This window comes from Cydia pomonella, unplaced genomic scaffold (genome assembly GCF_033807575.1).
Source record: "Cydia pomonella isolate Wapato2018A unplaced genomic scaffold, ilCydPomo1 PGA_scaffold_164, whole genome shotgun sequence".
Taxonomy (NCBI): domain Eukaryota; kingdom Metazoa; phylum Arthropoda; class Insecta; order Lepidoptera; family Tortricidae; genus Cydia; species Cydia pomonella.
The window spans coordinates 40,202-184,380 of NW_026907806.1; the positions used below are offsets into that span (position 1 = coordinate 40,202).

At 39.9% G+C, this 144,179-nt stretch overlaps 6 protein-coding genes and 1 non-coding gene across 8 annotated transcripts in view; 3 read left to right on the plus strand and 4 right to left on the minus strand.

The window, feature by feature from the left end:
- Positions 1-18,826: 18,826 nt before the first annotated feature.
- Trnaq-cug (transfer RNA glutamine (anticodon CUG)) lies at positions 18,827-18,898 on the minus strand. The gene has a single exon. It is a non-coding gene; the product is annotated as a tRNA-Gln (tRNA).
- Positions 18,899-20,335: 1,437 nt separating this feature from the next.
- Positions 20,336-37,448, minus strand: LOC133533434 (uncharacterized). Of its 2 annotated transcripts, XM_061872416.1 has the most exons (7): positions 37,044-37,446; positions 36,363-36,558; positions 35,567-35,620; positions 34,150-34,328; positions 28,986-29,188; positions 27,376-28,505; positions 20,336-26,460 (listed from the first exon to the last, which is right to left on the minus strand). In XM_061872416.1, exons 1-7 carry the CDS (start codon positions 37,161-37,163, stop codon positions 26,258-26,260), a joined length of 2,085 nt encoding a protein of 694 aa, XP_061728400.1. In that variant the 5' UTR covers positions 37,164-37,446; the 3' UTR covers positions 20,336-26,257. The 2 variants fall into 2 exon arrangements, with proteins under 2 accessions (XP_061728400.1, XP_061728401.1); XM_061872417.1 differs by lacking the exon at positions 35,567-35,620 and having other exon boundaries at positions 37,044-37,448.
- Positions 37,449-37,647: 199 nt separating this feature from the next.
- Positions 37,648-55,295, plus strand: LOC133533435 (protein IWS1 homolog). Its single transcript, XM_061872418.1, has 12 exons — positions 37,648-37,833; positions 38,432-38,463; positions 40,385-41,240; positions 41,426-41,792; positions 42,242-42,297; positions 42,577-42,727; positions 45,168-45,369; positions 45,612-45,779; positions 46,270-46,432; positions 47,955-48,072; positions 49,364-49,475; positions 53,173-55,295. The coding sequence occupies exons 1-12, from the start codon at positions 37,818-37,820 to the stop codon at positions 53,296-53,298; spliced, it is 2,367 nt and encodes a 788-aa protein (XP_061728402.1). The 5' UTR covers positions 37,648-37,817; the 3' UTR covers positions 53,299-55,295.
- Positions 55,296-56,484: 1,189 nt separating this feature from the next.
- Positions 56,485-58,957, plus strand: LOC133533432 (uncharacterized). The gene is made up of 3 exons (XM_061872413.1): positions 56,485-57,074; positions 57,338-57,549; positions 58,050-58,957. Exons 1-3 carry the CDS (start codon positions 56,981-56,983, stop codon positions 58,812-58,814), a joined length of 1,071 nt encoding a protein of 356 aa, XP_061728397.1. The 5' UTR covers positions 56,485-56,980; the 3' UTR covers positions 58,815-58,957.
- A 7,279-nt stretch (positions 58,958-66,236) lies between these two features.
- On the minus strand, positions 66,237-68,950 carry LOC133533433 (uncharacterized). Its single transcript, XM_061872414.1, has 5 exons — positions 68,783-68,950; positions 67,844-68,505; positions 67,358-67,477; positions 66,958-67,071; positions 66,237-66,409 (listed from the first exon to the last, which is right to left on the minus strand). Exons 1-5 carry the CDS (start codon positions 68,829-68,831, stop codon positions 66,251-66,253), a joined length of 1,104 nt encoding a protein of 367 aa, XP_061728398.1. The 5' UTR covers positions 68,832-68,950; the 3' UTR covers positions 66,237-66,250.
- An 8,055-nt stretch (positions 68,951-77,005) lies between these two features.
- LOC133533431 (uncharacterized) lies at positions 77,006-81,241 on the minus strand. The gene is made up of 3 exons (XM_061872412.1): positions 81,039-81,241; positions 79,673-80,759; positions 77,006-77,864 (listed from the first exon to the last, which is right to left on the minus strand). The coding sequence occupies exons 1-2, from the start codon at positions 81,160-81,162 to the stop codon at positions 79,681-79,683; spliced, it is 1,203 nt and encodes a 400-aa protein (XP_061728396.1). The 5' UTR covers positions 81,163-81,241; the 3' UTR covers positions 77,006-77,864; positions 79,673-79,680.
- Positions 81,242-143,512: 62,271 nt separating this feature from the next.
- Positions 143,513-144,179, plus strand: part of LOC133533436 (uncharacterized) — a 6,445-nt gene continuing 5,778 nt past the window's right edge. The window contains exon 1 of the mRNA XM_061872419.1: positions 143,513-144,179. This exon is cut by the window's right edge and continues 281 nt beyond it. The gene's annotated coding sequence lies outside the window, so the exon portion shown is untranslated.

Consider the following 144,179-nt stretch of genomic DNA (forward strand, 5'->3'; position numbering starts at 1 on the left):
CGAACGTGACGTACGCGTTTGCGTTTAGTCTCATTTTATATTGGATTTCGAAAGAGCGCGCCAAGCGGGACGTTTTGGAACTTCAAAATCCTATACAAAATGAAACTTAACGCAAACGCGTTCGTCACGTTATGATGTCGATCAAAATTACACTAGGGGTACTGTAATAGTTATTTACGATACAAATGCAGAAAATAGGAAATTAGCTCGTGTATCGCACAACGTTTGACAGTACATATGGCTCTTTAAACCATATCACTGCCCCAATATTAATAAAAAAACTATCTATCTATTAACAGTCCGCAGCAAACTCGGTTCTCCATAGAAATGTAGTTACACTCTCATGTTAAAACGACTAGCTAGATTGCTCTGAAACTTTGTACTTACAATTTACAACAAGATAAATTATATCTATGTCTGTAATTAGTTTATTATGTAGCTTCAGATACTATGGTTAAAAAAAGGGAAGGGTTCCGTACCATTTATGACGTATTAAAAAAAACTACTTACTAGATCTCATTCAAACCAATTTTCGGTGGAAGTTTGCATGGTCATGTATATCATATATTTTTTTTAGATTTTTTATTCTGTTATTTTAGAAGTTACAGGGGGGGGGGACACATTTTTTCACTTTGGAAGTGTCTCTCGCGCAAACTATTCAATTTAGAAAAAAATGATTTTTTATTTTATTTTATTTTATTTCAAACATATTTCCATAACATTACAGTCGCAACCAATACGTCATGAAATTATATAAATTAAGAGTCCTTATTCCTACAGACGAGCGTATTTTGTAAAATGCTTCCTTTTTCATTCAAGATTACGACGTCACTATTAGTATTTATTCAAAAACTGATAACGTACTTAAATAATCGTTTCCTAAACTAGGGGCTCCAACCGTTCAAATTTTCATTTTCTCTTTTAAACCTCTTTTTTAATGAGGTTTTTTGGGAGTCTTTTCCAAATTTTGCAGTGAGATGTGGCGTTTCGGTTCTCAATTTTGCTATAAACAAGAATCATTTGGTACATGAATGACTACAATTTGATTCAACATATCTCGTACGAGGGGCTGGAATGATTAACAATCGAAGATTCATTTGAAAAAACTGATAAAATACCTTCCGAGTTTTTTTCATTTTTTTGGCGAAAACAGGGTTTTATTATATTTTATTTCCGCAAATTGTACGCATATTTTGCTTTAAAAATAATGTTATAGCAAACTGTAACTTTATGTTAACCTATAAAAAAAAAATCGTAACTATGGGACCTACATTGCCGTAAATTTATATTTTTTTAAAACACGTATAAATCACGCAGCAGCGACGCCCCGCTCTCAGTCCGCGCGGAGCGCGCTTAGAGGACGGACCTGTGCTCGATTGTCAGGCATTCGTTGCGATCGTAATCAGCTACGGAGTTCCGAGAAGTGCTATATACTGCGATTAGAAAATCTTAATAAAAGTTCATTTTTTACAGTATGCCTAACAGACTCGCTTATTGATGGATTTTCAGTGTTACTTTTTTTTTAATACTAAGTCGGTGGCAAACAAGCATACGGCCCGCATATGTACGCCTGCAACTCCAGAGGAGTTACATGCGCGTTGCCGACCCTAACCCCCTCCCACCCCTCGTTGAGCTCTGGCAACCTTACTCACCGGCAGGAACACAACACTATGAGTAAGGTCTAGTGTTATTTGGCTGCGATTTTCTGAAAAACGCATTTTCACTTGAAATTACGTTAGGGTTTGCATTATTATTTTTGACCCGGATGAAGTCCAAGTTCTCATGATGGAGTCAGGAGTTGGTCACCAGAACTCCTAATCTACTAATTATAATCCCATCGTGTTTGGGCTCAAAAGATTTGCCCTGACGAACACCATCGATCTAGATGAGGTCCAGGGTCTCATGATGGAGTCAGGAGTTGGTCACTAGAACTCCTAATCTACTCATTATAATTCCATCGTGTTTGGGCTCAACAGAGTTGCCCTGATGAGCACCTTCAATCTAGATGAGGTCCAGGGTCTCATGATGGAGTCAGGAGCTGGTCACCAGAACTCCTAATCTACTCATCATAACTCCATCGTGTTTGGGTTCAATAGAGTTGCCCTGACGAGCACCATCAATCTAGATGAGGTCCAGGGTCTCATGATGGAGTCAGGAGCTGGTCACCAGAACTCCTAATCTACTCATCATAACTCCATCGTGTTTGGGCTCAATAGATTTGCCCTGATGAACACCATCGATCTAGATGAGGCCCAGGGTCTCATGATGGCGTCAGGAGTTGGTCACCAGAACTCCTAAACTACTCATCATAACCTCATCGTGTTCGGGCTCAATAGAGTTGCCCTGACGAGCATCATCAATCTAGATAAAGTCCAGGGTCTCATGATGGAGTCAGGAGTTGGTCACTAGAACTCCTAATCTACTCATTATAATTCCAACGTGTTTGGGCTCAAAAGATTTGCCCTGATGAGCACCATCGATCTAGATGAGGTCCAGGGTCTCATGATGGAGTCAGGAGTTGGTCACCAGAACTCCTACTCTACTCATCATAACTCCATCGTGTTTGGGCTCAATAGAGTTGCCCTGACGAGCACCTTCAATCTAGATGAGGTCCGGGGTCTCATGATGGAGTCAGGAGCTGGTCACCAGAACTCCTAATCTACTCATCATAACTCCATCGTGTTTGGGTTCAATAGAGTTGCCCTGACGAGCACCATCAATCTAGATGAGGTCCAGGGTCTCATGATGGAGTCAGGAGCTGGTTACCAGAACTCCTAATCTACTCATCATAACTCCATCGTGTTTGGGCTCAATAGATTTGCCCTGATGAACACCATCGATCTAGATGAGGCCCAGGGTCTCATGATGGAGTCAGGAGTTGGTCACCAGAACTCCTAATCTACTCATCATAACCTCATCGTGTTCGGGCTCAATAGATTTGCCCTGGCGAGCATCATCAATCTAGATAAAGTCCAGGGTCTCATGATGGAGTCAGGAGTTGGTCACTAGAACTCCTAATCTACTCATTATAATTCCAACGTTTTCGGGCTCAAAAGATTTGCCCTGATGAGCACCATCGATCTAGATGAGGTCCAGGGTCTCATGATGGAGTCAGGAGTTGGTCACCAGAACTCCTAATCTACTCATCATAACTCCATCGTGTTTGTGCTCAATAGATTTGCCCTGATGAACACCATCGTTCTAGATGAGGTCCAGGGTCTCATGATGGAGTCAGGAGTTGGTCACCAGAACTCCTAAACTACTCATCATAACCTCATCGTGTTTGGGCTCAATAGATTTGCCCTGACGAGCATCATCAATCTAGATAAAGTCCAGGGTCTCATGATGGAGTCAGGAGTTGGTCACTAGAACTCCTAATCTACTCATTATAATTCCAACGTGTTTGGGCTCAAAAGATTTGCCCTGACGAGCACCATCGATCTAGATGAGGTCCAGGGTCTCATGATGGAGTCAGGAGTTGGTCACCAGAACTCCTACTCCTATCCTAGGGCATCCTACAACTGTCAAAGACCTGGGTGTTACCTTCGACGCCTCTCTTACTTTTCATGACCACATAAAAGGATTAGCTGCCAATTGTTATAAGCGACTTGGTTTCGTCATCAGGAATGTGCGTGATTTTAACGATCCCAGAGCCATCAAACTGCTCTACACGGCTCTTGTGAGGAGTAAGCTTGAGGCGGCAAGTATTGTTTGGAACCCAGCTGAAATCACATACGCCCTTCTCGTAGAAAAAGTGCAAAAAACATTTCTTAGGTTCTTGTATAAGAAGCTATATACTTACTATCCATTCTTATATCCGACCAAGTACTTATTAGGATCATTAGGTTTTAATTCCCTTGCAGTCAGACGCAATTACAATCTCCTGGTGACAGCATGTGGAGTTTTACGTGGCGAGACAGACTGTCCTGAACTGGTAGGACGAACTGTTAGACTCGCTATTCCATTTGTGCCCAAAAATCTCCTGCGACCGCGAAGTCACAAGCTTTTGGCCGTCCCAATTACACGCACTGTAGCACATAAAAACTCGCCTGCTGTGCGGGCTCTAAGGCTGCTGAACTCCCTTCTGTCATGGGCACCAGATTGTGATATGTTTGCAAGTCGATGGACGGCTGTGTATCAGATGTGTCTGCGGTATTGCGAGGTGATGGACGAAAGATGATTGTGATCTGTTTTTCCTAGTATGTAATCCTATCATATAATCTGAATTGTACAGTGCTTTGGTCTCGACTGTAATGCTGTATATATATATTAAAATATTAAATTAAATTAAATTAAATTAAATTAAATTAAATTAAATGAGACCCTGGACTTCATCTAGATCGATGGTACTCGTCAGGGCAAATCTTTTGAGCCCAAACACGATGGAATTATAATGAGTAGATTAGGAGTTCTAGTGACCAACTCCTGACTCCATCATGAGACCCTGAACATCATCTAGATTGATGGTGCTCGTGAGGGCAAATCTATTGAGCCCAAACACGATGGAATTATGATGAGTAGATTAGGAATTATGGTGACCAACTCCTGACTCCATCATGAGACCCTGGACTTCATCTAGATCGATGGTACTCGTCAGGGCAAATCTTTTGAGCCCAAACACGATGGAATTATAATGAGTAGATTAGGAGTTCTGGTGACCAACTCCTGACTCCATCATGAGACCCTGGACTTCATCTAGATCGATGGTACTCGTCAGGGCAAATCTTTTGAGCCCAAACACGATGGAATTATAATGAGTAGATTAGGAGTTCTAGTGACCAACTCCTGACTCCATCATGAGACCCTGGACTTCATCTAGATTGATGGTGCTCATCAGGGTAAATCTATTGAGCCCAAACTCGATGGAGTTATGATGAGTAGATTAGGAGTTCTGGGGAGTTCTGGTGACCAACTCCTGACTCCGTCATGAGACCCTGGACCTCATCTAGATCGATGGTGTTCGTCAGGGCAAATCTTTTGAGCCCAAGCACGATGGAATTATAATGAGTAGATTAGGAGTTCTGGTGACCAACTCCTGACTCCATCATAAGAACCTGGATGGACTTCATTCGGGTCAAAAATAATAATACAAACCCTAACGTGATTTCAAATAACACTGAAACTCTATAGCACTAATGTGCGCAAACGATTGGCATCTTGACTACGCAGCATGGGTGCGTAGCCACCATGCCAATCGATACGACAACGAAACACTATCTGTCTCTCTCTCGTACTAATATGCACAAACGATTGGCATCTTGGCTGGGCAGCATGGGTGCGTAGCCAACATGCCAAACGTTTACGATACGACAAGGAAACACTATCTGTCTCTCTATCGCACTAATATGCGCAATCGATTGGCTTCTTGGCTAGGTATCATGGGTGCGTAGCCAACATGCCAATCGTTTACGATACGACAACGAAACACTACTCTCTCTCTATGGCACTAATATACGCAAACGATTGGTATTTTGGCTAGGCACTAAGCAAGTGTGTGGCCAACATGCCAATCGTTTACGACACGACAACGAAACACTATCTGTCTCTCTATCGCACTAATATACTTTATTTATACCTGCAGTCATTTAGTAACTTCTTCATTTTCCATTGGTGTGAAAGAGACAGAATAAAGAGCAAGGGTTATAGTACACTCTGTAGTCTGTACACTTAGTAGTAGTGTACATAAAAAAAAAACTACTGTGCATATACAATAAAATAAAGAGTGCCCATATGATATCATATGACACTAAAATTAATGTTGCTTGAAATTATATTGAAAACTATCAAGATTATTCTAGTCTGCATTGAAACGCGCGTCGCGTTGCCGGCGCTCGCGTACCGAGCGCCAACGCCATCTATCGAGCGTTATTTCGTGAAATCGGAGAACGCTCCAAGGATTAAGGGCTCTTAAAAGCGTAAAACTACACAACAACAGTTGAGGGCCTAGCATCCATCATCTCACAGAATCTCAGGCATTCCCTTCTCACAGCCTCCCATCGCCACGCAATCAAGTCGCACTCCGGTGCTAATGTCAAGAGCGCATTCAATTGTGAGAGAGAGCGAAGCAATGGAGAATTCATGCGCGACACGGTGCGCGCCGCCGGCACCGCCAACAGATCGCGTCGCCGCGGTCTTAGTGATTGCCTCGGAACGTCCGGAACATGCAGGCGCACCAGGCGACTCACCAGTTCCGGACAGTCCGACTCACCGCGCAGCACCTTACACGCAAACGTCAACAAATTATAGTTGCGTCTTACCTCCAATGAGTTGTACCCTAGAGTCCCTAGAAGGTACTTCGTCGGGTATAGGAAGGGGTAGTACCCATGCGTTCTACGGTAAAAAAATCTCAAGAAGGCTTTTTGAACCTTTTCAAGTAGCAGTGCATACGTCGACTCAAAGGGATGCCAAGCGATTGAGGAAGTTTCTAGCTTACTTCTTACTAAGGCATTGTAGACGAGCTTGATTGCTGTAGGGTCATGAAAATCGCGAAGGTTGCGAATGATGTAGCCTAGTTTTCGGTAGCAGTTAGCAGCAAGCGATGTAATGTGCTCATGGAAAGTGAACCGCGTATCAAAAACCACGCCCAAATCCTTAACGGAGAACACGCGATTGATGGGCTCGGATGCAAGCAAATATTTGGCATATATTGGCATACGTGCACGAGTAAAGGTGCAGACACAACACTTACTGGTGTTAAATGACAGCTTGTTTTCCACACTCCACCGGAATACCGCATCGATATCCTTCTGCAGGGACTCACAATCGGTGGTTTGCTCCACTCCATACACTAGTTTTAAATCATCAGCGTATAGGAGACACTGAGCCGACTGGAGAACTGACTTGAGGTCGTTTATCATGATCCCAAACAGAAACGGCCCTAATATGGAGCCTTGACTGACACCAGACCGCGTATGATATGGGGCCGAGACAAAACACCCATGCTCGACATACTGCTGCCGATCACGCAGATAACTAGCGAAGAGAGTTAGCAAAGTGGGAGAGAAGCCAATCTGATCTAATTTCATCAGCAACACATCGTTTTCTACGCGATCAAAAGCCTTTGCGAAATCAAAATAGAGAACATCTACTTGGATGCCTCTGTCGAGGTGCTCCGAAATATTGTCAACCAGAATGAGTAGATTCGTATTGACAGAGCGCCTAGGTCTAAATCCATGCTGTTCGTCACACAAAAATGGTTTTACCTGCGTTGACAGGGCCCGGTGTAGGATAGATTCGTAAAGCTTAGCCAAAGTAGGAAGAACGGCAATGGGTCTATAGTTCTCCACGACAGTAGCATCATTCTCTTTCGGGATGGGTCTCACTCTCGAAAATTTCCAGCAAAGAGGGTACGATCCGGTGGTAAGCGCCAAATTGAAAATATAGTGTAGAGGGGCCTTCAGGTACTCCATACATCCTTTCACCACATACGCTGGCAAGTTATCCGGTCCCATAGCGCAATTGGACTTGAGTCGTTTTATCCCTGATTCCACTTCCTTCATCGATATTGAATTAATGTGGATGTGGTTCGCGCCTCGGCTCCGATCATGTGTCCCCTGCACATTAGGATTAAGGTGCGGAGCATCAGGTAAAAACACACCTGAGAAATACCTTGCAAACGCATTAGCTACTTCAGCACCGGTGAATTGCTCCCCATCGAGACTTACACTATTGACGAACCCTCCTTTCGACTTCAGGCTGTCTAAGTGTTTCCAGAACGATCGCGGATTGCTCTTTACACTGCTCTGTATTCGACCAATGTAGTCTTGGTAAGCGGACGCTATTTTTTTCCTCACCTCAGACCGTAGTTTAGCGAACTGGTTGTACACATTTCTATTATTGGTAGATTTCCACTCACGGTGCAAGTTACTTTTAACTTTCAAATCATTGATGAGATCTAAGGTGAACCAAACAGGATAGCGTCTAGTTGACTTCCTTGGGCGAATTCGTTTAGGTATACATTTATCAAAAATGCTGTACAACATTTGATAAAACAATTGTACAGCATTGTCGACATTTCCAGCACTGAGAATTTTCTTCTGAGACTAATTCGTAGAGGAGCTCATAGTTACCTTTAGCAAAATTCCAGTCGCGTTGTATGTCGACATTGCTAGGATCTAGCCGTTCAGCCGGCGGACGACGTGTTAGATTACCCACCGGTATCGAAATCTCTAGGGGGGGGTGGTATGCATCAGATCTCGGAACCAGCCCTCCTCCCACTATCTCCATCACTACCGACTTCGGGATGCGCTCTGACACTAGCACAACATCTAACTTACCACCATATGCATTCATCACTTCGTTCATCTCTTTTAAACCACATACAGCTAAAAAATAATGATAATAACTTAAAATGCTTTGTGATGTATACACCGGATTCAAGTTTAAATCACCTACTAATAACATGATATTAGAAACTTCAATGTCATTTTTAAAGACCTATCCATAGATACCCCACACGTATGGGTTTGATGAAAAGATTTTTTGAGTTTCAGTTCTAAGTATGGGGAACCCCCAAAATTTGTTTTTTTTTTTCAATTTTTGTGTAAAAATCTTAATGCGGTTCATAGAATACATCTACTTACCAAGTTTGAACAGTATAGCTCTTATAGTTTCGGAAAAAAGTGGCTGTGACATAATCGGACAGGCAGACGGACATGACGAATCTATAAGGGTTCCGTTTTTTGCCATTTGGCTACGGAACCCTAAAAAGACAGGGAATTAAAGTTTTTCATACAAAACTTGTTTTTGCTGTATTTAGTTTTTTTATAAACCAGAGCTATATAAAGTAATTACAGGCATAGACATACCTCATGTCCCGGTACTCGCCGCCCTCCGCCGCGCCGATGCGGGAGCGCGGCTCCGGGGCAACGTGAACAGACTCCGACAGGAGGCGTACCTTGCTGCAGCTGCTCGTAGTTGGCTATATCCTCCTGGTAGTCCTTCATGACCTGCTGCAGCTTCCTGGAGGCCGCCTCGTCGAGCGCCCGCTGGCGCGCGTCCAGGTACTCGCCGCCCTCCGCCGCGCCGATGCGGGAGCGCGGCTCCGGGGTCAACGTGAACAGACTCCGACAGGAGGCGTACCTTGCTGCAGCTGCTCGTAGTTGGCTATATCCTCCTGGTAGTCCTTCATGACCTGCTGCAGCTTCCTGGAGGCCGCCTCGTCGAGCGCCCGCTGGCGCGCGTCCAGGTACTCGCCGCCCTCCGCCGCGCCGATGCGGGAGCGCGGCTCCGGGGTCAACGTGAACAGACTCCGACAGGAGGCGTACCTTGCTGCAGCTGCTCGTAGTTGGCTATATCCTCCTGGTAGTCCTTCATGACCTGCTGCAGCTTCCTGGAGGCCGCCTCGTCGAGCGCCCGCTGGCGCGCGTCCAGGTACTCGCCGCCCTCCGCCGCGCCGATGCGGGAGCGCGGCTCCGGGGTCAACGTGAACAGACTCCGACAGGAGGCGTACCTTGCTGCAGCTGCTCGTAGTTGGCTATATCCTCCTGGTAGTCCTTCATGACCTGCTGCAGCTTCCTGGAGGCCGCCTCGTCGAGCGCCCGCTGGCGCGCGTCCAGGTACTCGCCGCCCTCCGCCGCGCCGATGCGGGAGCGCGGCTCCGGGGTCAACGTGAACAGACTCCGACAGGAGGCGTACCTTGCTGCAGCTGCTCGTAGTTGGCTATATCCTCCTGGTAGTCCTTCATGACCTGCTGCAGCTTCCTGGAGGCCGCCTCGTCGAGCGCCCGCTGGCGCGCGTCCAGGTACTCGCCGCCCTCCGCCGCGCCGATGCGGGAGCGCGGCTCCGGGGTCAACGTGAACAGACTCCGACAGGAGGCGTACCTTGCTGCAGCTGCTCGTAGTTGGCTATATCCTCCTGGTAGTCCTTCATGACCTGCTGCAGCTTCCTGGAGGCCGCCTCGTCGAGCGCCCGCTGGCGCGCGTCCAGGTACTCGCCGCCCTCCGCCGCGCCGATGCGGGAGCGCGGCTCCGGGGTCAACGTGAACAGACTCCGACAGGAGGCGTACCTTGCTGCAGCTGCTCGTAGTTGGCTATATCCTCCTGGTAGTCCTTCATGACCTGCTGCAGCTTCCTGGAGGCCGCCTCGTCGAGCGCCCGCTGGCGCGCGTCCAGGTACTCGCCGCCCTCCGCCGCGCCGATGCGGGAGCGCGGCTCCGGGGTCAACGTGAACAGACTCCGACAGGAGGCGTACCTTGCTGCAGCTGCTCGTAGTTGGCTATATCCTCCTGGTAGTCCTTCATGACCTGCTGCAGCTTCCTGGAGGCCGCCTCGTCGAGCGCCCGCTGGCGCGCGTCCAGGTACTCGCCGCCCTCCGCCGCGCCGATGCGGGAGCGCGGCTCCGGGGCAACGTGAACAGACTCCGACAGGAGGCGTACCTTGCTGCAGCTGCTCGTAGTTGGCTATATCCTCCTGGTAGTCCTTCATGACCTGCTGCAGCTTCCTGGAGGCCGCCTCGTCGAGCGCCCGCTGGCGCGCGTCCAGGTACTCGCCGCCCTCCGCCGCGCCGATGCGGGAGCGCGGCTCCGGGGTCAACGTGAACAGACTCCGACAGGAGGCGTACCTTGCTGCAGCTGCTCGTAGTTGGCTATATCCTCCTGGTAGTCCTTCATGACCTGCTGCAGCTTCCTGGAGGCCGCCTCGTCGAGCGCCCGCTGGCGCGCGTCCAGGTACTCGCCGCCCTCCGCCGCGCCGATGCGGGAGCGCGGCTCCGGGGTCAACGTGAACAGACTCCGACAGGAGGCGTACCTTGCTGCAGCTGCTCGTAGTTGGCTATATCCTCCTGGTAGTCCTTCATGACCTGCTGCAGCTTCCTGGAGGCCGCCTCGTCGAGCGCCCGCTGGCGCGCGTCCAGGTACTCGCCGCCCTCCGCCGCGCCGATGCGGGAGCGCGGCTCCGGGGTCAACGTGAACAGACTCCGACAGGAGGCGTACCTTGCTGCAGCTGCTCGTAGTTGGCTATATCCTCCTGGTAGTCCTTCATGACCTGCTGCAGCTTCCTGGAGGCCGCCTCGTCGAGCGCCCGCTGGCGCGCGTCCAGGTACTCGCCGCCCTCCGCCGCGCCGATGCGGGAGCGCGGCTCCGGGGTCAACGTGAACAGACTCCGACAGGAGGCGTACCTTGCTGCAGCTGCTCGTAGTTGGCTATATCCTCCTGGTAGTCCTTCATGACCTGCTGCAGCTTCCTGGAGGCCGCCTCGTCGAGCGCCCGCTGGCGCGCGTCCAGGTACTCGCCGCCCTCCGCCGCGCCGATGCGGGAGCGCGGCTCCGGGGTCAACGTGAACAGACTCCGACAGGAGGCGTACCTTGCTGCAGCTGCTCGTAGTTGGCTATATCCTCCTGGTAGTCCTTCATGACCTGCTGCAGCTTCCTGGAGGCCGCCTCGTCGAGCGCCCGCTGGCGCGCGTCCAGGTACTCGCCGCCCTCCGCCGCGCCGATGCGGGAGCGCTGCTCCGCTGTCAACGATCAAGGTTCGCTCAGGCATGTTGACTTACAGCGTCAACCGAAGGCCCAAATAATGTTTCATATGGTTCTTCAAAGTAATAAGCGATATCTTTTCTTATTAGGGTTTTAAGATTGATCTTTACCTTGTAGAGCCCACTACACAAAATTCCCCTATTCTTAATTTGAAACCTGTTTTAGCCTCGTGCCGCCCACCATACAAAATTATAGCTAGGGAAGTTTGAATCTAGTTGCATTTTTAATTAGGATGAATTTTATTAGTTCAAAAATTTTATGATACAAGAGAAATGCTACTTTGTTTTTAAGAAAGTTGAAATTCCATTGAAAAAGGCAACAAACATCGTAATGCATATTGGGCAGCAAAAGGATATAGTAAATTAGGATGAATTTCGTTTGAGAAAGCAATGAAACGAATGAAATGCTACTTTCTCTGGTTTATGAAAAGTTCTAATTAGAATGATTAGAATGAAACTGTACGTAAATATTGTAATGCAAATTGGGCCTTACGAGGTTAAAGATTAAAACTCTTAGAGAGGTCCTTGATCTAACAACCTAAGATTTGTTTTTATATTCCAAAAACTACATAAAATGACAATTTTGCACTCAACTAAAAGTTTCATCATCTACGTACATTTGTTTTTACACTAACAATATTTTCTTATACAATGATAATAAATAATAACATGTAATAATAAATAAATATTATATGACATTATGAGTCAATCGTCGGATCAACTCACTCTTGTAGTTATCCACAAGCGTCTGCATCTTCCCATCAGTCCTCGCTAGCAACTTCTTCTCGGCAAGCGGCCGCTCGTGCAGCAGCCTCACGCAGCGCAAGGCCGCCTCGGGCGACGCGAACTCGCAGAAGCCGAAGGTGCCGACGCGCTTCCACGACAGCACGGGCCCGCACGCGCCGAGCAGCGCGCGCATCATCGCGTCCGGAGCGCGCGTCGTGATGTTGCCTGCAAGTTAAACACGCTACATGCGCACCTCGAGCTAACACACTTATGTCAGAAAGAAGTAAGTTACAATATGCCTCTCGGCTCTGGAACCTTCGCTAGAATACATAATTACATATATTGACAGAATTCAATCCTTTCAGTAAAAATTCATAATATAAATGATGGCCTTGCTGGTGGTACCGGCGCAGTGAGTTGGTCAGCTATGATAGTGAGTGAGACAAGAAACACTGACCTATAAACACAGTGATGGGCGGGGGGTCGTTCTCGCGGGCCCCGTTGGCCCTGGTGGGCGGGCGGGAGATGACGGCCTTGCTGGAGCTGTTGGCCGCGCTGCCGGCCGGCGCCGGCGCCTGCAGCAGCGCCGCGCGCGTGCCCACGCCGCCGTACGCGCCCACCATCACCTATAACACATAGGGGCCACATTCATTCAGTGCGGGATAACAATTTATTTTAACTTATGAACATTGTTTGTTATTATTTTAATTTGTTAGACATGCCTAGAATTAGTTTATTATTTTAGAATAAGAATTGCTGTTTCTTGCAGGGTCCATGTCACTGTCCTCAAAATTATGAATATTGTAATGTACCACATACACACATGTACATAAAGATGTAAAAAGTTGTTACATAAATGTTGTTACTAACAACATGGAAATTCAATACACAATAAACAATAAATCATATTGATGTGCTTAAGCTTTTCTAGGCCATAACTAGATTTTCATAAGATACTAGAATAAAATAACAACTGTCTGAGAGGCGTAAGCTGGTATCTTGCAGGTCCTACGTTAATGTTCATAGACACTTCATTAGCAACTAAGTACTTTTTATTATAGCTTTATAGTCTCGACCTAAGCCGTTCTACGCATACACATAACGATCAAGGGCAGCTTTATTGTGCACAGTGCGACCGGGCATTTAAGACTGAAGTTCGGGCTCTAAGAAGTTCGGTTTCGCGAGCCATATACATGCTCATCAAAGGAAATTGTAAGGGTCGCCGTTGTCGGATACGACATGCAGGACTAATAATAATAATGTCGTCTGCCCATCGTTTCTTAGGTTTTCCTCATCCTCTTTTTTTTCTTGCTCCTGTACATTCTGTTACCCTTAAGGTCCACCTTCTGTCCAAATATCTGGACAAATGGCCAGCCCATTTCCACTTTAGTTGTAGGGCTTGTTTTAATGCATCTATAATTTTAGTTCTCTTTGTTATTTCCTCGTTTCTGATTTTTTGTATTTTCCTGTGTTTTAACATACTTCTCTTCAGCGCATGTTGACATGTTGAAATTTTGTTTTTTTTTAAATTATGTTAGACTGGGCAATATGCAAGTGTCCATTATCGCCCGCTCGCTCTGTGTGGACCCGCCTATTGTCAATTAAATATGACATATTGATTGCAATTCAAAACAAAGTAAAATTTATTTACATAATTAAGTTTCTATACCGCATAGTGAAAGTGTGGAACAGTTTGCCCGAATCCCAATAATTAGTGCACCCTCAGTGAATTCTTTTAAAAACAGACTCTAAGGTCCGACCGAGATCTCGGTCTCGGTATTCTCGGCCAAAAATCGAGCCGAGATCTCGGTCTCGGCTCTCGCCCAAAATGGGCCGAGATTCTTGCCGAGACCGAGACTAGGCAATGAGTTATCATTGGTGAATTTGAATTTTCCGCGCACGAGCGCCGGCGTCTAAGCCACCCGTTGGTTGCATCGCCCGGTTGTTGTGACGTTTTTTGTGATTTTGATTGGTTTCGTACCCACATTTTAAGCCAATTACTTATCAAATACTAACTGTTGGCATCGGATAGGCGCGTTTGCAAGTAATAACTTTTCATTTGGGTCTTTTTCTTTTGTGGTTGTTGTTATTCATTAATAAATGAGTGTATATTGTTATCGGGATGTAACTTTGATTAACTTGTTGTGAGTGAAAGATGACACTGGATATTTTGACACTAAATATATTTGTGTTAACGGGAAAAAGCAAAGCAGTAGGTAAGTACAGTCGAGGAAATTGATTCTTTAGCAGTTTACGGTTCACTTTACATTGGACAGCTCTTAGCATAAGTATGTACAACAAAAATTACTTGAACCGCAAATTGCTAAAGAATCAATTTCCTCGACCGTACATAACGACACCTGTGGCGGATATTTTGGGTTAGAATATAGAACTCTTTATTTTGATTATTGTTATTGTTCCTCTTTTTGTGCACATCCGTACTGAAAAAAACTGGCCAAGTGCGTGTCGGAGCACGCTTAATGGAAGGTTCCGTACCTTCATACAATACGAAAAAGCCGTACAAGCAAAAGAGCATATGTTAGTGGCACTTTCGTCGTTCTAATAAGATCAGTTTTTTTTATAACTCTTAAATGGCTTAACTGACCATATTCAAAATAATCTTCCTGAAAAATTATTTGCTTATTAAGCTTTATTGTTTAGATACATATTTTTAAATGGTTTTGCACTCCCGGGTCAAAAGTTAGAGATGATCACACTATTTTTCTTTGAAGTGATTATTTCCAAAAGTATTTACTTAATTAAAAACCTTCATGTATTTTTAAAGACCTAACCTTTGATCTTATTTTTAACTTTTGGTTACATTTATATGGAGTATATATAAAAAAAGAAAAAAAAAGAAAAATATATCTTATACCTTTAAACAAGCAATTCTTGTATATATATATTTCTGCGATCTCGGAAACGGCTCTAACGATTTCGCTGAAATTTGGTATATGGGGGTTTTTGGGGGTATACAATCGATCTAGATTAGTCTTATACATATTTGGGAAAACGCGTATTTTCGAGTTTTCATGCGTTTTTCTTTCGACGCAGAATATGGTCGCTAATTTCGTGTTGCCATCCACTGTCTGTCTGGTCCAGCGGGTTAAGAAGCGGACGGCTAGAATCAAGTGTTACGGGTTCGAATCTCGCCCGGTGACCAACTTTTTTTTTTTTTATATGTTCATTTTTATTGTTTTAGACAAGTTTAATTTAGTAAAAAAATGTAGTTAAGATTATCACCTATACACCACCATATTACAATAAATAGTTATAACCGTGCTCGGTCGCCCAGGTACTATATATATAATAATACATCTACACCTATGTTCCAAATTTGGTTATAAAATATATCATATAGTTTTTGAGTAAAATGGCTGTGACATAAGCACAGACCAACAGACATAAGGACATGACGAAACTATAAGGGTAACATTTTTGCCATTTTGGCTACGGAACCCTAAAAATACTATTTAATAGCGGTCTCGGCCGAGAATCCCATTGAATCTCGGCCAAGATAAAAAAGCGTTTCCTCGGACCTTAACAGACTCAACAAACATTTTATAAATGGACAAAACACAAGTGCAGGACATTGATGTGCACATATCAGCTATAAGCTGCCTGTGCATTAATAAATAATAATAATAATATTTGATGGAGCCATAACACGAAAAATTGATTGATTGAAGTTTCTATACTAAAAATAATCTGTCGAGGACATCAAACAAACATTACATTACATTCATTAGTGTTTATCTGTCGGTTCATTGTATCCATATGAAAGCCTATCATATTCATGTATCAGTATCCATTATTATAACCAGATCATCATAAAAATCTGATATTTTAAAACGTACCATAATTAAGTCAAGATTTCTATCAAGACTAGCTTCTAGCATAGACCTGGAGTTACGCCATAAGTCCTACTGAACTATCAGCATATTCCTCAATTCAATTAAATATGAAATGTTGTCATTACATGTCGCATAACAAAACCGGCTTAGATATTCCCTAAATAGTGTTTGATGATGATCAAAACTACATCCGCCTCAGGCTACGGATAAACTTTACAGCACCACAAGTTTAGTATGCGTGATAGCAGAGGTCTGAGGTTTGAATGTTTGATCTATGAATTAGTGACTTGACTCGAATTTCCAGGGTGCCGGCAATCGAAGCAGCCCTGAAGCAGGATTAAATACAAGGATCTCAAGTCATCGGTATGGATCGAATACGAGGCAAATAGTGACAGTTAGGTTACATAGTAGGCGCAAACCCCGGTTGGTGCAGCGGTACTCACGTGCGTTGCCATCGGCATGGTGACGACGCCCGGCGGCAGCCCGTGCCCGTACGGCACAAGAGGCGGCCGCGGCGGAAACGACATGCCCTACACGCAATACAAAACCGACACTCACTTAACACTAATAACACATTCGACTTTTATAACCTGCACTATATCAATTTGTGGTATATTTTTTCGTGATATTACTCACTTTACCTAGTCGTTTATGACACTAATAAAATAATTAATCTTTTTTTATTCAGTAATGAGCCACCACGATTAGCAAATAGGCGACCATATTTTTTCTAAAACCTTCCATTCCACCACAGATAATAACAAAATTCAGTTACAAAAGGTAAAACGGTTAGGTGGAAGAATCAGGTTTTTCATTGACTCAAACAACATTCAGTTGTATTTAATTTTTATCGATTTATGAATTAGACATAGATATAATATTCCTAAAGTGTATAATGAGCGCCTACAGCTCAATAAACTGTATTAATTTATTGTTATTACTATCTAGGATTAAAATGTACACTAGATTAAGTAATTACATTGTTATAAATTATGTTAAATAAAGAATTCATTCAAAAAAAATTATGCGTGGAGTCCCTTCGCGCGGAAAAAGTGAAACTTCATAATGTGGAGATGAAAATAATGCTCTAAAATACACAGAGACATGTCAAATTATGGAAGGTAGAGTTAAGGAACACAATCTCCATAGGCAGAACTTATAATATGCAAAAGTGTCCAGCTGTCAGCTATAAATAATAGTTCCAAATCTCTCCAGAGTAGCGCTACAGTAGCTAAGAACCCAGGCGTTATTGACGGAGTGAAGTGCGCTGTCTATGATTTGATTTTCTTTTCAAGTATTCTAGGTATTGTAGCGCCACCTATTTAAGGTTTTTTGATGACACTTTTTGGTATATGGAGATTCCATTCCTTCGCTTCCCAAACGCTTCGCTTGACAGACAGGTGAAGTGTGCGAAAGGGAAGCCATCACGTATATGAACATGCCATGAGTGCGAAAGAGGCAGACTATATATGAGAAAACGTAACCATTTTTAACCAACTTCAAAAAAGGAGGAGGTTCTCAATTCGACTGTTTTTTTTTGTATGTATGTTACTCGATATCCGAGAATCGTGAACCGGTTTTCAATTTTTTTTTTATTGAACGGGTATAACCCCTGATTGGTCCCATTGACACCAAGTCGGGGTCTGATGATGGGATCTTGGAGAAATCGAGGGAACTCTTTAAATGTTATAGGTACATGTATGGCGCTTTTGGTAATTTCTGAAGTCGGTTTTTTAAGTTCGAAGTCGGCCGAGTCGGCCAAGATCATATTGCTGTATTTTTTGACGTGAAAATATAAGAGAATCAAAAAGGAATAATCAAAATTATGAAATTGTTATTAATAATGCTATTGCTCATAAGTGTATTTGATTTTTCTGTAATAGTTTTTACACAATTTCACAACACAATTAGGCATTATGAAAAATTGTCAATGGCATAACGTGACGCGCTTCCACTGCGCAATTCGGCAGACGACTGAGCGCAGCGGTGTAACTAAATGCGATTTTGACACCCATGTATCAAACCCATTCGTAGTGCTCGTAAGGCCAGTCTACGAAGTAATATATAGGTCTATGGCTGAATAGCAAGAATACCACGCGCATGTACTTGGGATCTACAGACTCACTCTCTTTCTCTTTCTACATTCTTCTCCTTTCTTTCTTTTTCTTTTTTCTACATTTGTGTATCTTTCTTTCTCTCTCCCTCTTGCGTTGGAATATTGGACGCTACTCGTTGCTAACGCTCGCGCTGGCCTTTTTAACAGTGTATACTACGCGTATGCGTTCGAGTGCCACGCATTCACTCTCGCTCTGTCTCTTTCTATTCCCCCTCCCCAGGAGCGTTGAACGTTTAACGCAACAGTGCTTTCACGGAGGGACTCCACGCACAATTTTTATTTTAAATTAAGATTTATAAAATAGATTTAATAATACATATATTTAAATATATATATTCTAAAATTCCTAAATAATAGAAAATATGGAAGGTAGAGGCAAAGAACAGAAACTCCTTAGGCAGAATAGTTGCAAGTGTCCAGCTGTCAGCTATAAATAATAGTTCCAAATATCTCCAGAGTATCGCTAGAGTAGCTAAGAACCTAGGCGTTATTGACGGAGTGAAGTGCGCTGTCCATGATTAGATTTTTTTCTCAAGTATTCTAGGTATTGTAGCGCCACCTATTTATGTTTTTTTGTCGGACACTTTTTGGTATATGGAGATTTTGTTCCTTGCTCTACCTTCCATAATAAAAAATATAAAAATAAAAAATACAAAGTCAGGTTCCACCGAGATTTGAACTCGGATCGCTGGATTCAGAGTTCAGAGTGCTAACCATTACACCATGGAACCGGCTGTGCTAATCGACGAATTTATTCATCACAAACTCTTACTACTTTATGTTAAGCCCCGTCCAGACTATGCGCGTGAATCGCGGCGCGACCAAAGAGCATATAATCACTACGTCGCGACTTCGCGGAGCGAACATACCGCGACGTTGACGTAGACTAGACTCCACACCCGCACTACTACTACGCAACACAACTTCACGGCGATTTCACAGTTTGGTTCGCGGCAAAATGGCGCCGAAGCATCAGCTGATCGGATTTAGTTTGCGGCGAGGCACTGATTCAAACTGGGGACTGTCAAATTGATTTTTGGTTTATCAAGTTCGCACCGTATTAGCCGCCATAGAAGATTATGACAGTTCAGATTAACCGACTCGTGAGCGAATCGCGGCGCGAAGCGATTGCGAGTGTGGAGTCTTGCAAGTTCGTGCTTCGCGTCTCCTTTGACGCGGGCCAAATACCGACAAAAAACGGGGAATAAGGCGCGAAGGCGTAAACAATCTGCGAAATCGACGCGAGGGCCATCCACACTCGCGTTCGCGGCTTCGCGCCTCGATTCGCGCACGAGTGTGGAGGCTCCTTTACCGATTATAGCGTTAAACGTTTAATGCAACCTTGTTGGAAGTCGCATAAGAAGTTTCACTAAAAAATCAAAAAAACACCGGGGTAATGCACTGGACACCGGCTTAAACCAACTAAAATATGTTTTCCGCGATATTTGAGTTATTCTATTATATCATAATATAATAGTATTCATTATCCATTAGCATTTCTATGATGTAAATTTTTAGTGAAGATATCAAAGCTTCAATTAATCGCTATTTCGTTCGGCTGTGTAGAGATTATCGATATATAATATGATTAAAATCGGCTAGTCCACATCCCTAAAAACCCACATACACATTTTTACGGACACATACCGAGCTTGTCCACCACATATATGGCTACGGCTTAAGTATCAAATTTTGTACTGAGAGCAGACAACGGGGGATTCATGTCCCATTTTTACGTTTTTCAATGATATCTCGGAAACTATGCGTTTTACCGACATGGCCACTATACAAAATAAAAGTTGATAAAAAAAATTACAAGATTTATTTCGTCAAGTTTTTTGGTAGCGGTAGGTGCCTTGTATAGTTTTTGAGATATCCACTCTTGAAAGTTTATTTAGGGCTCTCAATTTTACCTTGATATCTACATCAGTAAACCTACCTACAACCTTTGGCCTATACCTGGTAAGATGGCGGCACTTTTCGATATTTAACAAATTTAACACAATATCACTGAAAGAATAAGGATAAAATCAAAGTCAAATGGCGTTCTAGAAGTTTTAATCATGTGTCGAAAGATTGCAGTAAATTTACTGTGGCTACAAAATTTTCTTTAACAATCCACCTCTATTTCAATTTTTAGCGTAAGAATTGTACAATAAAACAACATACTCATATTATACTTTATTGTTGCTCAACTACACATAGGATCAAACAAATGACCTACTTAAGTATAAATGCTTTGGTTTCATTAAATCTTAATTTCATTTTATTTCATCTTATGAATAAAAGTGTCCAACCGAAACATGTTTTTTTGTCGAAACCGAAGTTTTGGATTTGGTTTTAGTTTCGACCGAAACCGTAACCGAAATCGAAACTTTGTTTGGACCGTTACCCATAAAAAAAATACCTATAATTCGCATAGGTGGTACAAAATAAAACAAGTTTAGTAAATATAATGTGAAATAAAATGTACCTATTCTAAGTTTTAATTTTTAAAGGCCACAATCAGCCGAGCTCCAATAAGGCCTGTCCAATTTGCTGAGTGGACACTCATACACCTCTTTTAATCTGCTAATTTAAAAACAATTGACGTACAGCTCGCAAGAAGCTCTAATTCATCAATTGCTACATATTTGTTTCCCAACAGTAAAATATTTTTTCCAATAAATCGAATTAATGTAGAACATGGCAAGTTAGCTATCCAATCATGGTGTACATGCAATTATTCACTGCTTAACTCTAAGTCAAACGCAAATCAAATATTTAAAACATTTGGAGAGCATCATAGAATTGAAGATTTTACGAAATCACAGATCACAGCCCACAAGTTAGTCAAAAGTCAAAATCTAAAAATATCATATCGGTTCGCAAAATTCTAGAATACAGAAGTTAGCGTAGGGACAGTTTAAAAAAATCAGAAAAATATACAATAAAGGACCATATAAAAAACATAAAATGGCCAAAAGAATTGCACAGCAACAATAGCGGCTACCTATACAGGATTTTACTAATAGTAGATTGTTAGCTAAGGGATGAAAGACACTCATTTCAGTCGAGGTAGTTTGGCGCTCGAATAGTCCGAGGCTGAAATGATGCTTTTGCAAGTATAAAAAAAAACATGACTAAGTATAAACTTTTATAGTATTTTTAGAGGGTACTTTCAATTAATAATTTTGGCAACATTATCGTTGTTTATGAAATATTAGAATGGAAATTGTATAACAAATCCATTTAAAATAAAACTTCAATTGCTTATCCAAAAAAATCGTACTTTGAAACTAAAATGCCTTAGTGATACAGAAAGTGATACGTTTCTGCACACTTCATAGAACAACAATGACATCAGAGCATGAGAAATGAAAAAGATTAATCTCGTTGCATTTTACTGGATGACACAATGTACACAAAATATGAATAAAGTAATTTAACAAGGCCCCAACATTACACTGCTGTCATAGGAGAACATGTACCCGATTACCCGGTGAGGAGAATCCATAAAAACAGATAAATTCGGGAAGAAAAATCTTGCCTGATAGCCAGTTTATTCCAGTAGCCTAAAAAGTGCGTTGTATTTGGCAATGAAACTTATTGGTAGCGAATTAATGACACGAAAAACGATGAATAGTTACCATCCATCAGCCAGCCAGAAGCATACTATCCCTCCCTGCTTTGTTTTGGCCAGATTTGGCAAGTGCCGCACTATGCTGGTCAGAAAGTGGAGCTAATGAATTTGAAAAGGAGTGGTAAGTACTGGGGCATTGAGAAGGTGAACTTAAGAAATGACAGGCGAGAAGCTAAAACATGAGAATAATTTCAACGAATGTGATTTGCAGATTGTCGAAATGCGTCAAAAATGTACATATATGCAGGCATTTATGCGGCGCATCCGAGTATATTTCGTAAATTTTACCAATGTCTTATTCTTCTTCAGTCGGTCCCTCAATGCTGAGGATCGTGACATCATGTCCTTCTGTTGAAGACCAGATTCCTCCATAGGCTTCTATTTTACCAATGTATTTACATTCTATTCTCTCTCTTGTATATCGTTGGGTTGCGCTTTATTACGTTTATAAAAATAAAACGTTTTTAAACCAACTAATTGATTTATATATCCCTTTTGGGTGTCCGCTTAGTAAATTGAACAGTCTTTACACTTAAAAAATAGATACGAAAGTACAAGGTCTTAAGTTTCGGTGAGACCGAAAGGTTCGGCAGTTTTTGCGCCGAAACCGAACCTTCGGCCGAAACACGATTTTTATGCCGAAACCGAAACTTCGGTTGGACACTAAATAAAAGGCATTAAGACATTCGGCCATTTTAAGACGGAAACAATTTGACATTTAAGCATTTTGGGACTAAGTTGTTTTGAAATTTACGGCATATAGAGACAATGGCATTATGATATTTAGGTGCAATGAAACCAAAGCGTATAATGTCACACGACACTACACTTGTATAAATAACGCACCACGTGTTTATTTACATGTTATCAGCACGGAGATCGCGCGGCGAACTACATCTAGAGATGCGTTGAAATGCTTGACGAGCCACGGTGAGCCCACATGACATGAGCCACGGTTGTATTATTACTCATCTATCTCATACTACTGCATAAATGCGTCCTGTGGGGGCGAATGAACACATTAAGCGTAGCTAAGAAGCTGTGATTAGTCTTAAGTTAATTGATTCATTTGTGTTACGAAAATTAACGATGTAAATTGTACTGTATTGTACAGTCGCCATCAGATATATCGGAGTAGCCGAGGTGTTCACACATATCTGAACACGCACTCAGGCCTTAGTGAGATACAATAGAGACGTGTTCAGATATTTCTGAGCACATTGGCCGCTTCGATATATCTGATGACTGTTATGTGTATACGCAAGAACACTTACATGCATACATGATTTCAAGTATATGTAACTTAAATAGAAATGGCTTAATTACCATAACGCAATGGAATTAATTAGCTAACTTTAGAATAATTACAGGTCCTTAACTATGTTAAAAAAAATTGCAATTCACTCGTAGGTTCGCTATGACTCACCGAGCACGGCAACACATCAGTACCCCTAGTGTAAATACATTCGATTTCGAAACGTGACGTACGCGTTTGCGTTAAGTCTCATTTTGTATGGGTTTTTGAACAGCGCGCCAAGCGGGACGTTTTGGAACGTCAAAAATCTCATACAAAATGACACTTAACGCAAACGCGTACATCACGTTTCGCTGTCGAAAATATTTACACTAGGGGTACAGATCACTGATTCCCACTAAAGTCATGTTCATGTATTACGTATTAGAATATGTTTTTACATTATGCACACTAATATCCAGAAATAGAAGTTTTTGTGGCAAAAATGAATGCTTGAGAAAATGAAACATCGACAAATAATAACATCGATAAGTCAGTCATAGATTAATAATTAAAAGATGTAAACTCTACTTGCTGTAATTTACCGGGAAATTTCAAGAATGCAAATCAATTACAAATCCGACCATAATTTCTTTATTACATATATTAAGTAATTTAAAAAAAATACAGTGTCAAAAATAAGAAAACTACCAATGGGTGTATCAAACAAGATATCGTGTTGTGTATTTCACGGTAGCTATCTTTTATACAATGTTAAAAATATCTATAACGCGGTAACATCGATAATAGACATGTCGATATTTGATTTTGTAAATAACTTTATTTTGCCAAAAAATCTCCTATATCTGCTAATATCACAGCACACGTGATTACTAACAATAATAACCTAAGCAATTTTATTATTTTTACTTATGCAATAAAATAACGGATTTTTTCTTTCCTCTGATCTCCCGGATACTAAACAACTATAATGAAATGTATTTAAAATTAACACTTATCTGATGAATGTAACCGTTCCCAACAGATTCTCTGATTAATATAAAGGCGTGTCTAACTATTTGTAAGCCATCTGTAAAAATCTTACAATTTTACCATAAAGGTATTGTAGGTATGTACATTAATTTCGGTTTGACCAGCAAACATTTATGAATACCGAGATTTATTAAAATTACGTACTGAAAATATATTAATTCCTTTGTTATAATTTATTATAGATAAAACTGGGTTGTTTCCAATTTTTTGAAACGCTTGTATTACGTTCTATATTAACTAAAAGTTGCCCTAAAATTCAACTTTTATACTAAAAACGGCTTTAAATATGTTAAATTAACAAAACATATTTTGACAGATGCTTTCGCGCCCAAAACGCTCTTTGAAAATTGTGTGACATCACAGTTTACGGTTTGACACAACTACATACACACGTAGAAGATACGAACTGCCAACTGACATTTGTCATGTGTTGTTTATCGCCTAACTGTCAACAGTGTCAATCCGAGAGTTGTGACGTCATCAGAATCTTCAATAACGTTTCGAGTTTGGTCACGTGACGTGTGCCAAAAGATATTTTAAATTCAATATTTACAAAAATATGGTCATTACAGGTCCCCTAAAAGTAGTTTAACATGTTCTTATAATCCAAAAGAATTTATTGGGATACAATTCTGCCCTAAGATTTGTAGATGGAAACAACCCTATTGTCCATATATTACAAAAAAAAATCTTTGTTACATAATTACGCTAGTAATTCATACCCCAGCCGGGATGGGAATTCTTGGCATAATATTACACTTGGTCTGCACTCTGCAGCTGACCATTTCCCTGCTTGTGTAAGGCTAGGAGCCTAAGCAGGAAGAACTTGTACTTTAGGAAGAGCAGTATAATGTGCGCTAGAGACGGGAAATGGTAGGTCAATGTACTAAATTCTTTGTGTTTGGCTTCCTTATATACACCGTGGGCCAATTAAACCCGACAGATTTCAAAGGTGTATTCTTGACCGCATTTAAAGACTAAAATGTCATACAATGTTTTCTGAAATCGGTCTTGTTTTAGAGATAATGACAATTTCTGTGAAAATTTGTTTCTTTTATTATAACTTACACACTATGTGACTTGGGTTAGACATACCTACTGACAGATATTAAAGTTTTAAAGTAAACTCGCAATTTTCGTCTGTAAATAAAAAAAAAAACTTTACTTATTCGTTGTAATGGTTTTTTTCACCAAGGTGTAAAAATAAATAACGTGTCGTGTGCAGAAAACCGAGGATTTTTTTTTACAAAAAAAAAATTTTTTTTGGCGAATTTGGCCAAAACTCATATAACATTTTTTACTCCTTATGACCTCAGAAATGCGTGGTTAAAATCTGTCGGGTTTAATTGGCCCACGGTGTATAACCCATTTGAACAAGTCAAAATAAATAAGACTTTTAACAAATCAAAACAAATGTTTTTCTACTCGTCGACTGTATTGCTCGAATTAAGATTTCGTAAAGCAAACTATAATTGCGTACTTTTCATGTATGGGCTCCCAGAGATTAGACTATAAGATTTTTTCGATACTTTGTAGTCAACTTTAAAAAAATTGACCAATCACGTGCCGCCGCGCTCCCACAGAGAAGACTAAACGGGCGCGGGGTCGCGGAGTTTATGTCTTTTGTACAACATTTTTGTATACTGAAATACTTACCAATTTACATTCATTATTTACATTTTACAGTAAAAAAGTATTATTTTAGGTGACTAGTATAAAAAGTATTGTACACAATAGTGATGTAATCAAGCTTTTCAGTGGAGTACCATGTTTAGGCAACGAATCTTGCTGATTACATCACGAGTGTATAAATACTATTGATGTTAAGCTTTCAGCTTCTCAAACACATTTAGGGTTACCTCTGTTCACAGCAACGAGTACTTTGTGAACCCGTTATGTTATGATCTTACGACTAGATATGGTAAAAAATAGTGTTGGTAAAGACTCGAGTCTTTAGAGTCATTAGTTCAAAATTAAGACAAGCCATGTCTGTATAAACCATTCATGATTCAGATAAGCAAAATATTTCCGTACTTACTGACAATTTACATACATTTTAGTAAGATACAACTATTACAAGCTTCAAATTTAATAAAAGTCTTGATTTTAAAACTCGAGTCCTTTAGAGCACGCGAAAAAAGACTCGTCTCTAAACTCGACTTTATGTAATACGTTGTTATTTTACTTTTTAATTAAACCGTTAAAACCCTGCATAAAATTGAGTACAGTTGTTCTAATTGCGACTCGATAGCGTCGAATGTTGACCAACTCTAGTACAATCTCACTCGGCGAGTGCGGGGAGCAGTGCGTCGCTAGCAGCAGACGCACTGCACTCGCTATTGCGCTTTCTTCTCCTGCGGGGGCGCCGAGGGCGCCGGACCAGCCTGTCGATATATACAACAATTATTTAGATATAAGAAGTAAGGAGATTTATTACGGAGTATAATTAATAATTGTAATCATAAGGTCATTTATGATAATATTGATAATATACCTTCATACCGCAAGCCCAGATACTTGAAATGTTTGAAGAGCTTTGATAATTTATATACTTAGATTTTTTTTTAAATTATATTATTTTACAAACTCGTGAAACTCGGTAGGGTGACATGTGTCATCTTCATATCGGTACCACTTATAACCTAAAAACGCCAAATCTAGCCAATTGTATTGAAATTACACCTGTCAGTTCATCCATCCAGTTAGACTACACACTATACAGTTATACTATAGTTTTTGCACTTTCTTTCATTTATTTTCCTAAATGGCGTGAGCAAGGCAGCCAATGCCGGATTTAGAGGTCTGGAGGCCTCGGACCCCCGTCAGATATCTAAAGTATAATTTTGTTTTTATACTTTCTATGATCCGAGGTATTTACATATGTGCAGATCCTTCGCGGTAGCATTTACAACCTGGGGATCCTACAACAAATGAATCTATGTGTGGCCGACGGGTGCGCGGAGCGGAGGCGGCGGCCACCAGCCGGCTTCGAGCGCCTCTCAGTCGCGCCGTCCGAACACTAAATGTAGTAGCTGATCAAACTGACTTGTTTTCATGCAATATGTCCGAATTTATGCAAATTTTTTACGTTGTTATTTATTATAAGTTAATATACATGATATAGTTATTAAGGCACTATTGTATTAGGGTTAACCTGTAATGATAGTTGCTAAGTGACAATAAATAATAAAGAAAAATATCCTGTACTGTTAGTGTACGGAATTTGAAGGTTTGTCACTTTTCGAGGTTAAAAAGTGTTGGCGCCCACCAGCAGCCCCACCGGGCCCCCACCAGTGTACCTGTATAGCGAGCTGCTCCTGCCTCTTGTGTCCCAGCAGCCTGGCGCCCACGTAGCCCAGCGCCGAGCCGGCCAGCAGCGCGGCGGCGCCCGCCTTGGCGCCCACCAGCAGCCCCACCGGGCCCCCACCAGTGTACCTGTATAGCGAGCTGCTCCTGCCTCTTGTGTCCCAGCAGCCTGGCGCCCACGTAGCCCAGCGCCGAGCCGGCCAGCAGCGCGGCGGCGCCCGCCTTGGCGCCCACCAGCAGCCCCACCGGGCCCCCACCAGTGTACCTGTATAGCGAGCTGCTCCTGCCTCTTGTGTCCCAGCAGCCTGGCGCCCACGTAGCCCAGCGCCGAGCCGGCCAGCAGCGCGGCGGCGCCCGCCTTGGCGCCCACCAGCAGCCCCACCGGGCCCCCACCAGTGTACCTGTATAGCGAGCTGCTCCTGCCTCTTGTGTCCCAGCAGCCTGGCGCCCACGTAGCCCAGCGCCGAGCCGGCCAGCAGCGCGGCGGCGCCCGCCTTGGCGCCCACCAGCAGCCCCACCGGGCCCCCACCAGTGTACCTGTATAGCGAGCTGCTCCTGCCTCTTGTGTCCCAGCAGCCTGGCGCCCACGTAGCCCAGCGCCGAGCCGGCCAGCAGCGCGGCGGCGCCCGCCTTGGCGCCCACCAGCAGCCCCACCGGGCCCCCACCAGTGTACCTGTATAGCGAGCTGCTCCTGCCTCTTGTGTCCCAGCAGCCTGGCGCCCACGTAGCCCAGCGCCGAGCCGGCCAGCAGCGCGGCGGCGCCCGCCTTGGCGCCCACCAGCAGCCCCACCGGGCCCCCACCAGTGTACCTGTATAGCGAGCTGCTCCTGCCTCTTGTGTCCCAGCAGCCTGGCGCCCACGTAGCCCAGCGCCGAGCCGGCCAGCAGCGCGGCGGCGCCCGCCTTGGCGCCCACCAGCAGCCCCACCGGGCCCCCACCAGTGTACCTGTATAGCGAGCTGCTCCTGCCTCTTGTGTCCCAGCAGCCTGGCGCCCACGTAGCCCAGCGCCGAGCCGGCCAGCAGCGCGGCGGCGCCCGCCTTGGCGCCCACCAGCAGCCCCACCGGGCCTCCCACGAGGGCCCCCACACAGGCTCCACCGGCACCCCACGCGCCTGCGCGTAGTCTGTACGCAACATAATTTATGTTTTCAAGTGCAATATGTGTATTACACCATAAAACCTAAGTTTAAAGTAAAAAAAAAATATTGTCGTCATATTGGCAGGGTTGCTATGTACTAACAGCGACACACTTAGACATGTATAGTATAACAAGCAAAAACGAGTAAAAAAGTAAATAAGTCAATTGAAACAAGTTATTAAACCTATTTTTGCTACGTTGCGACGACGAAACTAAATGTAAACCGGTATGCAATAGGTACAGTCAGCGTCAAATACTTTGTAGCAGTCAAAGTACACATAAATATATGGTGTACCGAACTATTTGGCTACTTAGGTTGCTACAAAGTATTTGACGCTGACTGTACATATAATATTTTTTAACTATACTGTTCTTATACCTCTTATATCAGGGGTGGCATTAGTATGACAAATCATTTCTTTTGTGTAACTTGTTAATCATAGCATACTTCTTAACAAAACCTTACTTTTCTGCAGTAGACAGGTGCGCTTTAGCTGCTTGCACATTATCAGCCGCTACTTCCACATGACTCGCCGCCTCCAGCACTTGTTCCCGCTGCGCGCGCGCGGCCGCATGCGTCGCCGCCCATACTCCGTGTAGAGCTCTTAGCTCTGCTTGTAGTTCCGTCCACCCTCGGAGGGCAGCCTCGCGCTCTGCGAGGGCCAATTCCTGTGGACACAACCGATATTAATAATTATCGTTTAAGACGATTTTCGACACTGTGACACGTGGAATCTTTTCGTTGTCTTATGGAAAATGGTCGAACTTGTTGTTTATTTAAATCCGATAATCCGATCCGATAACCCTGACCAACTTTTGATGCAGGATAGTCACGCAGTTGACAGTTTCCCGACCGGAGTAATGACGTCATCAAAATGGCTGTTGCCACATTGCGAAAAGTTAATGCTGCATCTAAACTTTGAACGGAAAAAAAAATTACAAGCAACATTTAGTTATTTTTAAATAAGTATATTCCTGGTTAAGAACTATCCAAAAGTAAATTAAAAGAAAATGACACAAATAATATGGATTTTACAACAAACCCCAAAGTTTCGGATCTTTTTTTTTTTTTTTTTTTTTTTTTTTTTTTTTTTTTTTTTTTTTTTTTTAAATCTACATATTTAAAAGGAGCCTTTATCAATGAGACATGTCGGCTCCGTTGGGCCTCTACATTACAGTTTCAATGTGTTACGAGTTGTCAAAAAAACTGTACACGAATTTCGCAGTTTTAGACAGCGGTTCCGCCAATATCGAGTGAAAAACCCCAATATCAGCAGTTACTGCATAACCCCTAGCTTCAAATAGTTGCGCCCTCTTGTCTCGAGTCCGAACACATTCCATTAGGAAGTGCTGTACATCCTCGACAGAGCCGCAAATATCGCAGTTGGGCGACTCTGCTTTCCTCATCAGATGAGCAAACATATTTAATGGAATGTGACCGGACCGAAGCCTGTGAGCACGTACAATATTCGCCCGGTTTAAGTCGGCCACTTCCCACCAAGGTATCCGAGGAGGCTCACATTGGATGGTCTTGTACCATATTCCTTTTTCTTGCGATCTTGCATCAAAGAACTCCTTCCAGCGACCATACATTTTTCCTTTATACTGAGCGACTATTTCTAAGAAGTCTGGAGCAACATCAACCTCAGACCCCTCAGAAGCAGCCGCTGCCGCCAACCGGTCAGCCTCCTCGTTTCCCACCAAGCCGATATGTGACGGAACCCACTGTATTTTCAAACACCTTCCGCAATTTCGGAGCTTAGAGATTAGCATTAAGATTTTGTACGCCAGTGAAAAGCAACGTTCACCTGAGGCACACCTGCTCAAATGTTGAATGGAACTTTTACTGTCCGTGAAAATTGCCACATTGGGATAATTTTTATTTTCAACAAACACTAAAGCCTGATAAATCGCACAGAGTTCCGCGGTCATTATAGAAACTCCAGCTGAAATTTTATATTGTGCTCTTGTGGCACTAAATGGATCGAAAAAGGCAGCCCCTATTTTTTTATCGCACTTCGATGCATCAGTGAATATTCTATAAAAATTAATATATTTTCTATTCAGTTCTTGAACCACATCAATACGCAGAGCATTGGCGTCGTGTGTGTGTTTTGCACCAACAACAGATTCGGATCTCTGAAGGTTTTTTACATGGTTTAACTTGAAATTAAACTTTCGCGAGACATATTTTCAAATATTGAAAGAGAAACGGTTTTTTATTTTTATTTTTACTAGCCTATTTGTGTCCCACTGCTGGGCAAAGGCCTCCCCTCTAGCTTTCCAATCCTCCCTGTGCTGAGCAAGATCCCGCCAATCCCGCTGAAACACATCCAATTCATCCCGCCATCTCTTACTCAGTCTGCCCCTGCCACGACTACACTGAGGATGCCAGCCAGTGGCTATTTTAGCCCATCTGTCATCATTCATCCGGCAGACATGTCCAGCCCAGTCCCACTTTAGCCTGGCGGTCTTCATCCCAACATCGACGACACGGGTTTTGGAGCAAAGCTCTGTGTTCCTCACCCTGTCAGATCTTCGGACACCCAGGATACTCCGCTCCATTGCCCTTTGGCAAACCTTGAGCCGTGATTTTTGCGCCTCAGTTAATGACCAGGTTTGGGCACCATAGGTGAGGATGTGTAAGATGCATATGTCGACGAGCTTGCGCTTCAGTGCAATTGGGAGTTTACCTTTCATGAGTTCCTTCATAGACCAGAAGCTCCGTCAGCCGTTTTCGAACCTTCTATCAATCTCCTTGTCCTGGCGATCTGTGAAGGACACTATCTGGCCTAGATAAGTATACTCGTCGACATATTGCAAAATGTTCCCATCCACCGTCACCCCGTGTTCCTTGCTGTTGGTCATTCACTGGGTTTTAGATTGGTTCATCGTCAGCCCAACCTCAAGGCTTGCGTCGCTAAGTTCTTGTAGCTTACATTGCAGTTCAATTGTCGATGTTGAGGAGAAGATGAATGAAGAGAAACACACTTACGTAAATTATTCGTCGCTATTGGCAACGTGTTTCGAACCCACTGGGGGTCCTTCCCCAGGCTTGAGTGCTCGTGACGCGCGCGCTGACAGGGCGGGGGCGGGGGGCAGTCCGCAGCCGGAGTTGTTAGGTGCAGGTCAAGTAGGGCGGCAGTATCGAGCGTAGTCAAGCACACTGCACTCACTGTGTCCACGCGATCGTCACAACACACTTCCCGCTAGGTATTATTAGGCCAATAGCATATAAGTCTGCAGGTGGCTGATCGCTTGCATCCCAGTCAGCACGGCTTCCGTAAGTCGCGATCTACAGTCACGAATCTCGTTGCCCTTGCTGACTATGTCTGCAAGGAGATGGATGAGGGGCACCAGGTCGATGCTGCGTATTTCGACTTCAGTAAGGCATTCGACCTGGTCGACAACGACATCATGCTGAGCAAACTGGCGCTGGCGGGCTTCACACCAAAGCTATTAGATTTCTTTGCTAGTTACATGTGTGGCAGGCAGCAGTACGTCAGGGTGGGTGGCTTCGAGTCTAGTGACTACTGTACGCTATCTGGTGTGAGTCAGGGCAGTACCCTGGGGCCCACTCTTTTTCTTCTTATGATTAACGACTTGCCTGACACAATCAGTACTGCTAATTGTCTCCTTTTCGCTGATGACCTGAAGCTGTTCCAAGGCATTCGTAGTATTAGCGACAGTGCAGCGTTGCAAGCTGATATTGATGCTGCTGCCAGGTGGAGTGAGAGAAACCGACTTCCCTTTAATGTTAAAAAGTGTAAGGCGATAACTTTCTCGCGTAAACGTTCTGCTCTCCAAACTGAGTACAGCTTAGCGGGTTCCTCCTTGGAGAAAGTTAATGAAATTCGAGATCTGGGTTTAATATTAGACAGTAAATTTGACTTTCATTCGCATATTGTTAGTATTAGTAAGCAAGCCAGTAAAACCTTAGGATTTGTGATGAGAATATCCAAGCAATTTCACATTGGAGTGGCTAAGGTGCTCTATAACTCATACGTGCGCAGTAAGTTGGAGTATGGTGCGGTTGTCTGGGATCCATATGAGGCCAAGTATTCCCTAATGCTTGAAAAAATACAACGGAAATTTTCACGCTGGTTGTATAAAAAAGCCTATGGATATTACCCGTACCTCTACCCTTCCATTTTTGTCTCGGGGGTGGTTGGGCTTGACACGCTCGCATTGAGGCGGAAGTTGTTGCTCCTGGTGCACTATCTCTCAATCATTCACCACCAAGTTGATAGCCCAGAGGTGTTAGAGAAGATAGGGTTGTTGGTTCCTAGGAGGGTACCGCGGGATGTGGACGGGGCGGTTGCTCCGCGCCGCCGGCCGTGTGTGTTGCTGCGGCCGTCCGCTCGAACGTGTTTCGCGAGGCACGCACCTACCACGCGTGCTTTATCATTGCTTCGTTTGATGCTCACTCAGCACGATGACGCTGACATGTTCGCCGATCGATTAGCACACTTGTGCAAAATTGGTAGAATATTTTTAAATTTTCATAAATTTGATTGACTGACATTGTATAAGGTAATTATGTAATCTGTTTTGACATTTAATTTAATTTATTTTATTTATATTGTTTTACCATATTCCTGATTTTGATTTTTATTTATTTTCTTGTTTTCTTAGAGTGTAAGTAAAATGACAATTTTAATTAGTTTTGACATTTTTATGCGCATGATTTTTATATTTTTGTATGTCTTTGATTCAGCTTTATTAATTTATTATTCTTGATAATTTATGTTTTCCTAGCATGTAAGTGAATTGGTCTGACACTGTAAACTTACATTGTATTTAATAAATAAATATAAATATATAAATATAAATAGCGACGAATAATTTACGTGAGTGTAACCGTTTTGTCTATAAATATTGTTTATCTACACGCATATCATAAAAACCCTCTCTGATGCCTTCAAAATCCGTGAATAATGGCCAACATTACGATAAACTCTTTTGTTACAACAAATTTCTTATCTGTGATAATGTTGTTATTGCTTCATAACTACATCAAAATCGATTTGGTTATTACATCCAAATTTGGAACATCTCTGAAAAAAAAAAGCAATTCGATTTGACCTCTATTCTAATATCAATCGAGATGCCTTTTTGTTCGGAATGAAAAATTTCAATAGCATACAATTTTGACTCATCTCGCATGTTACTTTGTACCGAATCATACGGAAATAGGCCCGACTCTAGTTTGTCCCTGAGTTAAAAAAAAAAACTACGAATGCGTGACATGCGTGAAAAAAGTTTTCATTTACCGCCATTTGACGTACAGTTTATCTTTTAATTAGTTTTAAGTATAAAATGAATATGTTTTGTTGTTTTTAAAGTAACTATAGCAAAAGTTTCGTGTAAAATGAGCGATAAAAATATTTCGGTGACGCCGTCACATATCCGCGAGTTCCTCCGAGAGAGCAACGAGGTCCCAACGTTGGCTGTAACTTGGGTTAGTGATTATATCATAGAAAGTTTATAATATGTGTGTAGATAAAATAGTGTATGTAACTGTACATAATGAGGCATTAACAGACTCGTGTATTTTAATGCCTTTTATTATGTAGCAGTCCCATAAACTACTATTAACTCGTTAGATTGGACTTAACGCATGTACGCACCCGGTCGTCAACCTGCAGCTGCAGCACCGGCACGTCACAGTCGTCTTCTATCTGGCTCTGGCCTGTTTCCGCTCTCGCTCTCGCGTGCGCGACCACGCCCACCGAGTCCGTGGAGACGGCGCTACCAGCCACCGCTGTAGTGCTACGGTCTGACCGACTTATGCTCATTGGGGATGATTCTGCAAATAGATAGATGTGTTGTGTTCCTGCCGGTGAGTAAGGTTGCCAGAGCTCAACGAGGGGCGAGAGGGGGTTAGGGTCGGCAACGCGCATGTAACTCCTCTGGAGTTGCAGGTGTACATAGGTTACGGAGACTGCTTACCATCAGGCGGGCCGTATGCTTGTTTGCCACCGATATAGTATTATAGACAACAATCTCTTATACAATACAAACCCTGTACCTTCTTCTATACAACCAGGCATTGTCGTGGGTTTCGGCACGGCTCTTTCGTGAGAATGGCCATAGTGATAAACACAATGGAAATGACACGAAAATTAGTCGCATAACAAAACATCTAATCACACACGAGCTGATGACAGTAATTATGACGTTCTAATAAGGCATCATGTCTTAAATAGTATAGGTGAGTCAGTGAGGAGAAGACCGGAATCTAACATTTCTGGTTGGGGAGACCGTCATAATCATAAGATTTATAAGCCAAGAACTCTCGTATTTGAATACATACTTCGCTCACACATAGTCAGAAACAAAGAGCGTTGCTCCAGCTCTGCCGACCCTCTGTAAGGGTCGAGTGTCAACGCAAGAGTTAGAAGCGCAGAAGGGCCTGTAGGCGGACTTCTCCACATTGACCTTATGCATTTTCGAGTATAAATGGCTGCTTCAAAATTACGCAGACAGTATTTATTTCCCCTTTTAAGGGATTTTCCTAATTAACGTCTTACACATGTTAAGAATTGACTGTACCTTACACATCTAATTAATGAATAGCAAAAGCAAAAAGTCAGTCAACAAAGCTTCTTCTTATTGCATCTTTAAATATGATCGTTCGTTAAATTTATTAGTAGTAGTACCTAGTAGCAAAGAGAGTTTGAAATAGAGTTGGATTGTCAAAGAAAACTTTTTAGCTACAGTAAATTCACCGCTATCTTTCGACACATGATTAAAACTTTTAGGACGCCATTTGACTTTGATCCTTATTATTTTACTGATATGTAAAATTTGTTAAATATCAAAAAATAGCGTAAATTTACTGTAGCTACAAAATTTTCTTTTATAATCCACCCCTATTTCAAATTCTCTTTGCTAGTAGGAAACTATTGTACACAACACAGGTTTACAAAAATAAATTACAGTAATGGAAGTACAAGGGCGAAATTTAAGTGTTAGTATCAATTTATAGACAAAGTTTGTTTTAACAACAAGTTAATATTTTAGTAATGATAGAAAACAGCTCACCGCGGGGACGAGAACGGGGCTTCGCCAAGCCTGTGCAACTTCGCTCTATCAACCCTACATCGACATCAGAAAAGACAATCCTATTATACGTGTTATTTAGAATAAAACAAGAGTCGAGAACACAAAAATGGTGTATATTTGGATTTCATCAGGGTTTCATTAACACGCTCACTGCAGCACCGGGTCGAAAGATCTGATACAAAGTATGGTTTATTATGAGTTACACGAATTGCCGCAGCGAACATAATAATGTTAGGGCTATGTAAGCTCTAGGAAAGGTCCCCTTGTGTGTGTGGTACACATTTTTCAAGATGGCGGTGGTTCCTCGAGGTCCCCAAATGTCAAATGGTGTGGATATGAATAAGGGACCTTATTAACATACATACCAAATTTCAGATTGTTTTCGATATTCGTCTTATTTTGATTTTGCTAGCAGGAAGGAAGTGCGCGCGAACACGATGACGTTCACTAGGGCAGCGGGGTGCAGTCGTGCACGTGTTTTTTTACCTACTTCCCACAGTCAAAATATCATCACCCTTATTACCTAGGCTATAGAGTCCAAGTAAGTAAATTACATAGAAGAAAATACCTATCTAATGACCTAATTCTCAACTCTGCTGGTGGGCCATTTTGACGTGTAGTCCTTTCTCAAACAGAAACTCTAATGTGAGGGTACTGTGGCAAACTTATGCTGTTCTATCATTCAGTTCTATTGCAACTACAAAATAAGAAAGTTTAGTTTTACAAAAAGTTTGAAGTCTGTTTTAGTTACACTAAAAGTTTAGAAAGTACCAACCTAGGTAGTCCATAATAGCCTGTAGTGTGAGGTCCCTCGACCGCTGGGTTCTGGTGTCGAAGGCCTGGCGGTCGGGCTCGCGCACGCGCGCTCGCAGCGCGGCCAGCTCCGCGAGCAGCGCCCGCAGCCGCGCCGCCGCGCGCCCTGCGCCCGCTTGCTCGCGGCGGACTTGTGCGTACTGGCCCGCTTCTTCATGCTGCAAGTGCACAGGTTCAACTCTGGCCACATTCACATGCACAAACTTTGCAGTAAGAATACAAGACAAGATATTTATTGCAATCATATTACATAATATGTACCCTGCAAGGGCGCAACAATCTTATAACTAAACAACAAACTAGTATGTCCTTGACTGAAGTATATTCAACTCAAGTGTTCAAAATATAAAAACATTCAATATTTACAGTATGGACTGTTTAAACACAAACAAAGCCAAAAGATTGTGTAATACCAATACACGAGACTATCAAAAGCTCGGGGAACTCTCTAGGCGAATAGTTTTGTAAATCAGTTTATTTTTACACAAACGACGTCACAGTACAAGAAATATTACGCACTTGACACTAACGAAAATTACTTGATGAAATCTCACTTTGTTTTGTTACTGATACTAGACCATCGATATTGCGTTGTAGACGCTGCATCTGACCTAAAATGTCTAGTAATGGGGTCGAACGATACCTTGATAATGTTAGCCTTGTATTGTCTAAGCAGCTCCAGGTGGTGTGGAATTGCAACGTCGTTGAACTTGGACAACGACAGCTCCACCCGCTTCAGCGGTAACTGGTTCTCTTCCTCCATTATTTTATTAGGTAGCTTCTTTTCAATTCTATTACATTTCAGAATTAATACTAAGCTAGGAACAACAATAACAAAGATTTCCTGATTGTGAGACAGCGCAAGTGAAGTTCTGTCAAAGTCGTAGATGTCAATGTGTAATGTGTTCAGAAACTAAAATTGATTGCCCAAGTAAAGCAATTTAAGACGTCGCATGCTTAAATAAAATTCTCAATAAGATCAAAATATTACAATAATTTGCTAAAAATATTAAAAATGTAAATATTTACATTTATTTTTATAATTGAAAACACACTTGCATAAACTTTTTCATTGTTAGGAGCAATAAATATTGAATTTCAGAATGATCCATCTCTTCACATGTCGCTTACATGGCAGTGACATTTGGGACATTTGTATGCAAAGCTATTCAAGGATATAAGAAAACCATTGGAAATTTATATGCAAACATTCAAAAAACGCCATTAACTGCGGCTTTATCTGCGACTCGATTGACATGTAAATTGGCAATCGGCGTTATTTTTTTACATGTCAAATTCGTTAACGTAAAGCGAAAAATGCTTCGTTTTTACTATTCTAACGTGTGAAATTACTATTTAATGGTATAATTTCCGTAATATAATCAGTTGTTGACGAGTGATAATAGTTAATTCGACAATGGACGTGGACACGGGTATGTTATTGCTTTATTTGCGGTGGGGACATAACCTCTCCTGTATTTCTAGAATGTTAAATAATGCTACTTAACTAGAAGGCGATGTATAAGCCACAAATAGTGGTGTTAATCTTGGAAAACTTTTTCTAAAGTACCGCCAAGTAGCATTTCCTGAGCTTTTCTCAATACAAGTAAAGTGCTCCTTTTGTGCACTCCAACCTTTTGTTGTTGCTGTTTAAAACAAAGATATTCGCGAAGAGGGCCCTCTTTATAAAGCATGTCTTAACAGTCTCTAAGTTATTATAAAATATGATGAAACTATTGAAATGTTTGGAGCATTGCAAGCTATTTAAAACAGGGTCACACAGTGCATTAGCTTAGACTTGACTACTTACTTAAACCACAATAATAAAACCATGTGTCCTTGCTCATTATGATACAGTTTGTGGTTAAGGCCAGTAACTGAGAGTTGGCTCATTTTATCAATAATAATAAATAATAAAATCATTTATTGCAGATAACATATTGATCCATATAAACTTACCTTAGTAAACTTTTGTTGGTGGTTAAGTCTTTGCATTAGTCCTGACATTCATGGCAGTTAACTGTGTTGCAGGCGGCCGCAGCTCGCGCTCCCGCAGCAAGTCCGTGAGTATACCATCTGCATACAGCATCACTAATGCATTTTTCATGCTCTGAATGTGGGTCGTTGTTATTCTAAAAAGTGTGCAGAAAATGATATGTTTCTGTTCTAGAGCACTGTACTTTTTTCTTTTTGTTACAATAAGCAATTTAAAGCTTTTAAATAGATTTGTTGTATAATTTCCATTCCGTTAATTAACTCCCCATTCCATAAGTAAAGATATTTTTACCTAAATTGTTAATTGAAAGTACCGTCAAGAAATACTGCTGAAGTTTATACTTAACCATGTTTTTTAGAGTTCCGTAGCCAAATGGTAAAAAACAGAACCCTTACAGATTCGTCATGTCCGTCTGTCTGTCCGTTTATGTCACAGCCACTTTTTTCCGAAACTATAAGAACTATACTGTTCAAACTTGGTAAGTAGATGTATTCTATGAACTGCATTAAGATTTTCATACAAAAATAGAACAAAAAAACAATAAATTTTGGGGTTTCCCCATATTTAGAACTGAAACTCAAATTTTTTTTTTTCGCCAACCCATACATGTGGGGTATCTATGGATACTTTTTCAAAAATGATATTGAGGTTTCTAATATCATTTTTTTTCAAAACTGAATAGTTTGAGCGAGAGACACTTCCAAAGTGGTAAAATGTGTCCCCCCCCCTGTAATTTCTAAAATAAGGGAATGATAAACCTAAAAAAATATATGATATACATTACCATGCAAACTTCCACCGAAAATTGGTTTGAACGAGATCTAGTAAGTAGTTTTTATTTTAATACGTCATAAAATTAAAAAAAAATTTTTTTTTCATCAAACCCATACGTTTGGGGTATCTATAGGTCTTCCAAAATGATATTGAGGTTTCTAATATCATTTTTTTCTAAACTGAATAGTTTGCACGAGAGACTCTTCCAAAGTGGTAAAATGTTTTTCCCCCCCCGCCCTGTAAATTCTAAAATAAAAGCGTGATATAATTAAAAAATTATATGATGTACGTTACCATGAAAACTTCCACCGAAAATTGGTTTGAATGAGATCAAGTAAGTATTTTTAATATGTCATCAATGGTACGGAATTCTTCATGGGCGAGTCCGACTCGCACTTGGTAGCTTTTTTTAACGCACAGGTATTTTACTATCCTCATATTCAAAACTATTTATTATTATTGAATATTTACACGGAATTACAGTTTAAAACTAATACACTGTGAATGAATAGTAGAGTGTTTTTACCTCGAATGAAAGGCACTATTTCAGTCTCGGACTATTGGTGCTCGAACACAGTGAGAAACTACCTCGACAGAAATGGGTGGCTTTCATCCCTTGGTTAACAATCTACTATTGTAGTGGAACACTTCAGTAAGGTGGAATCTTCAGAATTCATGATTTTATAAATTGCAGTTTCCTAAAGGCAGATCTGTCCATTGTTAAAGGTGTTGCTAAACATGTTCAGTAGACCCTGCTTTTATTTCACAGATCACAGATAGTAAAATGACAGATTGCCCAATCTACCCGGTTATTGTATTTGAATGAATTATTGGAAAAATGAGGGTAATCAATCTACCATTTTAGTATCTGGGATATGATAGCAAGGTTGAGTTTGTGAGTCAGTGACGAAATCGGGGTTTTTTAGATATGCATAAAATCTAAAGTATGAGAGCTATGCATTTGAATTTTTTTACGCTTAATAAGTCCGCTCTTGACATTATATCCCGAGAATTTTGTTTATCTGGTATAATCCAAACCCAAGTTATGAGGTTTCGAAAAAACGACGAAGCGCGTGGAGAAAAGGTGGGTAGTGCCCTTACGCTTCGCTTTACTCGTTTTGGCGGGGGGAACTACCATGCCCCCAGATATGGACCCTCAACATGCTTTCGTGTAATGTATACCTCATTCGTGTAATATAACGTTACCTCGCCAGGTGGAATCCGCGTCGAAGTCCCGCTCGCGCTCTCGCTCCGCATCGTCGTCGTCCAGCCGCAGCGCTAGCCGCAAGTCCAAGTCCCGCAGCCGCAGCGGCTCTGCTGCCAGCCGCAAATCTAAGTCCCGAAGCCGTAGTGGATCTGCTGCCAGTCGCAAGTCCAAGTCTCGTAGTCGCAGCGGGTCCGCCGCTAGCCGCAAGTCCAAATCTCGAAGCCGTAGTGGTTCTGCCGCTAGCCGCAAGTCTAAGTCCCGAAGCCGTAGTGGGTCCGCTGCTAGCCGCAAGTCGAAGTCCAGGAGCCGGTCACGATCCTCGCGCTCGTCGCGTTCCCGCAGTGGTTCAGCAGTGCGTTCTGATGCCGGAGATCGCAAGTCACGGTCAAGGAGTGGTTCACCAGCCAAGTCGAGGTCGCGAAGTGGTTCCCCGATGGATCAGAGTGGCTCGCCGCGTAAATCGCGCTCCAGGAGTGGTTCACCTGCCAAGTCGCGTTCAAGAAGCGGATCTCCAGCTAAGAGTCGTTCGCGGAGTGGATCGCCAATGGATAAATCTCGTTCTCGCAGCGGCTCTAGAGTTAAATCCCGTTCTAGAAGCGGATCTCGGGCAAAATCTAGAAGCGCTTCGCCGGCTAAATCGCGCTCTCGTAGTGGTTCCCGAAAGTCGCGCTCCCGAAGTGGGTCCCGAGCGAAGTCCGGTAGCGGTTCGCCAAAGAAGTCCCGGTCCCGTAGCGGCTCGCCGCGGAAGTCGCGATCTCGTAGTGGTTCGAGGGCTAAGTCCGGCTCGAGAAGTCGCTCGGGGTCGCCAGAGCGCATGCAGGTCGATGAGGCGGGACCCAGGCCGGAGTCACCTACCTTTACACGTAAGCTTAAGCCATATTTATATTCTTTTTTACTATAAATATATATTAAATTAGCTAAGAACATAGAAGTTCTTGAATTATAATTAATGTACATTAAAGAGTAACGAAATTCACTTTGTAGTCAAATCTTGGGAGACAGCTTTATCCTTAGTGGGGCAACTAAGCAATAACATTTTGTTTTCCAGAGGTCGAAAGAAAGAGCCGATCACGCTCTAAATCAGCGGGCCGCAAGTCGGCATCCCGATCTAAGTCCCGTTCTAAATCTCGATCCAAATCTCGATCGAAATCCCGATCCAAATCCCGATCCAAATCCCGTTCTAAATCTCGGTCCCGCTCTAAGTCCGGTTCGCGCTCGAAGTCCCGATCTCGCTCTAAATCTCGGTCCCGTTCCAAGTCTCGGTCCCGTTCCCGCTCAGGATCTGGCAGCCGCTCGCGTTCGCGATCTGGATCGAGATCCAAGTCGAGGTCCAGATCCAAGTCCAGGTCGAGATCTAAGTCGAGATCAAGGTCGAAGTCGGGATCTCGCTCGGGCTCGGCCAAATCCAAATCTAGGTAAGGGATTTTGATTTTACTTTTAAGTTCCAATATGAAGATTATGAAGTCCATATAAAAGAAAAGTACAAGTGTATATTATTTTCAATGATGGCGTGTTACTAGTAGTGTGTATAAAAGCATGTCTGAATGCAATGTTTTTGGTACCTTTTGTGGGATCTTGAATAGACTCAGTCCAGTGCCGCGGGTAGAGGTAATTCCGTTCGCGGTGGGGTAGGGATATCGCCTTCGTTCTGTATGATAATATTGAAAATACTATTACTTATTTTGTTACAAGATATGAAGAAGCCCGGAAACCAATTGCTTAACTTGGAAATTGATTCTTTAGCAATTGGCGGTTCAAGTAAATTTGTTTGTACATACTTATGCTAAGAGATGCCCAATGTAAAGTGAACCGTAAACTGCTAAAGAATCAGTTTCCTCGACCGGACAATGGTACTTGGTTGCAGATCTCGTTCCCGCTCGGGCAGCCGCTCGCGCTCCGGCTCCGGGTCCCCGCGCGCAGGTAACAACTCGCTTTACCAATTACATCAGTTTCCTGTAATGTATGCGCTGTCTAGATGTAAACACATACGGTGAAGGAAAGACATTTAAGACAAAACTTGCTTATCGGGTTGGAGGAATTATGAGTGTGTGCTTTAGTGTTGTAATATCACAGTTTCGTCTCAGCGATTTTGCGCTGCTCAGCGTTCACGGAATAAAAATGATTTCAAGTGTATGAGAAAATAATCAAGTCTAGAACACTAGGATCTAATTTCAAATCATGTTTGTTGATGTTGTGCAGACGCCAAGAAACGTCGTATAGTCCGCCTAGCGAGTGACGACGAAGGCGATGACGACGGGCCCCGCCCTGAGGGGGGCGGCGGGGGAGGGGAGGTGCCGCCGCCCGCGCAGGATGACTCCTCTGACGACGAGGTCGCGCCCGACTCCAAGACGTGAGTACTGACTGTGGACCATACGGCCCCGCAACAAGGTTTAATGTCCGGTGACGACGGGCCCCGCCCTGAGGGGGGCGGCGGGGGAGGGGAGGTGCCGCCGCCCGCGCAGGATGACTCCTCTGACGACGAGGTCGCGCCCGACTCCAAGACGTGAGTACTGACTGTGGACCATACGGCCCCGCAACAAGGTTTAATGTCCGGTGACGACGGGCCCCGCCCTGAGGGGGGCGGCGGGGGAGGGGAGATGCCGCCGCCCGCGCAGGATGACTCCTCTGACGACGAGGTCGCGCCCGACTCCAAGACGTGAGTACTGACTGTGGACCATACGGCCCCGCAACAAGGTTTAATGTCCGGTGACGACGGGCCCCGCCCTGAGGGGGGCGGCGGGGGAGGGGAGGTGCCGCCGCCCGCGCAGGATGACTCCTCTGACGACGAGGTCGCGCCCGACTCCAAGACGTGAGTACTGACTGTGGACCATACGGCCCCGCAACAAGGTTTAATGTCCGGTGACGACGGGCCCCGCCCTGAGGGGGGCGGCGGGGGAGGGGAGATGCCGCCGCCCGCGCAGGATGACTCCTCTGACGACGAGGTCGCGCCCGACTCCAAGACGTGAGTACTGACTGTGGACCATACGGCCCCGCAACAAGGTTTAATGTCCGGTGACGACGGGCCCCGTCCTAAGGGGGTGGCGGGGAGGGGCAGGCGCTGCCGACAAATTGTGACCACGAGATCGCACCCGATTCTAAAATGTAACTGTCCCTGACGAACAGTCCGTGGGCTCTCAGGCCGCGGCGCCGGCGGCCTGGCGGCGTTGATCGCTCGGGGCCGGGCGGTTGGTTCGCGTTGGTCTGCGTCCAGTCCGCGGCCTTAGAAGGGACACTGTGATTAAAGTTGTACAGTGTACACATACCTTTTTTTTATTAGTATTTTTTTATGTTCTTTCTACTTAAAATTACGAGCTCTTATCCCTAATATGCCCTAATATGAGAAGCTTAAGATTTTGGGTACAAATAACATAAATGTTCGGGTTGGCGAAAGATACTTCTGGTATTGACGAAACGCGAATGCGATACTACTATTCTGTTTTCTTGATAACTCACAGAATTTTATTGCTTGCCGTAAAAGGCTAGGTAAAGAATAACCAACAATGCAAAAGGAACTTTAATGTAATGTTTGTGTGTTCAATACTTGATCAATATTAGTATTTCCAATATTACTCTTGTGTATTTAAGTATTGCTCCGGCGAAAATTGATTTTAATTTTGCCAGAAAACTGATAATGCAAACTGATGTTGCATTATTCAATTTCAATCCTCCCTCCGGTCATAGTAAAATGAAATATAATCCTTTAATAATTCACAAAACAATTCAATAGACTGGTTTTTGAAGCATTAAGATAAAATATACATATATTCGTGGCAGTCACAAACATGTACGAACATGTACAGATATCAAAAGCAGAGCTGCTAAAGGACTTAACATTCATAAAGACGAGTTTGGCAGAAATACAGGCTAAGTTAGAGGTATCTAATAATAACATGAGTGAAATACGTTCTGAACTGGCGTTAATGCGTAGTTCGGGACGGAGGCCAGAGACCTCTAACATAGCCGTGTGTCACGTTGCGCGGGATGCGTCCATAGCTGGTTTTGAACCCGCGAAGTTGGATATGTCGGCGCGTGCTGAGCAGGCGCCCGCCCGCCCGGCGGGTACGTCGACCCCGCAACGTTCCTATGCTGCTACTGCCGCCAAGCCGGCTGCTGTGTCCAAGCCTAAGCAGCTGCCGAAGAAAGGGGTGCAGATCCTTTGTGAACTTGTCCACAAAGAGAGCGGTTTTAAGAAGGCGGAGAAGAGAAGGAGACCAGCTCGTCAGAATCAGTGCGGGTCCGCGCCGACTGGAGCCAACCGTTTGCTGCGTCCTGTAACACAGCCGACGCAGCTGTATGTGTCCCGTCAACGTTACGTAAGGTCGCTGACATCGTAAAGTATGTAAGAGTAAAGTCTCATACATTCTCATTCATTCGCAAATTCTTTTTTGTTTTGCGTTCCGACTGAACTTCTAGCGACCTTCAACTAGGAGGAGTTTCGGGCGAAGGGTGTCAAGTTTCGCGGGTTTTCCTGACACTGCGGGGTTGAATAATACATCGCAACTATTATGTGTTTTGTAGTTTTTAGTTTTTTTTTTTTTTATAATACGTATGGTATCTATGAGCCACTAGTTGTCTGAAATATATTTATTAATTTTATTTTATTATTTTTATTAAGTACTTTTATTATTTTTATTATTAATTACCTTTACGAATTGAGTCGGTTAACTTCAAACTCGGATTATTCCACTCTACTAGCTCTCATAGGAAATATCTACTCTATTACCTTAATATCAAAGTTCCAAAATCTAGTTTGAAGCGAGTCAATTGATGATGTACTCGTATGTTTGTAGGCAGGAGATGGCGGGCGGCATGTCGGACTTCGAGATAATGTTGGCGCGCAAGCGCGAGGAGCGCAAGGGGCGGCGGCGGCGCCGCGACATCGACATCATCAACGACAACGACGACCTCATCGCCGCGCTGCTGCAGCAGATGCGCCAGGCCGCCGAGCAGGACCGCGAGCTCAACCGCAAGAACCAGCCCGCCGTCCGCAAGGTGAACTTGATCTGTCATACTCATACGAGATGCTCACTTGTCTCTAATTCGGTAGGAATCTAACACTAAACTCACACATATTCTTTTTTTATTGATTCTCTGATGAGTAAAGGTTCCTATGTCTCCAATATGAAGACTAAAATATAAAGACATACTTTGTAAGATGTTCAAGTTTTGATTAACATTCTTCGAAATTATATTTGTGAGTACTAAATATTAACTAAATCGTAATTTCTGTGCAGGTGTCGATGCTAAAAGCGGCCATGTCCCAGCTGATCAAAAAAGACCTGCAACTTGCCTTCCTCGAGCACAACGCGCTCAACGTGCTCTGTGATTGGCTGGCCCCCATGCCGAACAGAGCCTTACCCTGTCTGCTCATCAGAGACTCCATACTCAAGCTGCTGCAGGACGTAAGTATACTCCGAAGTACACACAACTCACACAGAGTAGAGAGTAGTACAAGAAGGAGCTACGACCGGCGTTCCTCGAGCACGACTGTCTGCTGATAACAAGCTTTCACAGGATGTTATTATACAACATGGCGCACTAAACAAACACCAATTACAACTTCCCCAAATTATGACGTCATACCCGAAGATACTCGCGCATACACATAATACATGAAGCGCATAAATCTTTTAAAAAATCCGGCGAAATTATGCGATAAATGGAGCAGCTAATATTTTTATTATACCCTGTATTGGGTCACTCATTTTATCCGGGGTATAAAAACGTGCTCTGTTTCTCGAGTCGAGTCTGAACAATGCGCTACACGTAAGAATTTCCGCATTTCGCGTTAATAAAATTGAATTATGTACATTTAAAAATCTTGTTGTTTACTTTACCTTGTTTTATCTCTAAATTGGTTTTCTCTTTACATCATCTGGTTGTGTATTCCAGTTCCCGTCGATTGACAAATCTCTTCTAAAGCAGTCGGGCATCGGCAAGGCGGTGATGTACCTCTACAAGCACCCGAAGGAGACCAAGGCGAACAGAGAACGCGCCGGCCGGTTGATATCCGAGTGGGCCAGACCTATTTTCAACTTGTCTACAGATTTTAAAGGTATTGTATTTAACCTGATATAATTTTTTAATTTTTTCCCTTATCCGACGTTTCAGCTGGGTTGCACCACCACCAGCAGTGGTCGCGGAAGACTGACGTCCCAGCAGCGAAAAAATAAATATGGAAGACTAACTTCAAAGGAAATATCAGCCTAAAAGTGGCCCCAAAATTAAAATACGCAATACTCATATACCCGACCAATTGCAACTCGTCAAAGTTTAGGTCGGTTTTCTTTGACGAGACTTCGTTTAACCACGATTAGTCAATTTAATGCACCCAAACTACGATTGGTCTATTATAAAATGAGGCGCTGTGATTGGCTGTAGCGTTGTGACTTGTACATACATGACAATGGAAACCGACTCAAAGTAGACGGTTTTATGCAATAGAAGACATGTTTTAAATGCAATATATTTGTATGATATTTAATTATTTTATATTAATATACAGCCTTATTATTTGTTCCTTTGTCGCACGTTTTTAAAGGCAATTAATCCTCTGAACTAATTATTACATTGTATCGTTCATATTATAAGTAAAGCTCCTGCGATGTTAAGTTAGGTGATACAGAAATATGTCAGATAGAAATAAATGTAAATTTGATCTGAAATCATAGACACATAGACAATGAAAAAAAAACAAGCTGCATTGGGTATTTTTAAATTTTGCTCTGATCAAGATGAAAATCGATATCTGAGGATCCAAGCGGCCCTTCATTATGATTCTGAGATCAAATTTGTTAAAACGTCCGCTATCTTGGATTTCTCCATTTTTGCTCTAACTTTTATGAAAATCTGAGGTTTCGGAGGACCTTAATCTGAATTTGAAATCAAATAGGAAAAAAACGCCTACCATCTTGTATCCTTTAAACCGTCCCTGGACTTAGAAATATTCCATTACCAAAATTTGGCAAATCGGTCCAGCCGTTCGTGAACTTAACGAAAAGTTATAAACAGCAGCAAGTTGGTATCTCGGTCGGACTAAGTTAAAATGTACACTTAAAAAAGCGCCGCCTACAACAACTATTAGTATTTACTACCACAATTATTAATCATCAAAACAACTAGGTACCTGAACAAATGTATAATGAAGGTTTCTAAATATCAATGGTTGTTTGAAATATTGCATGACATCATCCCCATATAAAACCTGTAAATTAAAATAATTTGATCCTAACTAAATTGCGGTAAGCCAGATAAAAATCCACCAATAAAATTGCATAAAATTTCCGTTCCTTTTTGCGTTACGGTGGATGCTTACCTCGCTCGATGCTCCGCTGCCTCACTCCGCTCCAGGGCACGGGCAGCCCACACCGTCATTAAATTTTTGCGTATTTAACCTCTATCGATACCATATTTCACAATCTTACTAATTATGAAGAAAAAATAGTCGTGATTAGTACGATAGTGCACAAACATGAAGTCGTTATTACAAGCAAGTTTTGAGCGTAATTAGTACGAGTGTGAAGTAGGGTATCGGTATGAAACATTGTGTAACGTTGACACGGCGTCGTATCCTGCAGCCATGACGCGGGAGGAGCGGCAGGCGCGCGACGAGGCCATGGCGGGCGCGCGGCGGCGCGGCGAGCCCGGGCCCGGGCCCGCCGCCAAGCGCGCGCGGCCCGAGGAGCGGCCCGACAAGTACGTACTGCCCGCTGCTGTATATGTCACCGTGACGTTACTGCAGCCATGACGCGGGAGGAGCGGCAGGCGCGCGACGAGGCCATGGCGGGCGCGCGGCGGCGCGGCGAGCCCGGGCCCGGGCCCGCCGCCAAGCGCGCGCGGCCCGACGAGCGGCCCGACAAGTACGTACTGCCCGCTGCTGTATATGTCACCGTGACGTTACTGCAGCCATGACGCGGGAGGAGCGGCAGGCGCCGAGCCCGGGCCCGGGCCCGCCGCCAACCGCGCGCGGCCCGACGAGCGGCCCGACAAGTACGTACTGCCCGCTGCTGTATATGTCACCGTGACGTTACTGCAGCCATGACGCGGGAGGAGCGGCAGGCGCCGAGCCCGGGCCCGGGCCCGCCGCCAAGCGCGCGCGGCCCGACGAGCGGCCCGACAAGTACGTACTGCCTGCTGCTGTATATGTCACCGTGACGTTACTGCAGCCATGACGCGGGAGGAGCGGCAGGCGCCGAGCCCGGGCCCGGGCCCGCCGCCAAGCGCGCGCGGCCCGACGAGCGGCCCGACAAGTACGTACTGCCTGCTGCTGTATATGTCACCGTGACGTTACTGCAGCCATGACGCGGGAGGAGCGGCAGGCGCCGAGCCCGGGCCCGGGCCCGCCGCCAAGCGCGCGCGGCCCGAGGAGCGGCCCGACAAGTACGTACTGCCCGCTGCTGTATATGTCACCGTGACGTTACTGCAGCCATGACGCGGGAGGAGCGGCAGGCGCCGAGCCCGGGCCCGGGCCCGCCGCCAAGCGCGCGCGGCCCGAGGAGCGGCCCGACAAGTACGTACTGCCTGCTGCTGTATATGTCACCGTGACGTTACTGCAGCCATGACGCGGGAGGAGCGGCAGGCGCCGAGCCCGGGCCCGGGCCCGCCGCCAAGCGCGCGCGGCCCGACGAGCGGCCCGACAAGTACGTACTGCCTGCTGCTGTATATGTCACCGTGACGTTACTGCAGCCATGACGCGGGAGGAGCGGCAGGCTGCCTACGAAGCTGATGGTCCCGGGTTCAAATCCTGGTAAGGGAATTTATTCGTGTGATGAGCATGGATATTTGTTCCTGAGTCATGGGTGTTTTCTATGTATTTAAGTATTTATAAATATTTATATATTATATATATCGTTGTCTAAGTACCCTCAACACAAGCCTTATTGAGCTTACTGTGGGACTTAGTCAATTTGTGTAATAATGTCCTATAATTTGTACATAATATAATGTCGGTAAATATAAATATTGATTACAATAATGTCTCGTTCAGGCCGCTACGTCCCGGCGACCCCGGCTGGGTGGCGCGAGCGCGCGTCCCGACGCCCTCCAGCAAGGACTACGTGGTGCGGCCCAAGTCCACGTCCGAGGTCGACATGTCCAGGGTGAGTGTGAGTACACCCGCGAAAATCACACGACAACCCGACCACTAAATATTACCGAAGGCATATACCTCAGCTTCCGGGAACACATTCGCAGAATATCTATTAGCAAAACAAACAAAATAACAGAAACTTCAAGTCGTTGGTTTTCGTTGTCGGTGTTAGTGTTCCGCGAATGAGACTAAAATAGACAAAGTTCAGTAAACCTAGACGCGGTAGCGTGTCCAGCCAAGTTCAAAGAAAAAGGAACTGGCGACGTAGCAACCGTGTACGAACCATTTCGAGCTACTTTTGACCCCTTTACAACTTGACACCTATTTATCCTATACATATGAAATTTGGCACATTTATTCAAGACCCTGCGTTTAAAGATTTGTTCATTAATAATTACGAAATTATTGATAAGTTGAGTGGATGCGCCCTCGCGTGATGAAGCACGGTCACTACACTCGACTCCGCAGCTTCGGCTTGCCGGTCGCCTTCGGCGTCTCCGTTTTCGCCATTGCTCTCTAGGGGTAGGACAGACAAGACCACGTGGATAGTGGGGAGATTCGGTTTTAGTTGACCTTGAAATTTTCGTAACCTTGAGGTTTTGGTGACGTGTATCGTGTCACGTGGGCTGATTTCGCTCCGCCTGCAACTCTGCCGATATTTCAAATCAAACGTTTTAAAATATCCTATTTCGCATTTTACTTGGGATGTAATGCAAGTTTAAGATTAGACTTTACGACTTGGCTAGTTTTTACGTACAGTCAGATGCTGAGAGAGGTGACCCCTCCTGCGTAGACTGACTGTACATGTTTTATTATGTTATGGACAGTGATCGGAATAGGTAGTGCCATTTCACGGGAACTCGGTGCGTAAGCTTAGTATGGACATAGCTTTTAACCCCGGGATTTCATATGAAAAATTTTAAGTTTATGTTTAGTTCAGAAATGTTATGTGTGATTTTTTTTTTTGGTTACTATAGAATATGGCATCGACAAAATATGAAGTAGATACACTAACTTTGACATCCATGCAAACAAAGAAAATAAGCACGTCTTATCAGTTATCTTTTTGCATTTGCATGTTGTTTTTCTAAGTGCATTCTTAAATTATCTTTACTTAAATTATCTGGTTCGACCTTGAGATAACTTTCTATTGTTTACCTCTATGAAGAGCTCGGGGCAGGGTGGGACAGTAGCAACAGATGCCAATATTTGTCATGCTATCTCTTTTTAGTTGAAAGATAATGTTTTAAACAAGGCAAGTATTTTAAGATTACTTATATTCTTCTGTTCGTTAAGTTCGCACGTATTACTCATGGTTGGTTCAATTCGACTTTGGCTTGTTTACCGGACTTTGTGATCGATCATCTTATTGTGACGACGTTGGCTATCCCTAATTGGACTCTGATTTACTTGTGATTGGACTAAGTGGAACTTCTTATCTAGCTAAACATGCCTCGGCGAGCTAAGGAAGAAACTATTCTGAGTTGGATTGAATCCTATCCCGACTTAGAGTTTGATTCAACAAGACATTTAATACATTGTACTAAATGTGACGTTAATATTGGATGCAGAAAGAGTACAGTGAAGCGACACATCGAAGGACCTGTACACAAAGGATTACATCACCAACCAAATGAAAGTTTTTACTTTGATCTGATCGAGTTCCTCATACTTTGCAATATCCCATGGGTTCAAATCGAAAATCCAGCATTCACAACCTTCTTCCAGAAGTATTTTTGCTGCACTTGTACAAATCAGCCTCTACGTACTCTACCCAGTGAATCGACAATAAGAAAAGTATACCTGGACAAGTTTTATCAAGCCAGAATAGCAGATATACGCAGTGAAGTGGCAAATAAAAAAAATTGGATTTCGTTAGATGAAACGACAGACTTTCTAGGCAGATACGTGGTCCATTTCTTGGTGAAACCTTTGGATGCAACCGTTTCTCATAAAACTTATTTAATGGCGTGTAAAGTGCTCACGGTAGTGAATGGGGAGACTATTGCTAAGTTTGTTACAGACTGCTTAGAAAAAATGTGGGGAGAAGGCTATGAAAATCAACTCGATAATGTGCTTCTCTTATGTACTGACAGCGTTGCGTATATGTTGAAGGCGGGGCGAATTTTAAAAAGTGTGTTACCGAATATGAAACACGTTACATGCTTAGCTCATGCTCTGCATCGTGTGGCAGAGCAAATAAGATGTCAATATCCGGACGTAGACGCCCTGATAGCTAACTTGAAAAAAGTATTTTTAAAGTCTCCTAGTAGAGTGCAACTGTTAAAGGAAATGTATCCAAATTTGCCTTTACCTCCTAAGCCAGTAATTACAAGGTGGGGTACTTGGCTCGCTGCAGTATCTTACTACGTGAAGTATTTCACTGAAATAAATACAGTTTTGTCAAGATTAAGAACATCAGATGCTGTTTCAATTAAAAAGGCTAAAAAAGTGCTTGAAAAACCCAACATAAAAAAAGAATTAGATTATATCCACGAAAATTTTAATATAATAGAGGTGGCCTTAACTCGTTTACAGGAACGAAATATGTCAATGGTCGATGCCTTAATCGATTTTGATCAAGTTAGGATGGTAATCAATTGGTCTAATAGTTTACCCATAGAAAACAAATTTGAAGGGGTTATGGCTCGAAACCCGGATTTAGATACTATAAGAGAATACGCAGGAGATATTTCAAAAGAAACCGCATCTGAACATATTTCCTTTTACAAATTTGCCCCGCTGACATCAGTGGAGGTTGAAAGGTCGTTTTCCACATATAAATGGATATTAGACGTCAAGAGAAATAGACTGACAGTTGAGAACATTGAAAAAATAATCGTTTGCTATTACAATTTTAAAGAAAGCAAGGAATAAACGATGTAAAATAAAATCTGTAAAGTTTGACTGGAAGAGATCACTTATAGGTGATAAGACGCTTATTCTTTACCTCTATTTTTGTGTATAATTTGTTGTATTGTATAATTTTAATTTGTATAGTAAAAAATAACGAATGTTTTAATAACGTTGATTTAATACATATGTGTACTAATGTTGATGTTTGACGATTTATTTTATGATTGTAATTTGTAACTGTTAAAAGTTATGTTGAATAAATAATTGACGTATTTATAATGACAATTTTTTATTATTTTGCATCTTCTTAATTTAGGTCAATAATATTCACTGTGAAAAAATACGAGTCCCGAAATCCCAAGGCTTATCCATGTTATGTTTAATGTTTAAGGTCATTCACCCGAAATGGCACTACCTATTCCGATCACAGGTTATGGACTTATGTTGTTTGTCTCAAATTTGGTTGGTTGGTAAAATAAAGTTTGGTTTTTTGTGACACACACGTATTTCTGGCTATGTTTCTCATATACATGTCTATCAAACTTCTCGAGCCCTTTTTAATGAGCCTAAACTTGATTAGGTCGTGTTCTTCCATCGAGGAGTTCCTTCAGGGACCTTCCGACTGCATCATCAGATCCAGCTCCTCGTTAGCAATAGCATATTATCGTATCGTCATCGGGGTTACGGAAGTAGGACGGAAGTACGCCAAATTTCGACTGGATCAGATACCAGGAAGTCGTTCAAATTGAACTTACAAAATTTAAATAAAATATTAAAAAAAAAAACAAATATACGCCGTGACGCTGAATAAAAAGTCTGTAAAAAGTCACGATTGTCTGTGGTACTTGCAGGTAACAAAGAAGAAGATGACCCGCTACGAGAAGCAGATGAAGCGCTTCATCGACCAGAAGCGCCTGCGCAGCGACTCGCGGCGCGCCGTCGAGATCTCCATCGAGGGCCGCAAGATGGCGCTGTGAGCGTTCACTGTATGTCCTTGTAACATTAAGCTATTGGTACGGCTCGGCTCGGGTAATGTTACAGGCGGCGGTGCGCATGCACTGGTAGTGCTTGGAGATTGAGACCTCCGCGCGAGTAACTAAACATAATAAAGTTAATTCGAAAAATTAGCTCCATGTTGTAATGATTCACGACAGTTTAAATTTGATTATTTGTCATATTCCGCAAGTGAATATAATTTGTATTGCATTGAACATTTTATAATTTTATTAAGTAGATTTTACCGAATTATAGTAGGATCAAATGTCCTTAGACTCTAGAGTCTCGGTTACATACGAGTGGTCCGATGAGATATAATTCCCACCAAAAAGATCAGAGCGACTAAGCTGTTTACAAATATCTGAACACACCTCTACTCACAAGCAGTTAGTGTATGTTTCCATATTACGAATTACCTTGTAAGTACATCATTTTGATGGCGATTGTACAGTTACGTCTGAAAATATCGATACGAAAAAAGTCCCAAAATCATGTATACACAACATTATTGCCTCTATAATAAGGTGTATACATATTTTGGCACTTTATCGTCCGTATCTATATTTTCAGACGTGACCGTACGTACGCATTGACATTTCAATGTTCGGATCGGCGCTGTGAGCTTCAGATTCTAGTTTGATTTTATTTAGAAATGTTTTAATGAAAAATATACTTAAGTTAATATTTCTCAAAAACAACGTGAATTTACGTAAAAGTTTTAGTTTGTTTGTTACCTTATTGTTTAGTTCTTTTTGTCAATGATGTGCTATTAATGCAATATTGTAATTATATAACTTAAACATAATTATGATGATATACAGGTGTAACGTCTGGCAACCAAATATTGTACACCTCTGTAAGGCAGGATATGGAGAACATGACTCATTTACCTAAGACCTTTGTAGAACCATACAATAAAATATTTTTGATTTGATTTTGAACAAATGTATATCAAGCATAAAACATCAATTTCCTGAAACAAGATGTAGGGTAAACCGTCTATTACTGGCCACCCTCCAATTATTGGTCACCTTGTAGTAAAATGACTAAAATAAAAATTCTATTTATTTATTTACACAATTCAAGTAAACTAAATAACTACCGTTCTGATGATTAACTTAGATTGTGTGATTATTAAACAGAATCCCTTTTATTATAAGGTGGCCAGTAATTGGAGGGTGGCCAGTAATAGACGGTTTACCCTATTGGGTTTATTCCGAACTTCCTTAATATATCAAAAAAACCTCAAAAATTGAGAATATTACTGGTTAATCATTTAATGACCATTCGCTGCCGTTCGGTCCGGTCGCTAGCAGGAGTTGTGTGCTGTGTTTCGGAATTGTCCCGTATCGTACGTATTTGAGTTCTTGTCTTGTAAAGTAGTAAAGTGCCGTCACTGTGTCGGCACTGTGGCAAATGTCGGACACATCACAAATAGTATTGTGGTGAAAATATATCTTCCATAATATTTTATTACGAAATTGAATATTTGTTGCAAAATGGAACTTTTTTATAGAGTGACGCGTGCAATGTTTGGACTGTTCCATTTATATGAAACTGATAGTTCCATGGTATATGACTATTTGCGGACCTCGTATCTTTGCAACAAGGTAGAGGAGAGGTCAGTTAGTTAGGAATAAATGCGAGTTACGTCTATCGTCGTCCTCAAAATAACTTTTTATGATTGCTTTGTCGACAAGAGAAATAATTGTCGACAAAACAGAAATGAATTAATAAGGAGGTTTACTCGGTAAATAGTGCCATCTAGAAGGCACGCTGCGTTGTATGGAGTTTAAATTTCTTTATTGATTTATTTCTCTCTGGTTAAACCAATTATTTTGAGGTTATAAACGTACCAATTAATGACGTAAGAAAGGGTGTGACAGAGTAAGTGGTCGCCGCGGCGCGCGGTGCGAGACGCGTGTAAAGTAATAATATTATATAAGGCTTATATAAATAAATGACTCGTAAGTTGTAAGCGTCGTTTTATTTCAAACTGCCTGGTTGTACTTATTTGACCTGTACATGTACAGTTGGGGACGTCGGCATCAAATAAATAGTGACGGCGAAAGTGGCCGAATATCGTTATTTCTGTGGTAACTAAAGTATGTTTCGATATAAACAGTGTTTTAGGAAGCTACTTTAACTGCGGCGTATGGCTTAGCACAAAGGAAACTAAATGGCATAGTTAGTAGTAGCAGTTATCGCAAATTTTTATTTTCCATTCAAAACATTTAAATGTTGCATATAGCGTTGTTGTTAAACTGGTATTATATTTAACTTGACCAAACAATTGAAAACTATGACATGTCAATGCCATTTCGAATATCTTTTTCCCGAGATAGTATTTGTGTTTGCTACGCTACTGTGAACACAAACCAGCATGTAATCAGGTCCCAAGGCCTAAGGGTACACGCTTATTAGATAAAAATAATTTAATGATTATGTTCAAAACGGACTTGCTAGAATACCCGTGTATTTGAGAAATTAATTTAAGCTCAGGAATGTAGCCTTGAAATGAACGGAGTTTAAAAACACCCGGCGAAGTTGGTCACTTTGACTGTGACTATCTATTCGATGTTGACTGTACACAATTAACAGAAACAAGATTCGTATATATATATATTATATATATATATATATATACACCGTGTTTTTATTGAATTGCGTTAACTCCGGGGTTTCGGTAAGTACGTTTAAGGAAACTAAATGACAGTTAATTTTCAAAAAAAAATTTTTTTTTTGTTTTTTTGTACTTTTTTTATTTTTATAAAAAGTAACTAAATGTTGCATATAGCGTTGTTGTAACACGGGCATTACATTTAACTCGACCAAACAATTGAAAACTGTGACATATCAATGTCATTTCTAACATCGATCGTCCGAGATAGTACGTACGTTTAGTAGCAAATGTATGAACTCGCACTAAACACTAACTAATAAGTAAACAGGTCCTAAAGCAAGTGTACACGCTCGTAAGGGCCTTATAATATAAAAATTTATGATTGATTATCTCCGAAATGGAGTTAGTTAGAATATCGGTATCTTTGAGAAAGTTACTTAATTTAAGCTCAGGAATGCACCCTCGAAATTAACGCAAATCAAAAAAAACACGGTGTATATATATATATATATATATATGCTACAATTTTGCGAAATTTGGCGTTTTAAGATTATAAATTGTATGGAGATGTCATATCATCATATGTCACTGTACCCATCGTGTTTGAAAAAAAAATCGGTTCCCTAGTGTGGCTCTAGCGAAAGGCTCTTTTTATTCTAAAAACTGATGAGAAAATCATATTTTATCAACAAGAGTGGCAAAGTAATTTGATGCAAATTTGAGTTGTTTCCTCATGGTGGCTGGTGGAATTGACTTTTAACTATTTACTACCGCGGCTTATCGCCTTTACGAGAATTACTCAACTCTGAATTTTAAACATGCCAGACGGGAGGCAAAACTTGCTAAAATCAATGAAAAAAGTACCAACGTGATTAGAGGTGACATATGTGGGTGCCAGGTGGCTCGGAACTTGCTTTTAGCACATATATTGGGCCTACGGGCGTAGTGGCAGTTTGGAGCTAGGTGGCGTCAGACTTGCCAAATTTGGCACATAAATTGGCATATTGGTAACACTAATAGTACAGAGTAAAGTGCATACGATGCAAGGCAAGCCAGTTATTTTGGTCTTGTGTGTGTTTTCCGTAAGTGCGGATATTGGGACCACCGTGGGGACCACCGTGCCGACCACGCCTGGTAAGGAAACAAACAAATACTATTCATTATTACTAAAATACTTAGGTATTTTATCTTGGTTTTCAGTATTAGTAATTAGTTCTTTCACACAACAGTTTAACTGTAAAGTGTAAACTGTTATATAGACCGTAGGTAATATTTGCAGGATTCAAACCATAGCACAAACTTGATTGTAAAGTTTAAAAAAAATATAAATTACTTTCTTTATTTCCTCGAGTCATTATCACAGCAAACTCACTAGCAGACTCATGTATTTCTACTAGACGTCGACGCGAAGTGGCTCGAAGACTTCCGTCGAGCTCTACTCCGCGGCAGCCACGACTACGGGCCCGCGGCCGCCGTCCCGAGCAGCACAACCAGTTCAGCTAAAAGCAAACAGAATGCTTCCGAGGACGCGGTCGCGTCGCGTGAGCTCGGCATCTCTCGGCGGGATCTGCGAGGACCGAAGCCTGGAGACTCGTTTAATGATGCTGAGGTAACTTGTTAAAACAACTTTCTATATTTTATTTTGCTAAACGCGAGCTGCGTACGTCATTCATTACCTTTTCCATCCGGCCCTACGGACGTACGGACCCAATATAACGAACTACAAGGATAGGGCTCCTGAAAAAGTTGATCGCCTGGTTATTTTTTTTTTACCTTGAGCGATTTCAAATGTGCCTTTATTAGGCGGTGCACTGTGCCGACTTATAGGTACGGTCGTATTTACAAACAAGGTACGAAATGATATATAAATCAAATTCCATAATTGTAGGTAGGTACTCGAGAGACAGGGATGGAGATACAAGAAATCCTTGCAAGAACCATAAGAGATGCTTAAAATGTGAGCGACTTTGGACGATTTTAAGCATATCATTTTAGAATAGCCCAATCAAATAATGGCCATTCTTATCAGATCGCTAAATAACTATAACATAATATTACCTACTTTGGACTCCTAAATGATCTTTGTCTATGAAGATTTTGTCTTTTCAGCTAGATGGCCCGGATGCGCCCCGAAGAGCTTTTCTAGATAGTTTGTATGAGTTGGAAGATCAACTCAAACCCGTGTATGTCCAGTCCAAACCTAATAGCATTGATCCTTTGAAGGAAAGCAGAAAAAGATGGAACGAACAGATCTCTGAAGAAAAAATATCACAATATATTGAAGAAAATGGAATAAAACGGTACAAGGTGCACATGGACCCTAAAGAGAGGTTTCGAAATAAATTTGTTGGTGTCATTCCTAGGCTGGCCGAAGAATGGGACATTAGAAAACCTCAAAAAGAAACACATGTAGGCGCTTCAGAGGGTAAATATAAACAACATAATAATGAACGAATTGAAGACATGTATCGATATGTAGATAAAATACCGTATGACCAGGGTAAGTACGAAAACCAGAGAAACGATAGACTTTCAAGAAATGAGGAAGAAAATAGGCCGATTAAGTACGGTGACGTTCTTGACGGTACGCAGTTCAGACCTAAAAGTGTGCAAGGTGTTAACATCGAACAATCACAGCAGTACAGTTCTAGCAGTTCTGATGAAAGTGCTAGTTCGGAAACTCAAGAACGAGATGTCTCGGAGTATAAGCAGGAGAGTCTCCGCTCGCGATACGTGGAGGACGGGAGGAGGAACGCAGGAGCGGGATACGGTGAGCGCTTTGCAGCGAGGCGGGATAAGGAGCTGCTGGCGGATAGGATGGCCTCGTCGACCACACCTTGCAGATGCCGGTCAGAACACTCTCCCGTGCTTTAGATCTGATGAATTGAGAAGTTGATTTTGTATGTGTACTTATTGTTTTTACAGAATTTTATTTTAGTTGATATGTATGTTAGATTAGGACAAATCTTGGAACTTCCTGATATTCGATAATAAATAAGGCTTACTTAATATTATTATCTGAACCTTTTTCTGAGGTATGCCAATAAAGAGTATTCTAACTCTTCTTCTTCTACCTAGCGATGTCCCGGCCTTGGCCAGGGTCCGCTTTCCAGCTTGCTTTCCTCCACTTTGCGCGATCCTGGGCGTCCTCTCGTGTGAGCCCGTTTTCGCTCATATCCGCTTTCACGACATCGAACTATCTATCTATATTATGACGACATCGTGCTAATCTGGTGATGAAGATCAACGATGACTTTATGGCCATTCCTAATCTCTATGGATCAGGTGATAAAACAATACGACCTCGCTGATTTTGGGTTTGTCTTGTTGTGTCTCATTGCGTTCGAGTGCCAAATTACCTTGGCAGAAATGAGTGCCCTTCATCCCTTGGTTAAAAATGTACTATAATTTTTGACAAAAAAAAATATTTTCCTATAACTACCTTTTCTCGTGTTTTGTAAAATTAATTGTTTGACATATAAATACAAAGTTTGCTACACATTTGTAGTTACAATTTCCCAAAGAACAATAAAATGATCTCGGCCGTATCGGGTACAATATAGCTCGAGTACCCCGTGCAGTCAGCGGCGCGCAGGAAGTGGAGCGCGGGGCAATTAATCGGCATCGTGCCCACTAGCGGCCCGCCTTAAGCGCTTTTGAAGTGCACTCCCATAAATAATCATAATGAAATTGTGATTGAAAATCAAAAATCAGTCTTGCGCGGTAGGCGGCGCGTCACAGTTACTTTAACGCAAACGATTATTGCAAAAAATATTTAAAATGTCGAAAATTGACAGTGAACTAATAAAAAACATTCTTCAAAGTGTTTTACAACCTATTGAACAAAAAATCACATCTATATTTAAGAAACTAGACGATATATCAAACGAAATAAGTGATCTAAAAACCGTTTCAACTGTGACAAAAAGTGAAGGACCTACAAATCAACAAATTAAACCAACAAAGCCCGCTGGCCCGAAGAACCAGACCAGTGTAACATCGACTCCCGGTGCATCGAGCAATGCCTCAACGCCTACTAGCCGTCCCGCTCTTACGCACGCTCCCACCCGGCCTGTACGCAGCGCTGCAACCCGTTCTAAGGAACGACTCGCAGCTCAACGAAAGCCACCGCCGAAGCGAGAGACAAACAGGCGCACAGCCAAGACGGAGCTCGCCCAACCACCCTCCGCCAACACGAAACTTGAGACTAAACAAGACAATTATATCAAAATTGACCAAAATGAACCACATTCCTTGACTCAAGACATAATATATGACCTACCCCAGTCAAATGACGAGAACTTAACTACAGTAAATAAATTTGATAACAACGAAAATGACTGGCACACATTTCAAACCCGTCATCACCGCCGACGCAACTATAAGCCATCTCTAACTATTAAAGGCACAGCTAAGAACACAGAAATAGGCGGAGTTCAGGTATTGAAGTATTTTCACGGATGTTACTTTGAAAAAGACACATCCCCTGACAGTGTTATCAAACACTTAAAAACAATTCGTGATGATGTTCAATTCACAGTCGAATTAATAAAATCAAAGCACGACACGTATAATTCGTTCAAAATTGGCATTCCAATAGCCGTGTATGAAGACTTCTTAAATACAGATGTATGGCCTCTTAATACAAGCATTTCAGAATGGCAGCCCTTTCTCCGCCCGAGGGAGAAGAAATCTCCCTAATAAAAAATCAACAATAAAAATCGCGGACATACCCACTTACATACGTGTAGTGCACCAGAACATTAACCGCCTCGGAAATAAAACATCTAAATTGGAATGCGAATTGCAACTCCAGCAAGACCAGATCGACGTACTGTGCCTGACAGAGCACTGGCTCCAGACGACACAGATAACATCCGTCAACATCCTGAACTACGAGCTACGCGCCCAGTACTGCAGAACCACCAAGCTGGGAGGAGGTGCCTGCATCTACGTCAAGTCGGGACTAGTGACCATCGTGCGAAATGAAGTCTGCAGCCTGTCCGAAGAGTCCCAATTCGAAACCTGTGCAGTTGAATGCGTTGGCCTGAACCTGATTGTGGTGTGTGTGTACAGACCTCCAAACGGTGACGTACCCATTTTCTTTACTAAATTATCCCAACTATTAAGCCTACCTGCCCTTCAAAATTATAAAGTGATCGTTGTGGGTGATATAAATATCGATTTGTTAACTACATGCAATAATTCCAAAAATTTGTTGTATACAATTAAACAGTTTGGTTACATACAATTAGTAACTACTCCAACTAGAATATCTAAATTGTCTAAAACATGTATTGACCATGTCTACACAAATGTACCTAAAGTAGATATATGTAATATGACCTGTGAGGATTTCCATGTTTCCGATCATTTAAGTACATGTGTGACATTAAAAATTCCTAAAATAACAACTTGCACGCATACATTTAAACGTATATTTTCCCAACAAAATATCAAAAATTTCTATCTCGGCTTAGACTCTTATGACTGGGACTCCTTTTTAAACAAATGTCAATGTCCTGCAAAAACAATTGAACTTTTAGTAAATGTAATAAAACATTACTTTAACATTTATTTTCCATTAAAAAAAACTCAAATAAGACACAATGTAAATGTATGGGTCAATGACAATATTCGTCAGTTACGCTACGACATTGGTAGAATAAAAACCAAATTAACACAATCCCCTAATGCCACCGAGCAACCTTGTAATAACCTACTATTGTTAGAATCAAAATTTTGGACTGCGTTAAAAGATGCGCGAAGCGAATATATTAACAATCAGATATCCAACAGCCAAGAGGACATGAGCCGCCGCGTCTGGCGTGTCATTTCGTCCGAGACGTGTAAATCTAAAAAAGACAAAAGTAGTGCGATTGATGTTCTCGTGAGCGTGTCGGCTGGCGAATGCGAAGGCGCGCGCGCATCCTCTGCGGCCGACCAGCTAAACCGGTACTACGCGCACACGAGCGATAACAATACAAAGCCCTGTGTAAACACCGCCCTCGCGTACTTAGAACGACACCTTATATCGCTATCCCCAACGTTTCATTTCGAAAACTTCACATTGTCAGATATAATAAGCGCACTTAAAAACATCAAACGAAAACAATCAAAAGATATCAATGAAATGTCGACACATGTTCTTGATTATCTTCCGCCTGTTGTTATTTCGATATTACTTAATATGTTTAATAAATGCATTAATGTAGGTGTGTATCCCGATGTCCTAAAATTAGTAAAGATTCAACCAATCTACAAAGGTAAAGGTGAAATGCATCTACCTAAATGTTTTCGACCCATATCGTTAATACCTATAATTTCTAAAGTTTTTGAATACATGTTAAGTCTCCAGATAATGAAACACTTCGTTTCAAACAATTTATTGAACAAACAGCAATTTGCATACCAAGCGGGGCGCTCAACAACGCACGCGGCGCGTGACCTGGTGGAGCGGGTGCTCACGCACCCCGAGGGGGGGCGGCAAGTCGCAGCAATATTCTGTGACCTCTCGCGCGCCTTCGAGATGATTGACCACTCGCTGCTACTTAGGAAGCTCGAACGCTACGGTTTTAAAGGCAAAATATATGACACAATTGATTCGTTTTTAACAAATCGAAAACAAACAACCTACGTTTTAAATTCAAAATCTAAACCTGAAACTATCGGCGGTTGTTCTGTTCCTCAGGGGTCCACCATGGGGAATAATCTTTTTTTAATTCTAGTAAACGATATTACAATAGCCTGCCCCGAGCTTGAGTATGTCATGTTTGCAGACGACACTTGTGTCATTGTTAATGCCGAAAATGTAACAAATTTGGAACATAATGTGAACAAAGCAATGCTCGAAGTAACCAAATGGTTTACAGCCAACGGCATGCTTTTGAACATCGAAAAAACCAATTTAATTCACTTCCAGCTACGCACTACTTCTACTGATGGGTTAAATATACAAGTAAATGATGTAATGGTCCCTCAAGTAAGTCAAGTGAAGTACCTAGGCTTCATTATTGACGCTGGCCTGACGTGGAGTGCGCACATTGACGCGCGCTGCGACAAACTGGCCTCGGCCAATTACGCACTCTCCAGGCTTGTGAACAGCCTTTCAACTGAAAACCTGAAAAAGGCTTACTATGGCTATTTTCATTCCATACTTATTCAAGGCGTGGACCTATGGGGAACAGCAGCCGACCGTAACAAACTTTTTAAATTACAAAAACGCGCAGTACGCCTAATTGATAACAAACCCTTAGATTACCCGGCACAAGAATTATTCAAAAAACATAAAATACTCACGTTACCAAGTATTTATATACAAACTGCTTGCACACATGTAAGGGAAAATATGCTTAATCATATAATTCTCAATCGAGCTTCTGTTAGAAGTACTCGCCGACAAAACCTGTTACTTGTTCCAAGGTACAGGCTAGCAAAGTTTGGAAAGTCGCTCGGTGTCATGGGACCTAAATTATATAATTCACTACCCAAACCAATAGTTGATTCTGCCAGTGACCAAATATTTACGCGTAATTTAAAAAAGCTACTCATAGAAAAAGCTTATTACACTATTGACGAATTCCTCACAGGGAACAACCAACATGTAGACTGATTTTTTCAATTGTAATTGCATTTGTACCTATTTGTAACGATATAAATTTATACTGTACCACAATTATATAATATGACATACTTTCTTGTTAATTTTATCCATGTCTACAAGTATATGACTTTTTTTTGATTAAAGTAGGTACTTCCTTAAATATATTATTATTATATGTGAAATGGGTTTACCTGAAAACTTAATAACTTATAAAATGTAATTTTAGTAATGTAATTACTTTTAAATAAAACTAATGTATTTTTTTGCTACTTGACATGTAAAATATTATTTTTTACCAATAAATGCTATCTATCTATCTATCTATCTATCTAGTACCTAATTAATATAATACTACTTATTCATAATTAATGTATCTATCGTAAACAAGGCAATAATAGTTAAATAAGTCATTATTATTCATTATAGTTTATAGACAGCCTATGACTATTCGCCTACTATATTTCATACGAAACGCGCCAAGCGGAGCGCTTTGGATTGCGCTCCTATGAAAAAAGATTTAGTACATTGAATCAATAGGAAATTCCATAAGAGCGAAAGAGAAGTTTAGCCACAGTTTCGCACGAAACAGAAGATGTTCTATGAAGAAAGACGTAAAATTGGAGCGGCGGCGGCGCTCCTACTGCTCCTAGTCCGTTTGATCTTGTGCCTTCTCGACGAATGCGCGTGCACTCCGCGCGCCATGTTGTCATATGTTTGCAAACATACCTTTTACCTTAGTATTTTCTAAAGTACGCGCGGGAATGCAATTTTGGTTTTTTAGGGTTCCGTAGCCAAATGGCAAAAAACAGAACCCTTATAGATTCGTCATGTCCGTCTGTCTGTCCGATTCTGTCACAGCCACTTTTTTCCGAAACTATAAGAGCTATACTGTTCAAACTTAGTAAGTGGATGTATTCTATGAACCGCATTAAGATGTTCACACAAAAATAGAAAAAAAACAATAAATTTTGGGGGTTCCCCATACTTAGAACTGAAACTCAAAAAATCTTTTTTCATCAAACCCATACGTGTGGGGTATCTATGGATAGGTCTTCAAAAATGATATTGAGGTTTCTAATATCATTTTTTTCTAAAACGAATAGTTTGCGCGAGAGACACTTCCAAAGTGGTAAAATGTGTGTCCCCCCCCCCCCCGTAACTTCTAAAATAACTGAATATAAAAACTAAAAAAAATATATGATATACATTGTCATGCAAACTTCCACCGAAAATTGGTTTGAACGAGATCTAGTAAGTAGTTTTTTTTTTAATACGTCATCTCCTCCTCTCCTTCTTCCTCGCGTTGTCCCGGCATTTTGCCACGGCTCATGGGAGCCTGGGGTCCGCTTGACAACTAAAATACGTCAATACGTCATAAAATTAAAAAAAAAATTTTTTCATCAAACCCATACGTGTGGGGTATCTATGGATAGGTATTCAAAAATGATATTTAGGTTCCTAATATCATTTTTTTCTAAACTGAATAGTTTGCGCGAGAGACACTTCTAAAGTGAAAAAATGTGTGTCCCCCCCCCCTGTAACTTCTAAAATAACAGAATGAAAAATCTAAAAAAAATATATGATATACATTACCATGCAAACTTCCACCGAAAATTGGTTTGAATGAGATCTAGTGAGTAGTTTTTTTTTAATACGTCAAAAAATTAAAAAAAAATTTTTTTCATCAAACCCATACGTGTGGGGTATCTATGGATAGGTCTTCAAAAATGATATTTAGGTTCCTAATATAATTTTTTTCTAAACTGAATAGTTTGCGCGAGAGACACTTCCAAAGTGGTAAAATGTGTGTCCAAAGTGGTAAAATGTTGAACAAGATCTAGCAAGTACATTTTTTTTAATACGTCTCAAATGGTACGGAACCCTTCATGCGCGAGTCCGACTCGCACTTGGCCGCTTTTTTCATTCTAAATTATTTGACAAGAAATAAAAAAGTGAGTGCACATAAGTTGTTAGTGGTAAAGTGATTAAAAATGAATTAATATAACGTGACATTCATAAAATAATGTGAAAAAACTTTACAAAATCGACTCGAGTTAGATACAAAAAGACGACCTTAAACTTTTGTAAAAATGTTTGGACCGAAATCGGGAAAATGATGTGTTAACAATTTATTTATTTTTATAATTTATTTCCATGAAATAGAAAAACATTCATAATCTCGAAACCATTTGTTAAATGAACTGCAGTTGACGTCTATCGGTCGTCAAGATATTCGTAAAACATTAAATTCCATTGCGCATACTTATCCAAAATCTATAAGAGAGTTCAATGACCGGGTGGACAAAAACCGATATCTATAGATATTTTGCGACGGTAAATAAATTGGGTAATTTTAGTTTTTTTCTTTAATGTAAGTGAACACCCGTAATATATAGTCACCGGCCGCCGCTGATCGTGCCGCCTGTGCCCGACGGCTCTGCCAAGAGCGAAACGACGGAGAAGAAGAGACCTACTAGCATGAGTGTTTAGGACGTGCTACTTTTACGCATGCTTTTTAGTGGCAAATAGCAAATATAAATAGTTTATAAACATGCTCATAAGCACGCTTATTAGCATGCTATTGGAGAGCACGTGGAACAGTACCTTTAGACGGTTCGAGAACTTGCATGCAAAATCCCTCTTACTCACCACTCGGGTGCCAACACCAGCAACCCAGAAAATTAATCATATGCTAATGTTAAAGTAGTCATATATTGTCGAATGTGTTCGGTACGTCTGGAGGGAGCTTCGGCAGGTGTTTGTGTTCCTCACTGAAAATCGACCTGTCGTCCGACTCGGGTTCAAACTCCTCCATAAATCCGTCTTCGTCTCTCAACAACGGAGGCGGCGATAGCGTCGTCGTTTCCTGTTTATTTATTTATGAAATAATTAATAAGAGTACAGCTGGATACATTTTGATTTATCAAAAGAAGAGTTAAGGTTGAATAGTAGTTACATGTGCTCAAGAACCGACGGCCGATAAGGAAGTCTGCTTCTTACGCGTTCACTGACAACAGTAGGTACGTAAATTTTTGGAGTTAACAACGCTTAGCTGCAGTGCACTGTCAGCGAAAGTATTAAGTAGGTACAGACCGCGTACAAATGCAATGCATTCTGTAGTTATGTGGAGTAATGAAAAACGTAAGACAGTGAGCAGGGACTGCAGGGAAGCTAAAAGGTTGAGCTCAATTTTTTTTTTGCAAAGTAGACTTACTTCTTATGGTGTTGCGTGTGCCTACGGGCGACGGCGCTTACCATCAGGCGATTCGTCTGCTCGTTTGCCTCCTAAGGACGCTTTCAATGGCATGGCATGGAAAAGGCCGGTAAAACTTGGATCCCATTTAAAAATACTAAAGAATGATTATTAAAGATTGGTTTGGTAGTGTAGTGACCTGCGAGTATGTAATGACTTACGGTTAAATGCCATAACAGGCCATGCATCACGAACGTCCTTCGTGTGATCGGCTTCACGTAGCCCTTCGCTTCGGAAATTTGCGGAACTCTCTCCTCGGAGAAGTCAGTTGTCACCTACGTGTTATTATTAGTAAATTTTTAACAGCCATTAACAAAACCTTGTCATGTAGAAAATAATGTAATATTATTGATCTCATTCATAGTAAATGGAGATTTATCACGTCCACTTGTGAGACTGGATAGGATTGTCACTACGTCTACTACGTCTAGCTGGATTTTTCGAACTACATGCACTTGAACTTGAATATTTATTTTAGGATTAGGTATTACAGCAGACCAAATACGGGAACGCTAGGGTGTGATAACAAATGATAGGATTTCTGAGGCCTATGAACTCTACCTGGCGCTGACTGGGGCTCCTCCCGCTGCGTAATTGCGGCGGTACCAGCGGCCCGAACTGCTCTAGAGACGGCGGTTGGTTGCGGTCTCGTCCATGAGCGCCTAGCCAGCTGTCGAATAGCTGAAAACAATCAAGTCCCAAGATGAACTATCTTTTAATTAGTAGGTTTATCTAGATCTGAAAACTGTGGCGCCGGTGCATGCAGTGTGCGAACGTTTAGCGACTGTTTCACAAATGATCCAAGAATACTGCGCTAGCGACGGATTCAGGCTTCTACCTGATCCACGTAGGAGAAGAGAAATTGAGAAACACTTTCTGAATGTGTTGTCATGTCATGTTCTATATTCTTCTGAATTGAAGACTAAATAGTAGGGTAACACGCCTTGTAAGTATGTGTCCCTAATATCGGTCACCAAATTTTTATACTCATTTTTATAGTACTTTACCAATATTAGGAAGTCAGTTGCATCAGGTTGGGTACTCTACCTTGTTGCTCTTTGTAGAGGATTCGATATCTCGCAGCGGTGCAGGCTGCGTTTGAACCCTCGTCGTTGTGGAGAATTGCATAGGCTTTAGCCTTCGTTGTGGGTACGGGCCCATAGCGGTTGGCACTGGCTGTCCATACCTGGCGTTCAATGGTCTGAGCCCTTGCTGAAAGCCTAGTAGATAGCTGGGCTGTGTTGGCACTGGTAGTCCATACCATGGGTTCAATGGTCTATACCCCCCGTTTTGTTGAAGCCCTGGATAGAAACCCGAGTTCTGCATCCCTGGTATATTTGGTTCTAACGCGTGAGATCTGTAAGCTAAACCATCTAGAATGCCTTGTCCACGTGGTGTTAGATATTCCAAACTTTCTTCTCTGGGAAATTCTTGACCTTGGTATCTTGGTATTTGAGGAGGTGACAAATTGTGGCCTTTTAGGTCCGCTAGCGGTGGATAGGGACCTAGAGGAGGGTCCTGTCCGAATAAATCTTTATTTTCTTTTTCCTTTTGAGAGTTTTCGGGTGGTGGAAGTTGAAAGTGTGCTCTACGAGCTTGGAATGCCGGGTTCCTTCTTGCTGGGTATGGCGCTGTTGGTAGTTGGATCCCGTGCGGTACATACCGGACTTGCAGCTCCTGGGGGTCCGGGCGAGGTAGAGAAGCGTTCTCTGAAAGCGAAAATGTTTTGAAAGGAGAAAACGTTAATAATAGGTAACGTCATAACGTCATGAACAAATTATAAGAGCGGCTGACCATCACGCCGCGGTATTCAAGGTTATCAACGTGATACCGTGATAATGACAGTAGCTGTCTCTTTTAATCGCGCGACATACCAAGTGATATTTGCACTATCACAACGATAATTGAACGAAAACTTTTTCTAACAAACAAATATTCTGGACGAGCTGGAATTGATTACCTAGCACTATTTAAAGAAAACTTTACCGCAGCAGGCGTCAGCAGCGGCCACAAGAATCAGCATTGACCAGAACATTCAAACCAAAATTACGACTTTTTAAAATTTATTCACAACTTCAACATAGTTCGTTGCTAAAGGCCAATTCCTGACCATGCAATAAGGCACCGGTGTAACATTAGTACTGTCACCGGATTGCCGCGTTGATGAGTCAGGCAAGGCCAAAGAGGGTCTGGGAATTACAAATGAAACAAAACAATTTGCGCTGTTGCCAAAAGTTAGTTGGCTATCACGCTACGAGTCGTAAACGCGCTATCGAATCGGTAACCAATGAGCAATCATTTTGCAATCCCTACCAATATTATAAACGCGAAAGTAACTCCGTCCGTCTGTTACCTCTTCATGCTAAACCTGTGAACCGTCATTTAGATGTAATGTGGCATGGAGATAGTTTCAGGCCCGAGTATGGAGTATGGTACATGGAATATTTTTTATCAATCATCATCATTCCACGCAGATGAAGTCGCGAGCAGAAGCTAGTGGACTCCGTATATTTAGTGGTTCGGTGAGTTGTAGACCTTCCAAATATCCATGCGTCCGCAAGTCCGCATCATTATCCGTATATTTAGTGGTTCGGTGAGTTTTAGACCTTCCAAATATCCATGCGTCCGCAAGTCCGCATCATTATGAACAATTACCAAAAGCTGCATCGAAAAAAATCTATACCTACGTAGGTATAGGTATACTCGTATTTACGATCGAACCTGCTGAATTGATGACGGACCGCAAATACATTGTAAGTTAGGTGAGACATATAAGGCCCGGCGCGGCGGGTAACAAGGCCCAGCATTCAGAAATATAAGTTGCACTAGTATGATTTATTCAACACATCACGCACATATAGAAGTAGCAAATATAACGACCTGGACCCTATTTCACCAAACTGACAAGTGTCGGCGACATATGTCGGCCGACAATTCGACATATGTCAAGTGACAGGTGACAAGTTCATAGTAAAGTTGTGACATGTCGCGGACATATGTTTGGTGAAACAGAGGTAATTTTTCTATGTTGACATATTTGTAGAAATGTCGGTAATGTATAACTCTAAAGTTAAAAATAATTAAAAACTGTTATTACTGTCGAAATGTATATTTTTGCGGTCCTTAATACCAAGTGTTCAATAAGGCCCAAAATAGTACTTTTAATAATATAAGTAATATTTTTATAACTATATTGATATATTGACGACCAGTCTGGCCTAGTGGGTAGTGACCCTGTCTATGAAGCCGATGGTCCTGGGTTCGAATCCAGGTAAGGGCATTTTTATTTGTGTGATGAACACAGATATTTGTTCCTGACTTATGGATGTTTTCTATGTATTTATAAGTATTTGTATATTATAAATATCGACAACACAAGCCTTCTTGAGCTTACCGTGGGACTTAGTCAATTTGTGTAAGAATGTATATTTATTTATATGGAAAAAACTTAATTAAATGAGAAACCACTATTGAGTGATTTTTACATAATATCATCATTATTTTTTAAAATATTTCATTTTAAATTAAGGTGTGCCTTATATGCCTTATTTACCTTACACCGAACTGCAAAAGCACTTTAGCAGCTGCGTGTACCTACCTAATGTAACATTATGGAAAATAAATAAATTATGACTCGATAACCCAACACGTTCTGTGTATTATATGTCACGTCCCAAATGTACTTGTGACAGTAGTCAGCAGCAGAAGTAGCGAAGAAGCGTTTTGTGATCGCGAACTTACTGATAATGATTTCCGTAGAAAACGAAGCGTCGGGCACCTCAGCCCGAACTTGTCCCAGGACATATAAATACCTCCCCTGATCCATTTAAAAACCCACCTTGTATATTCGAGCTAGCGAAGCAACAAATTACTTTTTACTCATCGCCCAACTTCAGCCTGCAAACTAATTGAAAGTAATAAAGTTAGATTACTTAGTCTTACTTAGGTACAGCTACCTGAGACATGTTAGGATATTCTCAACATTCTATAGCATAGAGAATAATTATTACGTTTTAACCCCGAAATGCAAAGTGTAGTAGGTTGGTTGCAGCCTACACAACAAAAACATCTAATTTTATACAAAATTAGACAAAATCTATTTGCTCCTGTATATTATTTCAATAGTAAAACTAATCCATTTCCGATATTTAACTTAAATTACGCTTTATTTTAATGAACTAAAATTACATTTGTTTAAGACGGAATGTCGGAAAACTTGGAAACACCTAGAAGTTCGAGTTTTTTTTAGATGTGATTTTGGGCGTTTTGTTCGTGGTTTGTCATTATTTTATATTTAAAAACATTATAATCGGTATATCACAAATAGTGTACCTTTTTGATGGTATAAAGATTTTGCATGATATCACGTAGTAGGTACAACTTATTATTAACAAGTAAGCCTTGGATGTTGTATGGAGTGTGTACTCGTACTCTAAGATTACTTATTTCTCTATGGTCTAGAGAAACACAAGCATTACCATTATAGATTATGGTTAAAGTAATATATTAACCATAAGTCTGTACCGTCAAGGTATTAAATATCGACACGGACAAAGTGCCAAAATATGTACACACTACTTTAATATATGGGCTAGAAGGTCGTGTATATCTTAACTAAATACGTAAATCTATACCACCCATTAAATAGTTATCGTTCAATAGAAAATTTCAATTCAAACAAGATTTGATGGTATAGGGCACACTCTAGCTGCCGCAGTACTCCAAGGGATATATCAGACATTCGACATCCAATCGAACGGTGTGAAAACGCACTTAGGTAGGTATGTACGAAACAACACAACAATATGAACCTTAAAATACAAACTCGAACCAGACAGAGTTAAAGCGCTATAAAGAAGCATAGATTTAGGGACCGAGGCATTTATTACAAGACCTGCTGGGAGGGGAGGGGGCGGCCGCTTGTCCCGCCGGACAAAACCTCCATTAGCGGCTGTAAGATTGCAGTCTTATTGCCGGTTCGAAAAATAAAGAATATTAACGTTAACCCCTGATTCGTAGAGATTACTGGAAGCGGCAGCATAGTCAGAAGTTGCTAAACGGGCAGTTGTGCTCAAAATTCTCTTGACACGATTTTATTTTTAAGAGAATAAGAGCGTTCTCATATTGTCCGATTCGATATCTGATGTCAGACGCAAAGAAGCAAAAAGTGTGTTTTGATTTTATTAATATATTAAATTATTGCTTCCTGTCTAAAAGAAAGAGATAGTACAAAAAATAAAAGGACTAATTGTTTTGCTGATGAGTGCTATTATTTAAACATAAAAGTTACTTTCGAAAGTATAAAGGACACTATGGAGGAGTTTCCTTGATCTGCGTGCCCTACTGTTCTTTTAAACCCACCTCATCTTACAAACCAACATTGAATGCATAAAATACGAACTAACAAAGAGGTGCTTAACGCTGACCCGCGTAATGTACGATGTGAATTCGTGAAACTGCTAATATACAATCATTAGTTAATGGAAGCAACATGCAGAGTGTTGGGGCCAATTCTGTTCTAGCAATTTGATGTGGTCTTCATCTTATTTTGATACGTCAACCGTGGGCACCAATCAGTGTTAGGGGTTTTTGCACATTGTCATATCGGATGAACGGTCACAATGTCCTGCCGCGGTGTGTACTGGGGCGCGCCGGCACTGCTTCAGCGACACACTGCAGCTAAAAGTATAGCTGCAGTGTGTCGTAACACACAAACAAAAAATATCGGTCAGACATGTCTAATATTACCGGAAGTGTCTATCCGATATCGGATGTCGGGTGACCCCTATGGGAATGACAGATGTTAGAGAGTGCCTTGTGGCATGAAGTCCGCCTTTTTTGCCACGCAGATTTATTAAACTAATAAATAAATACGAGAAAAAAACATTTATTACACATTTTACTTCTATCATATCCGATAACTGATATCGGATCGGACAATGTGAGAAGGCAATGACAGGAGGAGATGAGATTGGTGGCTTCGAATTGCAATCAGCGGTCGCACTTAGTGATGCGCAAGACTCAAGGAATGGCAGCGACGGCAATGCGAGATGACTCAAGATCGTATCAAAACGAGATGAAAACTATATCGAATTGTTAAATCAGAGTCAGCCTCTTTTTGCCATTTTGCTAAAAACGGGCCATTGGCTGAATAATAAATTGGCCCGTATTTAGGCCAAATATGTAATGGACTTATTATTTGATGTTCAGTACCCCTAGTGTAAATAATTTCGATTTCGAAACGTGACGTACGCGTTTGCGTTTAGTCTCATTTTGTATGTGATTTAGAAAGAGCGCGCCAAGCGGGACGTTTTGGAAACTCAAAATCCTATACAAAATGACACTTAACGCAAACGCGTTCGTCACGTTATGATGTCGATAAAACTTACACTAGGGGTACTGATAATAGTTAATAACGCAATGCGCTACATTCACGCAGCTTATGTTTGTTGCCTACAAAGTGGTTTCTGGAAATAAATATAATTTTGTGGTAGTATATCTAGTATATATACACCACAAAAGCGAAGCTCATTATCGTGTACCTACATTTAATAAAAATAAACATACGCCAATAAAACGATATCACTCACCTATTCCCGTTTCCCCTGAAACCATATTATTTAAATGTATCAATATTGAATTCAGATTGACGTCAGTATATGCAATCGCATCATTTGATAGCCGGTTTCTAGGGAATTAATCAAATACAACACTTCCACGAATCCTAATAACAGTGTGGAATTATCGTGCATAATACCATTGTCACGGCTAATTGGACACCTACCTACATGAAGAGTGGTTCAAGCTAGTTAATATGAAGTTGGTGCGACAGAGTAATAAATAAGGCTTATATAAAGCAAAAGTCATTATTATTGCCTTATGCTCAACTGTTTCAACTGTAACTGTTTTTTTTTTAAACCTGAGCCCATTTGCTTAAGTTCTAGTTTTTACATAACCTACTCTCACTACCATCAAACTTACTAACTAGTCTAGTTTCTACAGAACGTTTATATTATAAGTTCTTTGTTAAATATTACCCATCGGCATATTTCGAAACAGGATTGTAAAACACGGGATTGTAAAACACAACCATCAAATCAAAATGTGAAAATTTGAATCCATGGACTCTGATTTTGCTGCTTGATTTAAAATGATGACTAATAAGTAGTTGTATGCACGGAGGGCAATTCAAACTTATATTCCGATATCAAAATAATGTACTTAATATATGTTAGTTATGAATTACATCATTTTTATTTTATTTATTATTTTGTAAGTTCGAATTGGCCTCCTGAGTCCTGGGCCACTTCTAGTTCTAAGTAGGTAATTCCAGGTCGCTCGGAATACTCTATACAACTGCCATTTGTAGATTGGTTGCCGTCACATTTATTCCACAATCAGTCGCTAAACGACTAGGTACTGAGCGGCGACCCGAGGGTCGATGGACAAAGGCCAGGCTCTATACATACATAGCGGTTACAATATAGGAAACAAAACAGCTCTGCACGACAGGCATTTTGTACCTATGACAGTGCACTGCACACCTACAGCAATGTACTTTCGATCGAAATCTATTTCAAAGGCTGTCAGACCAATTGGAACGTACACTGATATCAGAATGACATCAAAATTTTGTCATCCAGTTATCGTGAATTTCGCTCTTACAACCGGCGCGGGCGAGCTGCACGTTAACTAAACAACATCATTCAGATATCATTCTGATGTCAGTGTACGTTCGAATTGGCCTAAGTATCACTTTATTTAAATAATCATACTCGTAAATGCATTTTTTAAATTGTTTCATTAAGGCCCATTTAGATAGTGCGAGTTTCTCGCAAGTTTCAGGCCAAGAAATCGTACGAGTATGGAATTATCGTATGCAGTAAATGTACATTCATGCGAGAAATAAAAACTCGCCTACGATTATGTGATTGTTGGGCGCAGGTCGTTATAAAGGAAACACCAACCAAAACCGCGCCAAAACCGTAATAAGTTACATTTGAATTAGTTTCCATGTCGCAAGTACAGTCACATTTGAAAACATCGACACGATCGAAGTGCCAAAAATATGTATACACGACCTTCTGGCCCATATATAAGAGTAGTGTATACATATTTTTGGCACCATGTCCGTATCGATATTTTCAGACGTGACCGTACAGTCACTGGCGATAAATTAACATTTTTCTTTCGCAATGCGAAGCGCGCTTAAAATATTTGACATGCACCTATGTATTTGTATTTGTAGGGTAATAACACTAATAACATCGAGTCAAATAGGTTTATGCGTTTTATAATACAGCAGGTACAGTCAGCATCAAAAGTAGCGGATCAAATAACGTTTCATAAGTACATTCTGTAACAGCTTAACGAAAAGTGATGTCTTTAATAAAGAACCACTAAGACTGTAAAAAATATACTTTTGAGCGCGAATTTTAGAAATTTATCTATATTTCGAAAAGTTATCCGGAATGTCAGATAATTTTGGCGCGTTGTTTCATCCGCTACTTTTGATGCTGACTGTACCTACCTACTTAGCAACTCTCATTACTACGCTTCTAATTCAAAGCGTATTTAACCTTTAAAGTCTGTAAAATTCTTTTAATCACAAACATCAAAGACGAGTTAAAATGTAAATTATAACAAGATCCCATTATTTCATGACAATACTGGCTTCGACATTAAAATCGGGAACGCAGAGAACCGGAGCAGCCTTCTAACCTTTGAATTAGATATTTAATGGTGGATATTGTATCAAATAAAATGGGCTCTTAAGTATTGCAAATGTCGCTTAAGATCCTTGGATTATTCTGTTTATAAGAACTTTAACTTGAGGTTTTAGAAAAAAAATCGAAATAACTCGATTTAAAATGTCGGACGCATAATCGGGGCGGTCTATTTATTTTTATTATAATATCGATATATCTACTTTTGATAGATTTATCTAGAGTCACTAAACTAATATTTATCTATATTAAAACTTCTAAAAAAAAAGGAAAAAGGTACCACTATTGGTTCTCGGTTCTAAAGGTTCAATGGGAATAGACAAGATGCTAATCGTTTGCGCCGTAGCGAACCAAACACTACTGTCTCTCTGTCCCACTTATATGGAAGAGTGATAGAGAGACATTATCGTTTCGTTCGCTACGGCGCAAACGATTGGCATCTTGGCTAGGCCCCCAGCTTATAAATTCAAATGAATATATTGTTTGATAGGCTTTGTGCAGAGCATTCTCCGATCCGAAATCAGATGTCGCATGACCTTTGGAGAAAGACAGTTGCTGAAAACGCGTGTATTTGTCATGTGACAATAACATGAGGTTTTTTGCAAATGGATTTCATATTTGAAAATCAAACGAACTTACCAAGTGAAGTTCGATGACAATTATGTAAACAGCTTCATTCGACGCGATTTATTGTTTACATGCTGTAGTAGCGCCACCTAGCGTTAGCCTTGCACGGGTTTTTAGAGGGTCTTCTTTTTTTTTTTTTTTTTTTTTTGTCTTACCCCCACTACTAAACCAACACTCCTGAACGGTCCGGTCGCCGCTCTCGAGTCATTTTGTTTAGAGTTACGTACCTACCTATTTTTCACATTTTATTATTATAGGGTAGGGCAGACAAACTTGTATTTGTATAGGGAGGGTTTGCATAAATCGCGTCGAATGAAGCTGTTTACATAATTGTCATCGAACTTCACTTGGTAAGTTCGTTTGATTTTCAATTATGTCTAACAGCTTCATTCTTTGCGATTTATTGTTTACATGCTGTAGATGTTCAGAGCACAAAATAAAATGTGAAATTCAGATACACCATTATAGGTGAGTAAACAAATAAAGAAGTAAACAATCATTAGTAGTCAATCACATTTATTATATGAATAATTATAAGTACATACTCATCACATAGCTTATCGGTAAGTATATTGTAATATTTCAGAATGAACGAATAAAACATTGTACCTTTAACCTCATCTATGTCAACATTACATCTTTAACATTATAACCATATTATATAGGTATACGTGTAAGTAAATTTGTTTTTTATTTTTTTTTTATTTACAGATTACTATTGGAAGAGAGGATTACATTTGCAAAATCATTGGGATTGGCACTAATTGGCCTATTGTAAAATCTAGCGAAAACTGAGGAGGAATCTGTCCAGCCTGCAGTTTTCCTTATGACATCTATACTGATCCCAGATCTATTGGCTGCAGACGTCGCTGCGTGTCGAGTACTATGCGCACTAAAAATGGTTGTATCCATCCACTTTTAGAGAGCACATCTTTAATCCATTTACCTATGGTTTGAGAGGTAACCTTCAAATGAGGTTTTTTGTAACTTAAAAATAAATAATCATCCTTTCGAAACATTTTGGTTTTATTTATGTAGGATTCTAAGCATCTAGCTGGGCATATTTCAGGTCGGTCGTCAAAATAAGGTAACCTCAGAACTGGCTGTGCTAAATTGGGTTTCGAAGTTTTTATTAGATCAGGTATCGTAATCATAATTTCTTGGGAAAAATATATTTTAATATTGTTTAATTTAATTAAAGCAAGTGTTTGTATTCGGTGTGCAGTTACTAAAGCCAATAATGTTGCAGTCTTTTTTGAATGAGTTTCTAAATCAAGATCTAAATTAGGAAATTTCTGTGCTAAGTAGTCTAACACAATGCTTGGATTCCAAGTTAAATTGTATTTTGGATTTGTAGGGCGTAATTTGAAAATCCCTTTCATAAAACGTTTTACCCTATCATCATCTAAATTACCCAGTAAAAGGGATAGTGCTGATTTATAAGAGTTTATGGTACCATATTTAGCACCCTTATTAAATATATCTGTGAGAAAATTTAAGACAATCGGGACCGAAACGGAATCATATTGATAATTATGAGTATTACAATATGATATCCATGTTTTGATACAACTGTCGTATTGTTTATATGTAGAGTCGGACAACGACGATAACATGATTTCCACCGTACTATTCGACAAGGATTTTTTCAAAAGAGTTTGCCTGAAAGCTTCGCGGCAACTAACTTCAGGCTGCGGTGTAAGTTGTGTTGAGTTCTGAAAGGAGAGATTAATAAATCAACATCCGGGCCGAAAAATAATAATTCAGAGTTTTTTAATCTATGAAATAAGAGGAACCAAGGTTGTGATGGCCAGTATGGTACCACGACTATTCCTTCTGCTTTTTCCTTAATAATTTTTTGCAAAACTTTAGTTATCAATGCGAATGGTGGAAATGCATAGAAAAACATATTTTTCCAAGATATTGTGAAAGCGTCAATAGCCCATGCTTCTGGGTCATTTTTCCATGTTACAAAGACATCACACTTAGCATTGCACCTGCTAGCAAACAGATCAATTTGAGGGAGACCAAAATAATAAGTAATATCACTGTAAACACTAGCATTAAGTTCCCATTCTGTGTCATGAAACTTTTTACGCGACAAACTATCAGCTTCACAATTGTCCTTTGTATTAATGTAAGACGCGAAAATCATTATTTGACGCCTCTCACACCAATGCCAGATTTCTCTGCATATACCATTTAAGTGTTCATACTGGACACTACCCATTCGGTTAATACAAGAAATGGCAGTTATATTGTCAATACGTAATAGAATGTTAATATGAAATTGATCTTTTGCGAAACTTTTTAACGCTAAATAAGCGGCTTTGAGCTCTAATTCATTGATATGCAAACATTTCTCGTGATCTTTCCAGTAGCCGAAAGCTTCCTTATTATTACAATAAGCACCCCAACCAGACAGAGATGCGTCGGAAAAGATTTCCATTACAAAATCATTACAATATAAAGGATTATTTCCCTCGTCAATTTTCCTTAACCACCAAATAATATCAGATTTTAATTTTTCAGGTATTGTTACAAGTTGATTGTAACTAGAGTTATTAAGTAAACATGACAATTTAAATTGTTCAAAGTATTTTGTATACAACCATGAATATCTGATTGCCGGACAGGCAGATATTAATAAACCGACAAATCTTGCGAATTCTCTCAATTTGCATGTTTTAGTTTTTAGCATGTTAGTAAGACTGTGTTTTATCTTTTCTTTTTTAGTAAGAGGCAATTTCATTATCAAATTCTCAGAGTCAAAAACAAAACCCAAAAATGTACACTGTGTTTTAGGCACAAAGCAACTTTTTTCGAAATTAATGAGAAATCCTAAATCCTCAAACGTCTGCTTAGTCAGTGCAACGTTAGATTCGCATTCAGAAAATGTTCCACCAACACAAAAAATGTCATCTAAATAAATAACTGAAATCATGTGATGTACTTTTCTTAAGTATTCCATAACTGGTTTTAAAAGTTTAGTAAAAACCAGCGGTGCAGTGCAAAGGCCAAACGGGAGGCAGTTAAATTCATACAAAAAATTATTATATTTAAATCTCAAGTATTTTCTATGTGATTTGCGCACTGAAATCAAGAAATACGCATCTTTCAGATCGATTGATGCCATGTAACAATTTTTAGTAATTAATTTACACGCTGTTCGGTAATCTTCCATTTTGAAATGCTTATTGTCAACAAATTTATTGAGGCATTTAAGATTTAAAATAAATCTTTTATCTCCGTTTGGTTTTGGCACTAAAAAGACTGAAGAAAGGAATTCGCCAGGTTCATGATTACAGTGAGATATAGCGTTAATTTTAAGTAGTTTTTTAATACAGTGATCAAAATCTATTTTTTCCTGCTTGGTTTTAGGACAAACACTAGGGTTGTCTGTTCGATAAGGAGTCGTTTTGAAAGGGATAGTATATCCTTTTATCCAAGACAAGAGCATATTATCATCAGTAATTTGAGACCACTTGTCATAAAAATATTGTAGTCTGCCAGCATATCGTACCTGATCAACTACTTCCGGTGATGTCCTCCCGCTGTCCTCGATGTCGTCGGTGCGCGGTCGCGATCGCGATCGTTGTGGCGTCGCGTACTGTTGTTGTGCGACATCTGCCTCTGCGAGTAAGCAGGGGCTCGACGGTTGTTGGTCTTCGTGTCCGTCTTGCGGTGTTGGGGCACGAAGTTTAAATTACCCCTATTTGCAATTGTTGACTGAATATTCGGACGATTATATCTGGGTTTAGGGGGATTATTCTTTAATGCTTCGCCAGACTGCTGAATAGTTTTTGCTGCCTTCAATTTTTCCGAAACATTTTCTCCAAACAACAGCTTATCCCTATTGGAGTCGATCAGAGTCTGTTTTAATTTTGCGTTAGACGATATAATGAAACCCCTGCGGGTTCTAGTCTCTGTAAAATGGCTGTCGCAGAGAATGCGGCAAGCATCACTGAGAGGTTTCAATAGTTTTTGTTTAGAAGTCTCGTTTGCAAGGACCATCTCAGTTACTGCAGCTAAAGCGGACAAGGCGATACCCAGTTGTTTTTGCTTGTACAGTAGTGACGTGTCTCTTTTTACCAGGGGGTCATGTAAAGCCACCCTAACTTCCGGGTTGAGAGTCGGGGCCAACAAAAGGTCACAATTATTAGGAATCAGATATTCTTTAGTTAGACTTTCCTTTAGTTCCTTTGTGAGGCCTTTGGCAAGAATATTTTGCCATCGACTGGCGATATCTTTATGAATAGGCGGTCCCATAGGGGTTTCTTCCCTTGGGGCATCGCCTAGTAACTGAAGAATATCGTCATCAAGTTGCAAATCATCTGGTTGATTTTCACCTGATGTACCTGGATTTTGTGGCAACGGCAAGGCAGGTTGCGGTGGTAACTGTGAGACAGGTTGCGGCGACAACTGTAAGACGGGCTGCGGCTGGTTGTCCACCTCGGCGGAATGCGGTGACGGCTGTCGTGACGTAGCTGAGTGCGCCGTCGACAGACAGGGCGCTGTCGGCTGTGGCGATTGTGCCTCGGATGTGTCCCATTCAGGTTGGCAATAATACGGTAACAACTCAGTGTAAGGTGTTTCCGAATACGGCACATCTGCAAGAAGTACAGTCCGTTTTAGAATACGTGACAGTATCAGCCCAGAAAGCAGTACGCATCACTATTATATTGACAGAGAGTACCCATACTTGGTAAACTCGCATCAAATTTAGGCAAAAAGGTAGCCGAAAAGCCAATTATTTATCTAAGAATGTGACAGTAACAGCCCAGATTTAGCAGTACGCATCACTATACATTGACAGAGGTAACCCAGGTGCGGTATCCTCGCATCAAATATTGGCATATTCCCAAAATAGGGTATTTTCAAAAACTTACCGTTAAAATTTTCTTCGGATGCACAGTAATGTTCCTGTTCGTTAGTCCTTCTTGCCAGCTTTTCTTGTAACTTTAGAATCTTGCGACGAATTTCGTCTTCAGTTTTATATTTCCTCTTAGGCATGCTTCAAGCGTGGGCGCCCACAATGTTCTTATAACGATTTAAATTCTAAAGTCCAGGAGACGTGCGAAGGCTTGAGCACGGAAACTATTGGGTTTGGAGTGGAATTCTACCAGGATTGAATAGAGTAAAACATTATATTGTCGCAGACAGCAAAACGATACGTGTATTTATTTGTTTGTAAACTGACAAAATAAAAAACCACAGACAAAACAAAATAGCTTCCAGCTAAGGAACATTGGGTTTAAAACCTGTTTGGTTTATATGTTCTAACACCTGCCCTTAAACCGAACAGTTTAAATCAAGATTAGAAACACAATTAAAATGTTTGTCTTTGCCTAGAAGCTTTGTCAAAACATCCGCAGGCATTTGATCAGTAGACAAGTATTCTAAGTTAATAATTTTATCACTTACGACTTGCCGCACATAATGATGTCGAATGTCTATATGTTTACTTCTACTATGGTTAATTTGGCTGTTGCAAATCTTCCAATCCAAGTTTCTTTTTGAAAATCCATTTACATTTTACAGCTTTCTTTCCAGCAGGTGATGTTGTCAATGTCCAGGCTCTGTTCTTTTCAAATGACTTGTACTCATCCACAATTGCTTCCTTCCAATGTACTTTATCATGTCCTGACAGCGCTTCATGAATTGTCTTTGGTTCAGCACCTTGACATGCAACTGTCATTGCAATCTCTGCATTAACGGAGTCTGTCATTTCCTCATACTCACTAGAGCCTTGATCCGTAGTCATATCAGGATTCCAAGTGACATCATTAGGATCATCTACAAAACTGGAACTAGAAGTGCTTGGTTCAGTTTCAGATACTTCAGATACTTCCACAACAGGATCAGCTGACAAAGGATCTGCAGTTAAAGGATCTGCATTTCTAATAGTATTATCTATGCCATCACTAATTAAATGTAACTGGCCATCTGTAGTAGAATTTTGCTGATTCAGTTTTATATCTTTATACATTTTATCTTCAAAGAACTGTACATCTCGAGACTTAATACATTTAGACGGGTTTTCAGGGTCAATTAGTCTATATCCTTTTGATCCATCGCAATATCCCACAAATACATACATTTTGCTCTTTGCATCTAATTTCTTACGTTTTTCACTAGGGATCATTGCATAGGCGACACAGCCAAATACTCTCAAATTAGATAAATTGACTTTATTACCTGACCATAGCTCTTCAGGTGTGGTCCCTCTTACCGCCTTACTTGGTGACTTATTCTTAATGTATATTGCTGTATTCAATGCCTCGGCCCAGAACCTCGGGTCCATTCCAGCATCCTGCAGCATGCAGCGTCCTGCCTGCATAACCGTGCGGTTGGCGCGTTCTGCGACTCCATTCTGGGCTGCACAATATGGTATGGTTGTCTGATGCTGGATGCCGTGCTCTTTCAGAAACATCTGGAACTGTTTATTCACATATTCAGTGCCATTATCTGAACGAATCGCTTTTATTTTCAAATCAGTTTGATTCTCAACAAAACTCTTAAAGGTTTTAAATACAGACAATACTTCATCTTTACTTTTAATAAAATATCCAAAAGTCATTCTAGAATAATCATCAATGAAAGTCAAGAGATATCTACTACCACTGAATGATGAAACTGGCATAGGTCCCATTAAATCAGAATGAATCAGACCAAGTTTCTCAGTAGCTCTGGTATAAGACCTTTTGGGGAATGGTAATCGACTTTGTTTCCCTTCAAGACATGCTACGCAGGGAATATGTTTATCATTAGTGTAATCAATTCCACTAGCCATACCTTTTTTTAGTAAATCCATACTCCGTCTGTTTAGATGTGAAAGTCTACGATGCCACAACTCCTGGGATGACTTCATTTCACACAGATTAGCAGCTTCTTGATCCCTTGAAAGAACCTTAAGTACTGGCTCACCCAAATCCTCAGAGTGACATGCCGCAGCTAGCTCGTATCCATGTGACGGTTGACTCGTCATGTCCAGTTCATAGACGCCGTTCACCTTCGTAGCACTGGCAATTACATCTTTGCCGCAATAAATATCGCATTTCTGCTTCTTAAAATGCACTTCGAGTCCTTTGTCTACCATCTTGCCAACGGAAATAAGATTTGTTGACAATCCCGGCACGTAAACAACATCGCTTATTTTCGTAGTTTCACTGTGTCCTTTTAACAACAATTCGACGGTTCCATGTCCCTCACTATGCAACTTTTCTTTATTCGCCACTGTTACTGAACGCGGAGTTTCCAAAACATAATTTTGCAATAACGTTTTATCGTTTGACATATGACAAGTTGAGCCGCTGTCAATGTAAAAGGAGTTTGACTTAACGTCAACTGCCAAAGCGGTTAGCAACGTTCCGTTCCACGCTTTTTCAGTCTTCTCACTGCGTTTCTCACTTTTATTGGCTTTGTTTGGACAGTTTTTCGCATAATGATTCGGTTTCTTACATATGAAGCACTTAACCTTCGATGGATGTTTGTTGACACTTTTTGAACTAGAACCCCGGTTTGTAAACATAGAACTTTCTTCGGTCTTATCGTCTCGTCGTAAATTTTCTTGTAGTAATTTACTTTTTACTGTTTCACTGCACAATTTAATGTTAGAATTTTTCAATGCCATAATAAGTGGATCATAGTCTGGTGGTAGACCACTTAACATAATTACTGACAGGAAATCATCATCTAATGGAGAATTTATGTCTCGTAGTTGTTGATCTAAATCAGTGATCTTCAAGAGATACGCCTCCATATCCTTAAATTGCTCTAGTTTCAATCCAGATAAAGTACGTAGCAGTCCTAGTCTTCTACATAGCCCTTTATCTTCGTAGGCATTTTTCAAATTGTTCCAAGCTTCGTATCCAGTCTTTGCGTTACGTACATGTGAAAACGATGACGGCTGCACCATCAGGCATATTTTTGCAAGCGTTCTCTGTTGTTGACGCTCATCGCTGACCTTGGGAACGCCGGTAGACTCTTCCTGTATGCAATCCCATAGATTTTCGTGAATCAAGTACATACGAATTAATTTTTGAACTTTTTGCCGAAAACTATTTACGTACTAATTATTCGCGTATCCTGGGCCCATAACCTATTGGGTTTGGAGTGGAATTCTACCAGGATTGAATAGAGTAAAACATTATATTGTCGCAGACAGCAAAACGATACGTGTATTTATTTGTTTGTAAACTGACAAAATAAAAAACCACAGACAAAACAAAATAGCTTCCAGCTAAGGAACATTGGGTTTAAAACCTGTTTGGTTTATATGTTCTAACAGAAACGCATAATGACTCGAGAGCGGCGACCGGACCGTTCAGGAGTGTTGGTTTAGTAGTGGGGGTAAGACAAAAAAAAAAAAAAAAAAGAAGACCCTCTAAAAACCCGTGCAAGGCTAACGCTAGGTGGCGCTACTACAGCATGTAAACAATAAATCGCAAAGAATGAAGCTGTTAGACATAATTATTGTCACTGTGACAAAGTGCATTAATTTGGTTGACTGTAACTTTTACCTGAGAATGTCAAGCTATTTAGAAATCTTGTTAAAATAGTGCAAGCGCCAGCCATATCGAGGGACAGCAGCGGAATCCTCTTTACGGCGCGCCGCTCCGATGCAGTTCGACCGGTTGAATGCAGTTCACTGCGGCGTGTTTGCCGCTCGCTGCGCTGTGGACGCAGGGCGTCGAGAGACTCACAATTATTTAAGAGACGTGAAAAAAGAATTAACTACGCAACAAAAGTAGGTATCTATACGGTCAGATCATGATGATGATTTCTGCTATTCGTGTCCTGAACTACAAGTGTTAAATAGTTTCCAAGTTTGTTTATCTTCGTTAAGGTTGTACCACCCTCACTTCCTAACTCGATCCTTGCACTGACGTGGGTGGAAATTGGGCCAAACAAAACCTCGCCTTAAGGTGGAACTTTTTAAAAGTAAATAGTTTGTAGTTCGGGTTAATGGTGGTGGGTAAAGGCAGTTCACGAAACCGAGCAAAAGTAGTATAACAAAGTAACAAACTAAGAACGCAAAAGTAAACTGGTCTAGCAGTTTAATTTTGATATATGCGTAGATGTTTGAATGTTTAGATATTTGGAATTAGGATATGTTCTTCAACCATTCAAAAATAAACGAAACTAGAACACATATTTGACTAATGTACAATTTCTTTTTACAGCCTGGAATAAACATAAAACTAGCTAAAATATTCCAAACTTCAATCAACTAGGGGGGCTAATGGGTGAATAATATGGAAGTAATAAAGATACAGAGTTAAAGCTAGTTTTACAACTGATGGCCATACAGTCACGGCTAGACTAGAGGCTATACTTACTTATAATTGTTTTTAATCTAGCATTGGTCGTAAATTTTGCACTTATAAATGCATAATGTCTGTGAATTGCTAGTGAGACTGCAGGTGGCTTGCGGCTTCTTTTTACTCAGGTATTTGTTTAGATGTTAGCTTACGTGTCAGACAAGAATAACATTGAAATAATGGCACATTTGCTGACCAGTGCAACTTAATAAGTACAATATAATTCTGAATTAAGAAGCACGTAGCGGGTCTACGGCGTAGCAGCGCTACGCAACCGGCGGCGGTAACAGAACATACAGGCCAGTCGACCGCCAGTGTGCGTTACATTAGAATGATGTATGTATGATGTAGCATGTACCTGGATAAATCTGCGAAGAAATTCAAAGGTGTAGGTATGTGAAATCCCCAATCAGCATTGGGCTAGCGCGGGGACTATAGCCCGAGCCCTCTCGCACATGAGAGGAGGCCTGTGCCCAGCAGTGGGACGTATATAGGCTGAATTATTATTATTTGCAGGATAAATAAAACGACATCGTTCAAATATTATTCGTGTACTTTCGAGTTAGCTTGTTCGTGTTGGTTTTTTGTTTAACAAAAAGTAAAATTTGTAATTTGTGTGGCTCTAGATTCACGATTTAATTAAATTAAAATTAAATATTCAGGCCGGGGATTAAGAATACTAACTGGAAAAATATAAGGATGTGAATGGCGGAACATCTATAAAATTCGAATCCCAGCGGCTTTTCTATTTTTCACACAGTCGAACATTTTTTCCACGGCTCATGGAAAAAAGAGAAGCCAAATTAGCTGTACAGTAGGTTTCTTACGAATATGTTTGATGCCCCTGAGGTGTCTATTTGGCCTACCTTCTTATGCAATGTACGTGTCTGTCGGCTCGGCAGATGGGTCGCAGCGCAGGGTAAACAGCAAACAGCGTGGGGTCGCCGGCACCTTTGTCTCACCGAGGAAACTCCGCCATCGCTCTTCCATATTACGGGTATTGTGGTATGAGCATTTTTTGAATGGAAAAATGATGTCACTATGATGTAAAATTGAAAATTTGTGTGTTAATCGGTCTCCGTGCGAAGTATCAAAAGTAGCGGATCTGACTACGCGTCAAAAGTATCTACCATTGTCTAATAACTGATAAGATACTTTTGGCGCGTTGTTTCGTCCGCTATAGATCATGGACGAAGACGCCTGCCTTCACTCGTGTTGTCATGTTATTATAGGTTAGATTTGACAAATCTGCGCGTCATCGTGGATGACACGGACTATACTATTGATGCAAAGTAAGTACCTATTACATAACTATTTATTAAGCAGTCCGTCTTCATTCAGCATTAAGTAGGGCAGGTGTGAGCTCAGCCAGCCCCCGGCGCCGCTCTCAACACGTGTGTTGGAAGACTCGTGGAACATGAAAGGTCTTTATTTTGAGTCACGATGTGTTTATAGTCTCAATCGATATAAATTTAAATAAATAAGATTTTTTTTTTCTGCGTGTGTATGTGTTTTCTGCGCGTGTGTCTGATTTTTACATCTTGAGAAAAAAAAATACATTACAATGAATAAGTAGTTTTATTTATCACAAGAATTGTCATTAACTCTAAAACAAGACCGATTTCAGTAAACTTTACTTTTAACTTAGTCTATCGTGTTAGTCGAGCCCACGGAGTAGATAATGATTTTTCTTTTCCGTACTTAACTTTACCTTTCTATTACAATCAATAACAGTACCCCTAGTGTAAATATTTTCGACAGCGAAACGTGACGTACGCGTTTGCGTTAAGTGTCATTTTGTATGAGATTTTTGACTTTCCAAAACGTCCCGCTTGGCGCGCTGTTCAAAATCCCATACAAAATGAGACTTAACCTAAACGCGAAAGTTACGTTACGCTATCGAATGGAAGTTACACTAGAGGTACTGAACAGAAGGTAATGACGCGACGTTTGTTGACGCACATTAGAGTTCAGGGCACATACGTATCGTAGGTACGTCAACAGTGTTAATAGCTCGTGTTCCGCGAAGCGCCGATCGGCAGCGATCGCGCTCGCACGCACGCCATTAACTGCAACTAACAGTCGATTACGTTCTGAATGGCTTTCACTTGGCGCGGGTCAAGCGTATTTCAGATTGTGAGTGCATATTTCAATTATGATTTTATCGCTGTGGATAAGACTGTGGATAGTTCTTAAGTTACGAAGTTTTGTTAGTCTTAAATCATTGTAATGTTAATATATATTAATTAATATTTGTAACGCTTTGGCTTGTTAGCTGTAAGTTACAGATGTTTACCTGAAATAAAGAAATAAATAAAGAAGACATATCTCTAGCAGTTGTTGCATTCATATCGGGCTCGATAAGCTTAATATAAGCTGTAATGAACGTTGGAATTGCATCGACGATTGCCAAACTGCGTTAAAGACGGTACTTAAAGAAGAGACTCTATATTATTGAAAGACACCATGTCCCCATACCAACACGCGGCGCGACATGGGAACGCTCTTGAAGTTCAGCCAGTTGTGTGATACCAAGTTTCTTTCAAAAGTGAGACTATTATACCTGGAAAATGTTAATGATGATATCTAAATGATGTCTCTTTGTGATCATTCGCCCGTGCGTCTTGCTCGTCGTACACGTACAGACAAGTACAACCGAAATGCACGCGCGAATTATATCATTTTGATGTCAAATGTACGTTAGATTGGCCTACTGGAGTCGTAAACAAGTGAACATTTATCGCCACATCCGTCAAACCCGTCTCCCGTCTCCTGGGACGGTAATTAGGCGTAGTGCTGTGAGTCGTGAGCGCGATGATTTCCGCGATTCCGCGCAGCTGTCACGGCGGCGCGACACGGGAACGCTCTCATACTGCTGGTAGGGTTGTGCGACACCAAATCGAAGTTTGTGGAAACATTAAGGCTTTACTAAAAAAAAATGTATAAAAATATGATTTTTATCGTAGCGGTCCCAGATTTTGTCGCTGCGGAATTGGTGAAGAGTTAGAATAGTCGGACTATGACTAGGTACACAATGTATTTCAACTGCTTGACTGCTGATATATATTGGTACATTTCAGTCAATCAGTCTGGTTCCCATATTTACAAAATAACTATTAAAATCATTGAGTGTCGCATTGCCGGGCAACTCGACCAACGCCTACCCCCTAACCAAGCTGGCTTTCGACCTGGGTTCTCCACCATCGATCACCACCATACAATCAACCAAATCATTGAAAAGTTAAAATTAAAACTTATATCATATATAAATAAATAAATAAATATTATAGGACATTATTACACAAATTGACTAAGTCCCACAGTAAGCTCAATAAGGCTTGTGTTGAGGGTACTTAAACAACGATATATATAATATATAAATATTTATAAATACTTAAATACATAGAAAACACCCATGACTCAGGAACAAATATCCATGCTCATCACACGAATAAATGCCCTTACCAGGATTTGAACCCGGGACCATCAGCTTCGTAGGCAGGGTCACTACCCACTAGGCCAAACCGGTCGTCAAAATATATCTTTTATAGATTACACTAAAGCATTTGATAGCATCATCCATTCTGCTATAGTAACCGCTCTTCAAATTCAAACTCCCACCCTACCTATATCAACTTAATTCAAAATATATACAGGAAAAAAATAGTACAGCAGACGTTATAGCTTCAGTACTTCGGCCCGTCGTTCCCTATAAAAGGTGACAAACAAGGTGATCCGCTGTGTCCAAAACTATTCACTAGCATCCTTTTAAGAGCCTGGTGGTTTTCTGGGAGGCTAGGAAAATAGTCGTCTGCGACAAGAGGTTATCAAACCTTCGTTTCGCCGACGACGTTTCTCTTATGCCTCTTCTGCATCAAAAAATCAAATGCTCCAAAACTTAAATAACGCAAGCGTTCAGGTTGGCTTCATTTGAATCGTGCAAAGAAACAAATGACCAACAGCCGGAAACATAGGGTAGAATAGGTAGACTAGCATTATGTTGACAAGTATATTTACTTGGGCCATTTAGTCTATTTCAGCAACAGGCAGGAGGTCGAACGCCAGGTTGATAATGCCTGGAAGAGATACTCCATGAAAGAGCTAATGAAGGGAACTGTCACTTAAGAGTGGGACACTCAAATAGGCGAATAAAAATACAACAAAAAAATTATTCACTTATATATTGAAGCTTTGGACCAAAGTTATAGTATCGGACCATAGTCAGGTAGTTTTATGGTAGGCTAATAAGAATACCAACCCTCTCTGCCAACCCTGCAGGGTTCCCTTAGGTCTGCATTTGTTTTGACGCCGTCTGCTTGACGCTCCATATAAACACATTCCCACCGCACTGCGTCGCTAAAGCACCCTTATCGCACCCACATACGGTTGACAGTGCGGTGGCGCGGTTGACTCCCAGGTGACGTCGTGACGCGAAATGGTGCGGTTTTGAAATGCCGCTGCGATGGAGCTTTAGACGTTTACGTTATAGATTTGTTCTGTAATTCTTTTATAGTACCTATTTGAAGGAAATACATAGCTATTTGGCTTTTATACAGGATGGAAAATTTTATTGGGCTTTTCGGGGAAACTCACTTAAGGGCCACCCCACACTAGCGTCATTCGTGCGTCGGGGTCTAGTCAGCGATATGGAAAATGGCTTCGTTGCGTAGTTGCGCCAAAGTTGCGTCGAGCAGCAGCCATAGAGTTGACTATTAGTTACTTGCATGGATATTTGCTCCCGAGTCATGGGTGTTTTCTATGTATTTAAGTATTTATAAATTATATATAGGATAAGCATTGCCATCCAACGTGGCAATGCGGCCAGCCTTCTGGGCACACTGCCCATCGGCAGCGACTTGGGAGACGTTTTTTATTTACTTTAAGTTTATTTGTAGCCTTTTTTATTATTATTAAGTTTATTTATGGTTTATTGTCGTTGTCTAAGTACCCTCAACACAAGCCTTATTGAGCTTACTGTTGGACTTCAATTTGTGTAAGAATGGTCTTATTATTATAATATTTATATTTACTAGAGAAAGGCCTCACAATTGCTAATACAATTTTTGGTAACCGTAATATTGTGATCTAAAAAGCGCTACGATTTTTCAAAAACTCTTGTTCTCTGAACTTACGGCGCCTTAACAAAGAGCGTGTGCAGATACTTTAGACCACCTCGCCCGCTTAGTTTCTTATGTTGCCAACTATACCAGTGGCGGAGTGTATTCGGATTCCACTGGATTGACTAATTTTTGCCAGTTCAAACGCCTTTACTACCGCTAATGGAGAAAAGGGAAAGCCAAATATGTACAGTCGCCATCAGATATATGGGAGCGGCCAAGGTGCCTACAAATATCTGATACGCCTCAAGTTGTTAGAGTGCGTTGTTAGAGTTGTTGTCAAGGTGTTAGAGTGCGTGTTCAGATATTTTTGAGCACCTTGCCCGTTCCGATATATCTGATGGCCACGGTACCTACACTGCTTAATATCTTATCTATGGCGTAGCGGTGAAAACACTCCCAGATTATTATAAAATGTTTCCATTCCATAACAATAATAAAATTTTTTTATCTTTCCCTGCTTTCTCGCGATGATTTGAGTGCCCCCACTTGGGTACAATGTTAGCACAGTCAGCGTTTGAAGGCAATTTGAAAAATTACCCCAACGCCCCTCCCGTGTAGTTACAATAATTACAGAAATCACTCCTGTTTATTACACTAGAGAGCGATGAAATCGGCTTCTCTGTACAGCATATACTGTACTGTATTTAAAAGTCAGGAATTACTTGTTGAATATTTTGATGTTTTTACGATGATCAGATTCTCAATCGATTTCTACTAATCCAAACTTCAAACAAAAATATTTCCCAATATTTTCATTTGGACCAGCAGTAAACGTGATTCATTATGATTATATTAATGAATAATAAAAAAACACTTCCCGCAGAAGTACTAAGGACTGAAAAAACAGTTTGTATAGGGGTTTCCATACAATGTGACCCATTTATAGTACCCTCAAGTGTAGTAACGCGGGAAATAACAGTTGTTATTTATGTTGTAGTGCCAGTTTATTTTCAATTGCGTTTAATTGTAAAAGTTTTGTTGTGGCGTAATTCTGGTGATTGTAAATGATTTCTGGGCAGTTATTTTGTCATTTATTTATGGGCGTTTTATTTTAATACGGCCACAAGTAACGTGGCCACACGTAAAATGAAAAACAAGTTCATTTTAGAATAGAAGTTCATTCTAAAATGAACTTGTTTTGCATTTTACGTGTAAGTTTCTGGACGATACATACGAGTAGCTACGAGGCCCATTTCTCGACCGGAATTATTCTCACTGCCATACAGCCTATTGTCCCTATTGTGCTTGTGTCTTTTTTTGCTTATCCGTTGCAGTCTACTTATTTTTTTATATTTTTTTATTTAAATGTACTACGTACTAGACAAGCTATCGAGAACAAATTGTGTCCGCCATTTTCGGCGTTTCACGTCTGTCACTAAGCTAAAGAATAAGCGTAGCTGCGTAGCTAAGCTAGCTAGAGGCGAAACTGTTGACAGCTATAACATTTTTTACGTGTTTCGGTGGCTGCCATTCCTCAATCCACCAACGGTGCGGCAGCTGACGTCTACGAGGGTTCATCATACCGGAAAGGTGGGCCAGAATGGTTACTGAGTGGGACCTACGGAACACCATAGACGGTGCAGGACGGGGTGCAGGCAGACCGAAAAGGAGATGGCGGGACGACTTGGACGCATGCTACCCCAAATGGTGGGAAAATGCCAACGACAGGGTCGAGTGGAGAAAACGAGGGGAGGTCTTTGCCCAGCAGTGGGACACTAGTGGGCTAACAAAAAAATATATATATTTCATAAACAAACTTGTACAAATTATCAACTGAAATTTAGAACAATTCTAAACGAAGTACCGAATTTATTAAAAGTAGGTAAATAAGACGTTATGAGGAATTGGCGTTATTACGTCTGTTAAATCGAACAAGCCGTTGATAATCTTTTATCTGTTTATCTATAGTTCTAACACTTACTTCAGGCGGTACTTGGTATAAGGCTGCCTTGATCCCAGAGGTGTGCGAAGATGTGTAGCGAGGGGTGTGTTTGCTAGAAACGGGTAGAATTGCTTCATTCAAGTTTCCTCGCTCAGCTCATCTTTTATTCTCATGACTCATGGTCAATGCCGTCATGAGATGAAGTAGGTACACATGCTAGCTGTACAGTATTAAAATCGGCCAAGTGCTAGTCGGACTCGCACAGGAAGGGTTCCGTACCATTATCTATAAAAACGGTCACCCATCCAAGTACTGACCCCGCCCGACGTTGCGTTCGGTGATTGGATGAGAAACTCGAAATTGGAAAGAAATATTTATTTTATTCTGTTTTTAGTATTTGTTATTATAGCGGCAACAGAAATACATAATCTGTAGAAATTTCAACTGGCTAACTGTCACGGTTCATGAGATACAGCCTGGTGACAGACGGACGGACAGCGGACTCTCAGTAGTAGTTTGACCCTTTGGGTACGGAACCCTAAAAACCGATCTTGTTGAACAATTTCTGTATTCACACAAATTTTGTTTCAGCTTAACCTAAGTACCTATATTATATGCAGTTTGTTCTGTAATCTGTACTCTGTAGCTACTTAGGTACCTACATATTAGGTATCTTAGGTAATACTTACTTTCTGCCTTATAGTAGTTTGTGCCTTACTAACTACTACTACTATACTGTTACTCAGTTATTATTATAAGTAAGTACTTATAATAATAATTGAAAGCGCCCTAATCGCCAACAAACTTTTTTGAAACATAAGTATTTTTTTGAAATAAATAAATTAAAAAAAAAATCTATTTCTTCTTAACAAACACATACCTCCTCCTCGGAGCTCTGGTGGAAGCGCAGCCTAAGTTGCTCGGTAATTGTTTTAGTAGAAAGCAGTTGAGTTTTGGGACTGAACATAAATCCCTAATACTAATTAGCTATGCAGCCTTCAACAACCCCGCAGCTCACAATAATAACTTACCAACCATCTCCTTTAACCTGTCATTTAGTCGTTTTATGCGCTTAGTAATTTACGGTTCCATTGGAATTCTTTAACACATCCTTGCTGACATTTGCGAAGACGCGTCCAAAACTTAATACATTCTTTATTTTTATTTCCAAACACGCTATTACGTTTATTTAAAGAATCTATGGGAAAATATCCATATCGCGATGTAGGACATCATCGGCGCCGTCTAACGACTAGTTTTGTTACTATTTCGAATATTGCGGTGGGAATGCTTGGATGCCTATTCGAACTTCATATCTCAATATATGATCTCATTTGAACATCAGTAATTTTACTTCATGTCGAAATCTATTCCTTAACAGTAAGGGAAAGCAATGGCGAAAAAAAAAGATAATAAACGAATGTAACCTCTGTTAACAATAAGCATATGCGGCTAGAGCGTTGCGGCCGCCGCGGGCCACCTAATGCAATATGCGATCAACCGCACCTGCGGTTGTTTGCGTGTTAGCGTGTTTGTACCGCCTGTTCACATTAGCTGCGCGAGTAGAGAGAAGAATTATGGAGCACCAGCATCACATGGTCTCAAGATCGTTAAGTCAGAGGTAAAAATGTCAAAAGTAAAAACATTAATGCTCATAACTCAGCAGTAACTCTTTCATCGTTTTCTAAAGTAGCCAGGCACTTTGAAGCGGGATAAAAAAAATTATAGAGACATTATACCTGCTCTTTTTCCGTAGTTGCAACGCTGCAACAACCTCAGCACCAACAACGCTGCTGCTGATGCAGATGCTATCCGAATGTTACCTTTATTAACACATTCGACGCGGCACCAAACCTAAGCTTACTGCCAGCACTTTTGAGACATATACTCGTACTTCTTGCGTAGAGAATGCCGGATTTTCATTACGAACTATATTTTCCCGTATCTAACATGTCCTGACTTTGAATTATCGATTTGAAATAATTGACATACCAATCATTCTGATGAATACAGGCTTACAAAGATTTTAATAACAGGTTTAGAATTAGATCTGGATTAGGTATTGATTTGATCTGTCAGTGTTAAAAGTGACGTTTTTGGTTGAAGAAATGTCACTTTTGACACAGACAGATCAGACCCATATCTACGCCAGATCTAGTTCCTGACCTATTATAAAAACCAGAATACGCCTGATAGACTACATCCTTGTGTATGATACAAGCCGTCGCCCGCGTATCTGTGTAATATGCTTAAAGTTATAGACGTTTTTCAAAAGCCCTAGTTGTACGGGAATATACTTCCCTTGCCGCACAGGACATATAAAATACTAGTTACGTGTATGGTTCTAGTTGTAGTTAGTAGCCATCAACTCGCGAAGGAGCGGGTCGCATGGAATGACGTCCATGTTTGTGTAACCTCAAGCATGTCGGTAAACACGCATCTGTCAACGGAATATAGCCGCCGAATCAAATCGCCTAAAGCCACCGTACACCTGAAGCCTGTTACAGCAGTTATATCCTTTCGCAACCGCGCAGTGAACATATATTTAAAGGACTCTAAGACAAGTTACAGGCGGGTTCTGTTCTGATTTTAATAATACATTTTCATTCATTCATTCTTTTAAAATTATGGCTTTAGTCCCGTGGGATTATTTCGCCAATATCATGGTATTAGGAGCTTTAAATACGACTAGAATTGTACGGTTAGTACAGTGTACGGTTAGTACAGTGTACGGTTAGTACAGTGTACGGTTAGTACAGTGTACGGTTAGTACAGTGTACGGCGATTTTATTAGCTCTTGTAGAGCGATAGCTGGATTTTACAGGTTGCATGTGGACACCGAAATGGTGGTTGAACGTGTTTCAAGATTAAGTCTTCATTCACTGCACACTACCACATTAGTCTACTGTATTAATAAGCTATATTTATTACACTTTAAACAACATTAATAAGCAAAAACAAAGGAATTAATCAAGCCATCTTGAGTAATAATAAATTAAGAATTCCAGATCTACTTATTGATCAGTCCGTGTCACAAGTGACATTTCTACAACCAAAAACGCCACTCTTGAGATATATCTAATCCAGATCGAATTCTTAACTTATTATTAAAATCAGAATATGCCTGTTATAGTGTGAGTTCGTTCCTAAATATATATATATATATATATATAATCCGTCTCTAAATCCAAAAACTGTATTTGTATTTGTAAAATCATACATTGCAAAGTAAAATGAGCTCCTTCATGATGTATGAAAATAAACTTGTCATTCTCTAAATCCGCCAACAAGGAAAACATGGAATAACTGAATAATTCGTGGACAAAATTACTTGTCTTTTAAAGTCGATCACCAGTCCGTTTGTTTGTTTCCAGTTTGTTTGAAAAAGATTTAGCGCTACAATGGAACACATGACACGTACACTTATCTACATAAGTACCTACATTATTATACAGATATCTTCCTACTGCAAAAATAACAACCCTTTCCGTAGTCGGATAAAGTAGTGTGAAACATAATATTACGAGTAAGTTAACATTACATTTTCTTCTACCATCTTCAAAACCACAGTTCTCCCGATAGCCCCAATCCTAACAAATAGCCCACGCACGCGCCTCCTAATGCCGCCGTGCGTGGATAGATGGCGCGCGTTTATCTCAGCCGCAATGGCCTATCGGCTCACAAACACAACACGTACAAATTGTGGGCGATGTGATTTGGTCTTTATCTTTAGATTTATTCTGGCTAGCTTTTGCGTATGACTTTGTGTGTCCCATCAAAAGAAAAGGGATAATTAATCAACTTTTAAATGCATGCAGAACCGCATGCCTCATAATTTGTTGTAGGCATTATTTATTATAATTTACATTTTAGCTTTGTGGTTATTTTTTTTTCAGTTGTTAGAATACTCACAATAGTGCCATCTACATTTAAAGGATGAACCACGCGGCGTTGTATGAAGGTTATAAAAAGATCTTGTTTATTTTATATGATTGAGAGATATCCCAAAGCTAGTTGAGCTCGCAGAGTCAGCTAAGAGAGATCATTATAAGGAATAAGTTCGCTTTAGTACACAGTAATTGTATTTTCAGTTTATTACTTATGTACCTGTTATGTGTAATAATGTATTTTACTACTAGCTACCTTCGAAACAGTATTTCTACCCGAAGTGGGATAAATGGGGGCACCCTTATCGGAGGCCCTGTATTGTATCGGGACAACACACAAATTTATTCAAATCGAGGCCGATTTCTTAACCTTTTTATCTAAAGATTTATGTAAAAGAGGGGACTGGTGACCACAACTGTTCCCGACCAGTAGCGAGAGTGGTATTTTTTTTTTATACTACGTCGGTGGCAAACAAGCATTCGGCCCGCCTGATGGTAAGCAGTCTCCGTAGCCTATGTACCTACGTCTGCGACTCTAGAGGAGTTACATGCGCGTTGCCGATCCTAAAATGAAATGCTATTGTGAGTACCTTGCTTATGTGAAATGAATATCAAGTCAAGCTCGAATTTATAAAGTTAAAATACGGCTCTAAATTGCTGTATCAATATTCTCTATATAATGATATCGGACGTCCGACACACGCTGCCAGGCCAATTCGGGTTTTAGTTCATTCATTTATTCTTTTAAATTTATGGCTTCAGTTCAGTGGAACTATTTCGCCAATATCAAGGTATTAGGAGCTTTAAATACGACTAAAATTGTACGGTTAGTACAAGACAGTGTACAGTGGTTTTATTAGCTTTTTTTTAAAGCGATAGCTGGACTTTACAAGAAGCAAGTGGACTACTGGCCGTTGACTCCAAAATGGTGGTTAAACGCGTCTCAAGATTAATGTAGAATAAGCTATCGATATTACATTTTAAACAATATTGTCATGATTTTTTAGTAATTGCACCGAATAGTGTATGCAAATATGAATTTTACTTGGCAACATTCTTAAAAGACCTAAGTTTAATATCAGGGTGATGGGTAATGTTTAATGACTTCCCTGGCAATACTTGAGTTAGCAAGTGGCAGGGGTAAGCGGAAGCTAAAGAGAGTGGAGTACAGACTCGCACACTTGGATTGGGGACGTCAAAGAGACGACATCTTGATGGTAACGGGTTGAGCAAAGTTAAAGAGGCATCTCCATTTTATACTTACCTAGAGCAATTAGATATATTTATAATATTTCAGAAGTGTTAACGTGCCACTAACTCACAATAGGATTTTTAGATTCGATCGGTTGAATAAAAACGTAAGTTATCTTTTTTCAATAATAGTACTTACCTAATTGACAGGTATGTGTTTCGAATGCAGTTTTTAAATCTAAGGAGCTTAAACTTTCGTTACATTGTTGATTTAAATATATTGATTTGTAATGATGTTTCAAATTATCAATATAATGCTAAAAAAGAGGTAGTTTTATAATCCATGAAGCTTAACCTTTCGTTACATTTTTACTTTGTAGTGGTGTTTTAAATTATCAATATAATGAAAAATAAAACCGGCCAAGAGCATGTCGGGCCACGCTCAGTGTAGGGTTCCGTAGTTACTCTTACGTCACAATAAGCTAAACTGGAGCTTAAAGTATAGTAAATTGTTAACGAAGGGATGAAACGGTACCTTTCACCCGAGTTAAACAAATAGGCAAATTTGCATAATCAGTACCTAATTAAAGTAAGTCTTTTTACTATGAAAGGAAAACTTTTTGCGATAACTCAAAAACAGCTAAACTGATCATGTCCGCTATAGTTTTCATTTAATGTCTTTCTTAAGCTCTACTTCCACGATTTTTTTCATATTTTTTGGACCTATGGTTCAAAAGTTAGAGGGGGGGGGACACAATTTTTTTTTCTTTCTGAGCGATTATCTCCGAATATATTCACTTTATCAAAAAATGTTTCTTGAAAACCCCTATTAGTTTTGAAAGACCTTTCCAACGATACCCCACACTCTAGGGTTGAAGCGAAAAAAAAATTTCACCCCCACTTTACGTGTAGGGGAGGTACCCTAAAAAAAATTAAATTTTTAGATTTTATTGTACGACTTTGTCGGCTTTATTGATTTATATATCCATGCCAAATTTCAGCTTTCTAGCACTAACGACCACGGAGCAAAGCCTCGGACAGACAGACAGACAGACAGACAGACAGACAGACAGACAGACAGACAGACAGACGGACATGGCGAAACTATAAGGGTTCCGTTTTATGCCATTTGGCTACGGAACCCTAAAAAGAGGTAGTTTAATAATCCATGAGTGCTACTTTTATCATCACTGACGAAGAAAGATTTTACATCAGTTCATTGTAAGAGTGCCTATGGAATTTAGTTTTGTATTGATGAGGGTACGAATGAGCAAAACACAAAGGAATTAATTTCGAGGCTACCTATCAAGATGGTGCTCGAACCGGTTCAAGAGTTTTAATTATTCGATCTGTTTCCGATATGATACTGATTTGTCAGTGTCAAAACCACAAACGTCACTTTTGACATTGACAGGTCAGTATCATAACGGAAACATATCGAATAACTAAAACTCGAATCGGCCTGCGAGCAGCGAGCACTGGGCAGCACGTAGTGCCTGCGAAGCGGTGCCACTGCCACGTCACGAACATACGGGTACGTGGATATATCCCGCCTATTGGCTTCCATTTTGTGCAGGTGTGAATAAACCTGAAAATAAATGTTTCTAGCGCAGATGCCCATAAAAAGGTCTCCCGTTCCATTATAATTTAAATCTTTACTTTGATAAATCACAATTGCATTTGTCTTTATAGTAGAATTCAAAAACAATTTTATTGCGACACATCATTTCAAGGTCGAATATTTGCACGGATGTAATCTCTTATATTTATTTATGTCTATATGTATATTGTATATCCTTGAGATAAACCAGAAGACATGCCCGGAATGTAAATCTAGCTGCACTAACCTAATCCGCAACGCGACGCCTCTAATGCTCGGGTATGATTAGATTGCATCTCGCTCTCACATATGGGATTACGTGAGGGTAGGAGCGGAATGACGTAACATGTAATCTTAGCTGCATATGATGCCCCCAAATGGTTAGATTCCAGATGAAACTTGATCACTGACTCGCTTGGGGCCACACATGTTTATTTTAGTATAAGAATTACAATTGGAGCACAATTTTAATAAATTCATATTTCAAATATTCTAAATTCAAAAATTTATATTGCAAGTAGGCCTCAAGGGCTCTTTTACAATTCAATACAACATTTATAGTAACATCATATAGTGACATGAAAAATACATAACAACATAAATTAATTTTGAACAAGCAGAAACTTGAGAGGCCGTGAGTTGAAATCTCACCCAGGTCAGTAATTTTTCCACTTTTAATTTATTCTAAGCTACATAACCACATTTCGAAATAAAGTGTATTTCGACAGGTTTCGCGCGAGTTACGGTACATTTTTATGGCTCGTCACTGCCTGTCACTTTCGCACTTACTTACTTGTTAGAACGTGACAGGCGATCAAAATTGGACCGTGCTACCGCCGCTGGACTTCTATATATTATCATTAAAATAAAATGAATAATGTTTAAATTACCGACACGCTATAACCTCAACACACTTTATTTACCTAGTTGACCATAATACTTACCTATAATACCTACATAGGTAATCATTTGTAATGTTGTCAACCAAAGCAGCCTAAAAGCAAACCTGTCGAATCAACTGCATCACATCCATCTAAATTGATCTCGAACATTCCTGACAATTCCGTCAAAATATCTGACGCTAATGTCCGACATAAAAAGCAAATGAGGGCTTCCAGGCGTCCATCTTGCTTTATTACGAGCGACGTTACTTACCACGACAGATTATTCTAACGGGCCCAAAAAATATCCCATCTCTCTTTCTAACCCACAACAAAATGGCTTGTTAGAGAGAGATAAAAGGGCTTTAGTTGAAGATAATTTGCGCCCACTTCTGCGCTCATTATGGGAGCAATGAAGGGACTCTATCTAAATGAGAGGCGAAGGAATATCGGGCTCAGAGCGGAGATTCGAGTAATATATTAGGAATGTGAAAAAGTTTTTTGTTTCGTAATTGAAGTAGGTATTATGTGGTCTTAGTGGAAATGAGAAGCAATTTATCTCGTAGGTAGGACCTAAATTTGTCGAAGTGTTAACTAACCCAAAAATATTATAGGTATACCCCATTTCATTCACCATGGCGAGATTCCACTTGAAACTGCACAAAGAGAACCATTGCTTTACGAGCTTTGGTTATTTAACAATTGCTTTACGAGCTCTGCTCTGCAAAGCCAGCGTGTGGTCAAATAATAACACAAAAGGTTCAAGACTGGACAGACGATACGACAAGACAAGACACGACGCCGCAAAAGAACTTTGCCGGGTGTCTTTTGTTGTCACTATTCGTATTGTTTACGCCTAATGACCGTCTCAAGTGGAATCCCGCCATGGTAAATGAAATAGGGTATACTAGCTTCTGCCCGTAACTTGGTCTGCGTAGAATGGTGATGATTGATAGAAACTGTACCCTGTCCTTCTCGGGCAAACTGTCTCCATACCAAATTTCATCCGAATCGGTTCAGCGTTTTAAGCATGAAGAGGTAAGTAAGAGACAGACAGACATACTTTACTTTCGCATCTATACTATTAGTAGGGATTTCCATATTTTCTTCTAAAACGGCATAGTGCTAATTATCTTCTCGATAAAATACATAGGTAGTAGTCTAGTCTAGTTGCCAATACAAGGAAATAATTTAAATTCTGCATTGATTCTTTAGCAATTTGCGGTTCAAGTAAATTTGGTTGTATATATTTATGCTAAGCACTGCCAATGTAAAGTGAACCGTAAACTGCTAAATAATCAATATAATTTATGTACAATATAAATAAATAAATAAATATTATAGGACATACACAAATTGACTAAGTCCGACAGTAAGCTCAATAAGGCTTGTGTTGAGGGTACTTAGACAACGATATATATAATATATAAATATTTATAAATACTTAAATACATAGAAAACACCCATGACTCAGGAACAAATATCCATGCTCATCACACGAATAAATGCCCTTACCAGGATTTGAAACCGGGACCATCAGCTAATATAATATATACTACCGCAGGAGACTGAAGGGGACCTCACAAAGAGCAATCGCTTCTTATTTTGAGCCTTACAACTTTGAAGGCAAATGCGTTCAACCGCTTGTAAATTGTAAATTGTGCAACATGTACGTTGCACTGCGTGTCTAAGAGGCCAATTCATATGTACTTACATTGTGACATCAAAATGATATCTAATGATGCCAGTCGCATACATTTAGCTCGAATTGTACAAGTATTGACGCGAGCGCGACGCACGGGCGACTGGCATCATTTAGATATCATGACACAATGTAATGTTTGTATTGGCATAGTGACAGAATGCCTAGGTAAGTTTTGGCATTTACACTTATGACGTATCTGTCTGGAATCCACTAATTAGTGACTTAAAGTGACGTAGGTTTGAACTCGCCTGTGTAAGTGTTAAACAAAGTGCAAAAGTGAGGTGTTTGACGGGCTTGATCGCTTCAGTGTGAACGTTGCCTTTTGCGCAGGGCCTACACATAGACAAAGGGGTTTAAGGACTTTCAGACGAGGCAAATGTCGTTTAACATCAACAACGCTCGACATGGCCGCGTACACTCGTCTAGATTTAAATAATGCTCAAATGTTTAGACAGGAAAACAAATCTCATAAATACTTATGCTTTTAGAAGCAACCGTAATATTCGAATCTTATTATCTACCAAAACGTTGGTAAAACAAGGAATATTTCACCGGCCACAAACAGTACTTCAAAGATAAGATATGAAAGAACCAGGAAAATTGTGGATTCGTAATTATTTTACATTAAATTAAAACACGAGTGGGAAATGTTTTTTTACGTGTTTTACTTATGATATTAAGATTCACGATATCAGTCATAGCTCTTGGGTGTATGGCGAATATAGAACTTGATAACGTAACGCGGTATTTCCTTACATATATAGTTTTGAAAATAATCATATAACAAAAATTTGGCTAGCACGGTACTTAATCATAAGTACGTAATCGATAATTTCTCCGAAACTATCACTGATTTTCGCTCATTGTACTAGTACGGTACGGTCACGTCTGAAAAATATCGATACGAAAAATGTGCCAAAAATATGTATATACTACCTTAATATATGGGCGTGGCCGTACCTCTTACATGGGGGGTCAAATTAACTTTAGAACCTTTGTTTGATCGAAATATCTACAGCCATTTTAATACACAAAAATTTGATCTCGATATGCGACACGAAATATCCTGTTCACGGCTGTAGCAGTGTAGCACGGTCGCATTTTTATCACTTGTCACTATGCCTGTCACTTTCACCCTTACATACTTGTTAGAACGTGATAGGCATAGTGACAAGTAATAAAATGCGACAGTGCTACAGCCGCAATCACTTTTTTGACGTATATTAAGATTAGGTTCAGGCCGCTAAAATGGCGCTTACGCTTAAAATTAATCGAAGTATCCAAAAGGAAAGGAAGTAAATGAATAAATAAGTAGTAGGATACATGTTTGAGGACGATCTTACACCGATCGACCTTGCAAACTAAGCAATCTAGGCGACGATATATATAAAATACATACTTATATGATTGTTTATTAGTGTTTCTTTTAATTTTCTTACAAATAGATGTTCTTTCTTTTCTCCCTTTATATTTTGTGGTAATTTTTTAAATATCTTATGGACATTGATAAAGGGCCAGACGCATGGAGTTTTAATCGGGAGAGTGATGGCACTAACTTTGATTTGTTTGTTAGTGTATAAGCTGGCTGTACGTTTTCACGTTTGGTACATAATTCTGAGTGTTTGGAGACAAATTTGCATATTTCCAGGAAATAAAGGATACGTATTTTGTGTTCTATATAATGAGGTTTACAACTATCATATTGTTTTATATTTACGAGTATGGGGATAAGTTTTTTTTGCAAGGTGATAAGGGAGGGAGCATCTGTAAACTGGTGCCTAATATATGATAAATAAATGACTATTCCGAGTAGTGTAAACTATAAACTATTCCGATTTTGGTCCCACTTTTGATATTTGACAGGCAATCATGTACATGGTAGATTTGTGGTATTTCGAAATATTTAAACTCTCTATTCTCGGTTCAGGAGTGACAGATATGAATAAATATGACATGCATCAGTTGGAAGTTCGTTTGTCTGTCGCCAACCGTCTGACTGACTGATAGAATGCCTCGATGAATATCTTTGCATGGCTTTGATCTATGGTTACGCCCTGTTTTACATATGCATGGGTCAGAAACGTCCGGGAAAATGGACGGCTTTCTTTTGGACTGTATAATATTTAATATTAGTTAATAATTTGGGTACATTTTACTGAGACTTTCATCACATAGCTTATGCTTTAAAGTCCATTTGTTTTTTGACGTCTGCAGGAAACACGCAAAATCTTGAGGCCGAAAATGAATGTTTAGGTATCAAAATTGCAGCTTATTTTATTACATAGTAGAAGAGTATTACATTTTTAGGAGCATTATATTGTTAGATAGCCTAGGAATAGTGTCCTGAGCCCTAAACTAAATCTGTCTTATAGGGATCAGGGAATAAACCACCGCTATTTCTAGCAATGCAGCAAAGGTTGGTTGGGTACACAAATCTAAAAATTAGGTAATCATTTCACTTACATAAATACGTTTCACATCTCGCATAATTCTAATGTTTTGTTATCTTAATGATGTCATTTAGTTATCATTCGCGCGCATTTCCCTCGTACATGTCCGTAGACGTATTTTGAACTGGATTTGATGACCTTGACGATCGTCTTTGTGATTGGCGCGCATCTCACGTACGACTTTCACTTCATTACGCATGCGCATATGAGCGTGAGCGATTTTAATAACATTCAAATATCTTAATAAGAAGAGCGTATCAATCGTAATATGTTGTTAAATTTGAATTGGGCTCCTGATTTATGTATTACGTGATTTTGTAGGTACAGTCACCGACTTTAATTTGTTGAGCCATTGAGGGTTTCCTTTACATTGGAGATGTAATAACGTTCGTGTTGACAACCAAATTAGCTCGAACCGTACATGGCTCAACAATTAAAGTCCGTGATGGTACGTATCCTGAAATGTTGGTACTCGTATATCCTTCGCAATGCATGGTAGTGTTAATAATGTAGCTGAATAAGCAGGTATTTAGGGTTTTCAAAGGTTGGCAACGCATAAGTGGCTCCTCCGATGTTGCTTATGTCCATGGGCGGCGATGACTGCTTCCCATCAGGCGGCTCGTCTGCTCGTTTGCAGCCTATTACATAAAAAAAAAACATGTGACTGTAACTAGCACTATTCATTCAGTCTCTATTTCAGAGGCGCACAACACGAATGCACATAATGCACATCGCATCGTTACATCATTGTCACGTCATCCGCCTTCCAGACTGTACGTATTATAATGAATGTATTTTGGAATACTATCGTTATTATGTTTTTGGGGACCGACGCTTAAGTAGGAGTATTTGAATTGTTTGCTGTTCACTCAGGACAAGAAAAATTGATTACTTTCTTTGATAATTAAATACGAAATAACCTATTATCCGTCTCAAGTGTAGACTGATTATAGAATAGACATCACATGAGCCGGGCCTCGGACCGGACCGCAAGCTATGATATATGCTAACAATAGGAGATGCCAGATAGGACCAACTATTTAAACAGCAGCTAAAACAACAACGTTTTAAGTGGATATCCATTTCTTTGTTGGGTAATTTGTTCATATACAGATTCAGAATTGAGTACCAACTAATAAATAATAACTAATAACAGTAAAAGCCTTTGGTATTTGCGTAATGGATTTATTTAAATGGATTTATTTGGAAATTAATGTAAATTATAATTTTAAGTCCTAAATTGTACACCCTAGCAGGGTATCATGTACCTACTTGACTATATTTAAGACCAAAATGTACAAATGAACATGATTCAATGGAATAAATGATATGATATGATATGATATGATTTAAGTCGAATACTAGCGATCAGACTGAAAGCTAAGGTTGGCCCGAGAAGCCCACCAGAATGACAGGAGTATTGATAGCTCTGGCTATGCTCAGACACCTAGCTGACAGTTTCACACTAGGAACAGGTTACTTAACATTGTACCAGATTGTACTTAACCAGCCACAAAGAAGTCACAAGCCTCAGTAGGTGAGGAGAATTGAACCGATTATAAGAAGAGATTCGAACAAACTTTTATAAACGTTGTTAATTCGATTTCTGATAATACATTATGTTATGATTTTTAACTGTTTTTTGATATTACTGACATCATTATTATTTCACTTACTGCACAACACGCCAGGGCTAGGTCTGTCCTACGTGTCCTAGTCATACATACGGTCGAGCGATCACATTGTGATGACACTCCGTACCATTGCACTGCCAATTGCAATTTATATATAAACGCCGGTATAATGCCCAGTGCTTCGCTTGTTCTATCTGTCCTAATATATCCACGACCAAGCTAACGCCCTAAAGTATGTGTATTAAGTATTATCGCACAGTTATTGGCCTGTGCGTAGTTAGTTCTACCTGTTCTAGTCCTACGGCCGAGCGACCACATTGTGACGTCACTCCATGCCATTGCGCTGCCTACAGCAATTTATGGCAATTTGCTTACGGAGTCAAATGCCGGGTGTGAATTGTTACTGAATCTGGGCTTAGCTTTGAATGTACGTTAGGATATGATGTCTTGGTTAAACTTAGTCAGACTAGGAGATTCAGTAGGATGCCTTTGTCCTAAATGTCTGTATGACACAGGCACACTTCTCTCCTGAAGCTACCAGCAGCCACGTATAGATATCGCATATAGTTGTTACTATGCACTTAATTTATGTATGTAAGGTGCATTAGGGTAGCTTCGAAAAAGTGATAATTTTGATATCCACTCACCACGTGCTTAATATTGTTCAGTGACTTCTATTATTATAATAAATTTTCTTTTCTTTTCTTTCTTTTTGACACCTGTGGGGTTGCGTAATGCATCGCAGACATAACGTATTTTGTAGTTTTAAGATATATTGTTTATATTGTACAAATGTACATCTAGTTTTAAACTATTAGATAAAAACTTTAAAATAAGCATACATATAGTTTCCTGAAATAAAGATATTTCATTCATTTCATTTCAAAATCGAAATACTGCTCCAGGTATGTTATACTCGAATGTGGGGGTACAGATTGTACAGAATGGAATGCCGAAGTAAGAACATTAGTCGGAATTAGTCGGTCCGAGCGAACAAGTGTATCGGATCAGATGGCGCGGATAGCGAGCATAAATAACTCCACGGCTCTTCATTAGCGGAGATAGCATCAGACTCAAAACATGAGTGGAGGCGGATATCGAAAACAAACTTCTAACTAGTAAAGTGATACATAATACACAACCAACACCAGAGGATCTATCGCCAAAAACGAAAAGCGGAATTTCTTTATCAGCCTCTCTATCAATAGAATATACAAGAGCGAAGGCAGATAGCAAAATTTTGATTTTCATCTGTCGCGGTAGGCCCTCAGTCCCGGAAACCTCTATTCATATTACCTTTATTATATATCTGAAATACGTGTAAAGGCAGTTGTGCACAAATATTTGCTAATAATATGGTATCTTAATCCCCCTGAATGAGTTTATAACTTTTGAAGAAGAAGAGTATTTCAAGTTATCTCCAATAAGGGATAATCTTTAGCTTTACTAAGAAACTTTGATAAGAATTTAGTTAAGTTTCTGCTAATGACTTTCCTTAGTTCGCTTTAGGCTATGGTTTGGGCTACATAGCTCGGCGCTTGCATTCGGCCGAACCACAACAGGAGGTGTAACAGTGACCGCGCTGAATTAATGAAGCAGCCAGGCGCGAGACGAAGGTCTACCCAAAAAGCTCAGCAGGTTATCTTCCTCGATAAGAAAACTTTTATAAAAAACGATTATAAAAATAAGTGGTTTGTGGCTTGTTTGTCGAATCAGCGTCAACTATAATTAGGCGTCGATCTATGAAATACTATCGCTAAGTACAATATGAGCTTTGCTTATTATACCTTTCTAATCAGAATTTCAACATAGTGTTAAAACACTGGATTGTTAAGAAAATAGACACAACTAAATTTTAACACAGTGTTAAATGTCGGAACATGGTCAAGATTGAAATAGAATGTAAGTACGTTCTTCGAATCGTAAATCTTCTTCTTCTTCCTCGCGTTGTCCCGGCATTTTGCCACGGCTCATGGGAGCCTGGGGTCCGCTTGACAACTAACTAACTCTTCGAATCGTAAATAAAATGGGATATTTCTGACGTCCGCAATAGGTTTTGATTTAGGTTAGTTAGCCTAGCCTGCATTCCGCCGAACCACAATAGGAGGTGTAACAGCGACCGCACTGAATTAATGAAGTAGCCGCGAGTCGGTGGTCGGGCGGCCATCGCTGCTTCATCGTCAAGATCTGGGATAAGATCTATTTAAAGCGAGGCAATGATCAAAATAATTCAAAATACATTTCCGTCTTTTATTTTTAATGATACGGGAGGCAAACGAGCAGAAGGATCACCTGATGGTAAGCGATTACCGCCGACTATGGACACCTGCAACACCAGAGGGGTTGTTGAGGGGTCTTTAAGATGGGAGTACGCTCTTTTCTTGAAGGTTTGAAGGTCGTATCGATCCGGAAATACCGCAGGCGACGGTTCATTCCACAGTTTACTGTGCAAGACAGGAAGTTTCTGGTGAAACACACAGTTGAGGATTGATTTAACTACAGTAATTTATACACCTACTGCAGCACTGCGCCTAAGAAAATAGTCGATGCATCCGTCATTAAGACTTTTAAAATAATGATAAATATTAGATCGTGGTTAAATAAAAAAATAATGTTACTTTCTGTTTGTTTCAAGTTTTGCCTGTATGAGCCAGAGATGAGATTACATTGAATCAAACATTTATTTGAGGAACCGTTTTTTGTCTCTATAAATCTGTTGTAATTTAATTGTCTTCTATTTAAAATATTGTTTACCTTTACTTTACATTTCCTTAATTCTTTTGTGATATTTTTAGCAGTATCTTGGTCCCTAATAGGAAATTCCTGAACTGATTATCCTTGATATTCTGTTTTAAATTCATATTATCAACTGTTTTCTGTGATTTTATCGTGAAATAAATAAATCTGCAACTTTGCGGAATCCCATAGTGCTTAGGTATTATATATATATTTTTTTAATACTACGTCGGTGGCAAACAAGCATACGGCCCGCCTTATGGTAAGCAGTTTCCGTAGCCTATGTACGCCTGCAACTCCAGAGGACATGCGCGTTGCCGACCCTAAACCCCCCTCCCCCTCGTTGAGCTCTGGCAACCTTACTCACCGGCAGGAACACAACACTATGAGTAGGGTCTAGTGTTATTTGGCTGCGGTTTTCTGTAAGGTGGAGGTACTTCCCCAGTTGGGCTCTGCTCTAGATCTGGAATAACATCCGCTGTACTGTGCCCTAACCACACAAAGCGAGATGACATTCACAATGCCCATACCTCTCTTTTGGACGTAGTTTAAGGACGTACCCGGGTCCAAAAATTAAAAGGATAATCATAATTAAAAGGACAATCGTTATTTTTTTTACATTATAAAGTGAACGTTTTACACGTGGCCATTATGGAAACCTTTATAAAGTTATAACACAGTATATCAAACCGAACCACCGAATGAGCCTCTTCAAACTCCCATCAACAAAACTCATAAAAGGCTTTGCACGGCGATCGAACCCCGATCCTAAACAAGCAGACTCCTCACTCGTCGCTGTTCACAAAGTGTACCCCAGCGACCAGTTTAGGATTGACAAGGGGGACTAGCCAAGATAACAACCTATCACGCCGATCGAAACTTAAATAATGAAAGTAGTCAAAGTCATGTGACATTTCGTAGCATCTGTATCATATCATATCAAATCATTTATTCAGTAATAGTCAGAGGGTCTATTGACCGATCCTGAGTGAAGATCTCTGTTTCAGCTCGGGTAAAAATGCTTTCGTATGTCCGGATGTTCTCCTCTACAGGTCGCAATTCTCTGCAGATTCTCGTGAAATTTTGTGAGCAGGTTTGAAGATGACATTTTTTTGTCGATTTAGGTTTTGCATTTTTTTTTCAAATTGCGGAGCCATACATGTATTTAAGTGAAAACTTCTTTAGCGACGCCGTGCACTTTTTGTGATGGGGAAATAGTGTTAAACTTACGACAGGTCACGTAACCAGATTCATCAGATTGAAAATTCGTAAGTGGAACACTTGACCTGATCAAAAAACTGTTACAATGTCATTGAAGCCAGTAGAGTCGTTGAAATTATGGATGGAAGTTGATTTTTCTGAGAGATAAACTTTTTAATGTTAAATAATTGTAATAGTTCTGAAGTGTTAAATTTTTAATGTAATATAAACTGTCATAAAGGTAGGAGACGAATTTGTCGTGAAAACGAATATATTCAAATACCTTGGTTCCGTGCTGCACGAATCTGGTGAAATCGATCACGACGACCAAGCCCGAATAAGTGCTGCTTGGGCAAAATGGCGAGAAGTAACCGGTGTCATCCTGCGACTCTAGGATACCGGTGAAGCTAAAGGGCCTTGTGTACAAGAGCATCATCCGCCCAGTCCTACTATAAGTGGCCTGTCCTCGGAAGACATGTCCAGCAGCTTCACGTCACCGAGATGAAGATGTTGCGATGGATGTGTGGCGTTACGCGATTAGATCTGAAACTTTGCGGAACGAACACATCGGTGGCAGCCTCAGAATTCGTGACGTAGCGGATAAGCTGCACGAAAGTCGCCTGCGATGGTATGGCCATATAAGCCGCAGACCAGTAGACTACGTCAGAAATAGATGCCTCAACCTCACTGTCCAAGGCCCTAGATCACACGGCCGCGGAAGGCCTAAGAAGCGCTGGCTGGAGGTCGAGAGAGCGGACATGGAAGAGAACAATCTCACACCTGAGGATGCCGAAGACCGGGCATAGTGGAGAAGATTAAGTAGGAAAGCGGACCCTGGCGCTAGGCCGGGAAAACGCTAGGTTGAAAAAGAAGAATATTAATTGTCATGTTTGTTTACGATACCGCAATAAATCAATATTGTATTTTACCACATAAATGATAGTACTTTTATACTGATAATTAAAGCAATTCATGCAAAATTATTCCCTAACCATTCCAAAATATCAAAAATGCACAACGTTAATATTCAAGTTTTCACTTCTGCCGGCACTCCCGGAGTGCAACCCGTTGTTATTCTTTTTCAAGTTATGCTAGGAGGTCTACACCTACTACCTACACCTAGAGAGCCATTAGTTCTATGGTATGACAAATAGTGGTGACACATGTAGGGGTCAAGTTACGGTGGGAAGTAAATCGCGTACAGATTTTTAAAAAATATATAGACCCTTCTGTATAGGTTTGTTTTAGTTCTAAGTTTAGAGTGCTGTTTCTTTTTATATGAGTTTACTTATATATCGCGGCTCGGTTGATTTAGGGTCAGGCTTAGCTTAGCAATATAAAGAAGTCCTTAAAACAAGTATTTTTTTGTGGCTAATCGTTTTGACAATTCGAAAAAAGGAAGTAATGTGCTTAACTAGTCAGGTAAATACCTACCCTAGTATAAGTATGTATTCTACCAATTTTTATAAGTTTCATGATCAGAAAAGTAAAATGGGAATTCTAAATCTGTGTGAAGTGTACCCAGTAACCCCATAAAAAGACCCCATCTCTCACCACTAACCTCCTATATAACCCTTAACATCCTCATGGCAATAAAAACCGTAACAATCTCCGTTGAATACTCAATTTGTTAACGTGTTATATATGCCGTCTTCGAGTCGTCGCGGTAAGGCGCATGCCACACTGCTCACCGGCGCGGCGGCGGAGAATTGTAATTTAACATGTAAACGACTTAGCCTAAACTCAATGTGTTTATGTTTTTCCACCGAAGTTCCTTTAGTTACCTTCCGACTGCATCATCAGATCAGCTCCATGTTAGCATATTATTGCATTTGTCATTAGAAATAACGAAGTATGCCAAATTACACTGTTGTAAGTAAATATTCTTTATTGCACCAATAATTATACATTTTACATATTATGTGTAATACTACAAATAAATTTTAAGTTTTAGGTAGCTGTTATTTTAGGTCGGTACCAAGTTATACGTTAAAATGACTACTGCCCACGTTGAGACAAGACCTTAAGTGGAATGGAACCAAAGTTTCCATCAACATATCTACATACAAATGTAACCAATATTCCAGCACCATACGGGCGATAATCGCGCGCCACTTAATCCTTTATAACGGCCTAAGGGTGTCAGAAAGTATGCAAAATTGAACCCTATCACTTTGAGATAGAGTTCAAAATCAGATGGAAAATATATTCCCTCTGCCTTATAAAGGCTCAAATGTCATTTTGAAGGAAAATCGGAAGTCGTATTTAGGTTTTTTGATAAGAATTTACGGTTATTCGTAGGTTAAGGGTTACGACGCGGTTAACTTTAATAACAATGATTCTATATTGGGGCGATTTGTTGCAATTTAGCCCTGGAATATTTAAAAGGTTTGTGGAGAAAATATGTGTAAATGAAAACATAAATAAATTGGAGTTAGTACAAATCCATATCTGCAGGCAACTGTACAGAAGCCATGTAAATTATTACCTATTTTTAACATAGCATCAGAAGAAGAGTTGGAGACACATCGGAACTTAGGTTTTAGGGTTTTTAATTTTAATTATTATCTAAGTAGAAATCCGTCTTTGCTGTGAATATGGTATACCTATATTTCACGAACATCTCGAAATTATACCGCTTGAGTGAGTTTCAATGTCACTTTCTGACGTAAACTATATATGTATGCGTATAAACGTTTAATATCACTGACCCATTTTTACCACCCAATTTTATTAGACGTCTGAGTTTGCAAAATCCTCATGCAACCCTTCAAGATGAAAGTATACAGCTCATCAGATACGCGCCGCGCACCGCCAGGGTCTGTGCCTTTTTACAGTCATATTCTGACTTTCTAAATATAACATGATTTGATACTGATTTTGAGTCATTACACGCAGCGCAGGTTGGCTGAGTAATAAAATAATCAAGAGTATCATCTACGTTTAACTTTTTTTCAAAGTGCACGATGTTTAATAGAAAATCTATGCTCACAATTTAGGTATTACGTTTTCATTGTACTTTGGTGTTTGTAGTAACGGCCAAACAAAACTTATTTTACGTTTCTGAGTTATAAATAGCAGTAAAATAATCAGACGGTTTTCATTAGTATTTACATTTACAACAATCATGTAGTGCACGGGGCGTATCAAAACCAAGTGAGATATCAAGCTAACATTTCATGAGTTGGAATCTGTCTCCAGATCAGATACGCGGTGGAGTCGGTGCCTTCCCTGGACCCTCGGAATAAAGAGATGGACGATAGCTGATAATGAATTAGTTGGGATTATGTTTGGACTACTGAGTCCACTGTATGTTTCCCGTAAGAAATGTTCCGATGTTATTGCAGTTTGCAAAGTATTAAAATGATTTAATTTTATTGTTTTTTTTTTGTGTTTTATGAGTCATCGTCATCATATGAGCCCTTTATCGCCCACTGCTGAGCAGAGGCCTCCCAGTAGTGCCCCGCAATCTTCCAAAGTCGCCCACGCAACGAGCCAACGGACGCCGTCGCCCGGGGCTTCTTTCTTCCGAAAGCGGTCGCCATGTCTGAGCACATGCTGTTGAGACACTTGAGACTGAAGTTTAAAATCTCATCTTGTTTTAGTATTGTTACTCCTACTTCCTCCTGCCTTTGACAATGAAAAATTTAATAGTATTTAACAAGTATAGATAGAAGGTCCCAAGCAGGTATAAAAAATAAACAAACGATTTAGTGTTGTAAACTAAAATGTATTATTTTGTTCAAGTTCCTCAGCGGTAACATTTACTAGACTTAGTTAATTAATTCTAACTGCAATATAAATATACAGTATTTTAATCTAAAACCGGTTACATTCAACCTGAACTTTCATTGGCTACAATTTACCACCTCTCTTATACGGATAGATTTCTCTAACTTAGCGTCTGTTCCTAATAAATCCTCAGTGCTTAAGAAGGTCAACATCTAACAATTATCGACCTCTTGATAGGCACTATACCAAGGCAAAAACCCTTGCTCAAGGATCTGTACAGCGACCGACTCTAATCCACTTCATTTACCTCTGCCAGTTATATTACTGCAGTCCATATGGACACTGGTACAATGCTAAGACCGTTTTCGATCCGATATTGGATGTTGGATACGGCTACAAAGAAGTAAAAAGTGCCTTTTTATATTGTTTTAATACATTGAATTTCTGTTTATTGTACAAAATAAAACATAAATGCAAAAAAGAACATACGGTATTTTATAGCAGCTGTATTTGTTTGGCGAGAGGTCGCACAGGACCGAGAAAAGTGGCGCTGTCTTGTGTCGGAGGCCAAGTCTCATTTTGGGTCGCCGAGCCAACGGAGTAAGTAAGTATTTTTTCTGAATGTCATCCTACGTCCGATGTCGGATCGGACTATGTGAAAACCCTCTAACAGTACACTACTGTTACTTGCTCCCGCAAGGTTTTGCACAGCGTCGCTCATCCATTGACTTACTGTACTGGCTCTTTAAACTGCGAGCTGGCTTAACAGTTCCTTGTCTAATATTTTAAATGAACTCTATTCCCTAGGCAATAATGGCTACCTACAACTACCGAAGGCAAGTGAGTCGAGATCTTGATAAGCGATACTATCAGTACGAGCTTGCATGTGATTAGCAGTTATTTATTGTTTTTGTTACTCGGGTGGATAACCTAAAGTGTTCGCTGTGTGTGTTCTACATAGATAATCAATATCAAAGTATTTATTGTTGGTCACGGGTTACAAAGATGTTATTATAATTTACAACCAGGCGTCATGTCCTGCCTCAGAGAGGCGTACAATATGTAAAGGTAACTTAATTCTAATTAACTTATTCTACTTATTCATTATTAGACTAGCATTTTTTATTCTTAATAAAATAGAGATGCTTTAATTGCATTTTTCCATAAGCTTAAGAAAAAGTTTTCTTTTAAATTCCTTAGGCATATGTTTTTTTAGGTAGACTAGTAATTTGTTATCCATTTTTGGAGACAACCATAACACTCTTTGAGAAAAAGTTGACGCAGGATTTTTGCCTTCAAACATATTCGGGTTGGTTTTAACGAACAGGCTGATTTCAAATATGTATAGAACTGGAAAAGTTAGTATTTACAGTACATATGGTGCTACTTTTCCGCACTAGTGCGTAAATTAGCACATTATGTAACTATGTCGAAAATTTAATGGGTCATATGTACTGTAAAACGTTGCACGATACATGTGTGAATAGGGGTGCCCTATTGATTTTCCGACAAACAATACGCCGATTTTCGATTCGCCGAAAACGATTCGCAGACGGGTTCCTTGGCCGAGTAACGATTGGCAGAATCTCATTACGCATAATAGTCGTTTGCATGAGTAGTCAATACGCAAAGCATTGATACGCATATTTACGTTTCGTAGAATAATCATTTAGTAACTCTCACAATTATCCGATAAACTATTGGTCGAAACACAATAGGTCGAATAATCATTTGGCATTAATATTTATTAACAAAACTTCGCTCTTATTTATGGCTAGACTAGGACATGACTAACCTACACAACAACTTTTGGTTTGAGTCTGATAAACATAGTTTTGATATATTTAGTTATATACTTATTTTCATTAACACAAATGACCATAAAATTGTATGCGTTGAAAGGAGCAATTCTTGTATATATATATATATATATATATATATATATATATGTATAGGTGTCTTCTTAGCCACAAAAGATTAGACGCTGGATCGAATCCGGCCTCGGTTAACGGAGAGCTTGGTATCTTTTCTTTAGTTTCTGACTTCTATTTCGGTTTATGACAGCAGTTAAAATATCTCCATACTTAACGTTCGCGTTGATCAGTTTGTAAATTGAGTGCAGAGTAACCCGCCTATGAGGTCGATTTTGATTTAACAAATTGTTAAGGTTTTGATCTTGTTTTGATAAGAGTTTGACTGTCGTTCACGTAGATTGGTATGCGTGAAATGCAATTAGAGTCATTCATTAAGCATCTCACTCGCTTCTTTGTACGCAGGAGATGCCTCTCTTCTTCCCTTTGTCCCGGCTTATTGCCACGGCTCGTGGGAAGATACATGGCGTAGGTATCAGTTTTTACGAAAGCGACTGCCCAGAGGGGAAACTAAGCCGTAGTGGGATTAGTCCGGTTTCCTCATAATTTTACACCAAAAAGCGACTGGTAAATATAAAATGATATTATTGTACATAAATCCCGAAAAACGCGTCGTAGTTTGAATCCGCGACCTCCAGATTGAAAGTCGCATGGTCGTATTGCTAGGCTAATAAAGATACTTACTCGTAATATTATCAATAACAAACCGTCAAATCGGACTCGGTCTTGTTAGTAAGCTATCACAATCGTAAATGTATCGCATTGTGCTAGTTAAGGCTTATATGTGTGTCCGTTACGATGATCGTATCGTTCGCTATCGCTCGGACCATCGCTGACCGACTCGCATACAGGATGGCACGAAACACGGCGCGTGGAATTCAAAAAAATTAGTAGCTGAACTCATTGAATAATTTAACAGATAACTGAACTTTATGTAACAAAGGATTTTTTTTTGATCAATATCGTACACCGATTTTGTTGTTACAACCCAACCTATTGGCCAGTGTAACACATAGTTAGCAAATCCCAATTTCTATGTACTTCTTTACTTACTTGGTGTGTGTAAAACGTGAAATCGGAATTAGTCTTCTTAGTAAGCTATCACGATGGTAAATGCATCGCATTATGCTACTAGTTAAAGCTTGCATGTGTGATGTTACGATGATCGTATCGCTCGCTATCGCGCGAACCATCGCTGACTTATCCGCTGCATACAGGATGATAGGGAACTTGGCATGTGGTTTAATTTAGCTACTCTATTTCTACTGGCGACTACTCGTCTTCTTAGTGAGCTATCACTCGCTCGCTACTCGTTATCTCTTTAAGCATCGTTACCTGACTGGCAAGACTAAATTAGTTAAATTTAAGTTTCGAACAGGTAGGTTTAGGTAGGTAGGGTATCTATCTACTCGTAGCTACTACCTAGGTACCTCTACCTATCATCCCTTCAAATGACCATAAAACTGCATGTTATGTCAATTTCCATAGTGTGTTTTTATCGAAATTGTATTTTTTTCTTATTTAATGCATGTTCATTATAAGATGTAATGTTTTGAAATATGTGTCTCGCCGGGTTTCTTGTCGGTCCTTATTGGGATACCCTCCTCCAATTGAGGGAGGATTTAAATCTTCTCGGGTCAGAGGTGTAGGGCTAGAGCCAGTGTAGCTTTATTTGACGTTCGAATAATAAAATATCTTTATCTTTAAAATTTAATTAGCCTAGTAATGAGCAGCCCATGATGAGGATTCAAAAATAATTATAGTGTACCTGTGTATATAATGAATTTTGACCTAAATAATCAAAAAATAAATTTGACTTGTTTCATGGAACTAGTACATTATATTACTTATATTGAAATGACAATAAATTTCATGGTTTGAACAGATTGTAGTTAATGAGACTAATAAACTGTACCAGCTACCCGGGTGATTAAAAGTGGGTTATATTGTTTCATTTCGAATCCCATAATAATTCAATCCGGTTCGCTTTGAGGATCAAAAAACTATATCGGACCTATTGTAGTAAAGCAATATAAAAGTTAGAAATGACAATGGTATATGCACATAATGCAACTTACCATAATCAGCATATTCAGTCAACTTACGAGTATTTCAATTTCATTTTATTGTTAAACTCAATTCTAAAGTCACCCTGTATTACAAAACCACACCTTACTGCAAAAGATAAGGTCTAGTAATGGTCAGTTCCGTGTTCTTGGGTACGGTTACGGTACTTACGATATATTTACGGACACTTACGGCTCATTTGGGGCTGGAACTTAACTGGAGTGAATTTGCAAATATTGGACTTCTGTTTTTAGGTTTTAGTAATTATTAGGTCAAGAAAGTAGGTAGATTAGTTCAGGGAGGAAATTCAAGAGCAACGACAACGGGTCATTATGTACAAATAACTACATACAAAGGAATTTTAATTGCTCTTGCTCGTAGTACGTAATAGCACACATAGTAAAATAAAAGTTAAGAGGAAATTTAACGAAGAACGAGTTGACGAAGGTTGCCAGAGCTCAATGAGGGGGGGGGGGGCGGGTTTAGGGTCGGCAACGCGCATGTAACTCCTCTGGAGTTGCAGGCGTACATAGGCTACGGAGGCTGCTTACCATCAGGCGGGCCGTATGCTTGTTTGCCACCGACGTAGTATAAAAAAAAAGAAGAAAAAACGGAAGTCCACTTTCCTCTTAAGTGGGTATGTAAAGTATAGATATGTATAGTATAGATAGTTTTCCGAACTAAAGCGGTTTAAATTAACTTGTAAAAAGCAAAGAAACTGCTAATTACGTTCATGTAACCTCAACCATGACTTTCGGCTCTATGTTCTGGGGTAAGTGAATAATATAGGGATACACTATTTTATGTACCCATTTGCTCTGTAAATACGAAGATAAAACAGAGTATGACGTCAAGTAAATTTGCAGATATACGAGTAGGAACATTAACACATGTTAATGTTCCTACTACAGATACATATATACATATGTATCTGTATAAATTTTATATGTGAAAACAATACACATTGTTCTGAAAGCTTGAAAGAAAACCGCAACGATCTCAAACAACGTAAAATGTGTATAAACAATCGATTAAACAACACAAACTCAGCAGCGCAAGTAACCACCACAACAAACTAAAAAAGTCTTTATCGTTAAGGTGTTAAGGACTATTTTACTCTGAGTATACCTACGTGTTACTTTTGTAGTTGACTGTACGACCCGGTCTCGAACGAAAAACAAATACACAAATAACTAAAAGGCAATCCAAAACCCTATTACTATTTAGTTACTGACTCACTAGAACCCGACAAATGGCGAATTCAGACTTATGTGAGTACATACTCGTAATATATATTATATATATCTGTTGCGTGGGGTATCTATCACAAACTTGAAAAAATTTAGCCGATGTTTCAACTGTCAAACTTTGATTTGACCGAACGTGGCGTATTCAAAAACTGTTGCATTTTTAGAAGAGTCATATTTTTAAGGTAACATATTAATATATGTGACGTTCACAAGCAAAAGGTACCACCTTGTTGCTTACTATAAGGAATTAATCGACATTCATGCCAATATCATTTCTTCCTATTCGCAATTCTACACAGTCTAAATTCCTCACAGTAAGTATTTAACCACATTCGCTACTGTGCACAGTCATTATTTGTGTACAGTAGCGATTCAGCCTTTTCGCAATTCTGCACAATCTGAATTCTACACAACGGCATTTCACCACAGTCGCTACTGTGCACAGTCATTATTTGTGCACATTAGCGATTCAGCCTTTTCGCAATTCTGCACAATCTGAATTCTACACAACGGCATTTCACCACAGTCGCTACTGTGCACAGTCATTATTTGTGCACATTAGCGATTCTCCCTGTTCGCAATCTCGCACAATCTTAATTCTACGCAATATCATTTAATCGCATTAATAGTTTATTTTTTCGTTTTTAGTCGATATATGGACGAATTTTAATTGTATTTACATATGAATAATCTATCAGAGCATCGTGACAATTTTTCTTTTTGTTATTAATTCTCGAATAATTGTAGACATGTTTTTTTAAATGTACGACAGGTAAATGGACAGATAATGGTACATTAACCGTTAAGTACCGTCGTGTTTGGAAACATTGAAGGGTGCATTTTTAAAATGGTTGAGGAAAACAGAGGTATGGGGGATGATTTGTCGATAAAATTCATCATACTATACGTGGTTAACGGCTCCAATATACGTGTACAGTAATAAGGTGCTTTCCATCTGAAATCCCAAAAGAAATTCTGATAAAAGAAGGCCCTTATTGCACATAAAGAATAAGGACTCTTCTCTGATGGAAGCCACATTTGTTAACATTAAATGGCGCAGTCGGTTAAATCAGTTGTTAAAGACAACAATAATTCAATAAGAATATTGTCGACTATTACGTCGCGATTTTAATTACAATGTATTTACTTTAGGATTGTCGTTAGACGCGAATACGCGGCTGCATTGTGAAAAATTATAGTTTTCAATAGGGGATAAAAGTCTGTGTCATATTAATAAAATAGTTACAATTGTTTATTTGTTAGAAACTACTTTATTTATCCGACAAGTCTGTACCAGCATTTAATTACAGTTCTCGGACAAGTCTACTTTATATAATACTCGTACCCGTCAAACTAAGGGTCCGTTTCAGTAGCACGCTTAGATTCAATCAATCAATCAATCAATATCTTTATTGCTTACTTTTACATAGGAACGTAGCTTAGGTACATAAATTGTTATACATATATTTATACTTATATGGATGTGCAAGGTATAGCGAAAGCAAGCTACCTTCCGTACTAGTTTATACTGTATGACGGCAAGGTACCCTCTTCCTCTTCAGCCCGCGGTCCATGATGTCATAGTTGGTCATCTCATGTGTTTAAGTGTACACAGTAAAGAAAGAAGAAATAAATTAAAGGCAATTCAACTTCCATACAACAAGTAGATGTGGTATGTACTGTAGCAATAATGTAAAATACATATTAAAGTAAAGATTAAAGGACCCGTATTTATGTTATGTAAGACTTGAGCATCTTAAACAGAAAAAAGCGTATTGTTTGACGTATTATTTTGCGAATATTACCTAGAATTATGCAAAACTGCGACAGTTAATTTCGTTAAATTATTAACCATTAAATAAGCTTTTAAACGAGCACAAATACTGTACCCATAACATTTTAATAAAAAAAAAAATTGTGACAGAAATTATGACCTGGCTTACTAGACAGTCAGCAGTATCAGCACTTCAGTACAAAGATTACTAGAGATTTACGCCAACTCCATTTTTTTTCAGTTTAATTAGTAATATCATCTACCTCGTTTTACCTCACAATAACTAAATTGAAGCGTCCTCCAAACAAATCCAATCAGCACGCAAATTTCGTACCTACAAGAAACAATTACAAATAATCTCGTTCTATCCCTGACTGGCTCGTGAGACGCTCTCGCTCTGTCCCTGTCTAGCTAGGAGGGAGGGGCGACCGCGTCGGCGATTGTTTGATTTCCGAGGAATACCTGTCGGTAAAGTTGTTACTAGTGAGGGGCACAGGGCTCCTTTACAACTCAATACAACATTTACAGTTGCCGTGTGGCTTTAAAATAGCGCCAACCCTCACATAGGAGAAGGCATGAGGCGACTATGTCCAAAACAAAGCAAAAAGCTATTTCGTCACAGGCGAGATGGACCTCTTAGTATTGACTTGCAATCCATCTGGGAGAAGGATACTCCAAAATAAAACCTGGAATGGAGTTACTGTAAGCAGTGAGTAGAGTCCAGCCTGAAATAAGTGGCAGATTCCTGCAGCCGAGCTGCCTCTACACGTATTGGGTTGCCTTTCCTGCGGGTTAAGACAGTGAAGACGAGAGGGTAATGCAGGTGCTGGGCATCCCTGCGTGTCTTCAATTCCGTCCCAGGCGGTGTAATGTCCGCGGGGAGGTCACTCCGACCACGTCAGCTTCACTGCGTGGATAACGATACGGGAGATGGCAGTTATGCCACCAAAAACGGCGATTTTCCGGTGTTACGCTATAAATCGTCTGCCATACATGCAAAGACCAATGATGGGGCACAATCCAAACATAAACAATAATGATGGTTGTGATTTTGTCGTCTCTCGTGACACTTTTTATTATATAGGAGGCAAGCGAGTAGACGAATCGCCTGATGATAAGCAATTACCGTCGCCCATAGACACTTGCAACTTTTAGATGGGAGTACGTTATTTTCTTGAAAATTTGAAGGTTGTATTGCTCCGGAAATACCGCGGACGAAGAAGAAGATGAAGTTATGTGTAATGCGTCTTTTTCACACTGATAAATAATGACAATTGTGACAGACGATAAAGAAGTAACTTTCTTATGGTATTCGATATTTTAACTGGTGTTGATTGTTCAGACCTTTGAAATTGTAACTTGTAGTTTTAAAAAGTTGGGGTGTGATGTGCTTGTAACAATTTCAGTTATAATTACACTTGACAAAACTTTTAGTAGTAGTAAACTCTTTGTTGTACAAAAACACACAATAAAAGTAACTTACAATTACGAAAACATTTACATTTGTTCTTTTCCTCGTAATGATGTTTAAGGATAAATTACTTACTACCCAAAAATACATGCAACTTTATTCTGCAAAGTTTTACATGAAGTATGGTACGGCCATACATTGTCCCATTTGGACAGTGTTAGCTTGGTGGGAGACTATATAATACGTTTGCAATTATTCATGATGGCTGGCAAGTGATAGAAAAAGAAGTTCACCGTGAACAATATGACTCTATTATATCCGTATTTATCGATATCGACATGTGCATCGACAGTAGCAGCCCTAGCCCGGACTATTGTTCCATTTCCGTCGCGGATTTGTATTCTGCACGCGTTACCGTAATCGTTGCTCTCATACATTCACATCCTACATTCAATTTTTCGTTGATGACATACAGTACCTATTTTGAGATAGGTACTAAATTGTGTGGGAAAATTGGGGACTATGACTTACCATAAAACCACCCACCTAATAGTTCGGAACCATCCCCATAATTAATTAGTTAAAATAACTGCCCTCCTCCTCTTTCCTTAATAAGCTCTCTTCTTGATGAAATTCTTGATTCCACTCTTGTTACAGAATTAAAACTAGGTATACTTTAAAGTTAGCAGGAAATCTATATTTTAACCGGCTACACAGTAAATACTCCAATTTAGTTTGTCAAAGAGCTAACTCCTACTACTCATGAACTCTATGTCGAATAAGAGTATATAAGGTTTATTCTCAAATGACACGACCGCAAAGTTAAAGTTGCAGTTCTTGTACAGTTTTAGTTTGGGATGCCTGAGGAAACTTTGAAGGGGTTTACAGTGATTAGGAGTTGTTTTTTACACAGGTTCTTATTAGTTCCAGATTATTTAATTTAAGAGACTAAGGGCCAGTTCGTAGCTAAGTGCAAGTTCGGATAGCTAATTAACAAATAAATTATTAACTGCCAGATAAAACTTTCTGCAAAACTTAGCACTTTATCTACCAGATAAGCTTATTTGAAGATTGTGAAACGCCAACAATGACTTTATTCGTCAAATAAATAAGTGGCAAGTAGCTTATTCAGGAGTTTACTTGGACATTGTGAAACAGGCCCTAAAGGTAAGTTCCACTTTCAATTAACGACCTGATTACCGTTGAATATGGCGGCGACAGGTGAGAACTGCCAAACTTTTTGTCGAACTACGATGACTTTGACAATGATTATGTTAAGTTACAATCATCAGAAATAATGATGCTTCAATGCGAAGAAGACCGTCGAGCAGGTATAACACCGTCTACAAGTTCTTTCGTCGCCTCGAACTCTTGCGTTTGTACTCATACTCCAATCAGAAGATCGGTACTGCAGAAGGAGCGAAGCTCTCCCTTTCTGACAGAGCCTAAACGAAGTATGTGTACAAATACGAGAGTTTTTGCACAATTGACTTTAGAAGAAAGTGGGGGACTTGGGAACACTTATAAAGATATAAAAATGTCACACACCGAATGAATTTTTATGCTGTTAGTTTGGTTATCTGTCGATCTTAAATATAGTCTAGATTTTTTTTGCACTTATCTCACTTAACTTTTTAATCACCCGCCGTTCCTAATTCCCTCACTCTCCCCTACTTATACTTATTCAATTCAATTAAAAATGTTTTATTTGGAAATATAGGTAGTACATACAGTGATGGTTATCTTACAATGAGTAGTGTCGCTATATTTGACCAACAGGCATGCAAAAAACATATGTACATATCTACATATGTATGAACGATTTTAATTTTAAACGTATTATATGTTTAAGATTAATCATTCCAAGGTATAGATGGTCTTAAATCTAAATTAAATTAATGTATAAAGATATGAATATATATCAATATAAAAGAATTAAATAAATAAACACGTTAAATATATTAAACACGGTGGCGACAGGGGAGGTGAGCAACTACCCTCGTTTACGGAATTATTGTCAAATAATGGGTTGCACACAACACTCACAGCTTCATTCGCTAATGGTTCGTCCACACTGTCCCCCGACGACTTACCTATGTGTAGTTAAATGTGTATACGATAGAGCGGTGGTAGCTGAGCGGTAACGTTTGCTGCTACCAGACGGGAGGTTGTGGGTTCAAAATTCGGTTCGTAAGGGATAACTCACGTTAGAACGGTCCGGGCCGAGACGTTCAACACTTTGTTTTCCATAGAAAGTATCCCGTGATCACTCGTCATAGAAAACAAAGCATCGGACGCTTCGGCCCAGACCCGGACCTTTCTAGCGTGATTTATCCTTAACAGTGTACATAAAATTTTAACCAATTGTTTTTCGGTAAAGGAACAAATCTGGATGAAACAAGTATAATACATCTACAAAGAATTTCTAAGCCGATTGTAAAGTCTCCGATCTGCATTAGACTTGCGTTGTGTTGAAAATGATTCAAAATATGAATGACGCTCACAACATCTGTAAAAAATTGTTTCGTTTTTATTAATAAACATGCAGAAACTTTTCCAGATACAGTAGGTATGAAGCCGTTTACACGGACAAACGCGAATAGAACCCTTATCTCCCCCTTCCCCCCACCGTACAACTAGTACAAGGAGAACTTGTTGCGGACGCCGCTATTTTTACTTGTTAACTTGTGCAACTTTGTATAGCTTTGTGCAATTAAAGTTCCCATTGGCAGTATATTGTGTCGGAAAAAAAAATGCTGCCATATAACACTTTGAACTCTCGTGTTTTGTACACATATTTAGTGATATAAACGACGTTTCAGCTGGGTTGCTTTTGACACTGACATATCCAATCCATATCGTGTTTAGACCTAATATTTGAAGTAGGTATCTTAAAGTTCGAACCGGGACGTAAGCTTTCAGACCTACGCTAAGTTTTTATACTAAGTGCTACGTCAATTATGGAGCTTATAGAGTCATGTATGCATTCTTGTTCTTACTGCCAAGTTTGTGCCTAGTTAGCGGCGAGAGTCAGAGTGTACCTTGTATACGAGTAATAATGTATAAGTTGCAAAGATATTTTGATAACCCCCCCCCCCCCCCTGCATAGAAACTTGTTTGCAGGGGGATCAGTTATCTCTGCAGCTTACTGTACACGTACGAACTGGTTTTCTAATGTATCATAAGATTATTACTTATGCGTCGAGCGGCAGCACTTATGAGCCTCAATATTTCTAACTGCAACTATCATAGTTTCATACAAAATATTTTAGTGACGGGCGTTGGCATACAATTTACTCGTTAAATTCAATTTACTGTCATTAATACCTGTAACTGTAACAGCCCGAGTGCCCGAGATAGCATTCAGCCATTTCTGCAGCTTAATATAGCAAGCGGGAACATTGAATTAATTCTCATATTTTACTTTTCATATAGACAATTTAGTCCATTGAATGAGTCCCTCCAAGGGGGGTCTAGAGTGCGTGAGTTAGTAACGTAAGATGTTTCTTCGGAAACATGTCAAGAGTCCCTAGGTAATAAACATACTAAAACCCCGGGACACTAGGAGGAGCCCCGGAGTGGGGGGAGGGGGGGAAAGGGTCCATTTTTTCATTTTTCGCTTAAATCTCAAAAACGGTACATGTTAGAGAAAAACTTTCAAGGAAAAGTTGAAAGGCCATAAAATTATCTACAAGTTGTACCTAAATCATTTTTTTCTATTCCCAGCCGTTTTCGAGCTACATCCCATGAAAGGTGAAAAATTCGAAAACTTTATTTTACCAACTTAGGGTTATCGTAACTACCCTAATAAAATTCAATTCCTCCTAAACGCCTCCATGTTGGAATCTGGTTTTTTTATCAATGATAGACCTAATTATGAGCAATCTATCGGTACCGGTCACAAATTGCACTTTTGAGCTTTTTGGAAGAAAAAAAATAAAAAGGTCAAGTTGCGTAACTACCCTGATATAATATTTTGACAATCGATTCCTCCTAAAGGCTTCCATGGAGGAATGTGTTTTTTTTACCAATGATAGACCTAATTAAGAGCAATCTATCAGTATCGGTCACAAGTTGCACTTTTGAGCTTTTTGGAAGAAAAAAAATAAAAAGTTCAAGTATCGTAACTACCCTAATAAAATTCAATTCCCCGTAAACGCCTCCGTGGTGGAATCTGGTATTTTTATCAATGATAGATCTAATTATGAGCAATCTATCTGTACCGGTCACAAGTTGCACTTTTGAGTTTTTTGGAAGAAAAAAATAAAAAGATCAAGTTCAGTAACTCAAACTACCCTAATATAATATTTTGACAATCGATTCCTCCTAAAGGCTTCCATGGAGGAATGTGTTTATTTTACCAATTATAGACCTAATTAAGAGCAATCTATCAGTACCGGTCACAAGTTGCACATTTGAGTTTTTTGGAAGAAAGAAATATTTTTTGATCGATTGATGTGATAAACATGGGTATGTAGTATGGGGAAATTGTTTGAGCCAAAATCATTTTTTACTGCGTGTAACTCAGAAACGGCTGGGAATAGAAAAAAATGATTTAGGTACAACTTGTAGATAATTTTATGGCCTTTCAACTTTTCCTTGAAAGTTTTTCTGTAACATGTACCGTTTTTGAGATTTAAGCGAAAAATGAAAAAATGGACCCTTTCCCCCCCTCCCCCCACTCCGGGGCTCCTCCTAGTGTCCCGGGGTTTTAGTATGTTTATTACCTAGGGACTCTTGACATGTTTCCGAAGAAACATCTTACGTTACTAACTCACGCACTCTAGAACTTTTTATTCAATGGACTAATTGGTCAGCACCTAACTGTGCTCCCACATTTGCTGTTATAAAATTGCAACATCGTGTGACAGGGACATCATGACAGTACGGACGATAGTATGTACTGATAGTAATTTATTATGTTGCCCTTGTCAAACGATGTTATATAACATTTTATAACCAATGTGGGAGCACCATAACTACGACAATCTTAGTCTGTTTACGAATACTGTGGTGTGGTGTGGTGTACCTGTGGTATTGAGAATAGACATTTAATTTCTTTAACTTTGTATTTTTTTTTGTTAGAGTTAAAATACTGTCAGTAACTGTACTGCCACAGCCCGCGTGCCTGAGATAGCATTCTGCAGCTAAACATACAAGCGGGAACGTTCAATCAATTAGCATACACGAGTTTTCCTCCTCAATAACGTCGGTTTCAGTTTATTTGCGATTTTATATGCTTTGACATTACTTTTTATAGTGCATTCCCCGTATTAAGAATATTGTAATAGATTTCGCTAAGCTAACCCTGCACCGTCCTTGAGAAATGTCGTTATGAACGTCATATTTTCATAGAAATTTGACATTTATAATGACACCGCCATACTTTGTTATTGCAAAATCCGTGTAGCGTTAGTTTGGTTCGACTCTAAAAAGTATTGGCTTGTTATGGACTGCATTATAATAGTATATTGTGTATAAAGGGCGGTAAATTAAAACAAAATATTACGGCTTACGCGAAAAGATAACGTGCTAGTCAATTAGTTCAAACCCGTTATACTTACTTGCGCATTTTTACATGCAATTAATGTTCCCGCCCTCCCACCGCAAAAATAAACACGCAAATAAATATAACAATGCACCACCGAAAGTACAAAACTCGACACGTGTTTCACCTCTCTACGAGGCATCCTCAGGAGATGTTGACGGTCCGAAGTCCGACGACGTCCAAGTTCGTGTCTCTTATCGTGGTTTTTTTCGTGGTCGAGTTATCTTTTCGTGGATTAGCAAAGTAATATTATGTGTTTTAATTAATATGGATTTCCGCAAAGTAACGCCTGATTGTATTCGTTATTTACGAAAATTTACGAAATGCTGTAAAGTGATCGTCATGAATCAATACTTAATTATCTAGTTATCTCACGAAACCCACAAAAAGACGCTACAAATCAAGTAATTACCAAGCATATCAGTCAGATCCCTCTCAAATAAGATTTATATACTTTATGTGAACATTATTCCGGAAGCCAAAGACCCTTAAAACAATGAGGGCTGGTAATTAGGTCCGACCGGAAGACGGCGACGCGTCCGGCCTTGGGTGTCATTCCGATCGCCGAGCGAGAGAGGTTCTCGAGCAGAGAGCCTGATCAAGTAAATATCAGGAGATCCGTAAAAAAGTCGTTCACATCGGTCAGAGTGTTGCCAAACGCATGGGCGGAGCCAGGTATAGGCAGGAGCTCAAATGTTACATACAATGTATGTCCCTCTGCGGCGTCTGCCCTCCCCCCTACCTAGGCCTCCAGCGATATCAACTCCCCCCCTAGTTCACTGGCTGGCTACGTCCTTGGCCAGATGCAAGGGGCAGCGGGCACATTAAAATAAATATTATAGGACATTATTACACAAATTGACTAAGTCCCACAGTAAACTCAATAAGGCTTGTGTTGAGGGTACTTGAACAACGATTTATATAATTTATAAATACTTAAATACATAAAAAACACCCCTTTACACACCAAAACACACACACCAAATATCCATGCTCATCACATGAATAAATGCCCTTACCAGGATTTGAACCCGGGACCATCGGCTTCGTAGGCAGGGTCACAACCATCTAGGCCAAACCGATCGTCGAACATTGCAGGTTTATACCTGCTATGCTGCTATGCTGTTTATATCTGCTTTAGTTAAGCAGATAGGTTAGGTACTGTAGATAGGACTTAGTAGAGGAAGAAGAAACCGGAAGAGTAAGAAGAACTTATAGTTTTGTTTACATTTTGTTAAGATACCAGAGAACCATAAGCTAGCTAGTAAAGATTAAATAATAATAAATATTATAGGACATTATTACACAAATTGACTAAGTCCCACAGTAAACTCAATAAGGCTTGTGTTGAGGGTACTTAGACAACGATATATATAATATGTAAATATTTATAAATACTTAAATACATAGAAAACACCCATGACTCAGGAACAAATATCCATGCTCATCACACGAATACATGCCCTTACCAGGATTTGAACCCGGGACATTCAGCTTCGTAGGCAGGGTCACTACCCACTAGGCCAGACCGGTCGTCAAAGATTATTGAAGATCATTGCACATATGCATTTGAAACTGCACGAGTCCATGCGCTTGCTGAGGAAGAAAAGCCTATGGAGGAACCTAGTCTTCAGCAGAAATACCTGATACCACGATCCTCAGCATTGAGAAAACGATTGAAAAAGAATAGGAAGTCTTCTTTTCTTTGGAAGACTTCTTTTGGCAGGCGTTATAAGCTCCATTGGTGTTGTCAAATTTTAGTGTTGGACGAATTGTTGCAGTCGGGGAAGTAGAGAACAGGGTGTCATGGAAGTTTACTGTATAACTTATAACTTTGATAACATCTCGTGTACATCACTTTACGAATAAACATCTTATCTTGTAGATATGTTAAATAGTGGATGACGCAATCGAGGGAGGTGCCACACGAGCAAATAATATTTTACTTAACGAATTTACCTACATGCCATTAGGCTTAACAAACCGCCCGCGTAAACCGTAGTATGTACATTACGATACAAGTGCGAAAAATAGGAAATTCGCAAGGTCATGATAGTTTAAATTGGACTTGTAGAGAAGTTACCTCGCCCGAACGCGTCGTCTGACCAGAATGCTCGCGTTCCGGCAGGTCCGGCCGTCCGGCCTTTTTACCGGCCAATTTGTCTATTGGTTTTTAATATACCGCTTCCTCCCGCCTAATTTTGTTATGTGCGTTACTTGGCAGTGGTAAGGAATACGAAAATTGTTGTAAAAGAGTAGATATTGTTAAGCAAGGGATGACAGGCGTTTATTGCATTCGAGGTAGTTTGGCGCTCGAACGCAGTGGGAGCGCTAATAGTCCGAGACTGAGATGGTACCTTTCACCCGAGTTAAACACTGTATTTTCATTTCGTATACGAATAAAGTAAAATACAGCTGTACTTATTTAAAAAAAACATGGCGAAGTATTTCTTAAGGGGCTTAATAGACAATTTTGGTAATAGTATCGTTATTTATGGAATGGGGAGTTAAATATCAGAATGGAAATTGTACACTAAATCCATTTAAAATTTTAACTACTTAAACGTAAAATAAAATTAATAAACGTACTTGGAAAGTAACACATATATATATATATATATATATATATATACTGCCGCTTTAAGACGACAGGGGACGGCCGCTTCCAACCTTTAACCTAATTTAAAAATATATATTTATATAGTTTTACAACATCTGAAGAACATTGTCATTTTCCAGGTCCTTCCTACCTTCCCATCACCGATGAAGTAGGATTGGTATTACTGATACACTGCGTAATTGTACGTTAGATATAAGTGACTGCCGTTGTCTATGGACACTACATTATGTGACATCTATTTCAGTTTACTATTGTGACAAGTAATAAATCCGAGGCTCAGCGCCACGTATTAAAATCGTGAAACGCATGTGTACCTTGTGTACACACGGTGGCATCGCTCGGCTGTTTGTGTGGGAGACAAAGACTAATTACTGTGAGTTTGTTTAGGACTGTGTTAGTACTGTTCCTATTTATACGAAAAAGTAACCAGCACCCTCACCATGAGGTTTACGCGCGCTTAAACGCTAGCGACTCCGTCAACTCCAACGCAGTCTCGTTTGCACCAATGTCAGTACGAGGGATGCATTGTGAGTTAGTTTACGCAGTTGCAAGCGGATATAGTAGTGTCATACTCATGGTAAGGATACTGGAAAGGCACCCAATAAAAAAATTGCAGGAGACCTGGCAAAGCAATTTCTTTAGGGACATTTTGGGCACTGGTCTGGCCTAGTGGGTATGAAGCCGATGGTCCCGATGTCAAATTCTTGTAAGGACATTTATTCGTGTGATGAGCACGGATATATGTTCCTAAGTCATGGGTGTTTTCTATGTATTTATTTATTATATATACTTATCGTTGTCTGAGTACCCACAACACAAGCCTTCTTGGGCTTACTGTGGGACTTAAATAGTCAATTTGTGTAAGAATGTCCTATAATATTTATTTATTTATTTTGGGCACCAACGGTGAAACAGTTTTGGCAACCCCAATTTTCAATGAATTGCAACATAGATAACGGCACTTGGTAAGTAGGTATTGTTGCTTTGCTACATACTATCGGTGATGAATATTTGTAACCAGCGGCGGTAGTATGGTAGTCTTTTACGCTTGTCACCATGGCCGTCACGTTCTAGCACGTATATAAGTGCGAAATTGAGGCATGAGCGCATGAAACCGTTTGATTCCCGTTGGTTGAGAACCCCTTCGTATAATACGTGTCATCCAGGATGACGCGCAGATTTATCAAATCTAACCTTTAATAACACGACAATACGAGTCAACGCAAGTGTCTTCGTAAATGCCACGGTCTATAGTTCAGTTAGTTACAAAATTTGGCGTGTTTTATCAACATAATAATGACAAAATTAGGGGATGCCGTGTCTGGTCTGGCAGTGTTGGAATAATCCTTATACAAACGTGAACCACCTTAATGATAGGGTTCAAATGTTAGACAGAATATTGAATATTGACAGATTGATTGAATTTTAATTTTTTAAAATTAAAATTCAATCATGTCAAATATTTGATTATATTTTTTATTCGTCATATGGATTCCTTACTGTCCGGATTAAATGTTTTTTATTCGTGACTTGCAGGCGAGCGTTAACAATTGGCACGTTGGCTAAGCACCCTGCCATCAAACCCATATCAGAATAATATTGGAATATTTGGAAGTTAGCTGTCATTCACGAGTTCATTTCGCTCAGACTTATCCGCACACGTATTAGTGCGAGCGAGACGCCTGCGCGCAAATACAGCTGATATGATTCCAATATTATTCTAATATCGGTTTGAGCTCAAGTGCACGTTCGAATTGGCCTGTTGGTGACTTATCAGTAACACATTATCATATAAAGCTTACTTTAAAATTTGTACAAGGGCTTCCTACAGTATACATATTTAATATCGATATCGATACTCGTGACAACAGTGTGCAGCGCTGCAAATATTTGCGTGCGTTTATCCAACATTGATTGTATCGGAAGGAATTTATTATGACTGCATGCACTCAGCGAACATTCATTTTAAATAGGTTACATTTTAAACATGCTTAATAGAGAATAAGGTTAAATTAACATTATTTTCTTTCTCCTGGGGAAAAGAAAATAGTATGAAATAAATGTGATAATCTTTACACAGGTAAATGAGATAATGGACTTAGCTTCATAGTGCTTTTATTAAGTTGTTACACCTTTTTTTTACATAATAGTCGGTAGTGACCCTATCTACGAAGCAGAAGGTCCTGGGTTTGAATCCTGGTAACGGCATTTACTCGAACCTGGACCAGTTGGAAGTCCAACTAAATGTCACAGCCCAACAGATTTTCACCTGGTGTACCATGAACGGACTGCTGTTAAACCTAGCAAAAACGCAATTTATACAGTTTGATATATCAGGCAGGAAACGACGCTCGTTAAACAAACACAAACCAGGTGACAACCACGACATTCTTGGGCTTTCAAATCGACCAGGGCCTGACGTGGGAAACGCAGATAAGCGCGGTATGTGGCAAGCTTAGCAAAGCCTGTTTTGCACTGTCGAGGTTAAGACAGACCTTACATAGCCAGGCGGTACACACATGTTATTTCGCGAGTATACAAGCGATTATTCAATACGGTTTGGAGTTCTGAGGACGAGCAGCGGAATGGCAGCACGTGTTTCGACTGCAAAAACGCGCCGTGCGCACACTAGCCCGCGCTAGATACGACGACAGCGCTAGACCACATTTTGAAGCACTCGGGATCCTAACACTACCATCCCCATTAATTTTTCAAATAGCTGTATTTGCTAGGGAGAACATGTCGCTATACGGCAAGCGAGGCTATGGATCTGCCCGGGTCACCCGAAAGGCGCACTTGTTAAAAGCAATCTCCCATAAAATTAAAAAAACCGGAAAGACAGTCTATGTTACTGGTCCGGTAGTATACAACAAGCTGCCAATCTGTATCACAGAGAAGCGGTAAAGCTTAGTTCCTTCAAAATAAAACTAAAAAATTAACTCGTCAAACAAAGCTTTTACAGTTTTCAAGAATGTATTGATTAGTTTTAGTTAGTTTAAGAAGATATGTGTCTCTTGTTACACGAAATAATAGATTTTTTTTTTTTTTATAAAGAATAGCGTAATATAATTAATTAATTTAATTTAATCGTTTAATATTAAATTGATATAAACATAATAGATATAAGATACGTAAAAATATGTTTGAAATCTTGATCTCTAATACATCTTTACCAATAAATTATATCTATGTCTATGTCTATATCTATTGAGCTTACTGTGAGACTAGATCGATCTGGAAGATTTAGACATATACTATTTTATTATCTGATTATTTATTTTTGATCTTATGCTAGGTCATTTATAGCACGAACATAAAAGTAAAATATAAAAACACAAAGCAAATATAAAATACATATAAATACTTTATAAAAAATCTAACCTAGGGTGCCGCTAGCAGCGGGGCAGGGCCCAAGCTGCCGGTGGTCAGGGTCGCAGAGAGAGGAACCGACGGACTATCCGCGCCGTGTCCAAGATCACCGCCTTCTGCATCCAACCACCTATCGAGAGTCTCTCAAGGTGTTGGTCGAGACTCTTCGCTATGAGACTGTTCGCTGAAACGACTATCGGGACAATGATCGTCGAATGAATATCCCACATGGAAACCTCCATCCGTGGGCCAAGTTTAGGTACTTACTGGACTTGTTTTTCTCGGCTTTCACGAGATTCTCATCATGGGGGATGGTGATGTCGATGAGCACGGCCTGGCATCGATATTTTATTATTATTTATGTGGTACATATACGAACTTGAAATACATTGCATATAAATGTTAAGGATCGTTTCCTTAATACCTGTATTTAATCTGGACGGAATGTAATAAAAGATGAAAAATAATGTGGGTCAAAGTTATATCTTTTCGTGTTTTAATGCGTACTATCCAAGAAAGATACTAAAAATGTTATACAAATCAACCTAGTCCTAGAGTAAGCTCAAAAGGACTTATAGGGTAGGAAGGGTACAATATAATACAAAACAATAATGGGTCTATCGCGAATTAAATTTGATGCCTTTGTTACCGACGTTTCGAGGCAGGTTTCACTGGTCGTGGTCGCGGATAACTGATATCCAGCAAAATGTCAAAACAGAGTTTTGTGTAGGTAAAAATTGTATGAAAAAGTTGAGGATAGACTTCACTAATTAAAAATTATGTTTTGAATATGTGTTCAAGACGCGACAGTTATAAATTCTATAATAATTCAAAAGGTGTTTATGATCGCTTATTTTATCGATAGGTAATTTTATAATTTGTACCGTCCATCCCTAATTAGGAATGCAGCATATCGAGGCTAGTGCAGCGAATGAAGACAAACCGCAGAGTGTTTCGCCCAGGATGCATAATTCACGAATGACTTCATTCAACTTTATGTTTCTAGTGTTACTTGATCCCTGAAACGCGTAAAAACTATTTTGAAAATCGCCACCGTAAGGTACCGTTCGGATTCAGGCTACACCTATGGCAGCGCGACATTACTGCCGGCTGTATTGCTGCCGCAAATGTCAAAATTCCAGGCAGCAACATCGATTATAACATTTGCGGATGTAATGCAGTGTAGTTATAAAGCGCTGCAATACTCGTAATGCTCCAGTAATGTATCCGACTGCATATCTGATAAAATGATCTTTGTGACGGATTTTGTGCGGCTGACTCATGGCTGGCCTTTATGTTGCTGTTTTCTTTTAGTTTTATTTTCTTCTATTGAGGTGTGCCAGAAAGAACATTTGTATTTGTATTTTTGTGATGACGATATTGACGATTTTCTATTCGTTCGTATTTATAAACTTAGTCGACTTTATCTACTCTGCTTTACAGATCACATGTACAGTCACGCTCCGTGATTGTTGAACCATTTAGGGTTCTAGCTAACTTGCACTTCCATACAATCATGGTGGCCCATGGAATTGATACATTTTACCTAACATGAAATGGTAGTAACAAATACAAGTTTTCCACCTCAAAAGCCCTTAGGATCATTGAAAAGTACATGAAAATCGATTAAATTTTAGCACTTTTTTCATTTATTGTAAAAAAAAATCCACCAAAATCTGGAGTAACGGCATAAGTCACTTTCCACACTCTTAAGAAGAAGAAATTTGCAATTATAATTGACTATATTTTTCTTAGTAAGTCAAATAGTTCATAAGATACGACTTCTCAAAGGTTTGTAAAATTATGAACTAACTGTAACTCAAAAAAGGTTGTACCAGCAGCTGAGGTTGCAGGAAAGCAGGACTAAAATGCTGCAGCTGTTTGCAACTATAGCAATCTTCAATCGTGCGAGAATATACAGGACCGGAAATGTGTGCCGACATTGAAAAACCATTCATTGATAATCCACCATAAAATAACAATTTTGACCGGCCTGATCAGGTTGACGAAGAAATGCTACCACACACGCTGGTCCCAAAAGGAGTGCTGTGGATTCAGAGGACCAGCCTGATTTATCAAAGATATACAAGAGATACGAGTTATAACAATTTCCCTCGCTGTACTGTATATTATACACACAATGATCCGAAGGGCTTTCGAGGTGGAAAACTTGGATTTGTCATTACTATTTCATCACTACCAATATGTATAAAAAATAGAACTACCTCATTTGAAGTAAGGCAACATCTCTTTTTTGGTATGATTTCCATGTATTACGGAGCGTGATGTTATACTGGTTTACCTTTAGCGATACATTTGGTAAATGTTATAGAATAGTTCTGCTTGTGGGCAACCATCTCAATAAACAGGAATATGCGGCTGAATGTGCAGGAAACAGTTTGTGCTATAAAACAATCTAATGCACGTGGAAATGTAATAAACATACTGCTGTCGAAATAAATTGTTGTTAGTTACAATGGAGTTTCATACTATAGAAATTCACTATTTCAAACGTAAATTACCATCATTCCACTGTAAGGAATTCGATATACTTAGACAGCCGGGCAATGTTTGGCATATTAGGCAATGTTGAGCAATAAGCGAATTTAAACTATCGTGAGTGATACTAACATTAGGCTAATTATACGGTATAACTCACGCGTGTTAAATAAAAAATAATGAAATAAATAAATATTATAAGACAAATTGACTAAGCCCTACAGTAAACTCAAGAAGGCTTGTGTTGTGGGTACTCAGACAACGATATATACATAGAAAACACCCATGACTCGGGAACAAATATTTGTGCTCATCACACGAATAAATGCCCTTACCGGGATCTAAACCCAGAACCATTAAATTAGCTTAATGTTGAGCAATTTTAAAGTAGGTGGGTAGATACATTTTGATAGACGAGTTCTCTTTATCTGGCACAGTCACAAGGACGCCTCCTGGCTTACTTACATTTTTACCTAGCTGGCAAAGCTAGAAAAAACAGTTATAACAGACCGCTATAAATTGTTCATTTCTTCTTTTCAGAACCGCAATTATTTCATGGACGTATATGAAAATAGATTGTAAGGTAACAGGGACTTTTCAAACACTTTGAAGAGTTTGAAGATAATTAATTCCGTCGGCGCAATAACCAAAATAAAATTAATCTTGACCTCCGACACAACAACCTCGGAGATAACGATCTTTGGTCTTTTTTCATAACTTGTTTTTTGTATGGAGACACGTAGCGACATCTATCGTAATGTTGACGTTCGGGTGACAACTACAGTTGAATGAACTGCAGTAAAATACATAAATAAATGAAAATCCTAAATCATTTATGTTAAAATTAATAATGTTTGATGGTACTCGTATATATTAAGTATCATACCTCCTTGGGCAAGGTACTGGTGGTCTCACGGGCCGAAAGAAATCTTCCACCGAGTATAGTTCATCGGAAATTAACTTTAGCTTGTTAACCACTGCGATAGCGCTCGTCAAAGTGAATGGAACTTGAATAATCCTTAATATATATAAAACCTTATTTTTTGAATATGAAAAATTTGTATTTTCATAATAATCGGGAAAAATTCTCATTTTAATTAATAAATTGATACGTAAGCTAAAATATTTCAGAGCACTTAAAGAGAATTAAGATTTAAAAATAACCCGAGGGCAGTTTTTAATAACAAAAGATGATATTAACCTTCAATTTAAATTTCTAAAAGCACTTTCATCCTCTTTAGTCTAAAACATAACCCCATTAAAATAACGAAATCAAAACGCTATTTAAAACGCTCAATTTGAATAAAATTCCTTTTATCGATAAATGTCGCAACACTTTCGATTAGTGTTGCGCTTGATGGAATATATTATCGACAAATTGAATTAACCAAAAGGTCGGTGAAGACCGAGACGAGTTAACTATAGTGACTGTTAACCTTTCAGTCTTGTGTCTTGTCTAGGTTGGGTAGTAGATTCTTCCATCAAATTGTTATTATAACATCTTGGGTACCTGTTTTATATCTAACACAACTGAGATGCGCAAAATTTCAACCAACTGAGTTAAGCAAAAAAAAGCTTAAACTTCCCTAGCTAAGTTGGTCAAGAGCGATTGGACCGGTGTTCCAATAGGTTGCAAGTTCGTGTTTTACCCGAATATTAAAATTTTGCCTTTAATATATTTTTTACTTGTTGTTTTTTCAAACTTCACTATAATCTGTTGGAAACCTCGATAGAAAATATATTTGACAGTGGCGGTGAAACAATCTCTGTTGATATGATGAGACGATGGCAAGTCTTTAAATTGATTAGTCTCTGGCGTTAGAATGGTGTATTAAAATGGTAACAAGTTTACCCTCTATCGATAGCGACGGACGATCGATTAGTGATGGGATTCGATTAGTGAGGTGACAGGATTGACTTTGATTGTCACAGCCTTTTGATTTTTGGGGCCATGAAATTAATGAGCAGTCAGCAACAACATGTTACCCTTTATAGGGCACACTTACATATCATACCTCAAAAATGACCAGCATATACTCATAACATTAATTGTACTTTTTCCTTATGCAGAATTTTTAGGACTTTAAAGAGGCAATGAGACTACAATCATGTTTTTTATAAAATATAAGCCCCCTAAAGGGTTGTGAATATAATGGCTCCTCTACATGATGGCCCATCTTACAGGCCCACTAAGATGGACCAGCGTGTAGAAAGCGTAGTGGTGTTGGATAGCTTATGACGCGGCGGAATGGCAATGAGATGGCCACGGTGTCAGTTTTTCGTCCGCACATCAAAGATAGCGATGGCGCGTACGCATCTACACGTGGCCCATTCCATAGCTTTCAACCATCGCATGGCCATCTCGCTGGTTCAGCGCTGGGCCATCGTGTAGGAGAGCCATAAGAAAGAAAGGTAAACAACTGTTTGCCAGTTTAATAGTGGACTACTGGACAAGCTGTTTAGCTAACAATTAGGAGTAAAGGAGACTCACGCTAAAACGGTCCGGGTTCGAGCCGAGGCGTACTACGGTGTGTTTTCTATAATTTCTATAGAAAAGTCACTTCCGAGGCTCGGTGACCACGTGGTGCTTTCTATACAAAACAAAGTGTCGTACGCCTAGGCCCGGACCCGGGGGCTTATTGTGATAGTAATAGCAGGTTATAAATTGAATCTGGATTTGTTATGGAAATTCTCTATATAGAAACAGAATTATAAATTGTATTCGTAAATAACAATTTACATAAAAATATATGATTAGGTACGCATTATACATATCATCGTCTATTAGTACACCCTTATTAAGCTTACTGTTTACTAGGTTCATCTGATCTTAATTTTTTTTAAACTGTTCCTTATCTTGAGTACATGGTGTAACGAAGAGTATTCTACGTTTTACTAGTACCTATAGTTTTTATATTAGTTCAATTCATAAACAATTAAGTCCTGTAATCAGTGATCGTTTATATAATCGCTGGTTTCGTGGCCACACAATCTCGTCCCTCAGCGAAGCAGAATTGCACGCGAAATTAAAGATTTTCTAACGAATCGCGTTTACATCTCGCGGGATAACACAATTTGTACAGTTAAGGTACCTACTGTTCGGATACATCAGCATTAATTATGTAGCAATATGGCAGCTCGACATTACTGCCGACTGCATTGCTGCCACAAATGTCAAAGATCCGGGTAGCGACGTCGAATTTTACATTTTCGGCAGTAATACAGTCGGCAGTAATGTCGCGCTGCAATACTGCTGCAGTAATGCTCCCGACTGCGTTACTGCAGGAATTGACAATTGGGTACTTGAAACATATTGAATATTATAACAAAAATCTTTTTTTTACTTTTAAAAAGAAAATGGTACCATTCTATTCCTTACATTTTATTAAAAAAATAAATTGTATGACAACTATATACATAAACGCAATATTTCAGGGTCAAAATAGCAATTTTCTTGATCTTCCATACATTTAGGACAGATTAATGTAATGTGACATTACAATATAATTTTATAAAGGCGTTTCATTCGTCGAGTGCGAACGTCAGACTTTAACTCTCATTTCTGACCTTTGTGTTGCTTAAATGCCATGAGTCCTATATAGACATTTGCTTCTCAGGAAAATCAGGATCGATTGACATTACTTACAAAAAACTGTCAAGTAGCCAATTTAATATAAATGTCTCGATAAAATGACTTTCGCTTTCAGCTCGTGTTATAAACCCACACTTCAATCCCTTTCATTACGTAGCAGTAACATAAACTCATATTCATATTCATTCAGACATACAATTCATATTCAAAATTCTATTCGTTCACTATATACATTTAAGTACACAGGCAAACATTGCATGTATAATTTGGTACGTTAAATAACTTGAAACAATTACGTACATTACTTGCACGCTACTTAGAGAAATTAGGAAGGAAATTTTCTAAGCAAGGAGAGAACGTATGTAACTTTTATACAAATACATTTGCTACACTATCTGCGGGTGAGGCGGAAGGCATTACGTGAGCAAATACGAGGACAGGCGTAAGGCTGTGGCCCTTCATGAGCAGAGCGGGGAGCGTTTGTTACTTTTATACACTTTTGCTATACTATCTGTGGGTGTGGGGAGGGCATTAAATAAGGTACCTACGTGAGCAAATACGAGGACAATAGTAAGGCTGTAGTCCACAATGAGCGGAGGGGGGAGCGATTACTAATGCGCGAACATTTTGCGCAAGAAATTTTTGCTCTAGGTTTATGAACAATAAGAAGGCAAAGCGGTAAGATTGTTGCAACTAAGCCTTAGTTTCAGGCATTGCGACATTTGTGAGCTTCACTCGTTATATTTGATAAGATAAGATAAGATATCAGTTATTGCATAATTATAGGTGTACAGGTTCTATTTTCCTCCGTGAGCTTCTACGGGTTATCGTCTTATCTATTGTTTAAAAACCGCAAAGGCGCGTGCCACTATAAAAAAATGGTTAGGCCGCATAGGTAGCGTTTATTGAATTACTACTCTATTGAGCACGGAATAAGATTCATTATGAACTAATACAGAATTCTAACAGAATAGCTGTCTGATCTCTATTGGTGCGTCTAAGGTAGGCGACTAAACGCTCTCAAACCAGCTTAACTTGTGACACTGCGATCCGAAACAAAGATACGTATTCGAAGACCTCGCTTGCACTGGTAATGCGAGCGCACGGCTAGCTAGCGCAAAGGAAGCAATGTTATGTTTCTCGAGGAGCAGGTAAAAAACAGGGCCGGTTTTTCACAAAAATAAACAATAAAACAATGGTAAAATAGTAATAAATATGTATATCCATTTAACAATCCCGCACTACTAATGTTAAAATAGACCTATATGTTATAATTATGTACACTAAAATAAAGATATTATTTACAATAGAGTACACATTTAGTAAAACATTTATACAAATTTATATTATGAGTCAACAAAAAAATAAGTAACATATACATAATAGTGTATGCATAAAATAAATAAATATAAAACAAAATATGCATATCGTTTAGAGTCAAATCACGCTAACTCTTTCAAGCAAACCATACAAACAGTGTCAGTTTGTTAGAAGTCTGAAGAACGCTAACTCTTCAGACTTATTTATTACTATTTTACCATTGTTTTATTGTTTATTTAAAATTAGCCTGTTTAAAGTTTAAAATTAGCAAACAACTGTTTAAACAGTTGATTATAAAAATGAGTATATCTCGTTATTATTGTAATTACACAAACCCATTCTGTTAGATGTGTACCTACTATTTAAATAGTGTTATGTTTTATCTCTTTAAATTAAACAACGTAAAACCACCCAAATATATTTGTGTGAAAATCCGGCCCTGTTTTTTACCTGCTCCTCGAGAAACATAACATTGCTTCCTTTGCGCTAGCTAGCCGTGCGCTCGCATTACCAGTGCAAGCGAGGTCTTCGAATACGTATCTTTGTTTCGGATCGCAGTGTCACAAGTTAAGCTGGTTTGAGAGCGTTTAGTCGCCTACCTTAGACGCACCAATAGAGATCAGACAGCTATTCTGTTAGAATTCTGTATTAGTTCATAATGAATCTTATTCCGTGCTCAATAGAGTAGTAATTCAATAAACGCTACCTATGCGGCCTAACCATTTTTTCATAGTGGCACGCGCCTTTGCGGTTTTTAAACAATAGATAAGACGATAACCCGTAGAAGCTCACGGAGGAAAATAGAAACTATAGTATCGCTGTAATTTGCCTGTCAGGCGTACAATATAATTTTACTTAAATCTAGATTAACTATTTATAATGTTTGTATTTACAATGTTCGTATTTGCCATATTTTTCCTTTTCAGCTATGTGTTACATAAAAAGGAAACATAAGGCAATTTGGATCTCCAAATATAACAAGTGAGCTCACAAATGCAATTTTATATGGTATGAATCTTCATACAATAAAATTGTTAGTTTTTTTTTTTTTAATAGATTATTACTGCTTTTACACTGTAGTTTCATCGAGATGTGGCGCCAATGTGATAAACACCTTAAAATCGCATTCTATGGCAATACAAATATACTGTAGAACATAAGGCTAATCTAGTTTAACTAGTTCTAGCGGTGATACTCGTAAGCAAATGCGGTTATCTAGATAGTTAAAATTCAGTCATTGTTTTCCAAAGGTCGCTATTTCCTGTGAGGGGCAATAATACTGATCAAGCGACGAGCTGATATCACGGTGATTATTAGCCTTCTTTTATAGTGAAAACGAACTGAGCATATCTAATTAATTCAGTATATGAATGTTGTATTATATATCACCTGCTATCCGCTATCGCTCGACCACAGTCTTATTTTCACGCGATAAGCGGTCATCACGGTAATAGCGAGAGCGGAGATCAGGAATGTTTCGAGAATCTCGCAACGATTCGCAACATCTTGTGCACAGTCGGTGAAAATGTCTGAACTCGTTGGAAGTTGCAATTTCGTGGCGTTGAATATTAAATGTGGGTTAGTTCTTGCAGAAATTGTAGCAAAGACTGAAATGAACGCCTAATTTAACCTAATAAAAAGAAATAAAAAAAACATGTAGATGAGAATACATACATTTAGTAGTTGTTAGCGCTGATGACAATAAGATTTCGTCGGCGACCCCCAAGGTTCGTTTTCCACAACCTACTGTAGCATTGCGCCCAAGCCAGTGGTGAAAGCATCTATCATGAAAACAAATGGTTTGTCGCGGAACAAGCCCTATAAAGTGCACAGGGGGCCTAGCCAAGTGATATATTGTCGTTAGAAATTGCCAATCGAAAGTGAAATAATGTATAGAAATGATCACGTGACTTTTGGTTCCTTCTGTTATATCCTGATACATTTTTTGGCTTTTGCTTATCATTGGCGATTCGCCTACTCATATCATAAAATAACCGGCCAAGAGCATGTCGGGCCACGCTCAGTGTAGGGTTCCGTAGTTACTCTTCCGTCACAATAAGCTAAACTGGAGCTTAAAGTATAGTAAATTGTTAACCAAGGGATGACACGGTACCTTTCACCCGAGTTAAACAAATAGGCAAATTTGCATAATCAGTACCTAATTAAAGTAAGTCTTTTTACTATGAAGTGAAAACTTTTTGCGATAACTCAAAAACAGCTAAACTGATCTTGTCCGCTATAGTTTTCATTTAATGTCTTTCTTAAGCTCTACTTCCACGATTTTTTTCATATTTTTTGGACCTATGGTTCAAAAGTTAGAGGTGGGGGGGGGGGGGGGGGGGGGTGGGACACATTTTTTTTTCTTTTGGAGTGATTATCTCCGAATATATTCACTTTATCAAAAAATGTTTCTTGAAAACCCCTATTAGTTTTGAAAGACCTTTCCAACGATACCCCACACTCTAGGGTTGAAGCGAAAAAAAAATTCACCCCCACTTTACGTGTAGGGGAGGTACCCTAAAAAAAATTTTATTGTACGACTTTGTCGGCTTTATTGATTTATATATCCATGCCAAATTTCAGCTTTCTAGCACTAACGACCACGGAGCAAAGCCTCGGACAGACAGACAGACAGACAGACGGACATGGCGAAACTATAAGGGTTCCGTTTTATGCCTTTTGGCTACGGAACCCTAAAAAACAGAGGTTTAATTTTTGATGTTCGTGGTAGACTCTCTGTGCCCAGCAGTAAGACCTATATAAACTGCTGATGATGAATACAGTGTAAAAGTACCTAACAAAATAATAACGGCCGTTCTTACGTAAGACCAGTGTTCATAAAGTTGACACCATTTTCAGTATTATAGGACCAATATTTGTCTGACTCCAGTCATATAAAAAGAGTCCAGTTTTCAAGTCAATCGAGTACAAAATGTTTTGTGAATGTGCGGACGAGTGTTCAGAGTAATAAAAGATAAACCCTACGCATGTTATTAGGCCGCTTTAAGCCCCTTATAGCCCGGGAGTTGATGTCAGCTTTAACCTCGTCTGTGTGTGATCCTGACAGATTTTTTGGTCATATTAACTTTTAACCGGTTTTTTCTTCTCTATATAGCACAACTAAGATGACCCATGATTTGTGACCACCACACACATATGAAAGGTTAAGCAATAACTCATTGAGTTTCAAATTACATAAATTAAGTTTGTATTTTAGCAAGTATTAATTGATGCGTACGTACGTAATGCCCTGAGAGTAACATCAAAATTGCATCATGATAATAAATCAAGTTGGATTATAAACTTTGAATCGGCTTCCCGTGAAAAATCTTTTCGGCACAGCCCGATAAAATAAAAGTTTTCAGAAA

Coding starts and splice junctions, on each gene's coding strand:
- LOC133533431 (XM_061872412.1), bottom strand. CDS start 81,162: ATGCCTAAGAGGAAATATAAAACTGAAGACGAAATTCGTCGCAAGATT. Junction 80,760..81,038: donor ATCCGAAGAAAATTTTAACG/GTAAGTTTTTGA, acceptor TACTTCTTGCAG/ATGTGCCGTATTCGGAAACA.
- LOC133533433 (XM_061872414.1), bottom strand. CDS start 68,831: ATGTTCTGGTCAATGCTGATTCTTGTGGCCGCTGCTGACGCCTGCTGC. Junction 68,506..68,782: donor CGCTGCTGACGCCTGCTGCG/GTAAAGTTTTCT, acceptor TTTCGCTTTCAG/AGAACGCTTCTCTACCTCGC. Junction 67,072..67,357: donor GGAGCCCCAGTCAGCGCCAG/GTAGAGTTCATA, acceptor AATAACACGTAG/GTGACAACTGACTTCTCCGA.
- LOC133533432 (XM_061872413.1), top strand. CDS start 56,981: ATGCAAGGCAAGCCAGTTATTTTGGTCTTGTGTGTGTTTTCCGTAAGT. Junction 57,075..57,337: donor CACCGTGCCGACCACGCCTG/GTAAGGAAACAA, acceptor TATTTCTACTAG/ACGTCGACGCGAAGTGGCTC. Junction 57,550..58,049: donor ACTCGTTTAATGATGCTGAG/GTAACTTGTTAA, acceptor TTGTCTTTTCAG/CTAGATGGCCCGGATGCGCC.
- LOC133533435 (XM_061872418.1), top strand. Junction 41,793..42,241: donor TCGGCCAAATCCAAATCTAG/GTAAGGGATTTT, acceptor ACTTGGTTGCAG/ATCTCGTTCCCGCTCGGGCA. Junction 46,433..47,954: donor CTTGTCTACAGATTTTAAAG/GTATTGTATTTA, acceptor CGTATCCTGCAG/CCATGACGCGGGAGGAGCGG.
- LOC133533434 (XM_061872416.1), bottom strand. CDS start 37,163: ATGGAGGAAGAGAACCAGTTACCGCTGAAGCGGGTGGAGCTGTCGTTG. Junction 35,621..36,362: donor GGCTATTATGGACTACCTAG/GTTGGTACTTTC, acceptor ATGTCGATGTAG/GGTTGATAGAGCGAAGTTGC. Junction 28,506..28,985: donor CACCTGTCTACTGCAGAAAA/GTAAGGTTTTGT, acceptor TGTTGCGTACAG/ACTACGCGCAGGCGCGTGGG.